At 39.3% G+C, this 140,966-nt stretch overlaps 11 protein-coding genes across 13 annotated transcripts in view; 8 read left to right on the top strand and 3 right to left on the bottom strand.

The window, feature by feature from the left end:
* LOC106914084 (neuronal pentraxin-2-like) overlaps positions 1–5,233 on the top strand; it is a 17,369-nt gene extending 12,136 nt beyond the window's left edge. Inside the window, exons 5-6 of the mRNA XM_088008319.1 lie at positions 2,255–2,434; positions 3,675–5,233. Of these exons, the coding sequence (XP_087864445.1) occupies positions 2,255–2,434; positions 3,675–3,902 (408 nt within the window). The 3' untranslated portion in view covers positions 3,903–5,233. The remainder of the gene's footprint in view (positions 1–2,254; positions 2,435–3,674) is intronic.
* An 18,510-nt stretch (positions 5,234–23,743) lies between these two features.
* On the top strand, positions 23,744–57,097 carry baiap2l1b (BAR/IMD domain containing adaptor protein 2 like 1b). 2 transcript variants are annotated; one of them, XM_088008318.1, is made up of 14 exons: positions 23,744–24,097; positions 27,138–27,213; positions 27,360–27,446; positions 34,706–34,767; positions 36,550–36,621; positions 39,394–39,528; positions 43,909–44,061; positions 44,186–44,341; positions 45,495–45,618; positions 47,489–47,705; positions 51,272–51,330; positions 51,830–52,038; positions 56,202–56,248; positions 56,329–57,097. In XM_088008318.1, exons 1-14 carry the CDS (start codon positions 24,047–24,049, stop codon positions 56,399–56,401), a joined length of 1,521 nt encoding a protein of 506 aa, XP_087864444.1. In that variant the 5' UTR covers positions 23,744–24,046; the 3' UTR covers positions 56,402–57,097. The 2 variants fall into 2 exon arrangements, with proteins under 2 accessions (XP_087864444.1, XP_014836145.2); XM_014980659.2 differs by having other exon boundaries at positions 23,745–24,097; positions 51,272–51,334; positions 51,831–52,038.
* A 219-nt stretch (positions 57,098–57,316) lies between these two features.
* bri3 (brain protein I3) lies at positions 57,317–62,681 on the bottom strand. Its single transcript, XM_014980661.2, has 3 exons — positions 62,070–62,681; positions 60,484–60,592; positions 57,317–58,428 (listed from the first exon to the last, which is right to left on the bottom strand). Exons 1-3 carry the CDS (start codon positions 62,218–62,220, stop codon positions 58,296–58,298), a joined length of 393 nt encoding a protein of 130 aa, XP_014836147.1. The 5' UTR covers positions 62,221–62,681; the 3' UTR covers positions 57,317–58,295.
* Positions 62,682–66,718: 4,037 nt separating this feature from the next.
* Positions 66,719–77,090, top strand: tecpr1b (tectonin beta-propeller repeat containing 1b). The gene is made up of 24 exons (XM_014980658.2): positions 66,719–66,947; positions 67,053–67,232; positions 67,370–67,492; positions 68,143–68,265; positions 68,738–68,912; positions 69,164–69,264; positions 69,365–69,466; positions 71,116–71,243; positions 71,331–71,917; positions 72,476–72,588; positions 72,668–72,823; positions 72,929–73,078; positions 73,179–73,336; positions 73,540–73,667; positions 73,863–73,953; positions 74,045–74,141; positions 74,588–74,667; positions 74,745–74,801; positions 74,870–75,044; positions 75,146–75,281; positions 75,397–75,489; positions 75,580–75,686; positions 75,784–75,903; positions 76,099–77,090. Exons 1-24 carry the CDS (start codon positions 66,723–66,725, stop codon positions 76,237–76,239), a joined length of 3,546 nt encoding a protein of 1,181 aa, XP_014836144.2. The 5' UTR covers positions 66,719–66,722; the 3' UTR covers positions 76,240–77,090.
* A 506-nt stretch (positions 77,091–77,596) lies between these two features.
* lmtk2 (lemur tail kinase 2) lies at positions 77,597–101,799 on the bottom strand. Of its 2 annotated transcripts, XM_014975473.2 has the most exons (15): positions 101,275–101,799; positions 95,995–96,128; positions 95,756–95,909; positions 95,520–95,596; positions 95,186–95,304; positions 94,225–94,312; positions 90,683–90,813; positions 87,788–87,872; positions 86,093–86,214; positions 85,125–85,274; positions 82,044–85,014; positions 81,679–81,811; positions 81,370–81,600; positions 80,792–80,824; positions 77,597–79,617 (listed from the first exon to the last, which is right to left on the bottom strand). In XM_014975473.2, the coding sequence occupies exons 1-15, from the start codon at positions 101,378–101,380 to the stop codon at positions 79,589–79,591; spliced, it is 4,563 nt and encodes a 1,520-aa protein (XP_014830959.2). In that variant the 5' UTR covers positions 101,381–101,799; the 3' UTR covers positions 77,597–79,588. The 2 variants fall into 2 exon arrangements, with proteins under 2 accessions (XP_014830959.2, XP_087864443.1); XM_088008317.1 differs by lacking the exon at positions 80,792–80,824 and having other exon boundaries at positions 77,597–79,613; positions 81,366–81,600.
* A 2,395-nt stretch (positions 101,800–104,194) lies between these two features.
* On the top strand, positions 104,195–105,662 carry pvalb5 (parvalbumin 5). The gene is made up of 4 exons (XM_014975476.2): positions 104,195–104,255; positions 105,139–105,271; positions 105,444–105,553; positions 105,640–105,662. The coding sequence occupies exons 1-4, from the start codon at positions 104,195–104,197 to the stop codon at positions 105,660–105,662; spliced, it is 327 nt and encodes a 108-aa protein (XP_014830962.1).
* A 2,406-nt stretch (positions 105,663–108,068) lies between these two features.
* Positions 108,069–110,330, top strand: LOC106914089 (parvalbumin beta-like). Its single transcript, XM_088008316.1, has 5 exons — positions 108,069–108,112; positions 108,851–108,916; positions 109,116–109,248; positions 109,521–109,630; positions 110,037–110,330. The coding sequence occupies exons 2-5, from the start codon at positions 108,859–108,861 to the stop codon at positions 110,060–110,062; spliced, it is 327 nt and encodes a 108-aa protein (XP_087864442.1). The 5' UTR covers positions 108,069–108,112; positions 108,851–108,858; the 3' UTR covers positions 110,063–110,330.
* A 1,599-nt stretch (positions 110,331–111,929) lies between these two features.
* On the top strand, positions 111,930–114,192 carry LOC106903627 (parvalbumin beta-like). Its single transcript, XM_014967569.2, has 5 exons — positions 111,930–112,023; positions 112,610–112,676; positions 112,795–112,927; positions 113,701–113,810; positions 113,897–114,192. The coding sequence occupies exons 2-5, from the start codon at positions 112,616–112,618 to the stop codon at positions 113,920–113,922; spliced, it is 330 nt and encodes a 109-aa protein (XP_014823055.2). The 5' UTR covers positions 111,930–112,023; positions 112,610–112,615; the 3' UTR covers positions 113,923–114,192.
* A 3,660-nt stretch (positions 114,193–117,852) lies between these two features.
* Positions 117,853–121,482, top strand: pvalb8 (parvalbumin 8). Its single transcript, XM_014967571.2, has 5 exons — positions 117,853–118,799; positions 119,156–119,223; positions 120,070–120,202; positions 120,558–120,667; positions 121,188–121,482. Exons 2-5 carry the CDS (start codon positions 119,163–119,165, stop codon positions 121,211–121,213), a joined length of 330 nt encoding a protein of 109 aa, XP_014823057.1. The 5' UTR covers positions 117,853–118,799; positions 119,156–119,162; the 3' UTR covers positions 121,214–121,482.
* An 8,568-nt stretch (positions 121,483–130,050) lies between these two features.
* On the top strand, positions 130,051–135,875 carry aimp2 (aminoacyl tRNA synthetase complex interacting multifunctional protein 2). The gene is made up of 4 exons (XM_014967572.2): positions 130,051–130,322; positions 132,038–132,256; positions 132,490–132,724; positions 135,071–135,875. The coding sequence occupies exons 1-4, from the start codon at positions 130,197–130,199 to the stop codon at positions 135,457–135,459; spliced, it is 969 nt and encodes a 322-aa protein (XP_014823058.2). The 5' UTR covers positions 130,051–130,196; the 3' UTR covers positions 135,460–135,875.
* Positions 135,876–137,747: 1,872 nt separating this feature from the next.
* LOC106903630 (uncharacterized) lies at positions 137,748–140,576 on the bottom strand. Its single transcript, XM_014967574.2, has 2 exons — positions 140,158–140,576; positions 137,748–139,876 (listed from the first exon to the last, which is right to left on the bottom strand). Exons 1-2 carry the CDS (start codon positions 140,347–140,349, stop codon positions 138,164–138,166), a joined length of 1,905 nt encoding a protein of 634 aa, XP_014823060.1. The 5' UTR covers positions 140,350–140,576; the 3' UTR covers positions 137,748–138,163.
* Between the last annotated feature and the right edge of the window lie 390 nt (positions 140,577–140,966).

Genomic DNA, 140,966 nt, shown 5'->3' with positions numbered 1-140,966 from the left:
TCTGATTTACTGGACACCTGTCAGTCAGCTATAGTTATGGGTCCAAGTTTCAGCATTGCAAATTCAAATCATAGCTGCCATTTTCTTTATCCATCTAACTTCTTCAGAGTGTTAGAGGTGACCTAGATGCAAAGTTCACCTCTTTGTACTTCCATTTGAGTCTCTACTACTTCTCGAAACAGTCCAAAAAAAAAATAATCAACCAGCCATTTTCTGGCAATAAGTTCATGTTTTTGGTGTCTGGAAAATGAGCAGTTATAAAAACCTCTCATATATAAAGTCACAATAGGCAGGTACTGCCCCTCACCTAAGCTAAGCCCAGCTAAACCCAGCCCCTAGCAACCAAAGCAGAATTCTTCCCACTTCATTGCTGAAGATGAACATGTTTGGTCAGCTGGTTTTACCTCTGTATGCACTGTACAATGGCTACAGGAAAAGACAAGTGTTTGTTGTTGACTCACCATTCAGAAACCATTTGTTGCATCCTCGATGGTTGTGCAGGAGGCTCCACTTCTTCAACTTCTGGGTCTGACTCGGGGTCAAAGACGCACGGTTGTACCAGTTGTGCATCTGCTTGCAGCCATTTTCCCGTGCATAAAGTGTGAGTGTAAACACTGAGTTGGCAATGCGGCCAGCGGCAGCTTATTTGCATAAAAGTGACAAAAGGTCCTAAAGCAGCTCATTCTGAAAAGAGCTCAAAATAGGTAGAACTGAGGAGGAGAAATCTCATTATCCGAGAATGATTTTGTGCAAAAAAACTAAAATAAAATAAGATGAACATGTTTTGTGAAGCCCATAGACCCATCCTGACTTGATTAAAAAGGAAGACCTTTTAAGTGTGCGCATGTCTTTCATTGAATTCTGCAACGAGCACTGAGAGTAAGAATATCTGTTTTTAAAATAAACTGCTGAGTCAGTCAGTAGTTACCATCAGGTTGTTTTGCTCTCCATGGTACATAGGAAGAGCTGACTCTGTCGTGATATGTAGGGCTTTGATTTTAGGATCACCAAGTTAAATCCATCTGCTCTGTTGGACCCAAATTGGAAAGAGGCAAGATCAGGTTAACAATTAATGACAATCCTAAGAAGTAGACTTGCAGTCCAAAGTTGAAAAAGATTAAATTAGGCAACTGATGAGTAAATAGGCTACAGATGAGGATGATTAGTGGAAGAAGGAACAGGCAATTCTGTTTGACAAAAAAAGAGAAACACATAACATAACATAGAAACAACTCAAAGTCCCACAGAACATGAAAAATATTCTATGATTCCAGCTTTCCTGGTACAAATAACATTTAAATCCAGCCCCCAACCTTTTCATTTTTTAGAGCAATTTCCCAATACTGGCCTGAGGCAATTATGTTATTATTAGGGTTTTCTGCTTTGGAAAGCTTTCGTAAAACCTTATACAAATAAAAGCATTGTTATTAAATAATGACTCAAAAGCATCATCTTTTATATTTCGAAAATGTAATCGTTTAACTAAACACGAGTTGAGTCATAGTTTGTCCTATGAATATGAGGCGCGATCGCTTTGATATTGAGGAATATTTGACAAGAATTTATTTTCCAGTTTAATATCCAAAAGCCTTGGTTTGCCTGCATGATAGACACATTATAACAACACTTGGAGTATTCCCTGTTGTCCCACTAATGAAAGCACACCACCTGGTGTCTCTAATGAGGTCAGTATGCTTCGTAATTCCAAGTGACTAGAATTTTATTTTCAATCATTTCCATTTTCTCAGGTCTCTTTGCGTCCAGAGCTACATCTGCTGCGAGATATGTGACTACGAATCAGTCCTTTAGGCTCATAATAAAAAAGGCTAATGAGCTACAGTGCACACTCATGATCTCGTGCTTAGTGCCGAATCCTCAAAAGACAATGATGTCATTGGTTGGTAAAATAACTGGTTGTTTTACTTTGATCTACGAACAAAGCGGGAACCCATAAGAGGACAGAGTTTTGCTGTTAGCATTCTGATTGCTTTGAAGGATGTTCTATCCCTTGATGTCACCTAGGTAATCTGAATTTTAAATGTCTCTCTTGCTCAGCGTAGCCTCTGTAGGGAACTGCTTCTTTTTGAAGCTGTAACCCTTCTAATTGCTGTCCTTGTTTCTAACATGCCACATTTTAACTCGTGCCTTTCCCGACCCGTCCTGCTTCCTGTTCCCCCTCGTCATTGCCCGTCTCTCCTTTGACCTGTGCCTGTGACTCACATCATCCTTTCCTCTGCCCTTATCTTCCACCCAGGTGGCCCAGCTCCCTCTGTCAGTGAGCGACGGGCGCTGGCACCACATCTGCATCACCTGGACGACCAGAGACGGCTTCTGGGAGGCTTATCAGGACGGCGAGCGGCTCGGCACCGGAGACAACCTGGCCCCCTGGCACCCAATTAAACCTGGAGGGGTGATCATCCTGGGGCAGGAACAGGTGAGCCTGAAGGCTTAGTTGGTAAAGAACAAGTGTGTGTATGTTTTTGTACCTGTAGGATCGTCTGTGTGCTCTCCTTCATCCTGAGTGCCAGAGGCACAGAGCAGAGAGCACAGGGGAGGAGGCATTGAGTCTCTTCTCACGCTACTGTGGCCCTCTTACTATAACGTCATTCATCTACTCATAAACTGCTAGAAAAAAAAAACCCACAGGAAGCGTCACGGCAAATCTCCATTGATTAACTCCGAGAAAGTTGCATGTGTGTCCTTAAGGAAATTCAAAAGAACATGTGAATGGAGTGTACAGAGAAATGTATACTCATGAAGCACCAGTTCAGAGCCGGAGGGGTTGATATTGGTTTCCTTTTCACCAAGAAACTCAATTGAGATTGCTGCAGATTGCATAAGGATTAGAGGCTGATTGACACTAAGGCATCTTAAAGCTGCGAGGCAGACTTTTTTAGTCAAACTACTAAAACTCTCTTGACTGGACTTAATGTTATTGTCACATAAGTAACAATGAGTCATGGACAGTTTTATGTTTGTTCTGCTCTTTTGTTTTCAATTGTACTTATTTTAGGTCAAATCTGCCGTCCAAGCTTTCACCGCTCAATACTTTTGGTGACAATAGGCAACTCAAAATTTTTCTCATTATTGGTCTTTCCAATTAAATTCTTTTATCACATATTTTTACCAGTTTTTGTTTTTTTTAGTTATTGCAAATAGTCTGAGTCACTTGTAAGTGCACTGTATGGATTCCATGAAAAATATGGCTACAACAAAACAGGTAAAATTGGTTTGTAAAAAAAAAAACGAGGGCAGAATTCATCATTAAAGAACTTCAGCAAACATGTCAACCAAAGTTATTATGAAGCTATACAGGATAAGTGCTTCCAAATCATCTTAAAAAAGGTAATTAAACCAGTAAATTTGAAGAGTCAGACCAGTTAAAGTTCTGTTGATCTTCACTGTCATCGCCACCGTTTGATTCAGCTTCACAGTCGTCCGTCTTTGCTTGGAGTAAAGTCAGAGTCAAACTCTTGCTCGACCTGGTAAGGTTGGCTGAGAATCTATGTTGAAATCTCTTCCACCCAAATACAAACAAAGAAGGTGATTGTGGGAGAAGAAATACAAGATAATTATTTACTAAGCAATGTCAATCCTTACCTTATGGAAGTAGTACTTAATATACTGTCCTTAAAATCTATGTAACGTAAATTTTGTTTTGTCTTTCAAATAAGGACATCGTTGGAGGGCGTTTTGATGCTACCCAAGCCTTTGTTGGCGAGCTGAGCCAGTTCAACATGTGGGACAGAGTGCTACGGCCGGTGGACATCATGGGTTTGGCCAACTGTTCGGCCTACATGCCGGGGAACGTGGTTCCTTGGATTGACGCCAATGTAGAAGTGTTTGGCGGTGCAAGTAAAGCCGCACTCGAAATCTGCGAAGACCGTGCTTTTGATTCCTAAGAACGCAATTCAAGGAGTCCTGCATGGCCAAAGGGATCTGAATTTTGAATATTCAGATTTTTTGTCTAACCCTAAGGGTAGCACTGGACTATCCACCACGGTCTCTAAGGCTCGGTGTTTATTGGATTTAAAAGATCACGTGCTCATCGAATTTGAACCCCGAAGACATTCCGGGATACTTCGAATTGATTCTCTCTGCAGAGGAAGACACTGAATGCTGTTTAATCTGTCTGCTGTTAAGATATGACCTGCTGTTGTCTTGTTTTTTACTTTTCTTTCCATGCTTACTTGTCATTTGACAACTCTTTGAGAACATCTCACAGTGGTTCTGTTTCTTATTTTGACAACACTGCACTGTTTCCCTTGTTGAATGTGAGCTCAAATAGGCTTTGATGTGCTGCAGAAAACTGTGGTCGAGCACTACATGCTCTGAGTTTTTTTTTTTTTGGCTGTTCGAAAAGCAGCGAGACGCTGAAGTAAATACCAAAATGAGGCGGATGCTTATGAGTTTGAACCTCACTATTGTCCAAAATAATATGCATGAGTCTGAGCAGTGCATGCTTTCTGTCAACATGCACAGTGAGTATGCTGCGTCAAAACAGGCTGATGCAGCGTGCTGCCAACATTACGTAAGACCGCGTGTGTATGTGTGTGTGTGTGCGTGTGCGTTCCTGTGCTTATGGCTTGTCTTGCGTGTAAAACAGACCAGAAGCTTATGAGGGAGAGAGGGAGGACATTTTTTATTCTTGCAAATCTATGCTTAATACCTCATTGCCCTTTGAGCAGCTGCCATGCTCGCGAACAGCTTTCTGAACGGGCTGGTCTCTGCCCAGGTTAACAGCGACATCGGACAGCTGCCCAGTCCTGGCTAAATGACAGAGCTGTGGACGCCAGCTGACCACTCGGCGAGGACAGGGACTTGGTCTGGCCCTCAAGGACAATCCCTAACTCCCCATGTGGGTTGTAATTATCCAAGTTTATGAATGAATGCAGCATTGAGTGCTCCTGATCTCTTGATGTTTCTGTAAGTGTGTTATTAATGATAAAACATTCAAATGTAGGAGCTGTGTAAGACGGGAGCAGCACTCTACAGACATTTTGAATGGAGTTTGGTCCTAAATGTCTCACTCTTGACAGATATAAAGGTTTTGATCAACTGATATATATTTTTAAACAGAATGGAGTGTATCTAATGTATTTTAACATCAATAATGAATAAAACTAATAGTTTTTGGAGCTTCGAATTTGTTGTTAATGTTGAGATGGACAGTTTTTAAGGATCCTTCTTTCCCCGATGAGCTAGAAGGAACATAAAGAAAAAAAAAAACTAAAGACGCTTCAGCCAGCCTTTTTGAGTTGCAGTTTTCTTTGAGGTCTGACTCAACCAATCAGCAGTTTCATAAATCCTAAGATTTCTTTGAAGAATTTTAACACACAGAAAAGATTTTAAAAAATAAATGCGTTGCAGGTTTTTTTTGATCAAGGCAGTAGTTGTGAATCAAACGGAAAATGAAGAAATTCCTGCACGAGATTACTTTGGTTTGTGGTTCAAAAAATATAATTTATGTGACTTTTTTTAATAATCAGAAATAGTTTATGGTTTAGTACAGAGCACACCTTAGATAAATACACCGCCCCCAAAAAAAATCTGTTTTTCAATATTTGAATGGCTCAATATCAATGAGTTGGGGGAAAAAAAATGTCTTGATTCTAATATTCATAGAGCCTGGGATTAAATATTGAAATAGAAGTTTTCATCTGATTAAAAACAATAAAATTAACTATGTATTAACACCAACTGCTGAAAAATTTAATAAATGAAATCCTGTTGTGAACTCTACTTTTGAACGTTTCTGTTAGCAATGCTTTTTATTGTAAAGATAAGTTGTTTTTTTTTTCCTGTTGAAACTGTTCTTGTTCTATCGGCAAATAACTTCTCAAAAGCAGTCATGCAAAACGGCAAGAATGCTACAAATGCTCTGTTGGACTGATGAATGGCCTTTTGTGAAAACCATATGTGCTTTTTTTGCGAGTGGAGACTTTAGACTTTCTGTCAGCTTTTGTAGCACACTTTCATGACAGCGCAGAAATGCCGAAAATGTGTTTGTGTTCTGCAAACTTTAACCACATGAAATTCTGCAACTGTCTGTTATGATAACTGATGTATTTTTGCACCCAATAAAAGAATAAGCAAGCTCCTGAGAAGTGACATTTGATACGGCAATTTCATAAAGTGACAAAAAAAACTTAACAGTTTTCTAAGTTGAAAGAGACAAATAAAACGTATAGGAAAAATGCCCGACTAAAGATATAGACACTGTTTTCAAAAGGATCAAGTGAAAAATCCAGACGTGACTTTGTTAGACGGTTACACCACAGCCTGGAGGCAACAGCAAGTAAAACCCTTTTTTTTTAAATGATTTTATTTAAATTCAACAAAATCTTCCTCCTAAAGACTAAAACAGTCTCAAGTTATTTGACACCCTGACTAGAAATTGTTTTAACCAGTTGTGCTTTAGGTGCAGTTGAAATACCTGGACTGCTGATGGTAAGGTTTCATTAGGTACTTGTTTCTCAAGGGGCACAGGAACCGATCTCCCATGTTTAATAATTATGAGTCTGGATGCATATGACCGATGCCCTGCCTATAACAGGACCAACATATTAAATGAAACAAAGTAATACTTGTTTTATAGTTTGGCTCACAAATACATCAATTTTTATCTTTCTTGTACTTAGTATTTTGAATCTAAACAGAAAATGTTTTATTGTTCTGCAAACACATACCAACACAAACCTCACATTTTTGAAGAGTGAAATACTTCAAAACTGAATGTCTCATCCAAAAAGTGCATAGTTCCCTGCTGCATCCACTCAAACCACTAATTTTCTGAAATTGATTTGTTTTATATTGTTGGAATTCACTCTTTATCTTATTAGCCTCATTCCCTCATGACTAAATCACTACAAGTCTCCAAACCGAGATAGCCCTGGCTGCTGTTTGCTATATAGAAGTGTCAGCGCTACGCACTAAATTGTCTCTTAAACAAAGCTAACTTTTTCCACATCGTTCGCCTAACGTTATTTAAATCAAGAAGCAACAATTTGTCCAGTCAGTTGAAATACCATTTGCAGGACTGGCTACAAACCTCATTAGATTATATGTCCTCTCATCTGGACAATGAAATGTCAGCAGTGGAGAAATCCTCTGGACTGGCTGGCGTCCAATTGGAAATGAAAAAAAAAAAAAAAAAATCTGCCCTTGCGGATTATGGAAGCTGCTGCAATATAGGACACTGTGAGCCTTCTCCTCTCTTCGTGTTGTTGTGTGCTGGTGTGGACGCACCAGGGGTCCCTTTTTTTCTCTCAGAACAATAATCTGACTCCCCATAGGCAACTTACAATGTGGAATGTCTGTTAATATTAATTTTGGTAGCTCTTGTTTCATTTTGTGTCTCTAATTTTTATTTTATTGCCGCTCCAGTCATGCAGACACTAATGTTCTGAAATGTTAAGTATGAATTAATTATGAATGCATCTGCGTGGTTAAATAAATGATAAACTGGTTTGATTAAAGCACATGTCACTATAGCTGAAACAATAGCAACAGAACTACTAACAGATTGTGTGTGGTTTATCAAATCTTTTTAACAATCCACTGTGTGGATTATAAAAATGGTAAAAAAAAAAAATCAATAATGCATCTTTGCATAGTGACCTTTGAAAGCTTCTTAAATCAATTGACGCTTTACTCGTTTTATATATTCAGTTGCTCTCAAAAGTATACACACACCTCTATTACAATCCCAATTTCTATCGTGTAAAAAGCATAATATAATTGGTCATAAAAAGATTTTTCCACATTTGTTATGACATATGCAATTAAACACGGTGAACAAATCTGTTCAGCATCCTGTCGTACTACTGCTTCACACTAATTAATTAAGCACCACCAAGTAAAGCACAGTTTCAGAGAAATGTTACGGTAATTAACGTTTTCAAGTAATTGCAATACCACTGATGTTTCAATAGAAGACTTAAAATTCCTTTGAACTGTGCAGCACAAGAAGTTTCAGTCTGGCAAATAAAACACATTTATTTTTTACGCTTTATTATACTTTTGCATGCTTGCAAGTAAATTTCTTCAAGGGTGTAAAGCCAAGATTTTAAGCAGCAGTTTCCAGCAGCTAAAATCGTTAGCACGTCATGCTTCTGTTTACCTGTTTGGGGTGATTCTCATCTCAAACACGTTAAAACATGCAGAGGGATCTTTGACCGCTTATTTTAAAAATCACTTAAGCCTAAATCTGCAACATTGAATCATTTTTGAATAATTTTTGACTTCCCTGTAAATACTGGCACCAATTCAAGCAGCTGATGTATTTCTCTTTATTTAAGCCCTACAAAAAGCAAAGGAACATGTTTGGGCCTACATGTGATTTTGGGTTTGAACCTGCCATTTTCACAGCACTTTTTCTGATCTTTGTCCTGGTTTGAAACTGCTGACTGTCCTGATTGACACTCTACCTTCAAAAGGGCTGTTTCATTTTGTATTTGCTGCATCAAAAATCTGATTTTGCAGTATAGTTAGAATGTCCAACCGTAGTCGCAGTGTAACTTAAATTGCCCAGTCATCCAAACATGCTTGCTTTTGGCCTGTAGAGGTAATCTGGGTACCGTGAAAAACTCCACACAAGCACAGGAAGAACGCCACAGAACTCGGTTACAGATTTAAACTTGCAACCTTGGTGCTGTGTTGCTAAGCACCGCTCCGCTGCTCACCTTCGTAATTATTTCTTTCCAGATATCTGCAGTTTTTGTTGACACACCAATGCAGCCTGTTGAACTATATTAAGATAAAACGTATTTTCACCCCTTATCACGGCAACGCAGATAAATTACAGATGTTTTTAAAAAGTGATACCTAATGTTCTCTTCTCTTGTTAATGGTGACAGTGAAACAGAAAGTGTTGCATGCAGACTTCTTGGTTTCTGTGCTGAAATAATGAAAAGAATAAACAGTTAAAAAAAAGATGTTAGAGGTAAATTAATGTTTGATCACAAAAGTCTTCATGTATGAGTTTTGCAGTTATAATCTGTCTCTTTGACAGCAGAGTGACTCAACAGGATAAATAAAAACGTGTGTATGTATGTCTGTGTACTCAGGCTTGTGGCTGTGAGCTTTGTTTGTGTGCCGAGTCTGAGGAATGGGATTCGTTGTAGTTATTGAGTTTTTCTCCCACTGCGGTGGCGTTTGAAAGGGAGATTTCTAGCCCAGCGAAATCCTGCGGGGTTTCTGAAGAAATGATCTCCACAGCTGCTGCAGATGTAATGATAACAGTACATCACCAGAAACAAATTACCACTTTAGTGCTGCTGCCAGCTTGTCCATTTGTTTATTGCATTTGACCAGATGGAGTGACAGTGAATAATTATTTGACCTATTCTTCATTAGAGCTCTTCTTCACATCAATATGCTCTTCACTCGCTGCTTTGGATTGTCTGCTTTCTGCAACGTTGCCCAAGGTTGTGTTGGAGTGTGAAAAACACACAATTAAAATCAAATCACTCCGAGTGCGTCTGATAAGTCATTGTATACATGCACATATCTGCGAGGGGTGAAGGAGCTGGGTGTGAGGAATCAAAGTGTCTGTGTGATATCGAGTACCGTGTTTTTCCACATGCAGTGTCTCTGATGGAGCCCCAAAAGACGGCACAGAAAAGACTCTGAGAAAAACAAGTTTTTTGTTTTTTTTTAATGAGACTAGAGGAGAACTTTGACTTTGTAATTAAAGTTTGTGCAGAAAGCAGGGCTATCTGGGCCTTTTGGGAGCTGCAGTTTTCTACGATGTCACATACTATTACGACCCAGAATCCCCCCTTCAGGTTGTATAATTTCATTTATATAAAAAAAAAATAAATACTCTGAATTCAATAAATGCGGCTCCCATCTCTGGCACCAAACTACTCTGTGTTTTGGCTGTTTGGCTTCTCTAATTAATTTTAAAATCAAAGCACACGTTAATTCGTGTCATTATCTGCTGCAGCTGTTAAGATCTCAGTTAATGAAAGAGAAAATGAAATATGCAGCTGGAGTCGGATATTGACTTTCACCGTTTAAAAGCTCACATAGACTTTTTTTACTCACTGATATTACATCAGACTAAAGTTGTTAGGCTCAGGTAGGGTTACCAGAAGTATTTCTATTTGTTAGATACCAAAATCAGATCAAAAACTTTAACATTCTTTGAATTTTCTTTGCATTTTCCTTTGTATTTGGGGGAATAGCCTTTAAAATTTATGACTTAGGTCATATATTCGGAGTTTCCTCCGTCAAGCCTCTCACAAAGGTTTACAAGAATTTTGGTCCATTTATCCAGAGTTAAATGAGTCTGGTTTTTAAGCTACCTTGGCAGCTCTGCCAACATACAAAGTTTTCTGTGATTTGTTGTCCTTATGCCACATGACTAATATGGTGGTGTCCTTACTAATATGGAGACCAAAGACAAAATTAACACCCTGTAGAAGTAGTATAATTTGACTGATCTGCAGAAATTATAGTCAAATTCAACAGGCTGATTTATTAGAGTTAAAAAGACAAACAGGAATTCTTGAATCCGTTTTATTTTTTGTTTTGTTTTTTTGCTGCAATGTTGCACATATTTTCTTAAAAAATGAGTGCATTGCAGTCAACTTGGGTTGTTAGAAGACAAGATTTCAAAATATGTTAAAACAAATGTCAGATCTGATATTTGTGCAGACAAAAAGAGAACATTTTAAAGCGGGGCTTTCGCATTTCCCCTTATCAAGGAGTCCAACAAAAATCCCAGATGTAGCTGTAAATTTAAACTTTCATTGTAGGGATATTTTATATCATCCTGTGCAAGCTCAGATAATTTTGAACAGCTTGTGCTCAGGCTAAACAATTTACTTTAAGGCTGTGTTTTGTGCTCTCCGTGTGCCTACCCGAGATTAAAGAGGAGCTTCTTTTTTTTCTTTCTTTCTGGAAAATAACATTTGCTTTTCATGACAAACTAAAGATGAACTGGCATCTCCAGATGCCATCTTTGATCTTTAAAGAGGATGGATTGCAAAGTGTCATATGCAGCTGCTGTGTCCCTTATGTGGTGATTCATTTGTGCATACCTCACACTTTTGTGTTCATTTCTTTGAAAACTACTTTATTTCTTCACAGAAGAGACTGTGAACATTAGATAGAAGTAAAAAGATCTATGCTGATCTTTTGCTATTTGTTCTCTCAGAATCAGACCAAAACATGTCTAGTAGAAACATATATATATATATTTTTTTTTTTTTTTTTTTTTTTTTTTTTTTTTTTTTGCTTTAACTGCAAAGCTTTATATCTGAATAACATTTTCAATTTTAAGGTCAACTAAGATTAGTAAAAATTAATATTTTCTGTTTGCTGAATGCCAAAATACCAAGAGTGAAAGTTTTTTAGAGAATTTTTTTATAAGTTTATTTAAGCCAGAAATTGTTGTATGACTTGATTTGCCTTCTACATCGGATCATTGATCAGCACCAAGATCAGTGTTTTGGTCAAATAGATGCTTCTTTTCTGCATAAACAAACACGCCGACAAAAATCAGACCAATCAGACGATAGTTTCCCATGAAAAGGGCTCATAAAACAGTTCAGGTCTGCTACAAACAGTCAGGGAATCGTCAAGGCTGACCTTCCCTCCATTCAGACCCTGGACAGTTCGAAGGTCAGGAAAAGGGCGGCTAGCATCTCTGCAGACTCCACACCTACTGAACATAAAGTGTTTAGGCAATTAGCTTCAAGTAAATAAATTTTTAAAAAAATCAACCAATCGCAGACAGTATTTCACCCCACAATGTCTCCGTTTTGAACATTTCACAGCCAAAGTATTCAAATACTCCAGAGTAACTGATTATTTCTTTTGCTTCTTTTTCTTTAGTTAAAAAAAATGAATGTATACACACACACACACATGCATTTTTTTTTGTACTTTTTGTTCCTTTTTTCTTTAACATTTTACTTCCTCTTAGTTTATCCTTAGGGCGTGTATTCTGAGAGTGTGACGCCAGAGTGAAATTCCTTATTTATGTACACAGTCTTGGTCTATAAAAAATGACTCCAGCTGATGTGACTGAGTCAGGTTTGTAGGCTGCCTTGTTCGCACACACCTTTTCAGCTCTGCCCACAAATGGTCAAAAAAAGACTGACTTGATTTGGTCGCTGCAAAACACTGGCTTTGTTGTTCTTAAACGAGTTTGCAATTAATGAGGTGGTTTCATGCAAATCTGCTGTAAGCAGGTTAAATAAACCCAGAGAGGCAATCGGAAAAAGGGACTCAATTACCCTCGCTGTGTTTACAGGAAACTCAGCTCACTTATCAATCTTCCTCTTATGAAATCGGGTATTTGATGGATTCAGGTACTGTTCAATTTAATTATAACATGTAAAGTCATAATTAAACTCGAGTCTTAATAGAAAATACTGTGACGATACACTATTGATACACATTAAGGTATTTCAGCGCTGCAATATTATGTGTCATATTCATCTATTGATTACTCGGTGCCACAGGTCTTTTACAGACTTCAAAAGAAAAGCCTGAACTGGACGAAAGATTTTCTTTTAGAGCCAAACACAACAGCAATGTCTCAGTAAATGACTGACAGGTTTAGCGTCCATACTTCAAGGCTAACTCACTTTATTATCTTCGGTTGTAGGCAGGTTTACTGTCAGATATAATTTCGTAAAGTAACCCATGCGTTTGTCTAAATCTTGGGATGATAGAGAACACTACGTCCCCTACAAAGCACACCGAGCGCTCCTTGAAGCTTCACAAACAAAAAAGAAAATTCAACAATTGTCTTAAGACAAGGCAGTGACTCTTGCACAATAAAAATCATCTTCTGCTGTAATGGGTATAGGAACACAATGTAATCCAAGAGCAGCAGGTGTGGAAATGACATTTTTCTTATATTTTTTAAGACATTTAGAAGCCAATTATCACCTCCTGGACTAGATGCTAAATACAATTAGTCACCGCTTTATTATGTGATGTTGATTCATGAGATAAATTCCCTCAGTTGCCCAGTGATATTGCAGACATGTGACTCTTTATGATCCTTTTATCTTTGTAGAATCTAATCTCATGTTGGTGGCTTGACTTCCCCCAGGAGGGCCCAGGATAAGTGTATTATCTAGATCATTCCACTGCTGCTAACGAAATCACCAACAGCCAACGTTTCCTTACCCAAGAGATAAACCCATCCTGCCTGCAACCAGCTGATGGAGTGTGTGTGCACACGCATGCATGCACCCTCTCTGGTGCGATTAAAGCCCTGCTCTCCGCTGACATTAGCAGATCATGTGGCTTTCATCAGAAAAGGGATTTCAGGACAAAAAAAAAAAAAAAAACATTAAACCTGTTTTTTTTTTGTTTTTTTTTCCATGAGCATAAATCCATGCAGGATCTAAATATAGACTCCGGTTGTTTGCTTACTATTTTTGAATGTGATCTTCCTGCCCCCGCCGGCTAAACGTAAGCCCTTCCTGATTCTGCACCAAATTCAAAGTTTATTGCTTTAGTCGGAACAAAAGACAGAGCAGAGGCTGCGGGTTCGTAAGACAGATGGGAAACAAGGCTGAGCATGATTCAGGGAATAGTCAGAGGGAAAAAAAAAAAAAAAAACAATAGCTTGAATTAGACGTATGAGCTTCTGGCACCGAGGGAACCAGTGGGATCAGCAGATTCACCGTTAGCATGAAAAATAACACCAGTGTGTTGGAGAGTTTTGTGAGCAGAATGGATATGTTTCAATATAAGTGAGTCAGTTTTGTTGCCTAGATCCATCACATTCTGCCTCCTGTGGACTCCAACCTCAAGTGTTCAATCAGGAAAAATGGACACTTGACAAAGGGACAACTGAATGGCAACTGGACAAGCGTCCATACCGTTAAAACCCCTATAGACTCCGTAAACTAGTGAGCCAGCTGTGTCAGGTAGTTGTATTTGTTCTTCCAGCACAATTCTCTTCTGAGTGACAAATCCAAAATAAATCAGTATTTCACACCTCTTTATATTCCATGAGCAGAACAGTGAAATGTCATTGAAATGCACAGCAGGGCGACGCGTAGGGACAGGCACCTGGCGAAGGGTTGGTCTGCGCCAGAGAACCCATCGGTCACCTCAGCTCCGAAGGCCATGACTGATCACAGCAAGAACCTGTATGAGTGATTAAGCTGATGTCCCACAAGAGTTTCAAGGTTGCTTTATGCACTAAGGTTTGCATAATTGGGAGCATTAAGTACAGACAAGCAGTTTGTCTCAAGGACATCAACAGCAGTTTCTTTGGGCAATTTTTAGTCGGTGGACATATTTCATGAAGTTCTACAGATATGGACATTTGTATCCTGATTCTTGATTTTATGACCACTCCTCTGTGGTTATGATATAAGTGGAAGGATGAATAGAAACATTATTTTAGACTTTTAGATAGAGACAAAAATGATGCTGTTAAGACTTTTTGCTTGATAAGATATGAAAACACTGGACAAATAAGTTCAGTTCTGTTTAGTTAATGTTAAGCTGATTAAATCAAACATCAAAATGCATCATTACAAGTTTATGTTACCTTACTAAGAGCATCTAATTTTACAGTAAAATTCAAATAATTGAATTTAATTTACAAATCTGTTAAACAAACCTGAATATTTTTGAAAAGTTCATTAATTTCAGAAACCCTGTTCAATAAATCAAATACATAATGTTTAATTACACAGAGATTGATATTTTCAAGTCTTTGTTGCTCTTAAATATAATTTTCTGTAAGAGTTAATGAAAACAAGATGTTTAAAATTATAATATTACATCAGACCAATAAAAAGAAAAAGTTCAACACAGAAATGTGGGCTTAACAAAAAAAATAACTTAAGAATTGTTATTTTTTGTTTATTTTGTTTAGTTGTTTTCAGAATAACCTCTTGAGATGTAGCATCTTATTTTTAAGAGGAGCCTTATAAAACATAAAATAAATATTTTCCAATTTTTCTGATAAATAAGCTTCATCTGAAAACATCCATTTTATTGAATAAGACTGTATATTACGCCAGTTCACAACGATGACAACCAACAATGGTACTTTACTAGAAAAACTGATCCAATTCATAATTATGTAAAATCAAATTTTGCATCAATTCAGTTCAAAACAATCCAGGTTTTTCCATAAAAACCCAATCACACAGACAGATTCAGTTACGTAAATCCCAATTTTTCATTTATTTCAAATACAATGCACTTAGATGCCATTGATAATAATAAAAAAAAATGTTGCATGTTTGCTATACACAACATGCTGGAAGCTCAGAGAACAGAGCAAAGAGAGAGCACACAGAGTACACGTCACTAACTACAATAATAACTTAATCAATGGCTTCAATCAGAAAATAACTAAAAACAGAACCAGTAATTGCGTCAAACAGGAAAGAGAAACAAGGAGAGTCTGAATTCGTGTCTCAGTGCTAATGTCCAGGAAGGAGAGAAGAGTACATTCAGTGAAGGAAAAAAGCAGAGCATGGATGGTTAATGGCTTTAATAGATGTTTCCATGGCTTCATCCAGGATACATACAGACTAACATGGATGCAGGGGCAGCAAAAGACAAAAACAGAAAAACACATTAGGTGAAAGGCAGCAAAAGAAGCCAATGGTTTCTAAGATCTTTTACATGATCATTTCATGGTAAAACAATTTCAGACAAATATTTAAAGGAACTAAAAAAAAAATACATAAAGTATATTGTGCTCTAACAGGGATGCCTTTATGTGTTAGTTTTACTCCCTACCAGTTAGCTCAATCCTTACTTTGAACTAACTAGTGCCTTATATTCAAGTCTTTTTTTTTTTAGTTCCCTTAGTTTTCATTTCTCATATGAGATTGCATTTATTTTATAACCCATCACATCACATGTGGCATCCCCAATGCACTCTCATGGGATTTATGGATTATTGTCACATGGTATGCAGCTGAAGGGACTGAAACGTGCCACGTTATTTCCTCCGGCGTTCACAGAGTGAAAGCAGCAGTGGGAAAGATTTGTGTAAATATGTGCACACTCAAGCTGGAATGACACATCCGGGGTTAATAGGACTTGGGGGGGGAAAAAATGCACAGGCACGTGTGACCTTAAACATTCTTTACTTTCTTTATTTTCCACATAAATTAGACATTCTGACAACACATTGCTCTGTCGTTTCAGTTTTTATTAATCTGTAACAAATCTTCGGAATCCTGATTTAATAATGTATATTGAAGTTTAACTATGAAGAATGGCACACATACATCCACAAGTGTTGAGGCAGTGTTACACAAGCGGTGCAAAGCTTCCTTCTCCTGCCGTAATGACACTTTCCAAATGAGCTGTAGATTCCGAGGGATTAGGAAGGTGTAATTAACCCACATCCAAACCTGGAGTATTTAGAGAAGCCATCAATATGACAGAGACAACAACGAGCGCCCGCGCGTGTGCATGTGTCGATGTGCGGAGCTTTCAAACAGATTGAGCCAAAAGTCCTGCTTGTGCGGTGCTTTGTAGCTGAAAGTGACAGGTCTCATCTTGTTCAGACGAGAATCGTAGGCGAGATGTCGCGGTGCCGCATTACAAGCTTTCACAGCTTTGAGATGTTTGGTGTGATCAAAACTGAAATCCACAAGGGGCTGTGCATAAAAACAGTGATTATGGAATCAATGTTCATGCTAATGCCTGCCGCCACAAGGCTTGGCATCGAGTTTCTAAATGACAACTGTTTGTAACTTTGAATTATTTCCCCGCTTGAGGCTGCAGGCGGCTGTGAGGAGCGCGTCAAATCCCGGCTCATCTCTTCTTGCGTCTCATCTGGGAGAATAAAGTGCATTTGTGATCTGTGACATTTCTGAAACTCAATGGAGGCTTCTGCAGTTTTGACAGAAGGTGATGCATTTGTCACTGTCGCAATCACGACTCCGTGGCCTGTTTACTGACACATTGTTTGGTATTAATCACAACTAATCGGGGCGTACACTTGATGGCATTTACTGATTGCATTCACCGTCTGGACACGGGATTGCAGTTCACGCATTAGCCTAAATAAACCCCATGTCCAAATGTTGAAATTGTCTCAAACAAAGATATGAAGTATAACGAAACGTCGTTGCTGCTGTTGAGTAAATGTTTCGTGGTGAAGCAGAAAGAGGCCCGTATGACTGGAGACCTTAGTTTCAACTGACATAGCTGATTTGTGAGATGTGTGGCTCTTGACATTCTGACTGTTATTACATTTTCACACACTGCTGATCACAATATTACCCAGAGCAGGAAGTCGCTGCCGCGTATCCCTCAAGATCCCAGACCTTTTTAATCCTATATTTGATTTGTTATGGTTCTTTCCTGCAAAATCATTTTGGAAATGTCTTGAAATTACTTTTTTTTTTTCCCCTTCAGTACAGCAGAATAATTTCACATTTCAGCTTTTAAACTGGGTACATTTTACAGTTGTTTTGAACAAAATTACCAATTTTTTTAACGAAATTGCCAGTGTCATTTTTTTCAAGTTTATATTTTACTTTTCTTATCAGGATCTGGGTTGTGTGTCGTATGCTTTGTGCGTGTTACACTGTACGGGTGGATCTTTTGCTGCCTGCAATTATCTAATCACCAAGGAGCTGTTGGACAATCTTTTGATGCCTGATGATTCACCCTACTCCTTTGGACACCTTCCTCCTCTATCCGCCACAACAGCTCCACATCCACCTGCATGTCGGCTCCCCAACCTCTCCACTGCTCAGAGGTCGCCAATAGTCCTGTGCACATTTGGACACGACTCCTGCAGATCTCTGCACAACTTGGATCTCTGGTTCCAGAACCCAAGAGCCCAAGCCCTTTGCACTGTTTTTCTTATCTTTGTAAATACATTTTCTTTTTTTTTTCTTTTTTTTTTTTTTACATTGTGTCCTATCTGTGATTGTGCATATGTGTTAGAAACCTACCTAGAAATATCATCTAAATTGATCAGACTTCCTGTTGAATGACTATAGCACGTCACAGATCTTAAACGTAGCATTTTGGTGTCATGAACATTTGACATTAATAAAAAGCCTTTACATCACAAATGTATAAATGTTTGTTAAATTCCAGTAGGACCTTAACTGGAACCACATGTTTTGTTCAAATGTGTGAAAACTTTTGCTTTTTAGCCTGATTATCAGTTTTTTTTTTAAACAAAGTTGTTGCAGAAATCAGAAGTCTGTCATCATTCGGTGCAACAACCACTTGAGCTCTTCCCTGACCGCAGATGACAAATATCGATTAATGTCAGGAATTTTCTGGACAAACCTTCAAGTGCAGCTGCTTACAGCGTCACATGTGTGGTTACTGTGCAGTTTTGGCCAGACATGAGTTTTTCATCAGCTGTTTTCTCTCCCTCCTCCTCGCTTCCTCTCTTCATAGTCCAGCTCTCCTGACACCACGACAGCCAAACTATTTATTACTGCACTGAAACCTCCGTATCTTTTGGATTTTGCCACAGCTAAAAACAATACCGTTTTTCATCTATGATTGTGCAGTGTGTCAAGTCTTAATCTCATTGTCTGATGCATATCTGTAGTGGTCATTTGGAGCGAGCCAGATGTTGCTGCCATCTACAACAGGAGGACAAACAATTTCAAAAGCAGGCATGCATGGGGAGAGATTAAAAACTCAATGCAGAAAGACCTTAGGCCATGATTCGACTCCAGGACCTTCTTGCTGCAAGGCAATAGTGCTACAAACTGTTCCATCATCTCTGGCATTTTTTGTTACATATCTGCAAGGACAAACAGGTATAGACAATGGGTGGATCATGCTACTGAAAGTTCTTTACAGTCCATCACAGTGAATAATTAATCTAAGTCTGAGGGTGATAGAAAGAAGGTGAGGAAAAGCCTTGTATGCACAGAGAGAATGTGCAATCGCCCCTCAGTCGCTCAGATTTGAACCCAGAACCTTTGTTCTGCAAGAGAACAGTGCTAACTATATAACAACCTTGAAGCTCAGAAAGTACATCATGTAACAGAAAGCTTCCAGTAACTAATTTGCTTCCCGCAGCATGCTTTGCATCAGATCATTTTTCTGCAGTATCTAAGTATAAAACTGAAGGATACCTGGACAGATGACTCAGCGCTTTTGAGAAGCAGAGGTTTCTCCTCGTGAGCATAAAAATTTATACTTTACCTCTTGTCAGTTCCAGACAAAAATGAGTTCAGACACATGCTTCTGTCAAAGAGGAACGAGGGAACGGACATTAAGTCTGTGTTAACCTTTGAAACCACCTTCTTCTAATAATTCCAAAGTTTCATTTTAGTTTCAGATTGATGCCGAAGGATTTTATGCCCTGGAACAAATTTTGATTTCAGGAAGTTGCCCCTGAACAGCACAGCTGAAGGAAGGCTGTTCATGTGGTAATATTTTTATCTTTTTATCATTTTTTTTTGTCTGTTTTATTTTGACATTTGCAACAGTTTATTCTTTCTGTTTAATATCAACTAGTGTAGGCTACATGGAGCAGCAAGCTCATTGTCTGCAAACATAGACAACAAGAGTTTTAGCCCTGGGTCATCACACTGTCCCAGCTGACAGAGACTAGATTTATGATTTTACTTGAAAAAATAATGAGCTCCAACGTAGCAACCCTTTGGAAATAGAAGGGTTTTTTTGCACACCAGGCTGTGGCGTTGGTTGAAACTGATGAGTATAATGAGGTGTTTTGTGTCTTTGCCTTGCACAGTTTCATCCTGTCCTTGCACTATTTAAAGATCAGCGTGACTGACGTCAATAACTTGAGACACAAAGAGTTTCTGAGAATTACGGCTGAAATAAATACGCAGGCAAAGGTGATTACATTCTCTGTATTGCAAAAGGTAAACTCATTTGCCATCTTCAAGGGCGGAAAGCATTTTTTTTTAACTATTCCCATTGTCTGTTCACTGCTTCTCTGAATACGCTGCTGTGAAAAAATATGGCGTGTGTGAAAAGGAGGTGGCCTTGCTGGCAGAGCATAAGCAGGCTCTATTGAATCCGTTCGTGCACTTAGGTGTTTAGTCACAACAGATGAGGAGCTGTCCCTCAGAGCACATTCACAATAGTGGCTATAAATGACGGGAAACATTAGCAGAGAGCACAGACCAATACAAGAAAAAGCTGGGGAAAAAAAGACAAAAAACAAATAAGACTTGGGGATGGGATAGGATATTTTCTTTCAGTATGGTGACACCTTCTTCTTCCTTGTTTTTTTTTTTGTTTTGTTTTTTTTTTTGCTAATCAGTTAATGCTGGTAATATAAATTTTCTCATTCTGGTTGAACAAATAGTCAAAGTCCATTCTCTGACTGGGAAGAAAAGTAGGTAGCACTTTATTTGAAGGGGGTTGCATAAGACTGTCATGACACTGTCATAAACATGACATAACACCTGTCATGAACATGAATAAGCCTTCATGAATATTTATGACTGTTGTCATAAAGCGTCATTCGGTAAATTATGACACTTTTAATACAAAGTTGACATTATTCAAAATGTCTTTGTTATGACAACTTGACTTTAACCAAGAAATCATTACTGATATAAATTTGTTATAAAAGAGTTACTGATTGCACTTTAAAAATTAGGTAACTTTATGTTATTAAAGGTAAAGTTTAAACAGTAATGATTTCTTGGTTAATGTCAAGTTGTCATAACAAAGACATTTTGACTAATGTCAACTTTGTATTAAAAGTGTCATAATTTACCGAATGACGCTTTATGACAACAGTCATAAATATTCATGAAGGCTTATTCATGTTCATGACAGGTGTTATGACATGTTTATGACAGTGTCATGTCAGTCTTATTCACCCCCCTTCAAATAAAGTGTTACCGAAAAGTATAACCGGTGTTGCTGCTTCTCAGAGGATTTTGTTATCAACATTTTACAAAGAAATAAAGTGCTAAACAGCAACCGTTATGCATTAAGCACGCTGATGGTTGTTTAAAACACAACAAAAACATGAGGATCATTCTATAGGAAGAGCCAATATAAACTCAAACATACATTGATAACCTAAGAATAGTGGTTATCAAGCCCAACTATTGAAAATACAAGAAATCCAGACTGGAATATATCAAAAGCCTTGTTGACACACCCTGATTTCTTTATGGGATAGTATACTCTGGACAGCTGAGACAAAAGGGAAACATCTGAAGCTGTCACTTTTTGACTGTGGGGTAGTAAGAAGAGTATTCACCTTGTAATGAAAAGGTTGTAGGTTTGGTTTTGTGCAGTGATTTTTTTTTATTATTATCAGTCTTAACTTTCCACTGTCACTCTGACTCTATGACTGTGCTTCTTGTTGGAAGCTGAACCTCAACTTTATCAACTTCTTTTCAGTCTCAAATAGGATTTCCTCCAACCAGCTTTCCTTTCTATGTTAAAGAAAATTATCCCCACAGCCATTTTCTGTTTACGTTTACTATCTTCTTCGCTATTTGTGTGGTAAATACTTTTCAAGGCAGCATACTTCAATTGATTTACATGAATTCCAACTCTCATTAAACGTTGCAATCAATTTAATGAGTTACATCCCCTGAGATCTTATATACAGATTGACCAAATCAAGCTGAATGACAACATAGCTTGTATCTGTGAATTTTTTTTTCTTTGTCCTTGAGAGATGCAACTGGTAATAAATGCTTTTTTCCTTTTTTTCCTCTTAGCTTTACATTCCTTTTGTATCGATTTACATCAACCCGGTGGGAGGTCGTCAAGACAGACACAATGCAAAGGATACCAATAAGAGAGGAAAAGAAACTTAGGCCTAACACTAGCGTTGGAGCTTTAGAGACTAATTACTCTGTGTGTGCCACTTAGCAGCATTTTGAAAGCTGGGGGAGCAGCACTAGACATTCAGAGCCTCAGGGTACAGTCTCATTTTGCATTCAGCTGCTTCGGCAAGCCCCCGACGGCAGCCGAGCGCTTTCCAAAGTTTTAAACCGCAATGACATTTACAAAGTAAGGCCTTGGCATATTTGCTCTCACAGTTGCAACACATGATATTTACAAATCCTTGGTGTTTGATTTGTTGAATGCTTGGATACAGTTTATGTTAATTTAGGATGGTCTAATGGGGGATTTACTGAAACTGTTGGCATTACAGTGTCATAATACTAAGTTTATCTGAATGACAGCAACACAAGCAATGTATATATATATATATATATATATATCTATATATATAAAAAAGAAAACCCATGTAAAGAATTGGTTAAAAAAAAAATCAATCGGTTATGAAACCTGTCTTGACTTGACTGTGAGGGACATCTAGTGGTAGATCATTATATTTTGATCAGCAAATCCAACAAACCTTCTTGATTAACATCCTGGGGAAAATAACAAAAAAGCAATAGTAAAGAAAAAAAAAATCCCTGTTGGAATAACCTGGTCATTCACCAGGTTATTCTCAGGCTCAATCTTTGGGCACATAATGTTGCTTAACCAAAATCATCAAACCCCATTTAATACCATTACTACCACAGGCTTGTAAAATAGGCAGAAGCATCATTTCATCTGCCTCTCTTCTTACCCTGATGTGTCAGTCTCTCTGCATTGCTGTAAATCTAAACTCATCAGACAGCATGACCTTCTGCCATTGCTCCAAAGTCCAGTTTTTATGCTCCCGAGGAAACTGAAGCCTTTTTCCAATTAACCTCTCTGATCAGTGGCTCTTTAGGCCTAATCCCCTAAGTTTTCTTGGTATTGTGAATGCAGAACACTCTCACTTTTGTTTATATCCATGGTGTTTTTTTTTTTTATTTCACCAAACCTTTTAAGTTATTCAAGATTCACGTCATACAATCATTCATTGTTTTTATCTGACCACATTTCTTTTGCAAAAAATGACTCCTCACAAACCTTACGGTTTTTGTGAAGTATTGAGTTTCACCTTAGACATTTAACATTTGTTGAAGCATGCCAATAATATGACCCTTCTGGTTTAACATCCTCTCCAGAACAACGAGAAAGGAGAAGCCACTCACGATCTGATCATGTTGAATAACTTGTCAATAGCTGAAATGAGGTTATTATTAAGTGGGAAACTCTTAGGTGGTGCCTTTAGTTGTTGTGCAATTGCAATGAATATGGACGGCAGACTTTTAAGATTTGACAAAAAAAAAAAAAAAAAAATCTAGTAACAAAAATGTAGTTGTAAACATGAAAAGGGTTTAACTACTTTTGCAGGGAACTTCATATCCACCATTGGTGTCTTATGTATGTGCAACCTGCCTCAAGGGGGCGCCCGTGGCCCATAGTTTATCTATTTTCTACTTCTGTGCAGCCCGTCAGATAGGTAAAGCTATATGCAAACAATGGATACAAAAATGTATCGAAAGCAAACAAAAATGCTACTAATGACGCTAAGGCTAGCAATACTAAATCTTTAGCTAATCGTTAAACAGATGATTGAGCAAAATTGTAAGATCAACTAAAGGTGTGGAAATCAGCCAAAAATATTTCTACGATGGTTTGAACCGCGTTTCAAACTAAAATTACATAAAATACGTCTTCCGACGAGGGTAAAATAATAATAAATAAATAAATTCAAACCTCCCCCCGAAATTTTAAAGTGACATGGGTTTATTATGAAATCAAGAAGCATTTTCCAGTAAAAAGTTAAAATGCTATCTGACTTTGTGGCAATAAATAATCATTATGAAGTTTCATAAGATTCTTACAAAAACAGTTAAGGGTTAAAATAGGCTAATAATACCTCCCTCCGCAGGTCTCCTCCCCTTCTGTGAACTAACCACCTACAACAAGTTTGACAGCTCAGCCTTTTAGTACCGAGCAGCAGTGGTAACGACAGAAAAATTGCACTTTTCTCCCACTGAAGACGGGTTTTGTCTTATTTTTGTCGCCATGTGTGCGTCCGGCGTTTCCTGTGGGCTATGAGGGATTTTATACATCCGTAGGTTTTGGTCACTTCTCCTCCTGGGATTCCTTCTTTCCTTTTTTGGCTCGCGTTGGTGTAGCGTCTGAGAAATAAATTCGAGGAAAACCTCTGTTTTTTTTTTTCATCTATCCGGGCGTCGAGAGGAGGATAAAGATGTCGAACAAGGTGGATGAGGCGAACAAGCTCGCCGAAAGTACATACAAGGTATGGCTGCTGGTTTAGATGGGAAGCTGGGAAGACAACAGGTGCGACCACGGGGGAGAAAATTCCTCCATACTTAAACAGACATGGAGCACAGCAAAGCTGAACAGGTGTTAACTAATTAAAAGTGTATTGCTCATTTTAAAAGCAAATTGAACATGGAAAGAGGTTTTTTTTTTCCCCTACTGGAACTTGTATAGATTAAGATAAATTGTTAAAAGGTCTGTTAAGTAGCATTATGTACATTTTCAAATATTCTTAGCTCCCTTAGCAGCCTGTTTATCTCTGCATTTTTTAACTTGCAGTATTTAGACGCTTCTAAAGAGTTTTTCCAACAGGTTTTGCCTGAGATCAGAAAGCTGGTTTTTGGAGAGTTGAATCACTGGTTTTGAGGAGCTGGCTCCACCCCGTTTGTATTGTTTCCTTAGAAAAGAGTTGCTTTTAAAGTATCATCCTTATCTCAGCCAACATGTGGCTCCGACAATTGATTCATTTTGGATCTACATATAACTTGTTTGTGTGGACTCATCTAAATAAATTGGTGTGTAATTGAAAACGTATTGTATTTATTGAAGTTATCCTAAGAAATTATTTTGTATAAAATAGAGGTAAAATGGTTTCTTCAAAAAAAAAAAAAAATGTAACGCATACACAAAGAGACAGTTTTAGAGTGTAACTCTATTACAAAAAACTTAGTCAGCAAAGTGTAATGTTAGGACACAACCCAAAAAATTTGAATAAAAAACCAATGTTTGCTCAGCAGATAATGACTAACACAAAAAGCAACAAAAGAGCTGAATAGGTTGTGATGCGTCCTAACACTTTAATGGAAAATTTAGTGAAAGGAAGAAGTGTGGCAGAAAAAAGTTGAGTTAGCTATAGGATTATGCAGCAAAGCCCATACAAGATGTTAGGGGAGTTTCCTGAGGTGTGATGCTGTGGCTGGGGTAAATGCTTTACCAGCCACCACACACAGAAGTATTTATAGGCCGTGGGCTACAAAAGTCATCACATAAGATAATCCATATCTTATGTGTCACTTTGAGAATTAAATCGTTGAAATAAACAAACTTTACAGTTGTTGTTTTAATTAATTTGGATTGGAAGTTTGACACAGAACGCCTTGAGTACAATGAGGCCTAAATATGTTGCTTGATGTAAGCAGATTTCCTCAATACTGGGTCGAGCAAAGAGCTTCGTAAAGTGGCCACTATGCATTTTGTCAGCCCAATTGGGTTCCATACTGTGAGCAAAACTCACATGCACATGTTGACTGGGGATTTGCAGTGCAACCATTAAGCATAAAGTTGTTCATATAGAATTTCTCTTAAATATATTTTCTTTAAAGATTGTTATTGCATCCATTAAAAAAAAAAAAGGCTTTAGAATAATAATAAAGGTACGAGATTGGCATAAAAAAGCCCATTAACAGTTGCCAGTTCTTGCACTCTGCATGCGACTCTCCACAGGTAGCCAAGTGAAGGACTATAAAGAGCTGGAGCGAAGGGGGGGGGGCGCAGACTCGAGGCTTTTCTTATAAGTCTTCAGTCCTTTTGAACAGCTTTTACTTGCCTGGCCTCTTGTTAGGACAGCCCCCGCAGCTCATTGAAGTGGTGAAATACAGGGGAAAGACTCCAGGTTTAATAATTTAGGTGCCTGTGTGTTTTGTGTGGTAAGATTATACAGCGAGCTCCTCAGCAGCCATCACCTCCCGTTCACAGTTAATGGTAACAAAGTGCTCATAACGGGTATTGAAATTATATGGTTTCACACATTTCGCAACATGTCAAAAGTTTCTCAGAGTAACAGCTTATCTTTCATTTTCATCCCCTAACCCTAAAAGCATAATTATAAAAAGCTCATAAATTAGATTGTGGCTTGTATAATCCCTCACATTTTTCATAATCTGAGTGATGGATTTTTATCTTAAATGTCATTTCCTAACTTTAAGGCGTGAATCCGAATTGGGTGATCTTTACATGACTCATGAAACATTGATTGCAGTGGGTGACTTGCTGGGCTTAACTGAGGTTGGATCATTTGTAGACATGGGTTTACAGCTAAACCAGCATTTCATTTAAGGTAGGTGCCTTAAGATGATATTTATTTGGTGCTATAGAGGTGAACTGAACTGAAATAAATTTCAAATGAGTATTTTAACACAAAATACTTGGGATACTGTTTACTAGTAGTGTGTGAATCTATTTAACATCCATTCATTCATAGAACAGTACATTTATTCTCCCACAAACTGGTAATTTGGGCTGCATGCCTTCAAGAAAATAGCTAATTGTGTTGAATAGTACGTTGGTGATAATAATTACGATTGACCCACAGTTTCCTCCTGGCTCTTTTCTCCTTTCCCTCCGTTATAACGCCCCCACCTCTCAGTGAGGTACAGCATCTCGCCACTGATTGTATGGATCTAGTTTTAGCATTGAGGGCCAAAACTAGGGATGTCATTTAAACAGGAAATACACATTATTGTTATGATTCATTTGCTTTTCAACTATAATAACCTACCACATATTCCATCCGGTTAGTTCTACATGATGTCAGTGTTCCCCTTATTGATATTGCAATAACTATGATCCAATATCCACTATTGTGCACCCAGATGTCTATAGATCAGTACATCCATCTAGTCCATCCATCTGTCCAATCATCTTGCTATTCATCCTTGCAGCCATCTAGCTTTTCAAACTTTGCTAAAACCAGTTAATCCTTTGGTCGTGTTACGCGACTTCTTAATCGGACACATATCTAGTTTGCAATATAATTAGATATGACTATGCTTATTTTGATACTTAATAATGAGACACCTAATCTGAACAAGTTGGGCTGATCCAGACATGATTACTTTGCTGCATCTGGACCAACATAAAATTGCAAGATACAAGATATTTAACGGCCTTGCCAAATAAAAACCTGGATCTGCATTCAAAAATGTATTTTTGTATGAGCTTCTTAACTTCCATCTCCTGTTGCCCCTGTATAATGACACTTTCTTTCTTATGGTCACTGTCTTCCTGTCTTCTTGCAGAATGTGATGGAACAGTTCAACCCAGGCCTTAGGAACCTGGTGAACCTGGGAAAGAGCTATGAGAAGTCTGTTAATGGTGAGTTGCTGTTTTTTTTTTGTTTGTTTTTTTTACTGCATTTTCTGGTACACTGATAAACTATTGGGGATTTGATTTAAGAAAATGCAATACATCTACATCTTTTCTGTGGCCTTCAACCACTAACATTTTTATCATTTCCCCAGCTATGTCCATGGCAGGAAAGATGTATTTTGATGCACTGTCTAAGATTGGAGAGAACGCTGCTGGATCTCCTGTCTCCAAAGATTTGGGTAAGTTTCTACGTTGCTCTCCTTACACAGTGAAGATCTTTCTCTATCTATATCTATATCTCTCTATCTCTGACTCTCTGTTTTATTGCAGTTCTTTTAAGGATCTTTCAAATCCTTAACAGGCAAAATTTGTTTCTGAATTTTTATGTCAAAAAGAGAGGAGATAAGTTTAAAACCATAGCCTCATAACAGGAGACATACGCGATGGAAGTGTTTCCAGTAGATCTGTTGCAACAGTGCTTCAAATGGTGAAAGTGACTGGATTTAATGGCCTGAAACTTGCACTTTTTGTAAATCTCCTTTGCCATCAAACACAAAACATTTTCACTGATTAGCTGCAGCATCTTCTTGTTGAAATACCCAGTGATCACTGCACAGATGACAACCCTACACAAACCAGACTTGGCTATTTCTGTGCCTAAAGCTTCTTCAGTGGGATCTTCTTGTTATACATGAAATGTTGGAAGGCTAAAGAAAAAAGTCAATGTTGTTTTTTGTTGTTGTTTGTTTGTTTTTTCCTCATCATAGAATACAGCTTTTTCATTTTTCAATGCCGATGTTGGGTTCTCCCTTGGAAAGTCCAAATTTACACGTTTGTGGAGTGAGAAGAGATGTGGCCTTTGTGGCCAGTATGATTATATGCCTTAAATTTGGTTTCCGATTTGCCTGTGTTTTCACCAACAACTTTCTGGATACTCTGGATTTCGCGTCGGGCGGCCATATTGACAAAAACAAAAAACAAGAAGAGCATTTTTAAATTTGCAATTGAGAAGAAAATAAATCCATAGATGCTTGTGTCTGCTTGCTGTTAAAAATGCATGAGGAAGTTCCATGGTTGTGCAGAGTCATTCTGTTTGCGAGATGCTGCTCACAGACCCCTTTGATTGTTGTGGAGGGGAGTAGAGCGTCTCCCATCCTCCATTAGCTTCTTTGCTTAGGTTGCAGAAGTCAAAGAAAAAGCAGCGAACGCACAATGTTGGAGACGTGGTGCACACACACACACCACATGTGGAGCCTCTTGGTTAATTAAAGTCAGGCTTCTGAGTGTGTGCAGAGGAAAATCAGTGTTCAAGGCGTTTTTACTGAATTTGTGTTTAAATGTGTTCCACTTTACAGGCACCTTATTGTTCATAAAATTGTGCTGTCAACTTTTTTTTTTTTTTTGAGTAAAAAGTTGTCATAGTGTCTTGAAACTCTTGCTTTGAACATTTTTGGCTAAGAGATTGGCAACTATTTAAAGTATTTTCATTTATTTATTTTACATTTCAGGTCTTGTGTGTGTTAGATTTGACAGAGTTTCCTACTGGGGCGTGGTAGGAATAGTATTGGTTAAAAGCTTGAACACACATGAGTCTAAATTTACGACAAATGCCACCAGTGCAGAAGCGAAGCTGCACTGCAGTGAAAGCACATGATGAGTGATGCTTAATATTAAAGTTTATGGCTGAGTGTGAAAGGTTTATGAGTAAACAGAGTTTGTTTAGTCTTCAGTTTGTTCCCGGTCAAATTCCCAAGCTTCACCTTCCCACTGGCTGATATGCAGCCAGACACGACTGGGATCCTAACTCACTGTCACTAGTGACACGCTTTGATGTAGCCACTGTATGCCTCTCCTGTCCCTTGCGGTTTTAGAGCTAAACTGCTAATTAAATTTTGCAGCACATTGGGAAGAGCCACCTGTTGCTGTGCTGTTTCCTGGCATAGTTAGAAAAAAAGCTCTTTATACTGTTACTTGGTTTGTAGACCGCTTTTTTTCTGGATAGCTGCAGTTCTTGCTTGCTGTATTTATGCTACAACATTGCTATAATTTCCTGCATTTGCCAGATTCTGTCTGGTGCAAAACAGAAACATTTATTAATTTAGCACAGAAAAGTTAGTATGAATCCCCAAAACAGCTAATTAAAGCACAAATGGTAAAAAAATTCATATCAAAAGTGGTTGGATGTAGTTGCTAGCATCTTAACACTGGTTTAAAGATGGTTTATGTGGTTTTATATTTGGATGTTTATTGAAAACCACCTGTTGGCGTCAGCTGCTGAATTTTAACTCGAATTGTCCACAACTTCTCACCAATTGTTGCCTCTGGCATTTTTAGAATTGGTTAATGTGTCACTCCACCAAACTTGGCATGATGTTGAACAAGAATTGCAGCGACAGCTGCAGTCCAAGATGGTGGAGGGTTACTGGCGAGCTGTTTTCTTCAGTTAGTCATTTCTCAGAAAGTGCAGCATGTATGTCTGCCTTACTTCTCAGCTTTAGTGTAAATCCTTCTATTGGACTTGCACTAGAATTGTATTAGAAGTTGCTATTGAGAGCTGCTGAAATGATTTCTCTTTAATGCTTTGAATAGTGATGGTTTGTGATTGAAGGGGCATAAACTGCTCACTATTCATAACTAAATAACAAACAGAGGTTTTATTTAGTAATCGGATGTTCAGATATGCAGCTTTACCTTTTATGTTTTACATCTTATAATTTACCATATGCATCATCAACACATGGATGGCTTACTATTTACATTTGAAGGGTTAAAGTCACATTTTATGTGTGGATAAACTCCAGGACCACAGAGAGAGTCATACTGTTCTGCCATAATGGATCATTCCTGTCTGTCATTAATTTTGGATTATTTAGGAAGGTGGTGAATAAACACAGAGTTGAATGTCATCTAATGATTGCTGACTGTAAAACCAGATGCTTTGTGATGTGGATGTGACGTCTTCAGACTCCTAAGAGCAGTAATGTATGTAAATAAGAGAGTGCCTACATTGTCATTAGGAACTTGCTCATGGATGTAGAGCAGCTGCCCTGTCAGAAACCCGAGCTCCACTGACACATCGCCAGAAACCAGATACTCTTGAAAGAAATTGTAGGACCTCTGCACCTTATCCTGCTACCTTCTTCCTTATAATTAGTCTACCTCCGACTCTTGTCACACCCAACATTTGCATAATCATCTGACCTCTCACAAGGCAGCAGAAAGTTGTTTAGGTTCATGTAGAAATGAATTGGGATTCGGTTGTAGTTCTTCGGCAACCAACTCAGATTTCAACGGTTCATCACTTACAAAATTCAAAAGATGTTGGGTTGTTTTATATTTACCGAATACTTTGTGCTCTTTGAAGGCTAACTACTTCTGCCAAAACCCAATTCAAAGTTTAAACCAAACATTTGGCCACAATGAAATGATTGAGCTTTTTAATCCCTCGCAGTTTTCACTAAATCACAATTTTAAGTTTACTGAAAGTTTTAGTTAAACGCTTCACTCTTGTTATCCATGCAAAGCTAACTTTATCCACACTGCTGCTCAGTTTCATTCCAAGGGGATCTTCTTTCTTTTTATCAGTTTTCAGCTCACTGCTTTACCTCATTACTTCAGTTTGTAGTTCCATCTAGTCGTGGCAAAAAGTGTGATAATATTCTCATTCAGTAAAAACACATGATGCCCAATGTTTAAATAGTACCTGGTGCATTTTTACATAATCCTAACATGTTTGCATGGTGTGTCACGTGACTCTCACTGGTGCGAGGATTATTTTGTCTACAGTCAGAAACGGTAGAAGAACAGTTTCCCTTTTCGCATTCTACTGGTGTCATCAAAATCAGCTGAAAGAAGGGAGGGAGTTTATGTATAACCAAGGAAACTTGTTATTGTTGTTTTTACCTTTTAGAGTGTTATCTGGATTTTCATCTACAGTGCTGTTTGCACACATTGGTACCCTTCGTAAAGGTGTGTCTAAAGCATTACACTAATCCTACATTATAATGTCAGAGGCTAAAGTAGGAAAAGGTTGCAGTTCAGTGACTGAAAATGGAGAGCCCTGCTTAAGATTTCCCAAAGTTATGAAAGAATGTTTCATTTTATTTTATTTTTTGCTATGATTTTGCATCTGGAAGTGAAACAAGACTGCTTCTTCAGATTCTGATTTTATGTTTCTTCCTTTCTGTCCTCCTTGTCTTGCTTTAATCTTTTCCAGTTACTATTCTGCAGATGTGAACAGAGTTTTCTTGCAGCAGTTTCCTGAATTAGGATTATCTCCACGCATCCGTCTTACTTGAATTTCTTGTTTCTTTGTGTCTTCCTTCACATGTTCCCCATGGAAGCAAAAAACTAAAGACTAAATTCAAGCTAAAAATGTGCCAGTTACATTTATCGTGTAACTATTTTTATCAGTATTTAAAAATGGGGCCCTGTTGGTTTAGCTAAAAACGATGATCTCATACGGAAAGATTCCCTTTCCTAGAGGAAGAATTATTACTTTGTGACACATTTTAGATTTTTTTTTTCTATTGAACAAACAACTCGTTGACTTCATTCATGAGAAACTAGATTTTTATCAAACTGCTCCACAAAGTCGAGCCCTGTTTTTACTGCCTGGGCAAACAAGCCTTCAGGAAACCTGTCTGAGCCGTGTGGGTTTGTCGCCCTCTGTATTTTCTGATGTTTTTGTTAGCTAATGGTGGTGGGTTGCTTTTGGCGCCTTGTCATCATGACACACTTTTCGCCCTCACAAACTCGCTGATTTGAGCACACCTGTTTCCTGGCAACGTTTGGTGCCGATCGTGACAACGGTAAACATATGAGTGGGGCCCTCTGGAATGAGGCTGTCGGCGGCAGTGACGTTGCTGAAACCAAGTCATTTTTCTACGCCGTGAGTAATTTCAAGCATCTCCCGACAGATCACTGCTTAGATTTCCGGCTCATCACTTGGACAACAGACAACAGACTCTCGTGCTGTGCATAAAAACCTGTTTGTCTGGTATTTGACTCAAAACCGCACCTGCTCACATTTTTTTGGGAGAATTTTAATGTCAGGTGTATTCAGGCTTTAGCAGTGATTTATTGCTGGTTTACTTTTAATCCATCAAAACCTGTCATGTGGTATTGACTTTTCCTGTTCTTTTCTAACATTTGTCTCATCTCATTTCCTAACAATTTTCATTCCTACTACATATACTGTTTTAACACTCTTTTTCTCCCTTCACCTAACATCTTAACACAGCCTTTGCATTCCTGTCAGCTCCTGTTCTTTTAAAATCTTTTTTTTTCTACCAGACTGAACTCTGACAGCCAGTCCCACCATAAGGGAAGGTGGAGCGGGGTAGGTGTGGTTTGACAGCTTAAGGAAGTGCACTGTTTACATACTGATGCATTTACAGCTCATGGTGATCTGTTCACCTGGCAGCAAATACAATGGGTGTCAAGGATTGTGCATTTGTTTCTGGGTTTTCTGTCATTTTGTTCACAGTTAAAATAATTTACTACTTCTTAGATCTCTCAGTCTCTTTCTCAAGGGCTTTTTTAAAAATATCTACCCAGTTATTGCACCATGTTTACATCTACATACTGTTGCTGAAGTATACAGTGAGGAAAATGTTCTGTTCATTTTTGAAAATTCTGCCATCTAATTAAAATTTTCCCCCAAAAAGTGTGAGGTTCCTGACTCCATAAATTATTAAATAATATAAAAGTAGGTTTTTCCCCCCCAACTCATTGATGTTTGACCTACTAACCAATAATTTTTATTGCTTTTTTTTTTACTTTTTAGTTATTTTGCCTCTGGGCTGTAAGCATGACAGAAGATGCATCAACTAGGTTCATCTTAGAAGTCAAACAAGGCATTGAAGTGCAGGTGTAATCACTGAGATTTAATCTACTATAATCTAGTCTAGATGTTTTTGAAAGAAATTTGGAATGGATTGTAAAAGTGAAATACATGTATCTATATTTCCAAAAATAGAAATAATGTCATTTTGTTCACTGTAAATCAGAAACTATAGCTTCAAGAACTGTTTCATTGTTTTCTCATCAGGGTCACATTAAACCTTTATTATTTCTGCTGCTGCTGTTCCAGCTTTTATTTTGTGGGACAGTAAAAGCTGTTTCTTTTGTATTATATTCTCTTTTTTTCACTAATTCTTTCTAACAAACTACAGAGGCCTTTGCAAAAAATACTAAAATTTAATTTTAGTATTAAAATGTACTGGTTTCAAATAGAATTGATCATCATGGATTTTATTTGGTGGTACACAACTAAATTGCGATGTCTTTTCAAAAAATCTTTTCCTCTGTTTTTGGATGTTTTTATATAAACAGTCCTAAAATTATTATTATTTTTTTTTTAAACATTTATACACTTGCTTTGGTCTGTTGTGTAAAATCTCTGTTACCTCGCAGTTTGTGGCCGTCACAAGAAAAAAGAAAGTGTCTTTGGTGTGTGGATAGTTTAGCACAGCAGTTTGTAAACCTATTAGAAAAGCGTGAACCAAATAGTTTTGTGGTAGTTATAAATCTTGTTCGATTTCCTTTAGAGGCATAAAGAAATAAACCCCTGAATATACTTGACATTTAGCTTAATTTCACCAAAAGTAGAACAAACTACAGTTTTCTAGTCAACGAGGATTACAGTATATGCTTTAGCTTTATTGATTAACTATTATTATTCTTCTTGTAATGCCTACAGCAATCCTTTGCTGTGCAAGGGATTGCACTTTCTAAATCTGTTGGCCATATTACCCAGGACCAAAGATGGTCTGACTGGATTGTTAAAACAGACGCAAATCAGCAGGAAGGCTGCCTTCAATCAATCAATCAAATTTTATTTGTATAGCACATTTCAGCAGCAAGGCATTTCAAAGTGCTTTACATCATTAAACACAGAGTCATGCAACATTGAATCAACAATCAAAAAACATTAAATTTCCTGCTGAGTCGAAGTTCTGCCCTTATGGGTACCTCATCAAAAAAAAAATAAAGAGAGGGGGACTCCAACCCAAACACCTTTCAAACAACGGGGGAGACTCCAACACGCACCCCTTTTCACACAACAAACAACGGGGGAGACTCCAACCCACACCCCTTTACAACAATGGGGGGTAGGGGAGGGACTCCAACCTGCACCCCTTTCAACAACGGAGGGACTCCAACCTGCACCCCTTTCAACAACGGGGGGACTCCAACCTGACTCCAAAGCTGTTTTAGATTACCTTACCAGCAGGTGGTTGAGTTTTTCTGGTATCCCTTTCCTTTGATGTCAAACACAATGAGCCCTTACACCTTTGGGCTCATTGGCATAAGATTTCTTTATAACTACAAGTTACTCATTTCACTTTGTTGCCTTACATTCTGTACATTGTTGTGGTTGTACAGCGAGATTAAAGAAGTTTTAGGTTGTAAAGCAGGAAGGACTGAATAAAAAAAGCAAGCAGGAAAAGCGAGCCTCCTGACATTAACCTGTGTATTTATTTTCGTCTGGCAGGTGCAGTGCTGGTAGAAATCTCCGAGGTGCACAGGAAGGCTCAACTTGAGATGGAGGAAAATGTAAGTTCCACAGATTTCCCGTTTAAATAGTTGCTGTTTGATCGCTCCGTGATTGTTACCTAACCCTAGAGCATTTTGTCAGACATGCTCGCTCTGAAAACCTGTTGCTCGGTATATTTCCACAGCAACATGCTGTTTCTGACGCATTCAACCGGTAGTTCTTTCTTCTACACCCATAAATAGAAAATACCTCGCCTCCTTCCCCACCTACATGTCCAGTAGCCGCACGGGCAGCTGAGATGTAAAGTGGTTTAACGACGAGGAGAGCTGTTTTTTTTTTTTGTTTTTTTTTTTGAGTACAAAGGCAAGTCTAAACAAGCTCTGGAAAAACATCAGCTGTAGCTGTTGCATGGAGAGTCATTAAACTTGCATCTGCACATGCCCTGCTTCCCTCTGATATATCCGAATGTGTCATGGCTGATTCACCCCCTGGTGTTTTTCCGTAAGTTTGTCATTGCGATTCAGCTTGCTTGGACCTAGTAACATACATATTCATTTCAAAACATCCCTTCGCCACTACTCTTTGTTTTTGTGTTTATGCATTTATCATTTGTCCATTTGAATGCTTTCTGTGCTTTTTAAAAAAAAAACAAGTGTACAGAAATGTTGTTATGCAATATAAAATAATGGGGATGACTCCTGTAAGAAAAAAATATTTTAGTCTTTTGAGACTGAATTATGTTTTAAGCTATAAAAATAAATGCTGCAATACATTGTGTCTTTATATTTCTTCTTCACTCAATGAAATGAGTTACAGTAACAAAACATTCTGACTATATGAAAAGGATTTTTTTTTTAGGTGAATCTGTGTCCATACGAGTCAAATTACCAAGAGTAAAAAGGTTTAAAGTATCTTGTATTTAGATTCTTCAACCCTCTATCAATATTTTCCATTACGGAAGACCTCAAGTTTTCAGCTTAATGTGGTTTTTTTTTTTTTTTTTTTTGCATGTATCTAGCCAAGACTGCAATGTAGACATGTGATTTTTGTACATAATGCTGTTTCTAAGTGTTTTTTTTAATCAAAGTAATGTGTTCATATTTTAGTTGACAACATCTCCTGACTCTATACGGAAAAACTGTCAGGAAAATTTAAACATGTAAAAATGTGACGCTATATCGCTGTGCATTGATGGTGATGGTTATAATATTAAAGAACTGTGGAAATATTAATTAGTGAGACCATCCTGTTTTCTTCCGTTGTCACATGACAGTTGTTTTTCTTTAAGAAATAAACTGCACCGGTTTGAGAGTGTATCTCATTAAAAATGAACTTCAGGGCAGAAAAGATGCGATGCAGTCCTCTGAGACAGTGTTACCAGCAGAACCTGTGGGTGGGTTTTCTTCTTAATAAACTCCAGCTTGCGAGTTAAAGCCTCAGTTTAACTTGGAGAAAACCTTCTTGGTGCTTTGATGCTGCATGTTATGCATATGATAATGTTTCCCCGGGAGCTGTCGCCGCATCGCAACAAGGCTTCGACGAAGACATCGACACCTGCAGATAAATGAGAGCTGCAGAGAAGGGGAGGATGTGATGGAGGACTATGGGCATTCCCACGCTTTGTTTCTGACTCATTCATAAGCACAACCTTGGACTTTGCTCTCACCCCCGCAGACACTCACCAATGCACTCCATAATGATCACTTTCCATTTTTCTCTGAGATTGACTGCACGTTCTGTTGTAGTTGACAGCAAAGTTGAAAAGTCAGTCCCTCACGCTTCTGGCAGCTCAATAATCAACTTTCTTTTTTGTCCCCCCTCCTCCTCCTCTTCACCTGAAGTTTAAGAGGTTCCACAGGGAGGTAATAGCAGAACTGGAGAGGAAGACTGACATGGATGTCAAATACATGACAGTAAGTACTTTCTGTGTTTATGTGCAAGTCATAACGTAAAGGCAGCTTCGTTCCTTCTTGCAGCCTTACACACTTTTATGTAGAAGTATATTATTGTGATTTGCATTGTGACAAAATGGAGGATAGACCAACAGAATGTAATGGGGGAGGAATTTCATATTTCTGATAATGGAGATCAAGGACAGGATGAGCAGCTAAAGAGGATTAATAAATAAATGCGAGGGTTTTAGTCGCCACCATAATCTGATCACATGTAGCAATTCCTAGCTGTAATTATGACTGCAGGGAGGATAATTAATTCAAAGTGGGTTATCTCAGGAACACAACACAAAGGACAAATGAGATTCCATTTATCCAGCAGCAAAACAAGTCTCATCTGTCTGCTGACATATTGAAGCCAGTTAATAAGAACCAGGAGCAAACATTAACGCGGCATCAAAATGCCAACGCTTTGTTGAAAATAAAAGCTGGAAACCTCACTGAAAGCACTGAGTAATAAAATTGATAAACCAATATAACCTGTTTAATTAATCAGGTTATATTGTTTGGCTGCAGAACTACAGTAAGCTATTTATTGTCGTGGACAGGCACGCTAGCTCTTTTAGTTTGTTGCAAGTGTTTGGGGAAGCGCTACGTTGCATTAAAATTGTGACTTTTTAAAACCATGGAAAAAGACTTTTTGAAACCAACCAAATGTTTGGTAAAAATCTAAAATCTGCCAAAAAATTGAATACATTGTTTTGTAATATTTGATATTTTTACTTGGAAAGTAAAAATTGACTATTTCTAGATTGATATTGGGAGTCTTATGCTACCTAGGGTTAGGCTGTAGTGGTTTGTTTATTAGCAGGCATGCTAGCTATTGTTGTTAGCTTCAAACTTTTCTCTCTACTCACAGCCATGGCTTGGATATTTATCTGCTGACCTTAACTTACTTGGAGCAACAGGTGGGGTAGGGGACGCTATTCAAAATTGTATACAAATGGAGAAAATCCTGGACTTTCTATGAAGTTATTTGAACCATAGGAAAGTTTTGAAGCTACATTTTTGTGATTTTGAAGTCTGGAGTTTTTAACCCTTTCATGCATAGTGGCCTCTACAGTGGACAGCTATCTAAAAGCCATTTTCTTGTGCTTCTTGTGGATTTTTATGTTATAAATGCACACAGACCACTGAAGTGGACACTAAATCATCATAAAACACACTATCAACTACTGGCCATCAGCTGCAAGTGCAATAAATTATTTTTGTTAAATCCAATATGGCCGACAGATAAAAAAGCATACCAACCGACCCGGTCCCTCCTACTGTAGATGACTCTTGCAGGTAAAAAAATATTGTGACATTAGATAACCTCTAAAGAACAATACTACTGATGTATCTTTCAGATAACAACTTTGTAATTTGTAATTTTCTCCAAATAATAAACATTTTTTTACAATTTTTTTCCCTACCTTTTTTTAAGCCTTATGAAAAAAAAAAGTCCTGACACAAATGATCATAATTCATGCATGAAAGGGTTAATATTCAGGTCTACCTTAATTTTGGCCAATGTTTGGCTAAATAAAAGCAGGAAAAAAAATCAAATAAAACGACAATAATGAACACTTATAAATTGGGAAACAAATTTGTACTGGAAGTTGGTTACTATATACCGTGTGTATAACAAAGTCAAACTGTAATGCTTTCTAACACTTAATCTTGTTTACCTGGAAGTAGGCCTGGGAGAATATAGTCTGACATTGGGAGGTTAACAAGGAGGATGCTGATTTAATTAACTTTAAGGGTTAGTCGGCTCAGTAGCAAGCTTCCAGCAGGTGAATTATTCTCCCAATAGGCATGCTAGTAGCTTGTTGGAAATGTTGTATTTAAAAACGGTGCTACTTTAAGGAAGCAACAATTTGCAATCTTGTGGAGATTTTGTGGATAATGAAATGTAGCTCCCGTTTCAATATGGAGAAAACTTTTGGGGATTCCCCTGTTATCCTATTATTACTATGTAGGTTTGAGCTGATTTGTAGAGTAAAGCTTTGTGTTGCTGTGATTTTAAAGATACTAATACAATTTAAAAGTAGATCATGACAGGAGAATCAGTCTCCTTACCTTTAACCGACTTAAACAAAAATAGTATCCATGATTTGTTCTGATTTGTGCCGTAAAGGTTTTTCTTTATGCAACAAAATTTGGAATTATTTTAAAGGATTAAAGGTCATCTAAAGGTTTTAGGCACTCACAGAGATGAACACATTTTAATACTTTTAATATATCCTAAATTATGGTGGCACAAGTAAAAAGTTTTGCTGCACAAACAGAGCACAAATCATTAACGCCGTTTACGTTTGAGTTAGGGAATGTGAAGGAGACTGGATGACCTTTGAAGACCTGCCCTTTAAACCTTAATGGATATCTTTGAAGTGATAGTAGCACAAAGAGAAATGTTTGTTACACAAATCTAGCTCAAATGTTTAACTTGTTTTTGCTAGAATTGGAGAATCTGGCAGGGGCTCTAGTTCACTCAGGTAAAGGAGACTGAAAGCTCAAAGCAACATGTGGGGAAAGGCACCAGAAAATGTCACCATCTCTTGCATTTCATTCAAAGTAATAAGTATATGAATAGAACAACATGCTACTTTAGAGCTCTTAAAGTGTTGACTTTGCAGGGTTAAGACTGGCCCACTCATATTTAGAAGCAGAATATTTCTTATTTTTGTGACAAATATCACTAGTTTCCTGTTCCACCACTCATTCACATGAGTCATTTCTCTGCTTTAGGCCACATTCAAGAAGTACCAGATGGAGCACAAGATGAAGCAGGATTCTCTGGAGAAGTCCCAGGCGGACCTGAAAAAGCTGAGGAGGAAGAGCCAAGGCAAGAATGCCAACAAATACGAAAGCAAGGAAAGCGAGGTGAGACGGACACGAAAACTCCCACAGTCGTGTGACACATGGTGTGTCTTTAAAGCCCCCACACACAGAGTCATGTTCATATTTATTGTCAACATACAGAGATTACCTAAAGGCAGTCTCTGCTCAGTAAACTTTGAAACCTGAGCTGCACACTAACAGCGGTGTGTATGGTGTTGGATCTGTGCAGTCAGGCATGAAAATATCACTGCTTACTATTGAACTTTTTTTTTTCCTGCCCAATTTTCTCTCCATATGCTTTATGTATTCAGATGGCTGCATGGGCTTGGCTGAAAGCACCAAACCAATTCATTTGCTTGTCTGGTGATCATGAGCTTGTATTTGTGCACACCTAAGAAAAGATAAAAAAAAAAAATCCAGAATAGAATAGAATATTATTTGCCCCTCATAATTAGAACTACATATAATACTACTAGTATTGACATACTAACTTAAAAATATTTATTTACTACTTGCATGTAGCACAAAACAGATTAGCTTGTGTTTTGTCCCCAGAATGATGACGTATAAGATCCAGTTTGGGGAAAGAAGATTTAGTGGTTGAATCATTATTATCGTTAGTGTTTTACCTCATTGTAGTCATTCCCTGTGGCATGTTAAATCATTATTGCAGGTTGTTTTAACACGGCGCTGCCACACCCTCTCAGTGACTCTGCCGAACGAGAAGTTTCATTTCAAAGCCGGTTTCCCCGACGACAGGGCAACGTCAAAATCCTACATAACCTGCTTTCCATTGATCTTGTCAAGCAGCCTGTTTGCCTGGCTTTTTGTGAATGTAATTTTTTTTTGTGTACTTAAAAGGTTTTGTGTATTCGGTGAGCACAGTTCACCCTACCTCATGCTAACAGAGGGATGGGCTCAGCTGTTTGCTTCAAGTTCAGTGTCCTTGAAGTGCAAGACTCGTTTAGTTAAAACGGCGTGCTAAAACTCGTTTACGTTGCAGGAGTTGTGAATATTTAAGAAATAGTTTAAGTAATTAATTATTTTAAGCTTTTAAATATATATTTTAATTAAAGAGTTCCAGCCTTTACCTATTTCTCTCATCTACTTTTTTTCCAAGCCAACTTCATTCAGAAAATATGAGGAAGCCTCCGCCGCTCGCCTTTCAATTACTTCTTAGACATTTCTGTATATTGTTCTATTTACCTATCCTTCTTCCCTCATCCTGTTTTCTTTCATCTTCTCCCTTAAGTATCTTTCTGTTTTTCTTTTCACCTCCCCACCATGACATGAATGAGTTTGTTTCCTCGCTGCTGTTTTCACCTGTTTGATATAAAGCCGGTTTGTTGGATTTTGGTGACTCAGCAAGACGAATCCCAGATGGGCGAGAAGACAGGCAGACAGGACGTCAGAGCTGCAAAACTTTACTGGATGATTCACAAGACATTAAAAAGTCCTCAAAGTGAACAATCAGACAGAAGACAGAGGGGAGTAGAAAAGTAAAGAGGGAGGAAAGAACATCAAAAAGCTGAAAGAAGTCCTTTTCAAAATGGCTCAAGTTTATGCGGTAGTAAAAATTGAAACTGATCGAGACAGGCATTGCATTCTGTCACAGAAACGTCAGAGAGTTTTTCTTTTTAGGGAGTTTGTTTTTCATTTACTTAAGTAATACACATGAAGTATATCATACAGCCATTTAACAGAAAATGTGGGGCCCACTTGCAGTTATTCATACTGTTCATAACTGTGCAGCACCTTCCAAATGTATGTGGTTACCCTTAACAAATTCTTAGATTATTGGAATTTAAACTTGGACGCACAACAACTCCTGTCTAATTTCACATTTTTATTATTAGAATAACTTTGTGTCTTTATCAGGCTTTCACTTTGTGGAGAAATTTGGTTAAATCTTTTACAGTATCGTGAGTCAAATGAGGTTGCAGTCATTCGTCTTTCGCACCGCTCTCTTGAAATCCAGTTTCAATCAGATTGCGATCTTAACTTTGACTCGGCCATTGCAATATTCTAAATGACGTTCCTCCTCATTCATTTCTTTAGAAAAATAAATATATGACAAATGATGACAGTGTTGAACCTGATCAACACTGTCGGGTTCATGGTATTCTCTTTCTTCATTGTTGAGAATAAATAATTAAAAAAATACTTAAGTCAGTCATAGAATCACAACATCGCGACAGTATTGTCTGACCATCTCTGCTGTGCAGCATGCAATTATAAAAGCGATCCGGAGACGACCGTGGCTTCAAATGCAAAATCAATAAGCTCTGTGCTGTTCTAATAATAGTCTAATTTGTAAAGATTTGTGTGTTTGCTGCTGATATTTGCCTCTGTTTGTTTGCCGACTTGTTGCCACAATCAGAGGCCTGTTTCCTGCGTTGGTTGGCGACAGAGATGCTGGCAGATCTAAACAGACTGATTCATGCAGGACTCTCTGTTACTGGACACAGACATTTGGTGGAAAAGGAAGATGTGATCAAAGATGACATCTACCGGCTCTAATGTAGTATATATTTGTTTTAGTTTTGTAAACAAAATGGTCGCTTTTTACTAGAGGACATGAGTGGCGTGTGGCTAGTTTTTCATCTTTACTTTTAGGCTTATAATACAGCGACACTTCTATCTTAATGTGAGCTAAAATATCTTGCTGTTCAGTAACCATGGGAAAGGTTGCATCAACATTTTGGGTAAACGGGTAAATTGAAAAAAGTTTGCACATTTAAGACTAAAATGGTAATGTTCATTCATGTTTATGGACCTTGTATTTTTCCATGTTTTGTCATTTGTGTGCCTTTTTTATGTTCAGCATAAATTTGTGCAGCATTTACAATAAAAGGATGCTTCTTTTCCAAAATATACATGCAGTCCTGTGCTGCATCACTATCATTGTCACACTCCTCCAAACGAATACCACATGGTGTTCCAGCAGCCTCCCAAAACGCATTAATGAAAATAAACATTGGTTGTTAACACAGGGCCTGCTCTCATTTACATATCGCAGCGCATTCATTGTGCAAGAATGCATCCTGCATTCTGATTCAGGAGTCAGAAACACTCACTGTAAGGTTCATGTTTCCGCCAGCTGATTATTCCTGTTTGGGTTTGACACAGTAGAAACGAAAGAGGTCGTGAACCGCCTCACCCTTCAAGCAAACATCATCCCTCAGCTTTAGAGGAATTAGCAGATGACTGCTGTTCTACAACTTGAAAGGAGCAGGGGTGTGTGCCTCAGTGCCAGCAGCCGTTACAGGTGTGCCGCCCCCAGCCAGTTTGATGAGATGTGGATCTTCCAAAGTGTCAGAGCCAAGGAATCGGGAGCAATCTTAACAAAGCCAGGTCCAGTCAGAGTTTTATTTGATTGTGTTATTATTTTACTCTGTTTGAGAAGAACTGAGAAATTCTGATTGGAGTTATCTCTGGAGGTACAAAATCACTTTGGGTACAACTTGTCTTCCTTTCAGTGCTGTTCCCTAATACCTGTTCACTATATCAGCAAATCAAAGTATTCTACTGGAACTTGATTGTGTCTATGTTGTTGAAAACCAAATTATCCAACAGGTAACATCACAAAATGAGCTTGCTGGGTTTGCTATCGCATGCATGCACAAACCAAATCCTTTCAGGGACCCCACTGACCTTTTTTTGATCCCTGTCTGTCAGTGAAGATAACACTGTCCCCTCTGTTCATGAGATTTGTCCTGTCCTCCCTTCATGCTGCCGCTCTATCTTTCCTCTAAATACTACTTTCAGCAGAGTCTGACAATACAGGAAACGATAAACTAACAATACCTGTTCCCCTGCATGAGAGAGATTAGGATATTAAGAAAAGAGCCGTGCTGCTTGCATGCAACACATCCTTGTTATGTTTGTGTGTGCATCAACAACAAGAAGGTTTTGGTGGCTGTAGACCATGTGCAAGGCGAGATAAGAGAGTGTACCTAATAGAAGCTATGCTTAACTCTTTGATGCAGAACCTGGGTCACAAGAGCCCCGACTGAGTTTTTATCAGTCAGTATTCCAGGTGTTCCTCACTCGCTTTGTTTTTGATCACCTTACATCTTTATTGTAAGTTTTCTTTTTCCCAATAGAAATCCTCTTGTATCACTACACCTCTCATGCACAAACGGGTTCAAAAATGACCCATTTGTGCTCGTCCACCTATTCAGTCTTTTCTTTTTTTATTATTGAGCAGAAACCTTTCCTCTGTTCTTCTAAAATATGAAATTGTATCATTATCAAAACTCGGATATTTGAACAATACTTACACTTTGAATGTCCAATCATACAATACATGTACTGACGGCACTGAACTACAGTCAAACCTGTTCCTCTCAGCATGCAGATTCATGCATGTTTAAAGCAACTGGATATCGAGTCTTTTCATATTTGTTTGCTTGTTGTCAGATCCTGGAAGCCCTGACAGTTCGACAGACGGAGATGCAGTTGTTCCTCGCAGATGGCTGCAAGGAGGCTCTGCTGGAGGAGAAGAGACGCTTCTGTTTTCTTGTTGACAAACACTGCTTGCTAACCTATCATTTTGCTTCCTATCATGAGAAGGTAAAACGCACAATTCCAAGTCTGTAGTTTTGCAATAAAGTCACAAATGTGACAAAGGCTTGCAAGGTAAAGTTGTGAAGTTTTTACATTATGTTTTCTCCTCCTTTGCATGGCTGATGGACAGACCAGAGACTTGTTGTCAACAAAGCTGAGCAGCTGGCAGGACCAGTGCAACGATGCCACCAACATGCCGGATGGCGTCTTATCCATGATTGATGAACTGCGCAAGCCAGTCGCCATTGCACCAATGCCTTCTCCCACCCCGTCGAGACACAGCATGGTACGGCAGGACAGGAATGAGATCCGAATGTTTGAATCTCTGTGCAGGATAGTAAAACAATATCTCATCAACGCAGAATGGGAAAAATATAATTACACCTCTCACTGAGGTGATTTCACCATGTGTGGGTGTACATATTAATGGTAGATGAAGTGATATAAATGCCATTATGTGTTGTGTAAAAACACATTTTTTTTTATGAAACTGAATAATTGTGCTCTAGCAGCAGATGACAGTGAGATTATGCAGCCATTTTAGTCGACACTTTCTTTGTCATGTAGGCAGGAAACAGGGCCTGGGTGCTTCTGATTGGGAGTCAAAATTTCACTTCAAACTGGAACCGTGTCGATGCTTTAGGAGTTACGCAATTTATTGCCACAATGTTGATATTGATTAATAAAATAGTTCATTATATCCTAAAAACAAGCATATTATTTCAATGTTTACTTAATTTGTATTTCTGTTGCTACAGTGCCCTCCATATAGGTCTTTACATAAACCCACCTGCAGCCCAATAACCTTGACTACAGCAGTGTTAGCCCTGCTTACTGACTTTATTAGCTAACAGATACAAAAAATAAATAATATCATATTCCTATGCAGAAGATCATTACATACTGGGGTAAATACTGAGCTAATAGATAATTGAATGATTTTAGTCATTTCAATATGTCAGTTAATTAATTATGTATTGAAGTCTGAGAATAATTTATCTAATGCTTGTCATTAATTTTACTTATCAGATATATTCATTACAGTGAAACACTCCATATTTGATTAATTTTCTTCATTTTGCATTTGCAGAATATTTTTATTCATAACACTTTGCATTTTTTCCCTTGACTTTTGTGGCAGTCATAGATGGAAAACTATTAAAATTTGATATGAATAGAATTGGAACCAATAACCTTGTATCTTGAAGAGCAGTGTAAACGGTGGATATAATGTTCAAATACCATTGCCAGAATGCAAAATTATCATTCCAAACAGCATTTTAAACTTAGTTTAGTGTTTTATTTTTAAACTATTCTGTTGCAGCTGTGACTTTCTAGTTCAGCGGTGGGGTCATTTTAATTTGTTGCACTTGGAAAGTAAAAGTTGTTTCCTGACTTCAGATGTGATGTTGATGATGTGGTTGGTTCTCCTGTGGCAGAGTGCTCCTGTTCCCCCGGCTCCTCCTCTGAAGGCTCACACCAGCCCTCTGGCAAATATGTTCAACCACCAGGACAGCAACACAAACAGTGTGACTGCTTATACTCCCACCAAAAACAGCATAGGTAATACAGCTTTTAAAGTAAAAATGTATGTGTATTTTTTTTAATTACTTTTCAATATAGATGCTGTAATTTCCCTAGAGCGACTATTTTAGTTTTTTTGGTTTTTTTCCCCCATTTGTTTTCTGTTTTACAAGCTTTCTACTTTTACAAATATTATATATCCCTTGTTAACCCTCTGATGCGAGAGTGACTGACTACACAGTCTTCCATAACTGGGTCCTTTTTGACCCGGGTTACAATCAATGTGTTTTTATGGTACTTTTGTTATTTTGATTCAAAAATAATGTTTTGTATAATACTTTCTATTGTGTTTTATTTCACACAAGAGTTACTTCATGTTTGAAATATTTTCATTTTTCACTTTTTTAAACATTTTTAGAACAATTTGTAGAACATTTCTGACAATTTGTAGAACATTTTTAAAACAAAATGACAACGGCAGCAATTTTACAACCACAATGATAAAATATCAATAATGGACAATGTTAACATCCATTCTGTGTGTGTGACTTATCCATCCATCCATCCATCCATCCATCTGTTTATCTGGGGTCGGGTCGCGGGGTCAGCAGCCTAAGTAAGGAGGCTCAGAGTTTGCTCTCCCCAGCCTCTTGTTCCAGCTCCTCTGGGGGAATCTATGACATTCCCAGACCAGCTGAGAAACATCGTCAGCGTGTCCTGGGTCTCCCCCAGGCCTCCTCCTGGTGGGACGTGCCTGTCGATCTCCGCCTCCATTTTTCCCTCACTGGTGAACAAGATCCTGAGATACTTGAACTCCTCCACTTGGGGCAGGACATCCTCCCCAACCCAAAGAAGGCACTCTATACTTTTCTGGCTCATTTATTTATGCATTTATTTCTATAGCTATGGATTTTCATTTTATTTATGGAGATGATAAAAGAAAGAACCTTGAACACATTGATCAACAGGTTTTGTGCGTCATTCAACACACTCTCTCTTGGTTTTCTCATCCAGGGTGTCAGACACACACACACAAATAATACACATGCTCAATAAAGTACAGGTGGTAATGTTAGCAAGTTGGTTAGATAACTAGTGTTGGCTAACTTTGAAGGCTAATATTTTGATTCGTGACAATAACACTGTCACAGTACTCATGATTGACACACACAAACACATTTGTGAGATAAAAAATAAAGATAATACTTACATGTAAGAGTTCTTGCTGTGTAACATAATATTATTCAGGGGTGACACTTAGGTCTCAGTGTGTTTGGTTCACAAAAAAAATGTTTTCCTGACAGTAACAATTGGTAAGAAACAAAGATTCCCATTAAATTCCATAGGAAATGAATGCGGGTCATTTTGGACCCACTCACTGAAGAATGGGGTAGTAACATAAATCATGCTATTTCTTAAAATGTATAAAAGGTAAATTAAAAAATTTAATTTCATGATATCAGTAACATGTTTATTGAGGAATACCTGGAATATGAAGTGATGAAAACTTTTCATTACAAAGATATTGCAAAAAGATGACCTCACCGGGTCAAAAAGGACCCACTTACGCATCAGAGGGTTAACATGGCTGCCTGTGTGTAACTCTGCTTTTTTGTTGAACTAATTACTATTAGAGTTGATTCACTGGCTTTAAAGGATGGACTTTAACTTTGAAGTAGTTTATTAAATCTGAGTTTAACAAGTGTTTTTACTTAAGATTAGACACCTGAAAAATTACTAAAAACAATTTCAACAGCCGTGTGCTGTGTTTGATCGCTAATTATCAACACCTGCTGAACATACGCACCTCTAAAAGCTAATATAAGCTGTGTTTTGTTTTTTTTTTTTGTTATATTCGTGTGTCTTCTCCATTTTTCACTATTCTCTTCCTTTTTTCGCCCCCCCCCAGACCATGAAAACGGCGACGAGAACAACCTTGCCAGGTCTGTGTCCGTCGCCACGGGTCTCAACAGCATGGCGAGGAGGCCTCGGGTGCGCACCATCTTCCCCCACGCTGCTGGCAACAACAGCACGCTGCTCAGCTTTGATGAGGGAGACATCATTATCCTGCTCATCCCTGACGAGAGGGACGGTTGGATGTACGGCGAAATGGAAAAGAATGGAAAGTGAGTGTTGACTGCATGCTGTTTGTTTGGTTGATGTGAGTTACCAAACTGTTTTGGTGTAGTTTAAAGCGGTATCCAAAACTGAAAGGGCGTGACTCACCCAGGAACATCCTGTACTGTTTCCAAGGACTTTATTAGCTCCCAACACCAGCTTCTCGGGTTACATTTAAAGTCTTCTTGTTAATATTAATAACTATAAGGTTATGGCAATTGCTACTCTCATGGGCGTTGAAGAAGAGCTCATACCACTACAAGAAGAGATTAGCAAGCGAAGCTCCTGATTTAGTCTTGCGCTCATGACCACTTGCCTTTTTGAGAGTGTGTCATCATGAGGCATGATGAGGCACCTCTCACTCACTGTGTCATGATGAGCCACTCCTCTTGTTCCTCTAAAGGAATATGGAGGAGTTTTTTCTGCCATAATCCAAGAGCACACATTTTCAGTCCGAAAGCAGGATTTCCTGTCTTTTGTTCTCAAAACTTTTAATAACCAAGCGAGCAGAGAGTTTTGCAAGCGAAGATTTGCTCCAAGCAGAGGCTAAGTGTGAGCGTGAGGAAAGGTTTGATTGAGTGCAATCATTACAAGTTTTGAGAAGAAAGATATGAAGTCCTACTTTCAAAATCAAAATGTAAGCAAAAGCATTAAAAGTTTAGAGAACAAAAGACATGAAGCCCTGGTTTCGGACTGAAAATGTGTGCTCTAGGATTATGGCAGGAAAATTCCTCCACCCTTCAATGTGGCCCATATTCATATCTGGTTCTAATCTGCATCCTAACCAATTCAAGTAAAAGAAAACCAAGCAAAGCCACGCCAAGTATCAGAATCCATCCTGAGTAATCAGATCTGGGTTTGTTTGTTTTTGCGTGCAGATAAGCTTGATCACGTTACTGTTGTTCAACTTTCAAAATTTGAATGCACATAAAGAAAATCTTCCAGGTGAACTTATGGTTTTGTTCCTCATGATGAAAGGTAGTTTATAAAATAATCCTGAGTGATTGTTTCGTGTTCTTCCTGCCCGTCTTCAGAGTTGCCTGGACATGATCGGGTCGCTCAAGATCAGTTTGAACTGGAGTTTGAGTAGTGCACCGCCCTCAGTTCGCCTGTCGTCTTGTTGTTATTCTGACCATGTTTATTTCCTTACATGGTTTTGTGGACTTGTCTTTGCTGGTTCAGCTGTAAACTTGACAGATGAGGGGATAAGGTAAAGCTAAGCCCGAGGGTGGGATGTACAGCAGAAGGTGTGTGTGTGTGTGAGGCTGAGGAAGAAGTTCAGAACACCACCTGTTTGTCTACACAGAAAATCAACAACAAAGCGTCCTCTCCCTCCAGACCTCTGACTCTTAAACAAAGATTTGTTCCGAATCCCAGAAAAGCGTGTTTGAATTTTAATCATTCATTAGGCTTGATCTCACTTCCTATCATGGGAAATTGCCTGAGAAAAAAAAACAATCCTTCCAGAGTTGCTGTCAAATGTGAGGCTGCTGCCTCAAAGAAAACTTTGTTCTGGTTGCTGCTGGAGAGGCTCAACCAAAACGCACAAAGGCCTGAATGTTGTCTCTCATCATGTTTGTCGAGATGGCTGTCATGCCTCACAGGAGGTAGCTGGTTGCTTCTTTCTTTTCAGAATAAACCATTTCTGACAAATGTTTTCCACCAGCTGATCTGGAGATGGCTAAAATCATTCAGACATGCTAGTGCTGCTAATGGATTGAGGAATATTAGATTAGAAACATTCCGACAGATACATATAGCCACATTTAGCTCATTGATGCCTGACCACAAAATAGATGGGGTAATCTTAACACAATAATAATAAGAAGAATGAAGCCGGTATTAATAATTAATAGAGCACACGGAGCTTCAAATAAAAGGGGTTATTTATTTTCAAAAAAACACTTTTTCCTCTGAGTTGCAAAAGAAATGAAAAGAATGAGGTTCAATATAAGGAGAAATGAATGATCCGTATTTTATCAGTAGAAAGCCTTAGCTTCAGTGAAATGGCGGGCTAACAACGCTGTTAGCACTCAACAGAGTAGCAACGCAGCTTCACATAAAAGCTGAAATCTAACAAACGGCAGTGGCACCTCGAACATCTGGATTCTTCGCTCATGTGACCATAAAGTCGTCTTCTCCAACAGGTCTCGGCTCAAAAAATGTCCTCCTCTTCCATTTTACCAGTGAGTGCCACGGTACATAAACAAGAGGTTTTTTTCTACTTCCGGTAATTTTAGACCTCTCTGTAACAACAGCACCACATGCTGACAAAAACAAGAATTACAACCAGTCGGTGAAATAAAAGCAAAACGTGGTTTACAAAATACATTTGACATGCACCCATTTTTCACCTGGTTACAATAATAATAATAATAATTAATAATAGTGTGTTGTGAGCTCACCCAACAGTGTTGGGGTTTTCCTCCATTGAAGCTAATATTCCATCTGTTTTACAATTATGGGGCAGAATGTTTCCTCATTTACTTTCATGAAACACACCCACTTTTCCTACATAGAATCTCTTTAGAATGTAAGAGTGCTCACTCCATCATTTTTGTGTTTTGAAAACACACTCATTTTCCCCTTCCCCCCCAAGGTAAGAGTATTTTTTCAGGGCAATCACGCTGTGCAGTTTGACACTTTGTCTTCCATACATGGTAATAATCCCCCTAGAGCTGTGTGACTCCTCGGCCTCTTTTGTGTCTGAAACTGTTTCAAAGTTATCTCTTTGTAGATTGAATGTTGTTTGTTTCATGTTTCCGATATATATGGGTTTTCTGCCTCTAAAATAGGATTAAAAACACTTTCTAATCACCAGAGCGGTACTAATAGTATTGTGCTTATTTGTCTCCATTTGAAACAGTGAGCTGTGTTTCTGAACTTTAGTTGCTAGTAGCAACACATGTCAAGGAAGTGAATGTTTTATTTAATTTTTCTACTTTTTGTGAACACCAGACCATGAGTAAACACTAGCATTTATTCATGAGTATGACTCGACAACATAGAATATCTTTGACACACAAAGAAAATCCCTGTTCTCCAAACCTTACACTTAAATATTAACCTACATCCACAGCAAGGGAGAGGCTAATTCACATGCTGATTAAACAACCTTGCACCATGGAAGAACAATCACAAACAGACTAGCTTTGGGTCACATTGCTTGTAACATTCAAATACTTGGGTTAATTCAGAGTTTTGTTAAAGCTACACTAAAGGTTAAATTTCAAACTCCTGCAGCATGTAACTATCCATAGTGTTTACCTGGCTGCCTGTTTCAAGCTGATTGGATAATAAACAAAATCATGCAATCAACCTTAGGAATTGACCTATTAAACCTGTGGAAAATACATCTAGTTCATTACAAACGGTCTTGGTTTCGAAGGTTAATTCGTCGAAAGAGTACTATAATTTATCCAAGTACTTCTTTGATCTCTGTGTCTTTTGTTTAAATTGACAATAGAGGAAGTTCCTCAACAATGGCTCTGAGTGACCTTTAGGTGTAACTGAGACGGTAGAGAAGTCAGACATTATACATTTCTGAGTCGCCTTCCTTGTTTCTGTGTTTCAGGAGGGGCTGGTTCCCTTCATCTTACTGCCGCGCTGTCAATGAGCAGCTCGTGAATAACAACAGGTAAGGGGACTCTGCATTCCAGCCAGCGCACACACACACACACACACGCACACACGCACACATACCAGTAGGTTTCATGTTGCAGCCAGCTGTATTGTTGGCTGCGTTTCCTCTAGTTACTCCTATTGAAGTTATAACCTTTCTAATCCTGTGGGTTCTCACCTGTTGCTCAACTTTTGATTCCTATTTGTTTAAAGTTGCATTCTGGGAAAACTGATAAAAGAAAGTGAGAAAGAAGGTTGGGCAGTTAATCCTTGACTGAGCAACTTATTCACATGTGTTGTTAGTTGGCCAGGCCAACTTTTATATACTAGCCGATTGTCATCATGAATATGATACTATGACACTCATGTATCCAAAACCCATGTACTTCATGATTGACACTTCTGACTAGTTAGCGTTTTAATTTTATCCCTTTAATGGAAACTTAAAATGCATTTTGGAGCCACTTGGTAATAAAATTCACTTCTCTCCTCCTCCGCCTGTTTCTCCATAGTGAGACCACTGCCCCTCACCGCAGCAGGAGCGTGGTCAACCTCCACCACCAAGACACGGAGACGGACGAGGCCACCATGGTGCTTCCCCCGACGGACTACTACAACATCAGGAGCAAACCCTTGTCCACCGTCAGCGTCGCTACAAATAACCACCAGCACTCCCCCACGCCCTCGGCAGCGTCCTCCACCTCCTCTGATCAGAACGCGGTGAGTCAGCAGGCGGGAGACTTGGTCAGCGGCCATCTCTCCGACATTTTCACAGCTCTTAACGGAGTCCTTTGAAATGTTGAGTCTCGTCCAGTTAAGGCAAGAGTTTAAAAACCAAAAAAATCAGTTGTTTTGAGAATGATACCGTGTACAGAACAATCTAATCTGCTGTGTTCTGCCAAAGCTTTTTCCTGTGCTGGCCCAGTTGGCTTTGTGAAGTTTATGTCTCACTTGATATCTGCAGCATCGTGGCTACAGTACCCTCAGCTGCACAGCCTTATCTTGACCGGTGATGAAGGTACCTGTATGTGTGTGTAGGTGGTGTCAGATGAGCTTTATGTGTCTGTCCAGGGAACACGAACACACACAGATATACTCAGTGTAGCATGGCGACACACAGTCCAGTATTAGGATTCAGTAAGTCATAAACTGTTCAAATATTTTTCAACTTGCACAGGGTGCATATTTATTGTTTTATTTCTGAGATATTCTCACTTTATCTGTGTGATAACTGCTTCTTACTGCAGGTGTTAAAGGAATTTTGTCATACTTCAGGAAGTTGGCACCTTCACTTTACAGTGAGCAATTTAAAAATGAAAAAATCCCCACCTCCCTCAAGTTGCATTACTACAATTATTCATGTTAGAATCAGTTTTTTTTTTTTTTTTTTTTTTTTAGGAAAATTACAAGGAAGAAGAACCAAGAAGATCTGATGTCAGTTACTGTAATCATCTGTCTGCATGTAGATTAGCCTGTTCTGGTAAAAAAGAAGCAAAAAGGGGAAAGAAACAGTGCCGTTGCAAATAATAATAATAATAATAATGCACCTGGAATTGTTCATTTTGTCACTTTACAACCACAAATTAAAATGTTTTTTATGGGGGGGGGTTTATGTAATAGACCAACACAAAATTGCTTTTTTTGTGAAATGGAACAAAAGGTAAAAATCAATATTTTATATATGATGATAAAAGAAAACCACTCTTTCAACATTAGTGCTTTGGTGTGACGATGACCTGCTCGGGTTGTTGGTTTACCGTCTCATGTAGACCAAAAAGGTTTGGCGTCATGAGCTTCTTTCCCCTCCACACTGCAAACTGGACTTTATTTCAGCAATAATAAAGTCCAGTTATTATTGGACTTTATAATAACTGTCCAATAATAACTGGACAGTTATTATAACTGTCCAGTTATTATTCCGTAAGCTGTCCGTAAGAATGGCTTACGGACAGCCATTCTTCCGTAAGGGCTGGATTTGAAGAGTGCATGTCAGAGTGGTCCTCTTGACTGATTCTCGGATCTTTGCAGCTCCTCCAGCTTCTCTTTATGCTGCTCTGCTTGCCATAATTTAGGTTCCCATATTACGAAATCTGCAGAACTGATGTGTCTGATTTGGTTCCTTGTTCCTAAAGATGGTGTTTGTTCACCGGACAACCATCACCAAACAGCTGGGTCCGTTGTTAGATTAAATTACACACAGGTGGACTTTGTGTGATAATTAGGTTGCCTCTGAAACATCAAATGAGATGGACGAGAAGGATAATTAAGGCAATTTATCCTTTGGATAGTTTACTTATCAATTGTGAGCGAGTAGCAAAAGAAAAATAAATTTTGGCCCTTTTTTGTTTTGGTTACCAAGAACAGAAAACACCGGACCACCATGATGCATCTTGTTCAGTTTCAGTCCATTTCCTGTTAATTCCTGTTATTTTAACAGTATTTTTCCCAGAAATTGATTTTCAAAATACCATTTGAAACATCGTAGTGACTAGTCCAGATCCATTTAAAAAAAAATAAATAATAAAAAACATCAGATCAATGGCTCTTTGACAGCCGTTTCCAGTTCCAGCACATTCACTTCTTTCCAAATGAACTTTCATTTGCATCGTATGCAAAGTCGCAGGCAAAGCTGTGGTTCTCCGTCTGCCAAAGCTTTTTAGTTTTTCTCAGCTGGACGGATGTAAATGTGTTTGCAGTACGACGGGGTCAAATGAGTCTTTATGATCACTTACAAACCATGTAAACATATAGCTTACTGCCTGCTGCAGCAGCACGCTGCCGGTTAAGTGTTTCACACATTTTCCAACACTTTCAGATTTACATTCAGTGTACATCATTCCATAGTATGAAAAGAACCTTTTTCTCATTTGACTTTGATTATCTTATCCAGTGTCAACAGACTTACTGTGCAGGGCACAAATGTTTTTGTGGCCCACAAATTTCTGTCACTAGCTGGAAGTTATTTTGGAATTTCACTCCGATGAACCCGATACCTTTCTCCCATCTCTTCCGCTCATTCCTCTTTCAGTTCTTCTCACAGCCATTTCAACATCTGACTCGCTTGTTCATTCATCTTCATACTTCAAATCCTTTTTCGGTCTCAAACCTCTGCCGCAGCACACAGAGAGCCTGATTACCGAACAGACTGGTGTGGGAAAAGATCTCTAACTGTAGATTAGATTATAAAACGCTGGTTTATGTTCAGCGAAGTGTCCAAGTGGGTGGCTGTTATGTTGGTAGGAAACTTGTAGCTGCAGCGATCTTGAATTTTCCTCACTTTTATAAGGTATTGTTGTTTTCTAACAATTACCAATGTGTACATTTTTTGTCACCTGTAAGTGTAAAGTGTTTGTTTTTCTTGCTAGCTTATAAACCCTGAGATTTTTATTTTTTTTTTTGTCACATTCTTTCATCCGCTTTGAGACAAACTGATCCCAATCTGTATGAGTCTGATGCAGGTTGGTCCAGATCAGGTGTGAAGAGAGAGATGTCACAGTGGGGATGGGGGAGAGGTGAGGTTACCCTGGAATGCTCTTTCACCATGACAAAAAATGCAACCTCACTGGGTTTCGTTTGGTTTTGTTTTGTTTTTTTAAAAAAAGATAAGTCACAGGAATCAATAGATAAGGAAGAAGAGAGAGCCACTCAAGTAATCAAGAGAGAAGACTAGGGGCAAACTTCATTTTTGCATATGTAAGCTGGGTATTGACGAGTACAGTGAAGAAAATGATCAGAGCCCTTGGAATATCTATCCACTTCTGCCCTCTTCTGGACATTCTTGGCACTGCAGGCTGAAACGCCTTTCAGACTGTTGACTGAAAGCATAACTACTAGTTAAAATCCACCAAATACTTTTGCTTGGAGCTGCACAATATATCTCAAAATCACTGCGCACAATGTTAGTATTGCAAAAGACTGCTTGGACAAACAGTAGCTTATTACAAGCCAGGGCATTCAAGTTTGCCCGTTTGATTCAGTAGAAGCACAGGATCAGGAAGGCACTAAGATGTAGCATCAAGAATTTGTTGTCCCTTTTTATGCATACTTGCATAAAGACTAACGTGTAACGGCAGACATTTACGTTGGTCATTGTGGAGCAAAGTTGAATTTCCAGACGCTCCAGGTTCCACGAGTTGACGTGTGACGCAACAAAACATGTATTTGCATGGCAACGTCAGACCCATTTGTCCGTTGTTTTTATTCCTATACAGTGTGTTCACGGATTATAAACTCGCACAACTAAAACCCAAGTTTTGTAATCCCAGAGTTTTAGCAGTAATGAAAAGTATTCCTACTTTCCCCTCTCTCCCTCAAAATAAACAAAACTGTTGATGTCAAAGTCCAACACAAAGCAGCACATAGTTGCCAAGTGGAAGGAAAAGGATGACCGGTCTTTAAAAAAAATGTCACAAAATAAATGAATGAAATGCATTCACCTTTCACATTCCTCTTCTTAATTGTCCACTATGTGTTGGTCTGTAGGACTAAGTTGATTGTGGTTGTAATGTGACAAAAGGTGGGAAGGCTTAAGAGAGACGAGCTTTTCATAAAACCTAGCTTGCTACCAGAAACATGGTTCATTGTGTAGCAGACTTGAATTTCTTGAAACTCCAGCTTCCACATGAGTCCGTGTGACGTAACAAACAGTTTTTGCACGCTGACGTCAAACCCATTCATCCATCCGTCCGTTCTTGTGCAGTCCATAAAACCGTTTTCAGATTGTAAACTCGCCCACATTTGGATCAGTGTAACTGTGACGTCAGCAGCAAGGGGTTGTCATCATGTGGGTTTTTTGTAACGCGTCGTGGTTTTGTGCTTCCTTGTGAACTTTTACATCGAGCTTGCCCGCGATGCAGATGATGACGTGTGCGTTTTGTCCACAGGCTGCACAGTCTAACGGCACCTCGAGACCTCCGCCTGCTTTCCTCGCGTAGGTTGCATAATATCAACATTTGCTTTTGTTGTTGCACTCGAACTACTTTAACCGCGCATCTTGTCTGCCCTTCACAGCGGAGGAAATCCATTTGCAACAGTCAGGCTACGACCAACTGTGACTAACGATCGCTCTGCGCCCGTCATCTGAACTCCAACGTTTCCATCCATCTCCGAGCTCATCGTTTGACCTCTGCCCTTCTGACCCAGCAGTTTCTCCTGGGTCGGGGCGGAGAGGGGAAAAAGGCCATTTGAATCTGCTACAAACCGATACGGTAAACTAAGTATTTTAGTACCTGAACGGATGTTTGTCTATTTATGATATATACATTTTCCATGCCTATATTTTAGTCGGTCTGTGTCGGTGAGATTTAAATGAACACATCTTAAGTTGCACTTGAGACATGGATGAGTTAAAACTGCTCAGAGAATCTTGCGATGTATTTATGCCGTTGATGTTGCTTGTCTGACTGTTAGAAACCATTCTGTGGTTGGAGAACAATACTGTGGAGGACTACTACATTTCAGGCTTCAATCTGTAAACTGTTGAAAATCACTACAGACATGTTTTGAGAAAGATTATGTAAAAATGTCCTTAAAGGCACAGAAGGATTTGCTTTGGTCCTCTTGTAGATTTAACAGATTCTCTGTTATCCAATGCCTGTTGGGCCATTTTCTTTTTTTTGTAATGTGGACACTTGTGCCTTAATACTACATACTTACTGTAAAGTATAACTTACCTGTACTTTATTCCAGCTGTGCAACCATCAGATGGTAAAACTACATGTACGCTTTTCCATCACATCCTTATAATTTGCTATGTAACAAATAAAGATTTATTTCTTCAGTTTGGCGTCATTTACAGAAGTTTTCTGAAGCACTCGTACTCAAGTGGTTTTATATTTAGTCGCGGTACATCTGTGTTTTAACAAATGGTGCAGTTTACTAATTACGTGACTTCAGAAAGCCTGGGTTTTATAAGGACCATAATATTTATCTGCATGCAAGTAAAAACAGAAGTTTGTGGTTTTAAAAGTTGCAAAACAAAAAAAATCCAAGACACAAATAGCATTACTTTTTAATTACAGTAACTCATATAAAAGTAAGAACCTCAATCATAAGAACATGCTTAGTGTGTTTTCTAACACCATTTCTTCATACCAGTAATTTTAATTTTATTTCTTCCGACATGAAAACATTTTTCAGGATCCTGCAGCACAGGAAGACATGGACAGGGACATTCTCAGCTGATTGTCTGGCTGGGAGGAAAGTTGATTTGTCACAGAAATATGGAGGTGAAAATCTGAGGACTTCAGCCTTTACTTGATCCTCTAGATTGTTGAAAGATGGGCTTGCGCTTTGACAAAAACAGACCTCTCCAAAGTAAATCCAAAGTCAAACGATGAGGTCGTAAAAGTCGAGGGCATGTCAGATTGTGTGTACCTGAGGTCTGCATTGGCCCTGGAGAAGCTCAACCCAGCAGAATCATCATTGGACAAACTGTCAGTGCAAAATATGGCCCCAAGAAATTCTCAACCAAAAAAAAAAAAAGAAACAGGCAAAATGCTTCGTCAGGCATAAGTCCACTGTTTGAGCCGGAGAAAGTAATGTCCATAAGGTAATCCTTTTTTTTCTTTTCTTTAAATCACAGCATTATTCCAATGCCTACGTGGAACATACAGAGCCATACATACATTTGACAAAAAAAGCAAAGTACAAAGTCAACTAAAAGATGGCGGCAGCAAGCAAATAAAGAAAAATGTTAAGACAAAAAAAAAAAAGTTTAATTGGTTCTGACTATAAAAATAATCTGTTCAGATCCCTTAAACATCTACAAGAAAAAAAACAAAAACACTGATGGCATCTGATTACTCTGTATGTAGCAAAGGCACTGACAACAGCTGGAAACTCGTGATAAAATACATCCTAAACCTGCAGATGAAAAACAGATTTCATTGACTAATTCGTTTTGTAATTATCGTTTTTATATATATAAACTATGTATGCGTGTGAGAAGTGCGTGAGAGCGCTGCGGTTTGGTCCCTCTAGCCAAATGTGGCTCCACAGTTGGGACACCTCCTCTGACGCAGAGCAAAGCAGAAGAGGATGCCCAGAGGGAAGAAGAAGATGGCACACAGGATCCCCAGGCAGGTGAAGTCGTCCTCCAGGACTCCGACCCTGTGGGGGAGATGGATTGATGGATTCTGGTGTTTTCGAAAGGAAACGGTTTTATCGTTCCATGTAATCACGAGGAGCAGGAGGCAGCAAACTTTGCAACCCGGCGAGTCAAAGTTGTCCTCCTTGGTTTTGCTCCAGAAAAAAATTTGCTTCAAGCTGCAAAAATTAAACTTCTAAAAGAATTTTCAACTTTTGGAATAACTACTGTAGAAATTTAGATAACTTAAAATCTAAAATCTAATCTAACACACATTTGATTTTTTTTTTAATCATCTAAATCAAAATCTGTTGAAGATCCAGTAGTGTCCTACGAAGTAATAGATTGTATCAGGTTTTTATTTAGATTATACGATATTGAACAACAAACTGAAAAGTAATTTTTGACCTTTATTTGCACAGGCTATAAAGATGTTAGAGACCCAACATCTTAATTTACAAGAGATCCGTTTTGATCCTTTTAAAAATGATTTCATTTTCTATTCCTAATTTACTGAAATATAAAGCGGGGGGGGAAATTATTTCATGCAATTCTCCTTTGTAAGTTCAATTCATATGCAGTGCTAAAAACCCAGCAGGATTTAAATTTAGTCTTTGTTACTTTTATTAGGTTTGTCCAAAAAGTATTAGAATTTGACAATAAATGCTAGCATTAATTTAGCGACAGAGCTGAGTATCCAAGTTGCACACGTTAAAAACTTGTAAAAATAAAACATCTTGTTTATTACACATCTGTTCCTAATCAGCTTTGACCCAGAGTGACAAAAAAAAAACAAAAAAACAGCCAACTGCGTCTTATGACTGCAACAACAACAACCACAGTGGCCTCAGGCCTTTGGGAGGAATTAGAAGACAGGAAGTGAAAGGCTGAGTTTAAAAAAGGGTCCGACTTTTAGACATGAGGGTGTTTGAACAAGAATAACACTTTGCCTCAAGTTCACTGTGAATTTAAGAATTTGTTTTGACATTCTACTAATTCCACTTTGGCATACAACTCAAGCTAAACAACTCAAGCTCACTCAGGTTGGATAGAGGGCTTCTGCGGACATTCATTTAAAGAGGTCTTACCACAGCTCTCTCACTGGGTTAGCTTTGACTGGCCTATTCTAACTATGTTTTGATCTAAACTGTCCTACTGCAGCTCTGGGTGACTGACAAGGGTCTTTCTTCAGCTGCATTTTCCTCTAAACTGCTTCCCCATCGTCTCTATGTGGCCACCGTCTCTCAAAGATGGCAAAAAAAACAACAACAAAAAACACCTACTAGCATTGGAGGAAGCTTTTCAGGAAGCAGAAGTGAAAAGCCAGATTTAAAGTATTTATAATCCTACCAACTAAAGACTCTGCTTAGAATTGTTTAAAATGTTATTATTGCCATGTTAAGATTTCCAAGAAAGTAGCGCATGTTGGGTCTGTCATTGCGTCACTCCGTTTCCTGCAGTGCAGTTTCTTCAAGAGTTTGCACAAGGTATTTGTAATGCCAGAAAGAAGAAGTATGACTGATGCTACTCATTACTTCTGTGATAATTTAATCGGAAAACGAAGCTCTACTCTAGTTTTAGTTACATTAGCATGATGAGTTTCAGACGCAGCCAGAGTGGAAGGATAGAGAGCAAATGCTGCATGTTTCCTGGAACAAACTAATTACGTTGTGAACCAAATCAAAAGGAAGTGTCCTTCATGTGACAGTAAAGAATGTCAACTACAACCCGTTTGGTTTGTTCCAGAAAAATAAACTCCACATAGTCATCGTTCCATTTTACTTTGCCGTCCGTGTGACTTGAACCCTGCAGCTACCTTTGGCCCCGTCACATGTCCGTGGGGCGAAGTCAGCTGACTGACAGGACATTGACTCACCACAGTGAGACTCCCAAAACTGAAAGTCATACTCGCTCATCTTATCTACGCCGATAGCTTCCCGATAGGTGAAACGGCAGTAAAAAAATAAACGCAGAGAACAACCACACCAAACTCGGTGAGCGCGTGACCCTCTGCGTTGTTCTGCAAGACGAATGGCTAGTTGTGAGTTTCAGATACTTTGCTGTTTGTGGGTCCTCACCTGCAAGCTGGGCAGCCTCCCACCACCACTACGGAGGGCTGGATGATGGCATAGGTCGATGTGTAGGGTTGCTGGGAAACAGCGGGGCCCATCTGAGCCGGTGGGTATCCTGGAAGGCCACCCCCCAAAAAAACAAAATTGTCATGTTATCATTTTGCGTTTCATTTTTGTGTCGGCATGAATTAAATTAAAATAAATAAGAGAATCTGGACTCTGATCTCTTATTTAATTATATGTGTTGCTATAAATCAACTATTTAAAAAAAAAAAAAAAAGTTATTCAGGTTTAATCACCTACAGATTCTTTGTTGGGGTGGATTTTAATTCATTTTAGGATCACTGTGATCATCCCCATTTTACATCGCAGCGTATCTTTTAAACAACAATCTCATTTTTAATCAATCAAAAATAAGTGCAACAAAATAAACACTCTCGGTTGGCGAGTTCTTAATTCTGAGGCATTTCATGAATAAGAAAAATAAATTCTGATTTTTGTTACTTGACCTGCAAATTACCTAGGTGATCAAACAGGAGCGTTTGATTATGCTTCTATATTTTTGACACATGCCATGACATGTTTGTCAGTTCTTTTACTTTTCAAAACACATCATTATAAATTTAAAAAGCAACAAATGTTAAATTCATGCCACTTCTTTATAAATTTCATGTCTTTGAGATGTAGCGCTGGGTCCTATTCATACCCTTCTCAAATTTAAGGTTAAAATAATATTTTAATTTGACTAATGCGTTTCTCCTGATTCAGAAACTAAGATAATCTTCTTTTCCATTGGTTTTATGTTGGCTATAAATTTACCATCTGTATATCGATGAACCTGCACCACATTTCCTCTTTGATGTCTAAAAATCGATCCGCTGACCAAGTATAATAATCAGGTATTACAAATAAAAAAAAAGGCAAGTGTGTGTTAACTGGACATCTGGAAACAGTCAGGCTCATTTCAATGTAAAAAGTCACGTCTATTGTTTCTGACCACTTCTATGCAGGTCAGATAGTGCAATTGAGAACTTTGACACTTTAATGAGACTTACAGCTGCGCGCACACCTGCCATTTGATGACAAGTTGACAGACTGATTTAATCCACTAGAAAGGAGGCAGCTCAGTGATAAAATAATAAAAATATAAAAAAACAGGAAACTTCATGCAATTACAAGAACCAGGAGTTGTTTTTTTTTGTGCACTTCCTGCATAGAAGCCGTACTCACACAATCACAGTCGGGGAATGGCTTCCTACCTCACAAACAACATATTTAGAAAAACAATTGCACCAAACATAAAGCGTTTTATTATTTTTTTTAAGATGAGTAAAGGTCACTTAAAAGCATAGTTTGCTCATCTTTAATTTATTCTAATAATTAGCATCACAATCATTTCTCTTCACATACTGCGCATGCGAAACTTTGAATCGCCTGGTAACAAAATCTTCAAAGGCAAATTAAAACCTCTGCAAAAGGTTACATAAAACGCGTTCGAGTAGAAATCAAGCCCCGTTTCCCTGCGAAAGCGGGCGTCCCGCCTGGAGAGTTAACTTTCTGGTCAGTGAGGGGAAATAAACGGTGCTACTTGCCTGGGCCATCCGGGTAGTGGTAGGGCGGCGGGGCCGCAGCGGGGATGGCTCCGTAGCCGTGCGGCTGCTGCGGCGGGCCGTACTCATGCCCCCCCGGAACGGCGTTGTAGGCGGGAGGTCTGTCCTGAAGGAGAGGTTTGTTGTCCACCATCTCACCCGAAGTAGCGTGTCCTTATCTCGTCTTTTTATTATTATTTTTATCTTGCTTCTTAAGTGAATAAAACTGGAGTAACAAAAATAATTTTGACTACTTGGCTTTTGTCAACCAAAACGCTGTGCGATGCTGGCTGAGGCTTCGTCGCGGAAAAAACAAAGAAAATACGCTGCGCAAAAATGAAACTTCGTCTCTCTCCATGCGCCAACTTTGTCTGAAGCGACGCAACAACCCCAAATCTTCACCGAATGTCCTCCGTTACGACGGGAATGATCCGAGTTGTTATGGAAACGGCTAACTTAATTCCATTTTAGTGTTCGAAGTTGTTGCTTCGGTGCCCAAACAGAAGCTACGCACCATCGTAGCACCTAAAAACTCAGGTAGAAGTCAGACAGGCTTTTGCTTTCTGTCTGGATTGTCACAAGAGAAGAATCATGTGATGGGCTGCTGTTGCGCCTCTGCGCATTGAAAGGCTTCTTAAAGGGATAGGACACAAAAACAAAGTATGTATGGCAAGCCATATATGTATATATTTAATTTACTTAATGTATACTTGCAAATGTTGCAAAACCGAAATACTTGATGGTGGTCATATGTATATATACTCTATCCCTTCGCAAGGCAATACACTGATCTCTATGCATTTCTATGGCAGGCCCAAATGATACGTGTTGTTAAGGACATAGAATAAAAATAAAATTAGCTTGCCATATCCTGCTGCACGCAGCGCACCGCAGTGCCAACCTCTTTATCACGGAGGACATTGCCTCCTGTCGCCAGCTGATTTTAATTACATCATTTATTATTATCATTGGAATAATAAGCAGTTGGTTTATCTCTTAAAACATCACCAACTCTGTTTACTAATTTTCATATGGTTTATTGATCCAGAGGATGAAACTATAAGGGAAAGAACCATTAAATAACTACAGGAGAGGATACACAAATATAGTACGTTTAACCTCTATTGGCTATAATATCTGATAATAGTTACTTTTTATAATTTTTGTTTTAATATGTTATGCTGTTAATACGTGGACAAACACTTATTCCTCAAAATTCACAAAACTTACAAGTCATTTTGTCTCTTTGAAGTTATAAACTAAAACAATGTTTGCCTGCTTATTGACCTATTTCAGAGGTCCCCAAACTGTGGGGCGCGCCCCCTAGGGGGGGCGCCGTGTCATTGCAGGGGGGGCGCGGGAAGCCGTCTGGATGAAAAACAAAACAAAACATGAACTCTGTATGCGCTGGGTTTTTACCTTAGAATGGCCAACTCTCTGTTATTCCTATGTCAATTTGATACAGTAGAGGCTTCCACACTTCCCATATTTGTGTCCTCTGTCACTTTTATCAGCAGTTAAAACTGTTTAATCCGTTGTTAACATGTTGTAACCTGTTTTTCCGAGCCGCCTTTAAACGCAACATGAGCGCTCGCGCTGGGTTTACACCTGTGAAGGAGACCTGCTGCTGCTGTGCGGAGCTACGTAGGTTTGTTAGAATCACGGCAGCAAACCAGCAAAACGCAAAGAACTTTTCACAGTTTTTCCCTCCAAACTAACCGACTGAGTTGAGTAAAGCTGCTGGATGCACGTAATGTTAGCTAAAAAATGACTAGCTAATATCAATACAGAACCTTAAGCTTAACAAGTACCTTGTAGGCTACCGATGTTGGTGTCTATTTTCAGCTATGTACATTCATTTTGCCCCCCAAAAAGTCGATGCCCCCCCCCCTCCTCCCGTCACACGCGTCGTTTCAGCCAGACAGCCATTTGTAATCCATAGGGGGGTGGGAGGGGCGCAGAATATGTTTGGAAACCACTGGGGGGGCGCAGAAGAAAAAGTTTGGGAACCACTGACCTATTTTATGGCTAGAAAATGTTTGGACACTTTTAAATTTCTGTTTTCAACTCAAATAAGTTACACCTGTAGGTTCAATGGGCTTCATTTATGAGAGGAAATCAAAGGAACAAAACACAAAACTTGTTTGTTTTTTTTATTAGTAGTAGTATTATAGTTCCCCCTTACACGGTTTATTGCAGATTCTGAAAGTTTGAGATGAACTATTTTGATACTTAGCATGTAAATATTTCAAATACTTTAAATCTTTTGAATTCATGGTTTCCAACTTATTTCACATACAGATTAAAGGTTCACAGTGAATAGATTATTTTTTTGCTGCCCTTTTAAATAGTTAAACATCCATCAGTTGTGAGGAACTCTTTCACCGCTCACATGTCAGGCACAAAACACTAAACATCAATGCTATGTTGAAAATATTTTTGCATTAAGTAATATTATAGCATTATTATAGCAAACAAAATTCTCCAGTCTATATATTGATCAGAAGACAAAGTGTTTGTTTGTTTTATGGTGTTTTGTGACACCCTGGTGTCATCTGTCACCAAGCTTTGACCTTCAATAATTAATAACCCGCCGCTGAATAAATTATTAAAGCAAACCCGCTTGTCAGTAGCAGCGAGAGTAAAAAAATACCAAGGCCTTCGGTTTGGACCAATCAGAGAGAGGGATCCCGCACTCCTGCAGCGTTGTATCCAATCACAACAGCACTTCCTCCATTTCCTGTTGTGCGTCCAGAGTTGGACAGGGCAATCCTCTAGTCCACAATATGAAATAAATTCCGCTCTGTGGATGAATGACGCCGGGTTTTTATTTGTTGTTTCCCAGAGGTGTCGTTCATGAGCATGCGTAAGTATGTTTTGTGTTTTTGACCGTCCCCTGCAGGTTTAGGCCATCTGACTGCAGCCGACTGACTGAAGATGTAAACTGCTTATAGCCCACTTTGCGGCATTTCCATCCTACCTATGCTTTCCTGCATCTTAGCATGGCTTTTGGGCACTTAATGCTTATAAACATTGCTTCTGAATGTGTCGCAGGATGGGTCCCGCAGATGGCAGCATGTGCTGTCGCACCTGATGTCATGACGCTATTGGTATTTCCCATGACAACCGCGTATCGGGTCCAGTAAATATTCAGGTAGGCTGCTGGTTGACACCCCAGACTCTACTGTGTATACATCCCATGTATGTATAGAAGAAAATAAAAAAATGACCACATGGATCTGCAGCTAAGTTTATTATAAAGTTCAGCGGATGGTTTAATTTAAACATATTTTTTCAAATAAAGGCCCAATTGAACGGATAAGGCTAGCTTTGCTATAGTGATTGTTAGTGTCCTAGCGGATTAGTATCAGTCGATAAAGCAACTGTCAAGTGCACCAGTCAAAATAAAAGCTTGATTTCCGGTCTGGACTTTCAAAATAATACCAAATTGTTTCGTCCTATTTACGTTGGGCTATCAACAAAATTAACGAGATTATATTATTATTGGGTAACACTTTATTTGAAGGGGGTGAATAAGACTGACATGACACTGTCATAAACATGACATGTCACATGTCATGAACATGAATAAGCCTTCATGAATATTTATGACTGTTGTCATAAAACGTCATTCGGTAAATTATGACACTTTTAATACAAAGTTGACATTATTCAAAATGTCTTTGTTATGACAACTTGACATTAACCAAGAAATCATTACTGTTCAAACTTTACCTTTAACATAAAGTTACCTCATTTTTAAAGTGCAATCAGTAATACTTTTATAACAGTAATGATTTCTTGGTTAATGTCAAGTTGTCATAACAAAGACATTTTGAAAAATGTCAACTTTGTATTAAAAGTGTCATAATTTACCGAATGACGCTTTATGACAACAGTCATAAATATTCATGAAGGCTTATTCATGTTCATGACATGTGTTATGTCATGTTTATGAAAGTGTCATGACAGTCTTATTCACCCCCCTTCAAATAAAGTGTTACCTATTATTATTATTATTATTATTATTATTATTATTATTATTATTATTATTATTATTATTGCTCAGTCACAAGTCAGCATTTTAAAATATTTTGCTGAAAGCATTAAAAAGCTGATGAAACTTACACATATCCCAATGCCTCAAAGAAGGCAGTCATCTGTATAATAAGACAGGTAATAAAACATCTTGTAACTTTGATTATGTTTGTGAAATTCTGGAAGCTAAACTATGCTGTTGAGATTGCCAATTTCTCCTCTTGCTCCCGGAGGTATATATCAAAAGAAAAATAAAGAAGAGCATTTCAGTAAATAATATTTAAATTAATTGAAATATGTCATGCAGATTTAGTAAACTAAGTCTATGAAAAAGCTATTTACTCTTTAAGCTGAAATCAAAAGGTGCAATGAAGGTAATCTGCTAATGAGAGCTGCCAAGCAGGGAGAGAAAGAGAGAAACTTCAAAATTGCTACATGAAATTTAAAGGTGCTGCTGTTATCATCACGTGGTCAACGTTTCTGAAGCTAAATTTAAATTGAGGGAGATCTAATGAGTTTGTAACTCACCGCCATCCCTCGTTATCATCAAACTTTAACCACACATATTATGTAGCAAAAAGCCACGAGTGCTGTCCTCTGTTTCCGTTAGGAGCCGCCATGCCTATCACGCTGCTGTGGGCCGTGGATGTGTACGGCAGAGTGTACAGCCTCTCCACAGCTGGCCAGCGCTGGGTCCGCGCTGACGACCTGCTGCTGGAGCTGAAGCGCGTCACTGCAGGCAAGGGGCGCTGCTGGGGCATCGGGTGCGATCACCACATCTATCTGAACATAATGCCCAGTGAAACTTCCATCCGCTACCGCGAGGAGACCTACGAGAACCAGGTAAGGCCAAAAGATCCCGAAACAAAACCCTCTGTTTCTAGGCTGTTGGATTTATCTAAATAATGCTGAAATGTATTCTTTTGTCATGTGTGTGTTTACTGTCAGAGATGGAACCCAGTGGACGGCTTCACTGACGTCCTGCTGCCCACTGACCGCTGGCCTTGGAGCGACGTCACTGGGATGAACCCACAGCCACTCCACAGCTTCCAGCTGCCGTCCCGCAGCTGGGAGTGGGAAGGTGACTGGTATGTGGATCAGAGCTGTGGAGAACCCGGCCAGACTGGGGTGAGAAATACCTGAAACTTTCATCAGCATTTTTTTCCGCTTATACTTAACTTATTCTTTTTTTCGTTTTCTACTTCTCTTTGAGTGGAGTAAATTTTCGTCCTCCGCCAAGCATTTTTGTTTCCCTCCTTCTGTAGGGCTGGGAGTACGCTGTGGATTTTCCAGCCAACTTCTCCCCAGACAAGAAGTGGAACTCCTGTGTCCGCCGCAGACGATGGATCCGCTACAGAAGATACACAGCACAAGGCACATGGGCAAAGGTTAGCCAAGCACCGATTACTCTCTGTGACTGTCTATGTGCAGCTGTTGACAATTTCCACAAAAGGGAGTAGAGAAGGAAGGTAATGTATTTCCATCAGAAAACACAATTCTTAATTATCCTTTTCACATTATAATCCCCCAAATCCCTAGTTAACTTTATCCTAGTGATAAAGAACCTCCAAGTGTAAATCCAACCATCTCAAGCTATCATTTGCTCTGATTTTGTGGACAAGTGATATGTTGTGTTAGGCTTCTGATTGAGATGCTTTTGTCACGTTGGTCAGATATTTTTATTGTGATCCAACCCAAATAGAGCATGTTCTTCAAAATATTCACTGTGTTTTTCTACAGAACTTCAAATAGGACCTCTTACTTCTATTTTTTTAAATAATTTTGTTCTTGCCAATCTTCCATGAAGGTCAGATTTGTGGATCTCTGCAGTTCCTCCATACCTACTTCAGTTTTTTTTTTTTTTTTTTTCTCAGTACAGAAGCATTTTTATTGTACATATTTTGAGTGCTGCCTTATTACTTCACCTGCTGGTATGTGGATATTTATTTGGCACTTTGCATACCAAGAAAACTCTCCATGGCGACTGTAAGTCAAAGCTAATTTGATGTTTTGTAAGGCCAGTACTGTCTCCTTGCAGATCCCTTTGGATAGCCCTAAGAAGCCCCCGCTGCCGCTCTGTGACATCAGCTGTGGTGGCTGGGAGATGAGTGACCAGTCAGGGAGGTACCCATACCTCTGGGGCGTGTCACAGCAAGGGCAGGTCAGTCACAAGGTGACAGCAGCTGAGGTTTTATGTTTCCGACACAAACCCATACGTTCGCTTTACGTTTTAGGGGAATTATTAGCTTCCCACAAAACCTATAATATTTGTTTTTAGTAAAACAAATAATTTTTCTTATCATCTCTGAGAATGTTTGCTCCACTGACCATGGTTTCGCTGTGGTTTGCAGGTTTTTATCAACACACGATGTCGGGCATCACTTTATTGAGCATGCATGGCCACAAGAGGGCAGCATAACTTCATATGAACCAAAAGGCTTAACTACTAACTTTTCCAACCCAAGAGAGCCAAGAAATAGTTATTTTGCTCAATTAAAAACATTTAATACTTTATTAAAATGCAACATGTAATTGTTGGAACTGAAACCTAAGATCTTGATTTCATGCCTAAAATCCTGTTTACCAAATGTGACCGGATTTAACAATCTGCTAAAATGACTTGTGCTGCACAGGTGTGGTTCAGGGAGGGAATCCACCCCCGAGTGCCGGAGGGCACCAGCTGGGAGGAAGTGGAGGTGCCCAGAGAAGTGGCTCAGTTGTCAGCCGGCCCTGGGGATCTTCTCTGGGCTTTACTGTGGGATGGAAACCTGCTGGTTCGTACAGGCCTCAGTCTGGACAGCCCGACAGGTCCTCATCACCGTGGCACACACTCCAATCGTTTTTTTTTTTTTTTTTGTTCTTTTCCCCCTATCCTTTCATCTGAGAAATGGTCATTTTAAACACTTTAATTCTATGAATGATGTATTCGAAGCTCTGTTAATTATTTTCCCATTGTAATTCTCTATTAATGGGTGATATTGTAAGTGAAATGTGACGTTTTGGTTTTACGGTGCAACTCATTTTACAGAGCATTGTGCATTGTGTATGTTCCACCGTAGGTACCTCCTGGTTGGAAGTGGAGTCGCCCTCAAAGGAGGTGGAGGCTCTTCACGTGGCCGTCGGAGTCAGCGTTGTGTGGGTGGTCACAAAGGACTTTAAGGTAAACCTGTGATGACGTCTGAAATGATCTGAGTAGGTTTGGTTTACCTGTCGGCTACGTGTGCAGACTGGAGCGGTTGTGTGTGTGCGTGTGTGTCCAGGTGTGGTTCAGGCGTGGCGTAAACTCCCACAACCCCTGTGGATCTGGCTGGATTAGCATCGGAGGGGAGATGATGATGGTGGACGTGGGACTCAATGACCAGGTTGGAGGAGAATTTTTTTTTAAGTATTTTTACTTGGGGAATTAATTTAAAATAGGGCATGATTACGATCTGAAAGAAAAATTTTGTTTTGACATTTTTTTCCAAGTAAAACTGTGAAAAGTATGGTTCAAATTTCTAATTGGTCTCCGACAAACCCTAATTATTATTAGTCATATTTAATGTTGGGCTTGGCTGTGTGAGCCGCTGGGGAAGACTCCAGAATCGGGCGATAAGTCTGAGTTGTTGACTCCACCAATCCAGGCTTTAAGGAGGAGTAGCTCACTGATCAGTTTTCAACTTTACTGTGTAACTTTCATGGAGATTAACACTTCAACACCAGTAAAACATAGTTTTTGCAGCATCATGGAGATGCTGTCCTTAAGCAGATCCAGTGGAGCGGGGCGGGGTTGATGGGGACATGGATGACACTAAATATTAGGCAAACCTGGAAGAAAGCCACTCTGAGTGCTGTGCCATAATCACATTCGTCGTCTTTTTGCATCCCTCTGCATGAATTTGGGCTGTTTAGCAAAGAAGGAAGGACAGAAACGCAATTCTGTATCTAGAGACAAGAAAACTGTAACGCATGTAATTGTAGCAAAACGCGGTTACGGATTCACGATGCCTAAAAATACATTCACACCACACTTTTCAGATTTTGTTTTGATAGAAAGAAAAATAAGCATGTCATCCTTGTTGTTCCTACATCCTTGTTGTTGCACATTTTACAGTTATGTGCTTGTCTGTGTTGCTCTGTCATATAAAATCCTAATAAAATACACTGAGGTCTGTGGGTGCAACATAAAATGTGACAAAATTTGTCGCACCTCGTGTACTTCTGCTCTTTGTGCCCCTATAATAGAATGAAGCATGCTAAAAAAAACAAGCAGAGATGCCAAAACACATTATTAAAGCTTTTAAATATATTTTCTACAAGTTTTCTAACCTGGCAAGTTTATTAAAACTTTTCTCTTTCCACTCTGAACTGTGCCTCTCCGCTGCCTGAGCCACCTCACCGTCTGCCTGGATCTGGTTTCAGGACAGCAGAAACTCTTCACTCCGTGTCTCACTGCTGAAGACTTTGCTTGCGCTGCAAACCCCGCACCTCCCACCAACGCCTCCCCCCCGTCCCCAACTGCTCCCAAACCTCTCCTCGGCCCATTCCAACCCCTCCGCCTCGCTTCCCGTCAGCAGCACTGTAACACGAGCACAGCGTGTCGCTCTGGCCAATGTCCCCTCAGCAGTCGCACCTCAGGGTCCAGCCTTAAATATCCCCAGACTGTATTCCCACTGGCCTTACATATGGGAGACTCCCTAATTAGAAGCTGGCCAAGGCGTCGTCATCAAATCCCATATTTCATGTTTCAGGGTTTCAGTTATGGGGAAGGCTTAACGGAGCCAGAGCAGGAGTTACAGTATATGGCCTTATAAAGTAACAGCTGCTCTGATTGGTCTGTTGGAAAAACGGTTTGATTAAATTGTAGTTTGTGGGATTACTGGAGGTGAATTGATGAAACAGCTCAGTAAATAAAGAACACTTCACTGTCTGTGTTTAACAGGTACCAGACAACCTTTGTTTTTTTTGTTTTGTTTTGTTTTATTTTACTGCTGTTCTTCCACACAGACCTCTCTTTGTCTCTGTCTGTTAGGTTTGGGCCGTTGGTGAGGATCGTGGGTTGTATTTTAGGATGGGTGTGACCCAGGCTGAGCCGAGTGGAAATGGCTGGATCCCCGTTTCTGCCCAGTGGGGCACCAATAAAGAGCTTATTCCACCCAGGTCTGCAGAGTAACATCAACCAAGTCTCCACTAACTCATAACCTGACCTTAATCAACCCGTTATTACTCCCTTTGTGTTTTCATAAGGGATGAGTGTGAGTTTAGTGGCCACCTGACTGAGACCTCACAAGGCTCTGCACCAAGTGGCACTGATTCAGACTCAGAGTTGGGTCCGACTAACTCGGAGCACAGCGCTACTCCCGTACTGGAAGCAGCAGCTCCCTCTATCGTCCCCTTGGGGGGCGGCGACCCATCTGCACCTCCTCAGGAGGTAAAACAACCGTCCTCAGCCTCCCAGCAAGACGCTCCAAAAGCGTTCATCCCAGCCAGCGACAGCTTCATCAACAGCCTGGTGTCGGACCGCGACAGAACCTCCACAACGCAGCCGTCCATCACCGAGATGCCGCAGGAAGACGGCGTGGAGCTGCCTCCAGCTCCGGTGCTCCCCACCCTTCCGGCCACTGGGCACGACGTCCCCTTTATGAACGTGGACCTAGAGGGGGCGGGGGCGGCTCGGAGCGCACAGGCAGCAGGGCGTTCACTGAGCGACGTCCTGGGAACCCTGGAGAACTCGCAGGGCATCGGGGAAGAGGATGGACCCGTGTGGGCGTGGGTGTCCGGTGGAGGATGCGATGTGGATGCGAGCTCACGGATCAGCTGGCTCAGTTCCACAGGTACGTGGGCAGCCAGTCTCTGAGGCTGTATGATGATGGGATTGTGATTCCTGAATGGGAATTATTATAATGATAATCTGGTCTGAGAAACAATTTACGAAGAAGCAAAACAGGGAAAAAGGAGGGAAAAAATTTCATACCACTTACATTTTTCGGTATTTTAGGGTATCTTTAATTGACAGATTGAGCAGCTGCCTTGCATTCTGCTGATTCCCAGACTTTCTGGAAATCATTTGAAGTGGTTGAGTCAGTCCTACTCACAGGTTTAGTTTAAGATTTGGATGCATTTACTTTGTTTTTAGAAATTAATAATAATAAAAGAAGCAGTTAAATATGTCCTAAAAACATTTGAAAGACCTTCTAAAGGTTTGAGAAGCCACTAAGCAAGACCAGTTTAAAAGACTACGAGAAAGTCTACCTGCTTTGAAGTAAAACAAAAAGAAATAGGCGATGACTCAGGAATTCTGTAGGTGCTTCGTCCTCCCTGGTTGGTTAGGGACGTTTTTTGTTCCCCCCCCCCCCCCCCCGAGTTCTTACACCTCTACGTTTGTGCATCAGGTCCTCTCAGTAGTTCCCTGTCTCTGACTCCGGTGCAATCTGCAGCCTGGAGCGAGCAGCCTCAAAAGCCGCAACATCAAGAGATCACTAGGAAACCTTTGGAGAGAAGCAACGTAAGTAAAATAAAAGTTGTCTTCCTTCTTGCTGTAGGGGTGAACAGATTCCAATTATTTTCTCCTGGTTCCTTACCAGTCGGTGTGGGTGCGTAAAGGGGCATTGCGCTGGTGGAGAGACTGGAAGCCACAACGCTGGGTGGATGTAGGTGTTGCTCTTGAGCAATCCACCAAGTCGGATGGGAGGAAGGACAGCATCTTCTTTGTCTATTACACTCAATATGATGAGAAAAAGGTTGGTTCTCATGTGCTGACCTGGTTTAGAAGGAAGGGCAGCAACAAGAACAAGACCAGAAGTACCAAATGTATAACTACCGACTCATTGTTGATGCATGTTCAGTACCTTCAGGTGTTCATAAACGAAGTGACGGCGCTGGTACCGGTTCTGCAAGACTGCCACTACACCTTTGCCGTGTACACAGCCGAAAGAACTAAACAAAGATGGCCACTGATACTGGCAGCGCCGTCGGGGAAGGAAATGAACGACTGGGTAACACTTTCGTCATCATGTAAAAACTGGCGAAACAGTTGGGTAGAGCGTTGCATGTCGAGTGTCGCGCAACGTGTCTCTCACGTTTCTTGTCCAACAGCTGGACCTGTTGTCGGACTGTTGCTGTGAGTGGCGAGGGATTGCTGGGGCTCCGACCAGACAGGCGCTGTGGTCCACCACCTCCAAGGGAGACATCATGGTACACGAGCCGTCCCTCTCTTTGGAGGCAGCGGCTCACCCTCTGGCCTGCGACCTTATGTGAGCCAGATACCAAAGACTGAATTCTGTTCCTCTGCTTTGCCCTGAGATTCAGTAAAATCCTCGTCGCCTCGATTTCCAGTCTTTTGCTTTTTGTTGTCTTACTGATATGTCGCCAGATAACTTTTCGCCTGTCTCTTTGCCACTCTATGTACTAACTGCTGGGACTAACACTGGGTGCGTGCGCCTGTGCGCTGCTGCAGGTTTTGGCGCCAGATCCCAGGCCACCTGCGCTGCATAGAGTCTAACAGTCTGGGGCTGGTGTGGGGCATCGGGTGGGACGGCACTGCCTGGGTCTACAGCGGGAGCTTTGGGCGACAGCCCAGCTCGGGTAACGCACGTCCTTCAGACAGGAACATTTCCTGTTGATTTACAGAAATGCTGCACTAACATTTAGATCATTTGCTAAGCAAAATCTTCACTTCCTTTTGGTGTTTTTATTGTGATCCTAATGGGAAATGCGCCAGCATCCAGCTGCTGACTCTTTAGTCCGTGAAAATGACCTTGTGTGTGTTTTCTGCTGCAGTCAACCCTGAGATTCACTTACAGACTGATGTCAGGAGTGTACATGTGTATGAGAATCAGCGATGGAACCCAATGACTGGTTACACTGACAAGTAGGTCTCCTTCATTTTACAGATGTTTCTAATTGCTGGCATGCGTTAATATTACATCCCAGTACATTTTTCATAACAATAAATCCTACAGAGGACTTCCTACCGATCGCCCCATGTGGAGTGATGAGAGCGGCCTGAAGGAATGCACCAAAGGCAGCACACACCCTCCGTCCCCTCAGTGGTCCTGGGTAAGAGGACTCCCAACTTTACCTCCTGACTGAAATGTTATCCAGCGTTTAGATTTTAACGGGTATCTTCAGCAGTTTGGGAAAGTTTTAGCAAGTTTGCAATTTTATTGAGCAAATGTGGGGGGGGGAATAGAGAAATGGAGGAGAAATGTTTGCATTTCAATACCCAAATTCATCCACCTTGTCCATATAACCGTTCATCTGTTTGTCTCTCTGTCCACCCCTTCGCCCTTTTACTCATCCATCCATCTATCCATCCTTATTGACTAAGTTTTGTAGGTTTCGTGTTTAAATCCTGACCTGTTCACAAATATCTGTCATAAATTCTTAGTGAACATTAGTGTTAATTCTTTGCAAATGTGGCAATTTAGGACTAGAAACTAATAATGTATAAGGATATTATACAGTGATTTCTTTCTGTTTGCTCTCATTTCCTGCTGCTTTAGGTGTCGGAGTGGGCTGTGGATTTCAGTGTTCCTGGAGGAACAGACAAAGAAGGCTGGCAGTATGCTGCGGACTTTCCCACGTATGACACATTTACTTCTCGAGGTTTGACTACAGAGGAGATTTTAGCCATTTGTCTGACTTGTCCCTTTCCTACAGGACATTTCATGGCCACAAAACCATGAAGGACTTTGTGAGGCGCCGAAGATGGACGAGGTAAGTACTCGCCTTCCTCCAGTCCGTGACTCCACTTCCACGCTAACAGTGACCTGTTCGTCATCCAGGAGGTGCAAGATAACGGTGAGAGGTCCGTGGCAGATGGTGCCACCGATTCATCTCAGCGACATCTCTCTGATGCCGTGTCTGACCCAGAGCAAAATGGAGCAGGTCCCCGTGTGGGCCCTCAGTGACAAAGGAGATGTCCTGTGTCGGCTGGGTGTGAGTCCCCAGAACCCCGCGGTGAGAAATCTGTGTTTTTTTTTATCACGTCCTGAGAATATATCGTCTATGGCTTATGGATTTGTGGGTCAGAATTTCTGGAAGTGTTTCTGCTCCCATAGGGAAGCTCCTGGCTCCATGTAGGCACAGATCAGCCGTTTAAGTCTATCTCCATCGGAGGAGCCAATCAGGTGTGGGCCATCGCGAGGGATGGAGCCGTGTTCTACAGAGGATCCGTGTCTCCACAAAACCCTGCAGGTCAGTTGGACATGAAAGCTAATCTGTGGGTCAGACCTAATAAATCACTGAAACATAAATATGGGTATTCAGGGTTGAGTTCAGACTATCTCAGGAGCTTTTTCTCGCTCTGTAGGAGAATGCTGGTACCACATCCCCTCTCCTCCGAGGCAGAACCTCAGACAGCTGTCCGTCGGCCGGACTTCCGTGTTTGCCGTCGATGACAACGGTGAGTTTTCATTCGATCTGGTTTGCTTTGCGTCTTCAAACTACTGAATAAAAAATAAATAAATCAAACATGTTGACTGATGTCTTTCAGGTAACCTGTGGTACAGACAGGGCCTCACGCCCAGCTACCCTCAGGGCTCTGCATGGGAGCTCATCTCTAACAACGTCACCAAGGTGTCTGTGGGACCGCTGGACCAGGTACACACTTGCATTTAAAATTTGTATTTGACCTAGAAGATGTCAAGAATACCTTCATCTAAAGACAAAACATTAAATTTTTTCTTTTTGCTTTGAGGTTTGGATCATCGCAGACGGAGTTCCAGGCTTTCCTACTGAGACTCCTGGATCCGTCTGCCACAGGCTGGGTGTGGGGCCCATGGCACCCAAGGGCCTGTCCTGGGACTACGGCATAGGGGTGAGTTGGGGCTTTTTTATTTTTTACTTCATAGTTCCTTGTCAAATCACCTTATTTAAACAATTGCAAAAATGATTCATATTGCAATCATAAACTTGTAACCAATGATATAGAGGGATACAGCAAACATGTGGAAGAAGATGTTCTGGGTTCTGAAAGGGTTTGTCAATAATTCTCCAAGTGTTTGTCTTGCAGGGAGGATGGGAGCACATCAGTGTGAGGGGAAACTCCGCGGAGCCCCTTCGGGGGCCCGTCCCTCCTCCCGGCGGCCCCTCTCGTAGCCCCGCCCTCCAGCGACCCGCGGCTCAAGTTAACGGGAGCGCCGTGTGCGTGTAGCGCCTCTACAGCCCCTCCTCAGCCACCCCGCCCTCTTTGTGCCTGGAAAATCCGTTTGTTTCCTCGGACCTATTCTTCATTCCTTTCACGTAAAGGGGCTGCACAATCACAAAACAGACGTTTTGACGAAGCATTTCGGTCGGATTTGTCCGATGGATGAATGTTACACAGCAGGGTTGATTTGCACAAGAAGAAATATTTCAGTATTCAGTGAAGATGGAGGAAAGTAAGCTACAAAAAAACTAAATATAGCTCTCTTGATGTCTCTTAAGACTTTTTTTAAAAAAAAAAGGCATATGCATGTTGATCCTACCACTGGACTGAAGCAATACCTTGAATGCATATTTACAGCTTCCTGTGAAAACCTAAGAGGGTGAGATTTTATTTAAGGGCTACGCTTTGGTTTTTAACGAACGTCAGTGTAACCGGGTTTTTAAGTTTTACTCTCCTTTTGATTGACTTACTCATCAAAACTCTTGTTTGCATTTCATTTGAAATTATTTACTATGCATCGTTGGAATTTGTTTCCTTTATCTTGTTCGGCTGTTTGTGGTTGCAGTGCTTACAGATGTTTAGTTTTTTTTACTATACAGATTGAAACATCTCAGTCTTTACCATCAGATCAGTGGTCCCCAACCACCGGTCCGTGGTAATAAAAAGGTTGGGGACCACTGCATCAGATAATACCTCTCCACCCTTTTTGCAATAAGTACACGTTCCTGTTGATACACACACCAATTCATAAAACAGCAACGACCGTGACTGTTAAGCGGCTGTTGGCGTCATCACGACCGGCGGTGTTATAAAGAGTATTGAAATGTGAAATAAAGACTTAAAGTCCTGTTCTATCATTTGATGTCATACTGTTCTTCTCAATGGAAAAGCAACTCGATTGGAAGAGATTTTCATATTTTGCCCTTCCGTTCTGTGCTTATTTAAAATGTAATATTAAAATACAATACGTTTTAGTCTAGATGGTAGATATAACTCACTGAACCCAACTCCTACAGTTTAAAAGGAAATTTTATCGAATGTCAACAAAATGTAGTCTGACAGTATTTGAAAAAGTTAGATTTTTTTCATGTATAGTGAATAAAAAAAAAAAAAATCTGATTAAATGGGATTGTATTATGTACCCTGTTCCCAAATGTAATCCTCAAAAAGTCAACAAAAAAAAAGCAAAGAAATACTTTACATGAATTTCACCTACTTGCAGTATTAACAGGTAATTTTTTTAAACCATTTGGATGTGTGCAGTTTTAAGTTTTAATACCAGCAAAGCTAAAATTGACTGATATGAAAATCAATTAATTAATTTAACCCACCAGGCGGAAAAAAAAATATGCAGGACGAAAACTTTTAGAAGTTTGTTTGCATTTATTTTCATATTAAACAGTGTAATTATAAACATTTCATTAAATTACACTAAGCATGATCAATATGAAGTAAAAATATTTAAAATCTACAGGTTTTAAAGGACAGAATGAATTCACATCTGCTTCCGCGTCTTAATTTAACCGCTTTTAGTAGACGACTGATATGTTCCTCTGATTCAACTCAGCTTGAAGTTACAAAAATGAAACCTCCTGTTGATAATTCAGTTATTACATCTTTTCCCTCCCCCCACATTTACAAACAGAGGAAAAAAAAAAAAAATCAGAATCCATATATACACATTGGAACATCTCAACATTAAGTTACATTTCTCAAATGTGCAAGATTAAGCAAATGTATACTGTGGTCAAAATAAAACGATTTCCTTAAACAGGTGTTCAAGTTTAACTGAGGAGCAGGCTGCTGGTTTAACAGAAGTTAGTGATGACTAATATGGTGCCTTTAGGAGTAGGAGAGGTGGAGGTCTACTACAGGTGAAGTAAAGCTGTTCACAAGTGACAAATATTTAAGGTGGTTTTATCATCCAAAGAAATAGGCGGTATAACCTACACTTCCAAATGTAATGGCTGTAAATGAAGACAGGGTAGAAAATTGTTAGTTTTGTTTGTGTCGATCATACAAATCACATACAGCGAATGAATGCTTTTCAAAGAGGATATTGCCATGTTTGACACAATGTAGGAAAAAAAAAAAAAGAAAGAAAGAAAGGCAATTAACTACATCCATAACAACGTATAACAGCAGCCACATTTTGTCCGTTTTGTTCTGGTAGTGTCACCGAAGAACAACCGCCGCAGTCACCGGATCGTCCTATGAACACGTTAATGAAATTCATTGCACGTTTGTTTGCAAACGACTCAATTTCGACACCGTTTTCAAAATAGACATTTCTCACTTCTCTAAAAAGAAAAACAAAAACAAAGAGAAATTAGTTCCCACATCGCCCGGCTCGACGTGCGATTCTGAACTATCCGTAGCGACAGAAAAACGGAGGAAGAGGGAGCCGTCTTCGCGGAATCAACAGGCACCATGATTAGACCCGGCGACGACAAAACAACGTCGTGCATGTTTCAACTAAAATAAAAATTTAAAAAAATCAATCAATAAATCAGCAATATGTTCCTGTTCTCGACTGTTTTACAGCTGAACCTCCCCTTCGTTAAGACTGATAATGATCAATAATAATGGTAATAACACCCTCAGCTTACTGCTGGTGCTCCTTGCACAAAGGAGCGTACAGTGCGTCACCTCGACAGGCTGTTCGGTACGTCTGCAGTCCTCATCCTTTTAATTCAAATACTGCTACAGAAGGATTAACCGCAGAATGTCATCTCCTATCAGGAGGTTCATTAAACTCAACCGGAAGATAGAAGAAAAAGATCAAATAAAAGGCAACCACTGAAATAATTGCACAACATGAAGGAGAGAGAAAAAAAAAACATTGATAAATAATTACATTTTAGATTTATAATTGTAGTTCTGCTGAGATCAAAGAGCTTATTTCTGTTTGGTTGTAGTGATTATTTGCCAGCTCTGACTTAGTTCATTAATTTAAAATATTTTCTCTTTTTTTTTTTTTTTTTTTTTGGTGAGAGCAGGCAACAAAAAGAAACAGACACACATTTGGAATGTGCATGATAAGTCTTTAAAGCAGCACATTTGTCTTTTTTTCCTTTTTTTTTTTTCCTTAATTGCACTCGACTGAAATTATACCAACAGAGCTGGACAGTTCGCGTGGCTCGGACCGGGACCAGTCCAAATGTCTGAAATCGGATGAAAATCCGTTTTTTTTTTTTAGTCAAATCGCCAACTCCTCTGAGAATGGTTCTGCCTGAGGCGAGCGCTCCACAAACTGTCCTCATCCCAACATTCCCACAAAAAAAAAAAAAAGGGGGACGGGCATAGCTTAATTCCTCAGTAGTGTTTACAGATAACGGTTCCTTCGTCTGTCGCCTTAGTCTTTTTCTCCATCCTCACTGCTTCCTGTTGGGAAAGAAACAACGAATGAACTCACAAGAAACATCCATCGGAGATCCTGAACAAGATAAAGGTTTCTGTGTTCAATGAAGCCAAAACAAGCTCCCATTTTCTTACCAGTGTCATTGTGAAGCTTAAAAATGATGTGACTATTACAGTCAAAAGACGTCAGAATGAGAAAAATGTGAATTAATATTTTAATTAACTATTATATTAAGATATGTAAATGCTTTTGTCTTGCACCTCGCCTTTACTCCTTTGGACATCAAATACACTCTTAAGACCATCATAGAAACATTATGCATCCAAATATTGGTTTAAAGAAAATCTATGAATCGTTATTACCTTCTGTTCACAACTTGCATAGATATTCATAAACCTTCTAAACTTATAACACCCTAAATTATGGTTCTAGTGATATTTTTGAAGAAAAACATTTATTTATTTTGCAACCTGGAACTTTTGCAGGGGTAATATCCGAGTCTGGAAGTGTCAAAGATCAGTAACAATTACTTTGACCAGGCTCATCAAAAAAAAAAAAAAAAGAAAGCACACATGTAAGTTCAAATTTACAGTAGATGAATTTAAATAGTAGAAAACAATTAAAAAATAACTTTTTGAAGGAATGTCAACATCATAAAATGGAACAAAAAATATATGACTGTCAAATCAGGCAATAGTGTAGAGTGGGATAATTGAACAGCAGAGAAGAAATGTAGAAGGGCTGATTTTTCTATTTAGGCATATGAGAGCATACAGACTTATGTGTATATATAACACATGTATAAATAACACAAGGAATTATTGCATTCAAAACTAATTGACTTGATTGATTAGACACAAAGGGGGCATGCAGTAAATGTATCACGCTGTTGTAATGCAGAACACAATCTAGTCAAAGTCTAGATTGTTTGCTTTATTTAAAAAAAGATTATCATTTTAAATCAGAGGTTTAAACATTACAATGTTGTATGATTGGGGTTCTTTTTATTGAAATCATTAGGAAACAGATAGTGTGATTGACAAATAGAATAATTGATCATGTGCAATTATCTTAATTGCTAAAAAAAAAAAAAAAAAAAAAAACACCAACTTGATTAGGGCTGATTAATCAAATCAATCGTAAAAAATTGATTATAGAAATAATCGTCAACTAATTTAGTAATCGGTTAATAGTTACCTGGAGTATACAGACTCCAAGAATGCACATTTGCTGAAAGAACAACAGTCAGAGCAGTAATAAAGTCAAAACTGTATAAAAAGATGCATACATTTTTTTAAATACAAAACCTTTCATTTATTCATTCAAAAACTAAATTGATGCAATTTTTCGCATCAATTGCTACAATGATCAAGTGTTAACATTTTTATTTTCTTTTTTTTAAATTGTAATTACTTGTCTATGTGCATGTTTTAATGTATTTTTAACATTGTCTGAAAAAGGCTCAAGTGGTCAAATGAAAAACTTGCAGAATGTGGAAATTTCTTAAATAGAATTAAATTAACCGTCAGAATAATCGATTATTAAAATGGTTAATTCTGATTAATATTAAGTGTAATGGGATGGTACTCTCAGCTGGGTAAAGGTTTTATATATTAGCTGTTTTAATTTTTGATAGATTTAGAGACTGACTATGTATTAATCAAATATGTAGCCTATTGACTAACAAATGGTAAAAACCTTGTATATAAAACTAATGATTGAGAAAAGACTTCATCTTTAAGTCTTTAAAGATGGAAGACTGATGCTGAACTTGCCTCCTTGTTCGATGTCGGAGTCGGTGAGATGCGTCAGGGAGAAGCTGGCGATGTTTGCCGGTGAAATGGAGAAACGCGAGTAGGTGGAGGAGCTGCTCCAGCTTGGCTGCAGCACGCGTCCGACTGACAGGGGAGTAGAGGACACGTCCTTAGAGACGGGGTCTTTGTCACTCTTGGAGAGGAAGGCAGGTCCGGGTGAGGAGAAGTCGTCGTCCCACTCAAAACCACCACCTGAGAGACGTCACAGAACACGTTAGCAGATTGGATTCGTGTTAATCGGTGACAGTGAATACCAGGTTTTCGCCTCACCCTCTTCATCTGTTGAGCTTTCAGAGTTAGCAAAGCGGTTCAGGTAGCTGGCTGTGGACACGGGGCTGCTGAGCTCTGGGGACTGACTGCTCAAACCAGACAAGTGGTCTCCCAGTTCCTTAGTGGGCGTCTCCTGCAACGCAACAGGTCAGAGAACAATTAATAGGACACAAAAGAGCGCTCCGCTTTTACTGGAACCTCTGTACAAGAAGTGTGACTGGCTTAAACTGTTCTAGCTTTTTGTAGTAACATTAAAAAAATGCACAAGGAAAAAAAAAAAAAACGTTTAATTTCAGAACATTTATTCAGTGAATTTAAGAAAAAATTTTAAAAAAATTGCGAAATAAAATTTAAGTTGTCATTACCTGGTCAAACAGGTAGACTGTGACATCATCGAAGAACGACACCGCTCTCCTGGAGTTCTCTGCGTTGTGCCTGGCAGCAAACGAGGAAGACGGAGCTTCGATGTTCAGGTTGGTCGGTTTCAACAGGCTCTTCAGGTTCCTGCCGCTGGTGTCATCCGACACAATAATGGGCACGGCGTGCACGACTTCGTCCTCGCTGTCCTCGCTGGAGCTGTGCAGCTGATACGCGCGCATGTCGTCGTCGGAGTCCTCGCTGTTCTCGTCCTCCTCGTCAGCGTCGACGCCGTCTTCTTGTCCTTCTAAACCCGGACCGTCGCGCCTGCCCAGGTAGCGGCCCTCCACGTCGGGCTCTTTGATTTTATGACCGTCGTGGGCGTAGGTTCTGGTCAGTTTAGCGTGAACAGCGCCCTCTAGTGTTGGCTTTGTGGCGGGATCGGATGGGAGAGGGGACGTTTCCAGACCTTCTGTCGGACTCAGTGTTTCAGGAAACGAGTCCTGGTGATTCTCCGTTTCCGATTCTTTTCCATTGTGAGCTTCTGCCACTTCGCTTTTTAGTTCCTCTCTAATATCTGAAGTTGCCTCTAGATGCAGGTCCTCAACATCAACAGGTGCAGAGGAATCTTCTTGGGAAAATAAAGCATCAATATCTCTTTCCTTGTAAGCTTCCAGCATCTGACCTTCAGTGTTCCTCATCCATCCGACTTCTGTAGAACTTCCTGCAGTCGACTCCTCTGCCTTTTTCTCTGGTTCCGATTCATTATCCGAAAAGTAGGCAGAGTCTCTGTAGTTGCTACCAGTGAGTGGTTCTTCTGCAGGATCGCCGTGGTCTGGCCGGTGATCCTCGCTTGGATCCACACCGCGAGTTTCGAGCATACCCTCAGCCTCAGAGATGACTATTTTGGGGGGGACCAAATTGGTGGAAGCACAAAGCTCTTCCGACTCCTCTTCGATGGAAACGCCAACGCCATTTTTCACAGGGGAGCAGTCTGCGACGTTGGGCTGCGAGTTCCATTCGGGAGACTCCAGGTTCTCCGTCTCATAGCCGCTGTCTGATATTTTGTACGGAGGCTGAAGTTTATTTTGGGAGATTTGAGCTTTCAGCTCCTCCGCCTGCTCCGCCAGCCGATGAATGTCAAGAGAGTCGAGAGAATCTGGCGTTTCAGCTGAATTGTCCACCGTCGGGACGGTGGTGGACATGCTGTCTTCCAATAAGCTATCCTGGCTTATCTGATCCAAAGAAGGACCGGACACGAGGAGAGAAGATCTAACGAGTGGGTGTCCATTAGTCTCCAGGAAAGATTCCTCCTGATCAGACAGATTTGTTTCCAGGTCTAGATCTGCGTCCTCAATCAGCTCACTCAGAAGGTCGTTGCTCGTTAGGTCATCGTTCTGTCCATTTTCAGAAGGGATTGTTTGAACTGGGAGATTTTCAGGCATTTCACTTCCTCTGACCTTTGAGACTTCGTCGTCATCTTCAAGGCTGGGGATTTTGGCATCTGTGGACAAAGAGTCTGTAGTGGCACTGTCAGAGCAAAAAGGGATATGGCCATCCATACTGTTAGTGATGTGCTCAAACCTCTGTGAGGTAGAATTGAAACCGGAGTCTGCAGTCCTGTCTGAGGACTGGAGCAGAGTGAGGTCTTCAGTGGAAGAACCGTTCCTGACTGGCACCTGGCTGTCTGTTTTGTTATCTGCAACCACTGTAATGGAAGGCACCAGAGTTTTATTTTCTATCAAAAACGGCCCCAAGTTGGTGCTTGGAGAGTCTAAAAAATCCCCTATTGAGGCTGTGCTACTTGTTGCAGGACTCAAATGTGTATCTGCTGTGTTTAAGCTGCCTAAAGTGTCGAGGTTGTCCCAGGAGTTCATCTTGAATGTTTCCTCGGGTTCGTGGACAATGCCCGGTAAGAGAAAGTTCTGCGGTGGATTTGAGAAGCTCGAGTCCTCTTTCATCAGGTTCTGTTCTCTCAGAAACAAAAAATTATCAGACAGTTTTTCAGTCTCCAGACGCCTCCTTGCATCCGTGTTCTCCTGCTCTCCTTCCATAGCAACCGGCTGGTGACAGGCGTCCCCCTCCTCTAAAAAATAGCTCGGATTTGGGTTCACGTCTTCAACTTCCAAAGCTTCATCAAGAAAAGGGTTCCCACTGCGCTGCGGGAGCTCCAGAAAGTTCTGCCTCCAGGAGGGGGAGTCTTCATGCTTTGACCCCTCTTCAGTGAAAATGTTGGTGTGGTACGGACTGTCGTTTTCTAGAGATGACCAGATGTGGCTGTCTGGTAAATATGAATCCTTTGAGTCGATGCTTTGGTGGAAAAAGTCAGCATCCGTGCTCGACTCGTCCAGACGGACATCTTGAAGCACAACAAAGTCTTTCTGGTTAGAAGTGAAGCCCATGTCCTGTTCTGCGTTCTCAACGTCCCCGTCAGCGCTCTCGCCTTGCTCCTCAAGCTGGATATAATATTCATTCCCGTTTGATGACTTCTGCGAATTAAACACTGGGACAATCCCAGGAACTCCTAATGCAGAGTTCCCACTTTCAGCTCCTCCTGCCCTGGGTAGAGGATCGGGGAAATGAGCCTGGATGTCCTCCCTAGAAACAGGGAAGAACATGCTCTGGTAGTTTAAGGTAGTGTCCATGTCTGATCGGCCGTGGCTGCTGTCGTAGTGGTCATGCTTGGCTGCTTCCCAAACGTACTCGAAGCTGAGACCTTTGCTCGTTTCTGTAATGGTCAAAACTTCGTCTATCTCTTGTCGCAAAGCATCGTCGGCAAACTGGTCCAGGATCGGGAAAGACGAGTGGTTAGCAGTCTGTCGGGTGACGGGATTAGGCTTCAGTGCATCCCAGCGTTGCTCGAAATCTTCCTCCATGTCCTTCTGGCCTTGCATTCGCAGATAGATTAGCAAACGGTGTACTTCCTCGGCTGTGGCCCGCTTTTCAGGGGAGAGCCAGCAGAACTGCAACACCTCATACCTGCAGGTACAAAAAACAGATAAATCATTTAGACTTTTTCCTGACTTTATAACTGTTTTTCTACTCTATTTGGGAGAAAAATCTCTCAGACAATGGCTGAAAAGTCTCACCATCTGTCAGAATAAGGAAGCTCTAGTTGCGGTTTGAACAGTTTGACTTGTTGCTCCTTGATTACATGATGTAGAACCTCCCGGTCATGCAGGTGTGGGTACGGCTGAGTGGCATTCTCAAAAAGCTCCCATAATGTGACCCCCAAAGCCCTGCAAACAGAGGAAGAGCGGCAGCTACTGTTAACCCCATAACACACACTTGCTGCTCAGCAAATTACATGAACATGAAACAACAAATGTATTTAAATGAATGAGGTTACATAAAAACACTGGTAATTATTGGAAACATTTCCAAGTGGAGCAGTATTTAAACGACAAATTATTGCCGTCGCAGGAAAGGAAAAACGAGTTAATTTTTAACACGATACTATCTAGAACAAAGTATCATCTGCCATCTGTACTTTAACTCGCATGTTTGCAACACTTAACTGACGTCAACAGGACAAAAAGAAGTCATGTGGTCTTTATTAGGTTCTATATCCAAACTGGTATACAGTCTTTTTATTTATTTTATTTTTTTTACCAGGGTTGGAAATCTTACATAGGCCTGCCTGATGTTAGAAAATTTGCAATGTCGATAGTAAAAGGCTAATATTGTAATAACATTGTCTATTATTCTTGTTCCTCTCTTACATCCAGCGTCAGGATCTGCTGCTTTCAGACTCCAACTGTCCAACTGGCTAAATATTACAATAACATGAAAAATGTAGGTTGATAACACTAGGAATAAAGTAGCAAACAATTACTTAAACTTCAAACAGTCCTTTGTGATATAAATATTGCACACACTGATATGCAATATACATTACAAACATTTTCATCCAATTCACTGAAGGTTTTAACAGTTTCTTCTGTAACTCGGAAGAAAGACGTGATCAACTCATTATCAGGCAGATTTTTTTTTTTTTTTTTTTTTTTTGACTCTTCAAAAGGTTGTTTTTTTTTGGTCAGCAGATATGTGTACCCACCACACATTGCTGGCCTTTGTCTGCTCCATCGTAATCACCCCCCCATGGCGCTCCGCCACCAGTTCAGGAGCCAGCCACCGCAGGGGTGCGAACACATCATCCTCCGTGATGATGTAATCGTCCTGCAGAAATGGGATTGTTTTAAACGTGGCATCACACAGATATGGATAAGAGCCTAAACGAAAAGCATCGTAAAGAGCAGAGATTTAGCGACTGTTGAGGCAGCACACCCTGACATTGCCTCTCTGTTTTCTTACAGAAATAGATTCGCTGGGTGACCTTCCATCATGAGTATTAAATTCAGACAGCATAACTGCTGGCTAAGCTGTATTTCAGGAATGCAGTAGATCCAACTGCTGAGGACATATGCAGCACGTCAAGTTACAGAGAGGACAATCTGAATTCTGCGGTGAAATGTATCCCATGTCTGATCAAAGGGGACATTTGTTTCATCTCAGACTGAACGCAGTTATTTTCTGTGCGCTCGCCTGGGTAAAAATAGCAGAGATTGAGATTCTTCTTCACTATGAAACCCAGCCAGGTTTTGATGTAGTCATGACAGCGATTTAGCTACGAGTAAAACACAAAAACTAAACCAAAGGATGAATGGTCCAAGTTTTGATTATCACATCATCTTCCAATAGGACCCACCAAAAAAAAACAAAAAAAAAAACATGTGTTTTGGTATTTTATAGAGCACATTATCAGGGACTACCTACAAATAACTTAAAAACATTTGACAACAGAATACAACTATGAAATATTTAAACTTTGCAAAAACCAAAAGAATATCCACAAGTACAGCCTCCTGAAGTGTATTTTAGGTCAGGCACATAGGTTGGTCACCCAATGAATCTGGATTATTCCTAAAAATCTAGAGATATTTCATCCTTTCCAATAACATTCAGAGTGAACAAAACTATATTTGCTGTGGCATCTCCTTTTCCGGCTTGGTTAGAGCAGCTGAAACATCAGTCGTTAAATTTTATGATGTTCAAATTCAAGCACCAAGTTCATGAAGGATGGGAACTTTTTGAAGACATTTTGTCCTTACACGATGAACTGTACTGAAATATCACATGCTGAATTAACAAAAAGTCATATTAAAACAGAAAGTAAACATGCTAGCATTAGCCTAGCACTTCTTCAAACAACTGAGAAAATGTAATGTGGAGGAGAATCATGGGGAATTCCTTGGTTATATGTGTCAACTTGGATATAAGTTTAGGACTAAAGCTTGTTGGTTTTTCTTTGGGATGCCTTGTTAATACATATTAGCATTTTCACCCATTTTCCTCTCGAGTTGGAGGAGTGCATTTTGACCGACCTTTATAAACTGCTACTGGGATTTAAATAAAAAAAATTCTGCCACTGTCAAGGAAAGTACATGCGTCCTAAACATCACTGGTGTCTGGGACACAGTGACAAAAATAATGTAAATTATGCATTATAGATGAAATAGTGTTTTACTTAACTACATAAATGCAATAAATTGCATATGATCATAAACTCAAATTTCAGATAAGCAAAGATTGTTTTGCACACAGTATTAAAAAATCCAAGTGAACCTATGAAAGCTGTGTTTCTGTGAAAAGGAATGTCATTAGTTAGCATTAGATAAAAAAACAAACAATGTATGCAGATTATTACAGTAATTATGCACAGAGGATAACAAACCATGAATAATGTCCTTACTTTATATCTGTAGGGTCCGATTCCATAGTCTCCCACTTTAACTGTAAGATCTGAGGTCAAGTAGCAGTTCCTTAGGGCCAAATCACTGAGAACATACACACACAAAAAAAGCATTAAATATTTACTAAGATCAATCTCGCTTCTTTCTTTAAGTGTCGGTTTTATACAAGCTTTGCTCATCTGGTTGTAAGAGATTACCACGGAATGGTTCTAGAGGGGCCTCTCTCAAGAATCACAAATGATTTGGGTGCCCACAGGAATTCAGTACAAGTGGCTTCTCCTTTTCCCCCACTCTTCACATTAAACTCTTACAGGAGCTATTTTTTTTTTTTGGCTTGGCCACAGGATGTTGCTTCTGGAGAGGAAACGGACCGAGAGCTTTTGTCGGTCTGCCAGGAGAGGGCGTCCAGCTCCGAGGTTCTGCGCATTAAGCATTCATTCACAGAGAATCCAGAGGCAGGCTCCTGTTACTCTCTGCCTCACTGGCATTCTTGGTACACAGAGTCCTTTTTAAACCACCCAATGACAGACGCTGTGGACACCAATATCCTTGTGCGTACATGCATAGCCTAGCTAACCGCCAATCCTGCAGAAACCTCTGAAAAGATAAATGAAGATGCATTTTGAAGCACTCCTGTCCTCCGCTGTTGGTTAACGTGTCAACATGTTAGTGACACAGTAAGGAGGGGAACAAGTTCAACTTGTTGGCCCTACAAGTCCGTTATATGGTGAAGAGGCGATCACTTCAATGCCCATGAGGTATTTGTGGACTCATTGCAAAACCCTGCTACACTCTCAGGTTCAGCAATACTTGGGTCACTCAAATCACTTCTTTAAAAATAATATTAACCAAGTGGCACATTTTGAAAGAAAATTGTTAGTTTAGATGACAATTAAAAAAAAAAAAAAGTTACGGATGCCATCTTTTAAACGTGCAATATTAAACAGAAGGGTAAAACAACATAACATGAAAGAAATTACTAAAAAACTAACTTTCAGACATACATTCCTTGTAAATAATTTGGTGGCATTAGTGGTTGAGTTGAAAAGTCATTTTTAATCATGTCTAAAAAGCAAAAACATTTATGGAATAAAATATTCCCTCCACCCATCCAACACCTGACAATGCTTTCATGCAAAAACAAAAAGCTCATATGTGCATCCTAAAATCAAGATAAAAATTCAACTGATTGTGAATACAAGCAATTATTTTACCTATTCAAGCAATGTCATATTTATAGTTTTAAGAAGCCATTTCCAAAAGATTTGAGTTGAAAAAATTCCAATGAGGAAAACAAAACATTCCAGTAATGACCAATTTTTATTTTCTTTTTGTTGGTCATTACTGGAATGATTTAATTATTTCAATCTTTGATTCAATTATTTCAAAAATGATTTAATTATTTCAATGTTAAGTTTCAGGGATTTCTTTTAAACTGAGCCAAATGTAAAGTTTCAATTGCATCATTTGAGCCAAACACGGTCACTTCTAGCTGGGAAAAAAAGCCCAGGATGACGACGGACAAATGTCAAAGTTGAAGTTTGAAATGGCAGCTGAAAAAACTAGCAGGTGACATAGTGCTGCCTTCTGTTGTGTAAAGATTATTTTTGGTTGAGAAATGTTTTGACTACAGGTGAAAGAGTTCTCGGCACTGGATAAATACGTTTAAGAATATTACTCCGATTGAATTTAATGTACACTGCCAAAGAGAAAAAAAGAAAAGAAAAGAAAAATATTGATTTATAAGAGATCCCACACTTAAAAAATTTAAAAATTGTAAAGTTTCCAAAAAGGAATTTATTAACGAGACAAGCTGCTGATTGAGTTTTGCTCTTTTGCACCTCCATTCTTATCCCTGCATAGCAAAGCTGAGATTTCAGCCTGGGACGTCGGCCCACACAGCACTTGTCCCGAGGGGTTTTGTGTCTGTGTTGCTGCACCAAGCGCTTACCCTCTTATATACAGTTTCATCAAGCTGTACACTGTGTCCTTTTTTTTTTAGTTCGCATAATGAGTTAGTGTTTTTTTTTTTTTTTTTTTTTAAAACGTTTTGAGTTGAACCTGTCAAAGAACCATTTTCACTAGTGAAAATGAAACGAGTCAACGCTGAGGAAATCGTGTAGACCTCTCTGTGAGTTGTAACAAGGATTAAACCACAACGCCCAATATGAGGATATCCCTTTACATGCAAAGAGCAGAATCATCATATCCCTCTGGCAGCGGACAGCTGACACTGTGGCAATGCATTGGAGCTGTGTAATTGGAACCCTCAAAGCTTATTCTGAGCATGCAAAATAGAGCTGATGAGCTGAGCATCGTATGCTAGCCCCACCCCACCCTGCGATCCCCGAGTTCTTAACGTCTCCCTGCACCCCTGCTGGCAGGGGTGGGGGAGTGGGGGGGGGGCACCCAACCAGTGCTGGCTGTGGTAAAAATGAAAACGAAACGCGGCCGCTCCGCTGTACAAACCTTTTTTGGAGAACACCTGTACTCCTGAGACTGGTTGGACAGACAGCATGCGAGTAAAACTGACTGTCGGTCTACGTCTTCACAGTCATTTCCACCAACTTTTATGACTGTGTACTTACCACATGACACTTTAAATACCTTGTAAAATTAATTATTTTAGAAATCAAAGTAGCAAAACTTACCGATTAGGTAAATATTAACATATTTGAAGTTTGTTCTTTTTTTAAAAGCTCTCAAAATAAAAGTAAATAATCACAATCTTTAAAAACTACAAAACAATGCTGACACAGCTGCTGTCGCTGACAAAGTAAGCAATACCCTAAACAGCGGCTGCACAAAAAAAAAAAAAAAAAGAAACGCATTGCTTTGCTTAGCAGATCAAAACTGTGTGCGCTTAATTAAGTGTTGCAGTTCTGAAGTGCTACCTGTGCAGGAAGTTGTGTTTGTGAAGGTGAGTGACACCAGCAGCAATTTCGCAGGCCATCCTCTGCAGCTGCAGCAACTCAGCGTTTCTCAACGTCCAATCCTGCTGAGACAGATAGCTTCGCAAATCCCCCTGCAGCAACAAACAAAGACGCACACAAAGAGCAGTTAACCCATGCAAACAACTGACCAGAAAGAGAAATATTCTGTAAATTATTTAAAAAAAAAGAAAAAAAAAAAGGCAAGAGATGCCAATAAAATGCAGTGTGCAGACGGTGCCACAAAGGGGCAGCAGACTCCCCGCTTCTTGTCTTTTCAGCACTTCTCACAGCCCAGGGTGAGACAGCCAAATAAGGGTAACACAATTCAGTGCTTCTCAGTGCTGTGTCACAGATTTATAAATAAGAGTGGTCTCGGTCAGATCGAGAAATTACTGCGTACTCATCTCGTCTGGACAATTATCCATCGCCAATACAATGAACTGGAAATATTCACATTCAAAATGATAAAGAAACTATTTGGAAAATTAACCCTGCGGTTTGCCGGAGCGGCGTGACGACAGAGCAGTGAGACGTCAATCATGTGGTGCACCGGGAACAAATAGTTAACCTCTGGGGGGTATGCCAAAGAGTCAGTAAATTTGACTTTCAACAAGAGCTCAGGCCCAGCCTCGTAGCACATCTGTGTCTGTCATTCATTAAAGTATAACAGAAAGTGACTGCCAAATCGTCAATGTGTTATTGTGTAAACTCCTTAACACTTACTTTGGGGAAAAAAAAAAAAAAGCCTGCTAAAATGTGCAAAACAGTCGGTTTAAGAGAAATTCCCTTAAATTAGCTAAACATGCAAATATATTTACTGTTGGAGTTTACATGCTAATGTTTAGAAGGAGTTTCTTTTGCCACAAGCTGTCTAGTTCCTTTAAAATCAGTCATATGAGCTCAGTTCTAAGTATTAATTGAGTTTACTTCACAATTACACACTTTTCTTTGTCGGTCTGACACATAACTCTAATAAAACACATTGAATAATAACGTGACAAATATGGAAAATCGTATGTTCGCCTTTGCTTGGCTCTGTATACACAGAAGATCCAACAGGGCTTTCGTAGAAAGTCTTAACTCTAAAGCTGCATTCAAAGTATATAAACGTAGTCGTTCGTCTACCTTCACTTGTGAATCTTTAGGAGTAGGTTATGAAGTTTGTCTTCCAGGAAATATGCTATTAACAAAACAATAAAAGTACAAGCATGTACTAAGTTTAGCTTAGCTGCTACAGTATCCAGTTACAAAAATGAACATAAAAATGAATTCCAGGTATTTTCTGAGGCAACTTGGGATGCCATTTTGGAGACTTGAAGGTATTTTAGAAATTACCGTAAGCCTATTTGCAGCGTCTACCTAAGTTAATAGATCACTGAGGGCTACCGGGAAATGTAAGCAATCACGAATCAGAAGGTCAGTTTTGAAATGGTGACTAATTCAATTATACCCCAAGATAAAAAAAAAAGCAATTAAGAGATTCGCTGATAAATCAGCAGTTAGTGGATTTGAGTTGGTCAGAAACTAAAAAAATCTATTTAAAATTTATAAACCCAAGCAATATGAGGTTCTGCAAACAACATTCTTTGGTGTGGGAGTTGTATGATTCAAAAATGCTTAAAAATAAAGTATGTAGAAGAACAAAGATGTAGGAAGATGTTTGAAAAGAACATCTTAAAAGATGTTGAGGAATTTCTGCATGGTATTCAGACTGCTAAAGAATGGCTTCTTCCCCTGGCTTCTTTTAGCCTAACTTTTAACATGATTTATTATTGATAACAATAAACTGTGTGGACAAATTTTAAAAGCCAAACTCGGGTGCTGCTTGCCTCACGGCATGAAACACGGAGGCATTTTTGACAAACATCCCGACTCCTGGCCGCACACTTAAAAGATCGTCACTCAATTGACATCACTTGATATTTTAGAGCCCACAGCAACAGTTGTTTGATGTATTTTGATGTCCAAATGCTTTGAGTTTGGGTTACCCAGCATGGTTGATGTAGAACAGGAAAAAAAAAAAAAAACGCCATCAATCTACAGCTTGACAGAAGAAACATCACACTTGAATGGGTTTTTTCAGGATTCAAGTTGTTCACAGCCCAGCTGTAGGGTCAAATTTCATGTTTGGACATCTAGATGATGACTGATGCAGCCTTTAAGTAGTGAGAAGACAATTTTACCTTAAACACTAACAAAGAACTTCAGCTCTTTGACGTTAGATTCCAACTGAATTCACTTAAAGAAAGAAAATATGCAGAGTGCAAGTCCAGCTCCATCTTGAAGCAATGACAAATCTTTATCCAGCGAGGGATAACGAGTGTGCACATCACTCAGTTGTGCTACCCTCACACATTATCACCCTCAACATACAGGACCTACTCCTCCTCTCCCTAATGACTTGTGGCAAGTTATTCACCTCGACTTATTTCCATGTGCTGTCAGAGGGATTACTGGAGCTGGCTGAGAAAGACCACAATGCCAGAACTTATGCCAAGTGTGGGCAGCTGACAATACCCCGGCCCAAATGAGATGACGCAACCCCTGGCCAGACAAATTCAACTGGACTCGGCTTAAGTCGTTAAACGGGTTGGAGAAATGAGAACAAGAAAAAAAAGAAGACATTTGATTGTATTAATTTAGCAGACTACACAGCCAGTAAGCAACCCAACAAATGCCGACAATACAGCAGACAAATGGGATGTTGATCTACCCCCCCGCCTCCCTCCCACCCAAAAAAAAATAAAACAGCCAAAACGTAGCTTTCCCACAAAAAAACAAAAAACAAAAACAAACAAACATATGGGTTTGTTTGTAACCATTACTGCACGTTTCTTTAGCTACAGCTTCGTTTTCTTAAGAATTCATTCAACAGCTGCCAACGACCATAAAGGGTTGGCCGTAAAAATGCACAAACACAGCAACTGGTAGAGCTGACACCAGAGGAGCGTAAATGGAGCCTGTTGCTTTACTGGGTGAGGTGGGAATGTGAGAAGTCCAGGGCTTACTGTAACTATGTAACTGGCTGAAGGAGGGGATTGGAGAGGGAAGCGAAGGGTACTCCCCCAAGTTTGTCCAGGCTCCGTTGTGCGCTCCGTGAAAGACGTGAGCAAATGACCATGAGGACCAATGAGTGAAATCAGTGTGTGCAGTAGGTGGGAGGTCCAATTTGGGATTAATATGTTAAGCTTTTAATTTACATGGTCCAAAACAGCAGTCACTTCTGAGAATTTGAACAGTCCTTGTTATTATACAAGCTCAAGAAAACGCTTCAAAATGATCAGTTAATTCACTTTTTTTTTTTTATATATATATATATATATATATAATGAAGCATTGGACAAAAGTAATCACACAAAAAAATCTAAAGACAAATGTCAAAAAAAAAACAACCAAACTTCAATTCAAATATGCATATTTATCTGGATTTTATCTCATTTAGTTGCTTTCCTTCTTTAGTAACTAACTTATTTATGACGACCAGAAAGCACATCTTCACTCACCATTTCACAATACTCAAACACAAGCAGGAAGGGGATGGCCTCGACGCATTGTCCGAGGCACTGGAGGATGTTTGGATGCTGCAGCACTCTGAAAACGACAACCAAACACAAAGGGTTAAAAAAAAAAATCTCATTAATAAGAGACTTTTCTAGAAAGAAAGGAACAAAGAAAGAAGCTGTACAGCTTTATTTTGTGTTTTCAAATGTGATAAAATATTGTGCAACGTATAGAAGAAAGGGCAGAGGGTGCTGCCAACACTGGTATTACTGTTCAAATATGAACAAAAAGACAACATAATCAGTAGTTTGGTATTTAAAATTAAAACTGTTGATAATTTGTGATGATTACTCATTGGGTTTATAATAATAGCGCATTTACTGAAATTTATTGCATACACTTTCCGCGTGATTACATTTTTAAAAAGGGTATAATCTTAGGATTTCAAAATGACTTCAAGAACTCAGTAGCAAAATGTCATTTATGAAAAATCAATAAATCAATTTTCAAGGGGCACATATGATTATCTTTAGACTAGAAGTATCTTACTCAGCCTCTGAGGCTAGAATCTTTAGTAGAAGCACATCTTGCATGAATAGAAGATCTTTGAATATGGAGGAGTTTGTTGAAGTAGCAGCTTCCCCTCTGTTTTGATATAACTTGTTCATGATTTGACAATTATTTCTTGAGATTAAAGCTAAGAAATAGTGATGGATACTTAAAAGAATGGCATTTGTTTAATTTCATAAATCTTCAATTTGTTTTAAACATCGAAGAGTTTTTTTAGATGAAGTGAACATACTGTATTAAACTGCATGAGTGAAGTGAAATTATTTTTGTTGATCAACACGTTTGTGTGATCACTTTTAATAAAAAAAAAAAAAAAAAAAAATTTGCACATTAAAAAAGAGCCAAAATCAACAAAAATGCATTGTGTTTAAAATTATTACTTCGTTCATCTACCTGTATGGATCCCCCTGCTGCAAAAAGTCATTCTGCTCCTTAGCACTGGCATTTGCTTTCAACTCCTTTACCACCACTCTGGCTCCCCCAGGGTCTGTGTATATTTCACTCAACAGGACCTGACAGCAAATAAACACAAGCTAAATGATTAGGGGTCCTGTGAAACGAGCAAACATCAACTGAGAACATTTACATTTTATTCCCTGTATTACCCAACTCCCTACCAAATACATTAATCACCAATTAGCATGAAAAATGCTGTCTGCACAAAAATAAGAAAAACAGCAGGATAAAATGCTAAGCTCAAACTTAAAAAAAAAAAAAAACATCCTACCTGACCAAACCAGCCATTTCCAATCTCCTGGATGTAACTCAAACTGTGGCGTCCTACTTTGAAACCACTTGATGATTCTGAAACACCAAACAGAAACCAAATCAAAACTGACTGTACACAAGTTTTATTGAGAAATGCGTTTCCAAAAAGGGTTGACAAAGGTCAAGTAGGTGTAATGTAAAGAATTTAAGCCTGGCTTTGCCAGTATTTGTGTTTCTGCTTATTGCTTATCTGACCTGTGATGCTGGCCAGAGGCTGCAGATGCGGGGGTCCTGGCAGTGGCACGGGAGACACAGCGAGGGTGTAAACCTCAGCCGGAGACTGCATAGAAGGCGTGTCCTCTGCTGGCGGAGTGAAGTCGATCTCATCATCAAAGTGGTCCTCAAACTCCTGCTCAAAGGAGAAATTAATTAATTAATTAATTAAATTAGGAGGAATTGTGCTCTTCTGACAACCTGCCAGCCGCCTCTCTCACCTTGAAGTCGATCTCTCTTTCCTTGCAGCAGGTCATGCAGTTCACTAGCACCACCACCAGAGCCACAAGCACAACTAATGACACGATCAAGGGCAGGTAGAGAGACACAGGCAAAGCGTCCCCTGTGTGTCCATCTGAAATGACAAAAATGGATAAAAGAAATGAAAAAAATAAATAAATACATTTTTGGCTGTAATAAAAAAAACAAAACAAAAAAAAAACAGAGCATCTAACAGCAGTTTTTATCTAAATCTACCCACAACAAAGGTTTGCTTAAGACAAACAAAAATAGACTGATCATCTGATCACGAAACTCCTGCAGCTTAGCCGCCCGACTGCACGCAAAAAGGCAATGTCAAACCAAAACACTGTGCAGTGCTACATACTTATATTTCTAAGTGCACATTATCCACAAACACAAGAACTGTCGAAGCTTTTGGTCCTGACCATCCGGCTTCTGGTTCAGAGACATTCGGAGAGACAGTTGTGGGGGTGTCCACACGGGCCCATCAGCAGCTGATGGTGCAGCAGCGGTGACAGCAGGTGTGGGGTTTCTCAAGCGAGGATGCTGCTGGCCTAGCAATTCGACTGGCAGCTTTAACAGCAGCCTTTCAGCCCACCCGCTGCACTTCTCAGCCTCTAGACTGCAGCCGGGCCCGCATCACAAAAATCAGCCTTTTCCATTTTAGCACAACTGGTAAAAGAAATTTCAAGCATATTATATGCACACAGAGGTGAATCTCAAAATACAAGAGAAAAAAAAATAAAAAATTTTTTGATATGACTTGGAAGACGAGCGAGTAGCTGTTACAGAGGTGAATATTGTGTGTTTACCTACATCTCTGCACAAAGAATTTATGTATTTAATTTGATTTTTTTCTTTTTTTGTGATGCTGATAGACCAACACAAAGTAAGGGAGGACTGAAAGAAAACTATACATGGCTGCATTTATACAAACAGAAACCAGAGAAGTGTGGCTGATTAGCACCAGTGGAGTCTGGACTTTGATTAAGCCAAACATGATCTAATCCATACTTCAATGTTAGTTCCAACTCTTTTTCAGACAAACAGATATTTTGCAAGGTTTCATCCATTTACCCATGAGCTCCTCTACTTGTCCTTAAAAAAAGTAACATTTGTTAGTTTGTAAATATTTCCAATTTAGTAAACATAAAAAAAATAAAAAAATAAAGAAAAACAGGCACTTTAAAAGACGGGAGTGCTATCTATTATTGTAAAGCTTTAAAATATTCATGTTCAACTAAATAAATGTTTAATTGGAAAGTACTTTTAAATGTAGCAATTATTTATTTCCTAGTTGAAATGCGATTATAAAAATGCAATGATTGTTGCTCAATTACTTTAACTTAAGAATGAAAAATTGCAACTCCGTTTAAACAGAGAAAAACAACAATTAGCTCATGTTACGCTTTAGTTTTAAACAGTTGCGTAAATACTGACACTGTAAAGCGAGGGTACTTTAACTTTGTACTCTGAGGTTCTAAATTCTAAAAAAAATAATATTTTCATGAATGGAAAACTGTTTAGAACAGACCCATCCTTTCACATGCTTGCTACATCCCATGGCTACAGGACATAGGATTTTAATGTGGCTATATCATGTTTTTTTTTTTTTAAATCCTTTTTTCTATTTTTTTTTTTATTGTTCATGTGTAATATTCTAATGTTCTAAGAAGCTGAAACTGGGATTGTTACCTAAAACAAATCATCCTCGTGAATCACAGACAAGTGCATGCTAGTATATGACACAGTCTCACTTTTTCAATAGCGTTACCGCAAAGAATTACCGTTTCAACGACATCTTTACTAGACTCAAGCACCTTTAACATCATAACGAAAGGCAGGTCAGCTAGAACGTTAAACCAGAACATTGTTTTCATAAGCATAGGAATTACTGGATTATACTTCCAACTGAACCTGTTGAACAAGACTGCGAAATGGATACTGTGTGAATACTGGATGGTAAAAAACAAATGTATACAATTTCTAAATGGCTCTTTAATGTCACAAAGGATTACATTCAAAACAACCTAGTGGAAAAATTGCCTTAATTGTAGGAAGGGTTTCAGTGCAAACACCCTGTTGTGTCTTCCAGCATAGCAACAAGTGACAAGGAAGTCCAGGACCCCCAGAGATGCTACAGCAGCAGTCAACAAGAGCCGGGTCGCTGCCCCTCCGCATGGGATCACTTCTTCTTTATTAGGTTTTATTTGAGTCATGGGTTCCTATCATGACTTGGCAGAGTTTTAAGACAAAGATGGTTTTTCTAGGACCAACACTGTAGGGAGATGTCATGTCTTATTTCAGCTGTACTGCATATTTCAGTAGTGATTCTCACAGAGGAGAAGCTGACCCATTTTTTTAAAACAGACTTTAAAAAAAAGAAGAAAAAAAAAACTGCTTACTGCTAAAAAAATAAATAAAAATAAAAGGATGTCGGCAGAGAGCAGCAAACTGCACTGTCTGTCTGGCTGGTTCAGGATTTGTCAGTCTGGGATCATCTACAATAAATCAAAAGCAAAGCCCGTGTTACCAGAGTTAGCCGGGTCATTCTTTTCAAGACATTATTTTCACCGAGTTGTGTTCAGTCCAAATATTTGTCATGCTTCTGTTGTCCAGAAAAATAAATAAATAAATAAATAAAGTGAATGACAGAAACCTGGTTGGCTTGTGGTGATGTCAACATCAATTTGACTCCGAGCCATCCAAAACAATGCCCTGGCAGCAATATGACAGACAGACAGGCCTGAAACAAGCCTCACTGACTGACTGGTGATCAAGCAACAAGATAACCGGGCAGTGAAGGAATACAGCCAACATTCCCTGTGGTAAACATGTCAGCATGAGCTGGCTTCGCCCCAAAACGAGGCACAAAAATCTATAACTGTACTTTTACTTTACACTAAAAGGACCACACAGGTCACTAAGGCAATATATGTGCTAATGAATACCTAAGCCAGCAGTTTTAATTATTTTTAAGTGCATCCACATCCATGTTCTTCAGCTAAATTCAAACTGTAACAATGAAGAATTATGGACTTGTACCGTTTAATTTATGCACCGGTTGGTGTAGGCCAAACAGGAGTGGCGAGGGAAAGGTTGTGGGTGATAAAACCATAAACAGCGGGCTCATACTGCAGCCTTTCTTTCCTGTATGCTACATTATAACTGAGCAAACAACACTGCTGCTAATCATTGATAGGGGCTGATAAGATTAGAAAACATTGCGGTTACACATTACAGGTCCACCGTTTAACTTTTTCACATTTATATATTTTTTTTTTTAATGCGGTATTCTGAGAAACTGGAGGGAATGGGACTGATGAAAAATTACCGACGTAATCTAGAAAACACTGAAATTACTTCCTGAAACTAGGCTCATGGGATTCTGAAGATCACCTGTGATTTTCAATCCGTTTGACTTATCCGCTGAATATACAAATCACTATAAAATCTGCACAAGTTTACAGGTTTTGGATAGAATATAACTTGAAAAGGAGTGTCATGATGCAAGCAAATTAGCACATGAAGAGATAGCAAAACATGTATTTCATAAATAATTTAATAGACAACAGTCATATGATCTCACTCATGAAAAGACATGTGATGCAGGTAAACTATCCTCAGTGCTATAAAAGTTGAAGTGATTATTCTGGAAACAGTTTTGCCAGGCTGGTAGGCAATCATCAACTCAACTCTGCAATAAATCTAGACAAAAACGGGTCAGGATATAGAAACATGGGATTGTTTAATAGCGCACAAAAAAATTAAGGTGCATACCAGAATCAATTTTGGATGACTAAGGTCTAAATTTAGGAAAATGTGTAAAATGTTTTCATTTTCAGAATTTTCTCAGTCAAATGGTGCTACTTAAGCAAATCAGTGTCATCGTAAATACACTGATCAATCCACTAGGTTTAAAGCCCAGGAACATCAACAAAGAATGACTTTCCTCTATTTTGGTGCCATTACTAACCTTTGCTAAAGCTGTGTTTAGTTGTTGTTTGTATTTGGGTCTTTCCATCTTCAGTTTTGTGTTCAGTTGGTGAAACGTAAGCTCAGTGCAATATTCCACTTCTTCACCTTTGAAAATAACCATTTTGCTTTCACAGTATATGCTTAGTTTGCACAGTAATTCAACTGTATAATAAAACACCCAATAATTAGAGTGATGGGTTACCATCTTCATATTATCGTGCAATTTAAAAGGCAAGGCAAAACACACAAACTGTGATCAAACTGTGGCATCTCCTCAAAAATAGCTTTTAATCTGCAATTGTAGGAAGCAGCTTCAAGGGTTTTATTTTTACATTTCAAGTACAAATAAGCATATAATTCACTACCTCATATGATTTTATTCCAATTTAACATTGCAAAGGTCATCTGTAAAGTCCAAGCTGCCAAAATGGTGTTTAGATGAGAAGATAAACCAAAAAGTCTGTTAATGTTTTAAAACTCATATATGACAGCAATTTACTGGTGTGACACGTCAGTGAATATATCATAAGCCCACAAAACGTCCAGATCAGATCTAAAAATTGAAAATGATTTATGTATTCATTTCATATGCTGTAATATCTTTGTTTGTAAGAAACATGTCAGCAGGATGTATTTTTGTTTCAACACAGACTGATGTTTGAAAGATGAATGTAGTACAATCTCCAGTACTAATGAAATCTCTTGAGTGACCATTACAAATCATTTAAAACACCATAGATGTTTAAAATTTCAACCTTATTTGCTCTTTCACGTTAACGTGAATGTGTGATAAACTGCTATTGAAATGTGAACATATTGGACGAGATCTATACTAACATCCAAGAATTTCCCTCACAATAAAGCGACTTGCTGTTAAATAGATAGCAGAGGTAAATGTATCCAATTATAACGTGTGCTTTCCCTTAGGGGAGAGATTCGGGGAAAGTTTGTTTATGATTAGCTTCTCAGGTGGTCAGTTAGCCAGGTCGTGACTTTCACTTGATTGTGTCGTTCTTGCCGTAATTTTGTTTAAATATTTACGGGTTTGTTCAACCACCGAGTAAAACGGTTTCTCTTTTAAACCATTACCCGCACACTGCCTAACAATCTTCACAAATTACCAGAGAACAGTTATGCTGGCGTTAGCTTTATAGTTGATCATTAGCAGCAGGTACCCATTCCAGAAAATGCTAGCTGGTAGACATGTTTACGTATAAACACAAAGTAAAGAAAACCATATACCATTCATTTGTTAATAAACTCGTCTTCAGGTGCCTTACCTGTTTTGCGAGTTTCCCGAAGAGGGAAAGCTTCAGAGAGCCAACATCCAGACAGAAAAATACAGGTAGCCAGCAATAACACAGACCCATGGCGTCTCTCCATCATCCAAGTTTAGCTAACGAAATGTTAGCCAACTGAAACTGTCCTAAATAAACGGCTGATATAATGCCGAATTACGTGATTTAAACATTGATTACCAATTTACTGTCAGTGTAAGCTACACATAAGAGCACATTTTGGGGCTGTTTTAGCCAGATGCTACTCGCCGGGCTAACTAGCTTGAGCTAGCATGTCGAGGCTAGGAGTTTCAGCTGACGACAGCAAACGCAACTCCGACATGAAGCGTTCCGTTGTCCATAGAGATCAAAAACAGCGGCCACCTTTCGCGAACTGTCATATTTGATGAAAACGTCCAAGCCTTATTTACATAAACATAATCTCAGAAAAATTAAATCAACAGCCCCTTGGTATCATGAAACGCCTCTCCCCCAAAGCGCCATGTTCCTGTACATCACAGAATAGGGGCGTAAAAATCCATGTGACTGGCAGTTACCTAAACCAATCAAAAGGAAGAATGCCTTTAGCTTGTACTTGTATGGCCAATCAGCGTGTAGTTTTCTTATCAGTCAAGCGAATTCACTGATTTGTATCAAAGCAGAGGAAAGTCTTTTACTCCCAGTCTCTTGACTGACGTGTTACGCAATGGAAGAAGGCATACCATAATAAAATGCTAATTTCTGGATTTATAACCAACTATAAATAAATAACTGGTTTTATTTAGTGACAGAGGTATGTGACAAATTGAGGCTATTTTGTTTACAATCTAATAAATTTCCACATTAACATACCCATATTCTTATATTTCAAAGACTCACATTGGTAGTTCACTTATGAAAAATCTAGTTGGCCATACAAAAACATTATAATATGTTAAATGTTAAATGCTGTTGGTAGTCATATTATCCAAGCTTCTTCAAAGAGATGTAGATGCTTGATGGCAGAATTTCCTGTAGTGAATCTAAAAGGCCTTTGACTGAGGACACTGTTGTTAGTTGGTGGTGGTAATGAAGATCAAATAACAGTTTGTCACCCGCCAACAAACTCAAGAAGAAGAATAGGACAACATTGTTGAATGACAGCCTCATGAAAAGGATCTTCAGGGTTATCTGTAATGTTCTACATTTATGAAGAAACCGTTTTTTTACACATCACCCCCAGAGCCTTCATAGCAGTCTCCAGGACACAGTCAGTCTTCTTTATAAGCTAGTTTTGCTTTTTAAAACTATGATGCTGCTACCTCAGCAGATAATTGCAGAAGAACAAGAAAAGAAAAGAGACCCCTAACCCATGTAGATGAAATCCAGCATCTTGTTGCACATACACTAAAGCACTTGTATTTTATTTGTCAAATCTGCCCCTTATAAAAACATATTAGAGAGCCATTGTTGAAAGAAAGCCACAGAGTGGTACCAATTTTAGCTTGTCACAATTAATATGGGTAACACATCAAACAAGTGGAAAAAGGCAACATGCAAAACAGTATTTGAGTTGGAAAACTATACAGGACATGACTGTGAACACATCATCTCTTTAGTGAAATGTGGTGATGGCAGTATCATGTTCAGGGAATAAAATTCTTTACCAGGGACAGAGAAGATGCAGGTCAGAGTTGATGGGACAATGGAATCCCATAAGAAAATGCACACCACCATTTTCCAGATTTTTATTGCAAAAGGTTTGGAAAGTTATGTGTGACATTCTCAGTTATGCAATATTTTATGTTGGTCTGTCAGATGAAATCCAAATGACATTTTAGTTTATGAATTCAACATGACAAAATGTGAAAGATATCAAGGAGGCATGAATATTTTTACAAGGCATTCTATATGATTATGATTTGATATGCCAATTTAAAAAGAGAAACCAATTATTTTTCATTAAACTGTTTTGAAATTGAGATGTGTATGTTTTGATATCTAGTAAGAATCAAGAAGCAATTTGTTCTGACAGTTCATATAGAATATTTTGTCTACAGAAATATGCAACATTTTGTGAGTCTGTGTTTTTAATATGTATCTATATGTAACTTTTTCACAACATTAAAGTGAGCAAGAGCAATCTAACACAGGACAGTGAAATAATCTGCATTTGTTTTAATCAGATGACAAAGGTATTTTTTTTCTTCTTTTTTTTTCTTAAACCGATGTTTCTGATATGCCCGTAAATTTACAAATCAGTAGGCCTATGAATGACAAAATTATCTGCTCTGATTAACTGATGAAGGAGGAGGAGGCAATGCGTGGCATACAGGGAATCTCTCGGGGTTTGAGGACAGAGACGTCAGGTTGCTTCTTACACTCTAGATCACGAATCTGCAACAGAGTGTCAGTGACTCGGGCACAAAGCGAGCGAGGAAGAGATCCGCAACATCATCTGCTTGGAAAGTGAAAACATCACCCACAGCACGGTGAGCATCTTTTGGTTCCTTTGTACAATTGTGTTATTTCTTTAGCTTTGTATCTTTTGAAAAAAAAAATTGTTTTGCTATTAGGAAGAAACTACAGAATGTGAAACCCTATTCTTGATTTCTTGTTTATTTTAGCAACTTTCTATGTTCACTAACATTTTCTGATGAGCTTAAAATTAAAGTCCAGCTTCTTCTGTTTGGCAAATTTTGCTACAATATTTATATTTCTAACAAGTAGTATCCTTTTCATGAAAACTATACTCTAAGTGCTAACCAATGTCTTATTTTACACTACAGGGAATGAGCAATTATAGTATATCATATAGCTTCATTCCAACCGATTTTATCTCACATGAACCGCTATCTGACATAAAAAAAAGAGCACCAGATTCTGTTTCTCTCACCTTCCATTCATGTGTTTCTGTGTCTCCCTAAGGTAGCCCCAGAGAAACATGGCATTTGCTGGGATGTTGAGTGAAGAGGACGTCAAAGCTGCAGTCCAAGCTTGTCAAGGTGAGTCAGATAATATGCACAAATCTGCTTGCAAGAAGATATATATATAAAGAGCAGAAAAATCCTCTTTAATTTAAGGAAATACACACATATGTACATAGAGACACGGCTAACACTCCTGAGGGGAAGCGTTGCACTGTGTTGTTCACAGGAGGGTGAGGGCAGGGATCCTGCTGGTTACCAGGCAAACCCACGGCAGGAGACTGGTTACCAACCAGGGACCAGTTGGAAGGCTTTTCATCAGACATCCCTAACATAGCTGACCCAATAGCACAAGCTATAAAGCTCCTTGCATGCCGAGACATTTAATTATTTATCTTTAGCAATTATGTCTGCATGGCAAGGCATGCAAAGCTCTGTTGCTGGTTCTTGCTATTTTTATGATTTGGCAGGTCAAGAAAATATGAGCAAGTTTTTCAAAGTAAAATAAACATTGCTATGAAATGGCTACACTAGAGGATGTGACACAATAAGTGAATTCATCATTTTAGAGATCCTCTTCAGTGTGAGTCTTTTGAGTTATTTCAGGGTGTCTTCTTGCAAAAACCTCCATAAGTTGAGAACTTTTGGCATTTAAGTTTGCATTAAAACCTGAGGCAATATTTGTTTTCCTTGTGCTGTTTAAAAAGCACAGGAGCAAAGCCTACAATGCGCCTCAGGGTGTATATTGGTAAATGTCATTGGCAGAAGAATGAAAGTCATCTAAGCGAATGAGTAAATGCGACGTCTCTATTCAGACCCCCACTATTCGTTCTTTAATGTCATTCAGCGATTGACCATTCACTCTCTCACTCACTCACGCATGTGTCTGTTTCTTGTGGTTGCTCCATTTCATATTCTGTCTCCTCTCTCTCTCTCTTTCTGCCTGACCCTTGTACTGTAGCTCCAGGCACATTTGACTTCAAGTTGTTCTTTGCACAAGTGGGACTGACTGGCTTGTCTGAGGCAGACAGGAAGAAAGTGTTTTCTGTCCTGGACCAAGACAAGAGCGGATTCATTGAGGAAGAGGAGCTGAAGTAAGGACAGAGGTGTAAACACAAACCACAGTTTGGGCCCCAAAGATATTGTAAATCAAACATTTTTAAGGCACATCATGTTGTGCGCATGAAGATAAGGTATCGGAGAATAGGGTATGAAATTACGACTATGCATTTATGTATTTATTCTTATTGCGCGGTCCTCTTTTAGATTGTTCCTGCAGAACTTCTGTCCAGCTGCCAGAGAGCTCACGGTGGCTGAAACGAAGGCTTTGATGGCAGCAGGGGATAAAGACAGCGATGGCAAAATTGGGATAGAAGGTAACAAAATATAAAAAAAAGTGATGCAAAAACAGAAGAATACTCTGTAGCAAACTAACGTCTGTCCATTTGTTTCCTCCCTCCAGAGTTCTGTGATCTTTTGAACTGAAGATGGAAATACTCAAATTATGAATTTGGAGTTCTTCACTCTTCATTGGCTGATGAAAAAAAGGACCAAATTTCGCACCTGCTTGCTAGTTTCGTATTTGATTTGTTAACACGTGAAAAAGGTTGAAAAGGCAAAACGTGGATGTCTGCATTGAATCAATATTGGTCTTCTGAATGGAATAAAAAAATGGATTTCAGGTGTTGTACCACTGTCGTCTGTTGTTTATTTCGTTGTCTCTTTGAAGTTATTTTAAGATGTGGTGAAATGATCTCAGGTCTTCTTAATCGTCCCCAAAAGGTCCAGATACCTAGTCCTTTTTACACTGATACCTCTCAATTAAACTCAATTAAATTAAATGTTTCGGTGGGTCGCTGGTTCAATTTCTCACCCTTGTTGCTTGTGTCTTTGGGCCAGGCGCTTTACCTGCCAGCTGGGGTTGGTCAGAAGGGCTGATGGTGCAAAATGGCAGCCTTGCTTCTGTCAGACTGCCCCAGGGCAGTTGTGGCTACAGACCAGTAGCTTGCCATCATCACCATGTGCTCTTTGAGGTCACAAAATATTATAAATTATTCTAAATAAAATCAAGCTGGCTAAGACCAGTGGTCAGGAGCCATGTAGAGAGGACACAAACACATCATGCAGAAATATTATCTGAGATGGGACATTAACACTGGACTTCACCCTTAGAACACCATGGCAGTATCATTCTGTGTGGACTTTTCATCAACAGAGAAGATGATCAGACTTAAAATTAGGTGAAAGAAAACCTCTTGACTTGAAAATGGAGTGTAAGTACATCCTGTACAGCCAAAGCAACAATGGTTTATGGTAGGCCTATGAATGACCTAGTTTTCATGTCAGGATTGTCCAGTTAAAGCCCAGCCCCAATAATAATAATAATAATAATAATAATAATAGTAATAATAATAATAATAATAATAATAATAATAATAAAATCTACAGTGATACGGTGTCAATTCAGTTTGATTGACTTTGAGCTTTTGGCAAAAAACAAAATGAAAGTCAGCAAAAAACAAAACAAGGTGGAATGAAAAGAAATGAACATGACACTTCTGAGACTTCTTTTGTAAAAAATAATAATAATAAAAAAAATTTTGAATAACCCGAAGCAAGCTCAGCATTGAAGCAGACGACATACACCAGGCATTCCTTTCACAAATAGTAATGAAATAGTCGCAAAAGGATGCGGACATTAGCATGGCAAGACATAAATATAATTGCATTTAATTGCAAGAGCACCTTCTTGAATTGTCCAGATTGTCTTATTAGGGCTTGTACTTCTGTCTGGAGGGTGACTCTCAAATTACTGCTGAGTCTGGGTGAAATATTCACCAGTATCATAAATATCTAGACTACATATTGCTTAGACAATATGGCTGACAACTAAATTAACAGAAGGAATGAAAATAAGATTCGTCATCAAATCGTCACCTTGTTAATACACAAACCCATTTGGGATGCAAAAAATAGTCCAGGTGATTGGCAGATTGCCTACTAAGGACAGAGATCTGGTGGTACAGACCTCAAAGTCCTGTTCCGGTTTAGACATGTTGCTGGTACATTTGAAATGCGACCCTGCCAGTGGAGGTTCAGTGAAACTCATGTAAAGATACTGTATCCTTTACTTTGGACAGATGATTGCATTTAGGCCTGGAGGCATAGGCCAAGTGAAGTGATCAGAAACCGTATTACTTCATATAAAAGATTAAAAGGGGGGTGGGGGGAAACAGTATGACTTACACAGCTTGTAATAACTTGAAATAAAAGACACTGAATGACACTGGATGCAGTGATTTTAATAAACTTCACTGCTTATCAGTGAAATGTAGAAGAATGTGTCTGGCACAAGGATGGTCCAATAAAAATCACAGCTCATCATAAGAAAAAAAAACATTCTCCTTTTGAGAGCTCTGAATGACATGTTCATGTGGGGAGCAAAGTCTGTCTGTGGTCTTAAATAATTATTTTGTCTCTATAGTAATCAGGAAATTGAACACCAAGTGGCTGCAGGTACTTGGTATTCACTTCTCATCATCGCCTAGGATAAAGTGTCTGTCAGTGCCCTGCACTCTTACATATGCACATTTATAGTACTTGAATATTAAAATCAACATTTTAAATGTTGGCTGTAAATCATAATACGACTGCAACATGTGCCATGAAATCGACGAGCTTCGGGGCCTGCTCGAGTTTCCACATGTCTAGCTATAGGCCTGAGCACACATGGTAGCATCCTCATTTGTTCACCTAAAAATAGTTCCAGACTACTAGACACATTTTTTCGAAACCCATGCATCTTGGTACCTGATACTGAGACTCAAACGTCTGTAAATGGTGTTGCTCAAGGATATATAAGAGAGGGGGGAAAGAGGCTTTTGGCATTCACTCGAGTCCGCCTTGGTTTTCACTCGCCTCAACGCAGAGCAAAGGTGAGTGGGACGTGCACCTTCTAAAAGCTACCCCGACTTCTGCAGATCGCACTGCGGGTTTGAAACGGATTCAGAGGAGGGGGATCTTTGTGGACTACCAGCTGTAGGGAGAAATGGAACCAACCTAGGCAGCAAACGCATGGACCTCAGGACATTTCAGTTAACACTAAAGTTGGCCAAATCGGGCCTTTTCATTTCAGAGGATCAACGTTTTTTGGAAGAATGCTGGTTGGCTAGAGCTAGACTGACTCATGCTTTTGCAGCAGTGAATGTTTTCAGCTGCCATCTTTTAAAAATGTTTGATAGATATTCATGCCTGTGTGCATCTGGTCTCCTGGTGAGAGCATCGTTTCTTAAGTGCGGTCACAGTTAAACGCTTTGGGGTGAATAGTCAGTAGGCTCCTGTGGGGAAACATCCTCACAGGAGCTAGCTAAACAGGGAAGCTGTTTAGCTATCAGCAAACATAGATGCTTATGATGTTTCAAAGGTTTGTAAAATGACAAAAAAAAAAGAAAGCAACTTTTACGTGAAGCTATGAGGGGAAAGGAATAACTTTTCATCTGGGATTTTATAACCTAAAATCTATGCTTTTGTTAGACATAAAAAGCCTAAGGGCACGCTGTCATAGTCATTTTGGTTGATGCTTTTAATTTTCTTTCCACTGTAACAACATAAGAACTTGTTAGTATTTCAGATGCTCATCCTAACCTTGAGATTTGTCTCCTTTTCCTCCCAAGAATAAAAAATGGCCTTCGCTGGTCTCAACGATGCTGATGTCAAGGCTGCCCTGGACGGCTGCGCAGGTGAGACTTTTCCTTTATTTTCACACAGCACTGCATCGTTTAAACTTACCAAAGTAGCTAAGAGCAGAGAGGCAGATGTTTACCAAACTCTCAGTTTCACGAACGTGCCTCAGAAACTGCCAGCTACAGCTACCCTGAGACATCCACACCTTGTTGCTGACGTATCCGGCACTAATGGAGACGAAATGTGCATTTTCAGCTGCTGACTCCTTCAACTACAAGAATTTCTTCAAGGCATGCGGCCTGGCCAGCAAGTCCGCCGATGATGTCAAGAAGGCCTTCGCCACCATTGACCAGGACAACAGTGGCTTCATTGAGGAGGAGGAGCTGAAGTAAGACATTACTTGAACACTTAGTGCCGCTAAATTCAAAGCTTATTGGCTTTAAATGTGGATAAAATGTGACATTACTATCTAGTCTTGCATAGCCATCCTTCTGTTTGAGGGCTGGGCTTGATCACATTTCAGTCGATTTGAATATTTTTTGACCTGCTTAGTCATGCATTACATTTTTCCTAACTACCTAAAAGACCAAAAAAGATTTGAATGATTAGTTAAGGCTTACCTGCGTAGGTTTAATTCTTACTCTTTTGCCCGCTCGTCAGGCTGTTCCTGCAGAACTTCTCTGCCAGTGCCAGGGCACTCACCGACAAGGAGACTAAGACTTTCCTTGCCGCTGGTGACAGTGATGGTGATGGCAAGATCGGAGTTGATGGTAAGAGTTCTTTGCATAAACTTAAAAGAATTGAAGTGCAATTTAAAAATGTATATATATATATACATATCAGTGTGCCAAAGTACAAAACCGTCTATCTGAAAATTAGCAGTTGTATTCCCAATGACCTTGATTGGACTTTTTTCTTCATCAGATTAATTCTTTGTCACAAGAAGTGTTTTCCTGCATGCAGACTGAATAAAAGCAGCTTTACTTGTTCCCATCATCTAAAGTGAAATCTACCAATGAGAGAATCCTGCAGACAGAAGGTTTTGCACTTTGGCCATTGAACTGTATCAATCGTAACTCTTGGTCAGAATCGGCTCAATGAGTCTTACGCCAATACATTTTTTGCAAAGATTTTCTACTTTCTGCAACTAACAGCAGTTTCATTCTACCTTTGCAGAGTTTGCTGCCCTCGTAAAGGCATAAATTTCCACTGACCAAGATCCACTTCTTTTCATGGAACCGCAAACTCCTCAAAGATTCATTAATCACCAGCTGAAAGAATATTTTTTATACCTTATTTATGAGTTGCCTGCGAACTGTTTCTCAACATGGAAGACATATTTTGCTGTTAATGTTACTCAAACTGTGTTATGTGTTCAGAAATGATGACTTGTGCAAACTGTACAACACCATCTGCACTTTTGAGGAAGAGTGAAAAACCAGGAATAAATACTCTTTTGGTGTGAAGTCATCTTGTTCAGGTCAGTCTGTGGCTGAGTGTGCTGCATTTCCTAACAGAAATCATTTCAACACAATGGGGCTAAGGAAGAGCCAGTGTCAAGTGAGTCCTCATATGCCAGAGCTTTTGAATACTCAAGAGCCGCTAAGCAATGGGTTAGATGACTTGCCCGGCACTTGTTCTCATAATTGGTTAATGGGAAGGGGAGCGTGGCTGGACACTGGCCAGGGCTTGGGAAATGTGCTGGGAATTGCCCCAGGGCCCTGCTCACATGCTTCTTTAGACCCAGGGAGCTCTGCAATAGATAGCTGCCAAACTTTGGGTAATTAGATGACCTAGTCCAAGATCTATTTATTCTACAAGTGCTGCATAATCAGTTAAATGATGTGCTGTGGCAACAGGATGGCTATTAACAGTCCCTGTCTCAGCAGCAGGACTGCTTTCTGGCTCAAACCCACTGCAAATAGCTACACTGGTTTAAGGACTCTTTTAGCAAATTACCCACTTTATTTATTCACTTTCTTTGCAGTAAAACATCTTTTTTAGGAGGGTAAAACAGTCTAAAGCAGTGCATTCGCTTAAAAAAATATTCAAAGCATTTATTTTTCCCTCTGAAGCCAGATTGCAATTGCAGTGGGCATTGCAAGTCTTGGGCATTGCAAGTGAGCAAAATGTAAACCCTCATCCCTATCAGATAACACCCTCACCTAGTTACAGTCAGGCAGTGGTCAAAACAGAAAGAGGCTCAAGGGCTGCAGCTTACCCCACAGCATTATGCTGCCACCTATTGGTCATAGATCTTCAGTTTTATCCTCTACAGAGTTATTTAATTAATCTGTCCGAAAACAAAGACAAAGGCCCCATAAGCATTTAGTAACCTTGAGCAATGTTTCCAGAATTGATTTGCCCTCTAACACAAAAATAGACATTTCCTCCAATGCTCTGTGAAGATGAAATGGTCAAAACAGGGCTGACTGAGATTTCTTTTTTCTAAACATCTTCCATTTCCTTTAAAACCTAAAAATTATATATTTTTTAAATATATATATAAAAAAAACACAAAATATTTCTTCAAAGGTTGGACTTATATACCCATTGCTGACATGTAACAAGAAAACCACATTCCTCACAAAGTGAATTTATTTCACATTCCACACAGTACACAAATAACACCTCAAATACACAAAACTATGCTCTGCTCAAAATGAAACACAAGAGCAATAGATTCACTAAAAGGAGAGGTTAAATCATACCTTTAAACTGGTTAGTGTTAAAAGTAGCAGAAACAACCAGTTTGTCCAACTTACTCCAGCTACATGCATGCTGAGTATCCTCATGAATATGGTTACGGGTTGGCAGCAGCCCTTCCAATTCGCCCACCTCAGCAGCACGCAGGCCTATTCTTAGCAGCCAGGGACATTAAAGACTTCTTCAAACGCACCTTTTAAGCGTCTTCATTTTTGAAACTTAAAATAGACCGCTCTGTAGCTGCAGTACGAGCCCCCCCCCCCGTGCCCCATCCCTTCCTTCGTCTTCCTCCTCTTCCACCTCCTCCTCCTCAGCACGGTGTCAGTTATCTTATGCTTCAGATTTCCACAGCGTGACAGTATATAAAAGGTCATTGGGAGCACCGGGATGGTCACTGCAGTCGACTCCAGTCTTGTCTGTGTCATCTGTACCCTACAAAGCAAAAGGCACAACCGAGGTGAGTCTGAAGGAAGAGAGGAAAGGGAAGAGAAAATGCGGGACCCGCATCCAGCCTTGCATCCTTGAAAAGCCTTTTTGCTCTTTATTTCTTTTGACATTGGGTTTGCTCAGGACCTCACTGCATTGCAGCACCTAAAGAAACACACTGAATGCCTACATTTGGGACCGTCAGCGTTTAAAAAAAAAAAAAAAAAAAAAAACAGAGCCGTGGATTACTGGTCAGACCTCAGCATCTCGCAATAGTTGCAGGTGTCAATCTCAGCTTCACGGAAGGAGTGAAGCAATGCAAAGCCTGCACTTCAGAGAGAATTGGACTCAAGTATTTCAAATCGGAACCCTTTCTGATTCTGTTTGTTCTACTCGGATAGCCAAAAGACAGCTATTTAAGCAGCATTTTTTGTTTGCCAGACATGGTGTGAATTGTTTTTGGAGTGATCAAAATTCTGTTTCTTTAGCTTTGTGATTGTGGTTTGTTTTTTTGCAATGCAGTGAGCTATGATCAAGTCCTTAATACAAATAGGCTGTTTCTTTAGGGATAACTGCTTTTACAAGAGTTTAAATTAATCAGTGTTCTATCTCTGCAGATCAAAATGGCTTTCGCAGGTGTACTGAATGATGCTGACATTACTAAAGCCCTGGATGAGTGCAAAGGTGATTCTTCTATACTTTTTCTTACTCTTGTTTTGTGTTTTGTTGTATCCTTATTCTTATTGATAGCCACTGTCTTTGCCTCTGGTCTCAGTAGCATAATAAGCTCTGCTGATTTCAGGCGCGGACTCATTCGACTACAAGAAATTCTTCAAGACTTGTGGTCTGGCCGGAAAGAGCGCCGACGATGTCAAGAAGGCCTTCGCCATCATTGACCAGGACAAGAGTGGCTTCATTGAGGAGGAAGAGCTGAAGTAAGATGCATGGCTGGACAAAATGGGCTCCATACATTAGATAGCAATTACTATAGTGACCAACAGAGTTAACTGATACAAGATACTGCAGGAATGCAAGAAGGAATGGATTTCTACATTCACATGGGAGACCTTTAAGGGTAGGGGTGCTCATCTTATGATGTTAAATTAAGATTAAATACTATTCAGCAGTAGCAGTAGGAGGGTAGACGGAGGCGGTTATGACTATCCTTTAAATTTTAGTGGAGCCGTATCCAGAAAGTCTTACTTAGAGAGAATTTTTTGGGATTGCAACCTACTCACGCCTTTATTTGCAGTTGTAATCCAACATCAGCATGCATTACATTTCTTTATGTATTTCCTTGTGCCATCTCAAGTTTAGCAGTGACCCCCATCTGGGAGAACCTTTTAAATCTTTCTCGAGGCGACACCTGCCCCACCAAGCAAAATCTTGTCAAGAGAAGGAACTTTACCTGAACAAAGGGGTTGCAAAGTGCGATGTCGTGTATGGAAAGATGGTTTCTTTTGGTGTCTAAATATGTTTGGAGAGTTTTGGGGGTTGATCAGATGGGCCAAACTCGTCTGACATTCAACGTCTTTGAGACCTGAGATAAGGACTGAGCGACCATGAATAGCTGTAAATAAAAATGTCCATGACTATGCTTGCTTAACCCACCTTTGCATTGTGATTTCAGCACAGCTGCCTTATTTGGTCTATTTGTGATGTGTTTTTATCAATAATGTTAGCTGAGCACCTCTTGTGTCTGTGGCAGGCTGTTTCTGCAGAACTTCAGCGGAGGTGCCCGTGCACTGACCGACGATGAGACCAAGGTTTTCCTCAAAGCCGGTGACAGCGACGGAGATGGCAAGATTGGCGCTGATGGTACGTGCCGAGACACTCGTTGGACAGTCCCTTGTTTAAACAAATGGCCAACTTTGCATGATTTTCTGTCTCTGTCTACCCTGCAGAGTTCGCTGCTTTGGTAAAGGCATAAAGATGGCAACATGACCAACAACACATGCTCTGATGGAACAACAATGCCCACATCGACCTCCCCCCTTTTCATCTGAATATAAATAATTTTTATACATTTGCTTAAGGGACATTTCCTCCTCTATGCAACACACTGTCCAAAAGGTGATGATTGTGAATGTCGCTCGGTTGTGTTCATGTCTTAAATATGAATTTTGCTAACTGTAAAATCTATAATGCACTTTCCAGGAACTAAAAGTAAAGGAAAATAAAATATTCTTTTACTACGGTCTTACTTTGTTTTTGTGTCATTTCGTCCACATAGCCCCTCTTGGGTTGGAGAAGTAGCAATAGAAAAGGAAACTATGTCAAATACATGATGATATGAGCCCTGGCTCAGAGGGTCAGGAACGTTTTTCATGCATTCTATGCAAAAACAAAAGTGCAAAAAAAGCTGCGAAAAAAAAGATATTGATAATCTCCAGAAAACTACTAGTCAAAAATTATTTAGATCCACTTTGCAAGGGCTAAACAGCTATGTGTGACAGAGAAACACCTGCTGCATTGTTCAAGACCTTAATCTTGGATGCACACTCAAAAATATTATTCTGCCATTTCACTTGTATTATATGTTTCCAAATCTAGTGCCCTACCTACCCCATTATCCTGTGGTTTAGTTCCTGGCCCTAAAATTTTAATTATCATAAGAAATTAGAAAAAAAATATCACCACTTTTATGAGGCATCCAAATAATTGTGACCCCATTTAATGGCATGACTATTAAGCACATGAACTCCAGTACAAACTGAGAGAGGTCTGACAAACACGTAAATCATTTGCTTCTCTTTGTAGTTCCACCCTACAACCACTAGATGGCAGTATGGAGATTCCACGTTACCCTTCAACCACCTGAAAACATTGGAAAAAATTAATCATCAGTCACCTTGATGGTTGCATTTGTTGCTCTACTTCTGATTATTTCTTACCTTCTATTTTACTGTTCTTTATTTTGTTCTGTAATTTGGACCAGCGTGTTCGAAATAACTACTTCAAACACTATTTCAAATGTAATATTTGTCATATTTCAATAACGAATATCTATGTTCATATGATACTTTCCAATGCATTTACACCACTTTTTTTCATTTTGTCACATTGCAACTAAAAATGTCACCCCAGTTTGCTGACATTTTATGTAATAGAAGACAGTTATGAACTAGAAGGAAAGCGATACCTAATTTCAATAATATTTTTAGTTCAAATTTGTGCTCATCATTTATATTCAGTCTCTCAGTAAAAAAAATTCTGCAATTACAGTAACAAGTATTTTGGTTTATGAATCAAACATCTTTGTATGTCTACAGACAGAAAATTGTTATTGATTTTTTTTGTAAAGTAGTTAATGCTTACTCATATTTAAAGAGGAGCATCGATGAATAGCAATTTCATACTTGAGTAGGCCTGAATCTCTTTCCCAGTGTGGCTGCATTTGGTCATCCATCATGTTGCTGCAGTCACCATATTTTACAGACAGTATTTTTTTGTTAGAGTGTTAATTTTCAAACAATTGCAGCAGTTTGCGTTGATACGAAAACGTCAGCTTTTGGTCTCATCTGACCAGAGCATCTTCCTACATTATGTATGACAATGTTTTTGGCTCTTTTTAAAAATTGATTTCAACAATACACCAAATTGTATTTGTTCACAGTTTTTTGTGAACACATTTTCCCACCTGATCTCTGGATCTCATCATCCTCCCTGCACATCACATGCTTATTATGAGCCTTTTGGCTGCTCTGATCAACATGGATGGATTTCTACAATTGTGCCATGTTTTGTCTTTTTTTTTTTCTATTTCTGGATGATGAATTGAAAAGAAGTCTGTGAGATGTTCAAAGCCTTGGATTGTCTTTATTACATAACTCTGCTTTAAACCTCTCCAGAACTTTATTCCTGATCCGCCTGCTGTGTTCCTTGGTCTCTATTAAAATATTTGTTTACTATTGTTCTAAAATAGGCCAAACACATTTAGACTTTTCAGATTTCTTTTTTTTTAGTTACAAAAATTCCTCCCAACGTGCTTATCCTTTTGAGTGGTATAGCGTATAAAATCTTAATAACAAATGTAAAAAAAAATGTAAATGTCGGTGATTACCTGTGTATGCACTTTGTTTGAGTTTACCAATAATCACATGTTTTAACGCTAGAATTTACCACTTGTGGGACTAACAAAGGGTTATTTTATCTTATATTTACATGAAAGATAGAGAAAAACAGTTCTCAATAAAATAATTATTGGGAAATTATTATAATCTTGTTTGGGAAACTGATGTGACACCAAAATGATTTTTTATTTTTTATTTTTCTGTCATGGTACACAGACAGGTTTTCTCTCACTGACATCTGTCAGTCTCCTTTGCCCCAGAGAGGTGAGAAAACACCATGTCCTGCCTCCCTGTGCGTGCTCCTACAGAGCACTTGCAGATGTAGATAAATAAATGATTCCCCTGTAACAGTATAGTTAAGCGGGAACGCATGACATCATGGACCCTTTCCAGGTAAAGTGGCATCACTCCGCTCCATCCTGCGTCTTTGGTTTCTTTTTCACACAGAGCCGTGATGAGATGATTGAGTTTCTCTTTACCTTCTAAATGCAGTCTAACTTCACCAGCACATTTCAGAAGCTCGTCAGACGTCAGCTGCCGAGAGGCCTCACTGACCAGTTGGTAGCCGGATAATACTCGAGAGGAATCAGAAAGAACAGAGCTATTTATTCATTAATGCAAACGGGCTCAATGTTGCCACAAAGTGTAACAGAGATCCACTTTAAGAATCCTGTGGTTAAAGTTCTGTTGCCCTTGAAAAACTGAGATTCATTTAGGGTCTTGGAAAACAATGAGGCCTTTTGATACATATACTGTCAGAGTTCTGCAAATAGTTATCTCATGAATAAGTTGTTTGTTGTTTACCTCTCTCTAAGCTGAAACTGGGTGAGATGGACCATCCTGCTCTTGGAGAAACCGGTTTCTGCTAGTTCAGAGGGACCCCTCTACTCCTTATCTTTATAAGTTTCTGTTTTATGACTGACCACCACCCCGCTTTGAATAAAACCAGGCTGCTGCAGGGGGACAAGTTGGAGTTGTCCTGAGGCACCGCTGTGACTCTCCCTCTTTGCAAAGGCTGAAGTGATACTACTCTCTGTTTGGTTCTTTATATGTGCAGGTTGAAATACCCAACATATACAATATAAAAAAGTATGAATTGTTGCTTATAGCATTTTTTGCAAATTAATCAATCATATTATTTTGTAAATATACTGTGCAAAAATGGTTGAACTATCACTACTTCATCCCATCTTGTATCTTATGGTTTTGGAGTTGAATCAATAATTTAAGTTTCCAGCATTTGCTTAAGTTAAAGTCAGACTGTAGAGGTAAAAGTCAGCTGAGTTTCTTAACCTTAATGCAACTAATGAACAACACAGTGTTGCTTAGGAACGGCTGACTGTGTATATTAGGTGTGTTTTTGACAACTATTCTCTGCTGTGTCTAAAGTTTAGGTCAATTTGCAACAGAGGAATTCATTTGAGTGTCTGTTAATTCACACTAGTAAGACAATCTCAAAATTTCATTTGAATTAACCTAATTTTGTAGGCACTTGTACTTAGACGTACTCTAAACAAAATGCATTCCCCATGCGTTTTGTTAAGAGTTATTGATTTTATAGGTTAAAATCTGACTGCTGGCTTTCAGTGATTGTGAGGCAGGCCGTGCATAAGGATTTCTACTCCAAAATATCGACTCCTGTTGTCTAGAGAGATAACATTTGCAGCCTAACACACAGAGAACTTACTCAGCATTGATACAACGCATTTTTTTTCCAGACTTAAAACAAAATTCAGGTTGACCTTTATGCACAACTGTGTCATTTACTGACAGAAGCGCATGAAAGTGCATCAGTACAAAGATTTCCTAGAGGTGGTCTTCTATTATCAGGGACTCAGAACAAAGGGTAAACCCTATCCCGCAAATTCCGTTTATTTTGGACACGTCCTCATGTCACAAGACTTTTGATCGCTGTTGTCTGCCGATCAGTCTGGCTGGTCTGATCAATGAATAAAAATTCCCCATCATCACCGTTTGGGACGTCAAAGTGACCTTAATCAGTACAAGTGACGAAGCATTTTCATGGATCTCCCCACCTCCCGCACTCGAAGTCAGTGTAAATGAGAAGGTTAGAATTGTGGGCATCCCTGACATGACGCTTTTTTTTCTTCTTTTTTCTTTTTCTTGTTTATCTTTTGATGACATTCGATCTTGGGAACCTTTAGCTTTCTAAATAAAGACATTAGAAACAAGTTTTCAAACGATCAACCAAAAAATAACATCAAAGATGGAGTTTCCCTTGTTCCAAAATATATTGATAAGATCCTTGTTTTGGAAGCGCTGCCTGTAAAATGATATCTATATGATGGGGGTGGAACAGCAAAAGAGGAAGAAAAGAAGAGAGAGACGGTCGTTTTCCAGCCTCTCTCCGCTTTTACTGTACATACAGGCGTTGAAAGGAAGGGGAGTGAATGATGGAGCTGAGGTTGAGTTAAAGGTTTTTCTTTTTTTCTTCTTCTTCTAGACTTAATTTGCTATTTACAAGGGCGTTCCGGAAGTCCATATCCCGATCTCTGTGCTCATGCGCGTTATAAATAGTAAAGGTTAATTAGTTAGCTGAGAAATCGGATCAGGGGCGGGCAGTCAGAATTTGATCCATAGTCAGGTAACTCAAGCAATCCCTATTGTCACTGCAATCAGACCTATATAAATCCTCCTTGACGGACAGCAGTCACCACAGCGCCTCACCTCTCAGCTGCATCACCGTCCGACCTCGGAGCAAACTTCTAACGCGGTAAGATGCGGAGGACACACGGAGTTCACGTCTGCTTCTTTACATTACTATGTCTTTTTTTTTTTTTAAATGCTTAAACTAAGTCTTTTTACTTCTGAAGTCCTGGCTTTTACTAATTACCAACAGCATGCGGCAAATACATCAGAAATATTTAAATAATAAAAAGAGAGAGAGAGAGAGAGAGAGAGAGAGAGAGAAAGTTCTATGTAAAAGTTTCTAATTTGCTGGCTGCAAGATCAGTGACTAACTTGCCAGGATGCAGGCGACCTATTGCCACTTTGTCAGGTTTTGCTCTTGCTTTTACGTCGCACCTGTCTAAATGTGTTAATAATTCACCATGGCTGTTCTTCCTACAGGAATAAAATGTCGCTCTCATCTGTCCTTTCTGCTGATGCCATCGACAGCGCCATCAAGGACTGCCAAGGTATCCTTTTTCACTAATATATCTTTTTGATCTCTTTGTACACATGTACAAGGTGCCACCGCAGTCCACTGGCAATGGATTGGATGGCTCAATTAAATAATTACGCACCTATTCAAAGCGCTTTGGTAAAGTGCTTGATTCTATTTAGCATTAAGGATGTTTTCCTTCAGAAATGCTTTCTCTTGGCAGACTAGAGATTTGATCTGCTAGTTTCAGCACTGTATAGGTGAAACATAAACACAACGTGCCAAATGTTTATATATTCTCTGACTTTCTTGAAAGTGAATATATAAGTCCATATTTGAAGGAAGTCTGCTCTTTACAAAACTTTTTTTTCTCAGATTAATTAACTTTTTTTGTTCCTTGAAGGGGAGGTTTGTTCACACTGGTTGTAAAATACAACTGAAGTAATATCAGTAAAATAAAATTTAAAAAAAGAAGAAGAAAGAATAAAGGCAAACATAAAACCTTAGTTAATCTAAACCAGAATTAACAAGTGTCAAATAAAATTCCAACAATGTTTTTTATTTAGTTAATAAAGAATTTAACGGAATGATGGGCTTAAAAAATGGTGGAGTTCCTGACTGGAAAGTACAACTTTTTTGAAACTTAATATTTGTTCTTCTGTGCAGAAGCTGCACATTTTCTGTAAGATTATTAAGTCATTTAAACGTTAGTTAATAGTTGCTTCAAGTAACCAATGGTGCATCTGCAAGTAGTCATTATTTCTATTTTCAGAACTCTAAATATAACTAATGCAAAAATCATCCCTCTTTACAATTTTTGCATGACAATATTTACAAGTCAGGACAGTTTTCAGTAAAATCTTTATGCCTCATCTCGCAGCTCCGGACTCCTTCTGTCCAAAGAAGTTCTTCCAGTTGTGTGGCCTGAGCAAGAAAAGCCCCCAGGATGTGAAGAAAGTTTTTGGGATCCTGGACAACGATGCCAGTGGGTTTATTGAGGAGGAAGAGCTGAAGTGAGTCGTCAACTTTTTTTTAAGTTTCCTGTGAAGATTATCTTCATCCTCTAGAAGAAAAAAAAATGCAGTAATCCTAATCTGTTTTTGAAAGAAAATCAAATTTCTTCTTCGTATCCTTTCACAATATACTTTCTGCTACACTAATCAGATATGCATACATGTTCATGTGGATATAGCTAATTTTTCAGTATACCTACATGTGTTTTTTGGGGCATTTTATTTTATTTTCCATCTGATTCAATAAGACATCCGTTTTATTTCCCAAATTGTCCTTGAGTGCTTTTTTTTTTTTGCTGTTCGCTCAGATGAAAAGTTTCCTCTGGCTTCATGCATCTTCTTTTCTTCCCATCAGGTTTTTCCTCCAGAGGTTCCGCCCTGGGGCTCGGGTCCTGACGGACAAGGAGACCAAGGCCTTCCTGAGTTCCGCTGATGATGACAGCGATGGGAAAATTGGAGCGGAAGGTGATAATTTCTGTATTTGGATGATGTGTCATTCCAAAATGCAGATAAGTCAGAGTCAGAGCCCAAAAGAGAAACAGTCAACTCTCCAGTCAACATTTTTGTGTGGAGTTCTAATTAGTCTGGTTCGAAGCTAAGAGGGCTTGAACTCCAAAATGGGTTCTTGAATAAGACCTTAGGTTGACTGAATGCATGATGTGTTGCCAATACCATGTCTCTTACATAAAAAAAAAGAAAAAAAAATCAAAGCTTTTAAAAAAATAAATAATCTCATCTGGGCCAATTTTTAGCACAATTCCAACACACATGGACTCACAGGTTAAGGTTGGCAGGATATACAGACAGCTTGTTAGATTAGTTGAAACATTTCTGGTTGAAGCGACTGAACCAATCTTGTCAATGGCAAACTATACGATAGCAAAACTATGCTGTTAAAATTTGGAATTGCTCATAAATCTTTACGCTGATGGATGCCTGGACCTGAATCACCTGTAATGTAAATATATTTCTTTTTTCCCCACAGAATTCCAAGCTATGGTCCTGTCCTAAACTGGTGAAAACCCCTCCACCATCTCATCTTAACCTATCGCCTTCGGCTGAACACATAAAGGGCTCCTACTTTAGTGCTTTAGTAATTTTCAACCTAGTTAAACAAAACCCTTCCTAATGTCTTCATTTCGATGTGTTCCTTTTCACTAATATCTACATGCCTGTCATGTTTTTAGCTTTTTGGTTCTTCATGTGCTTCAGACCATCATAAAGCTGTGTTGCCCAAACTAATAAGCACCTATCTGCTAAAATAAAAGGATAAAACCTAATCCCAATTGCTTGTCTTTCCTTCTTTATATTTAACAGTGCCTTAGATTGAAATTTGAGTTAAAGTGGTTTAAATAGAAAAAAAAAGTCAAAAATACAGAGGAAGAAAATTATACACAGCTCTTTTACAGTCCAGAGGTGTCCTTGAATGTGCACTTTTCTTTATCTCGCACACAGTAAATAAGATTAAATATCAGATAGTATCGGATATATAAGAAGTCTACAGTGTATGCGCACTACAGATGTGTGTGTGCGTCTTTCTGGGTGTGTAGGAGGCAGAAAAATCATAGATCTGTGAAGCTGTGGGGCCAGGGGAAAAGAAGCAGGAGGGGTGACCTTGCTGACCACCTGAGTGTCACTGTGGTCGGATCGAGTGGCTCCTGACCTCAGCTTTGTAAATAAACTCCAACACCGCTCCGGCTGGGAAAACAAAACACAGGCGCACATAAAAACCTTTGCATTTGCAAAAATCAAATGGGAATTTCGACACACACAGCCAGCCTTGCAAAAACTTTGCCCTCACAAATATGAATATGCAAATAAGGCATCCATCTATGTATTATGCTAACTGGAAGTGCACATTCTCAAGGCAAGTCTCTTAAGAAGTGCTGCTTCAGAAATTTTTGGAGAAGAATAATTTCAAACAGTAGCTTATCATATCGGCCACTCTGAAGTTCCTCCTTCCACCACACTTTCAAATCAGCACCACACTGCATTTTTTACCCTCTGCACTTACAGGATTCAAGGAATTAACATTAACAACTACCTCACTCTTCTCCCAACCGAGTACAGAGTAGCATTTTTAGAGCTCCCACTTTAATGTTGTTGCAATTATCCAGAGATTGCAGAGGGGAACCTGACTATTAGAGCACACACCTGATATTCACAGCCACCCCACGGGACATACCCTGGCATTAGCATGAGGTCATGGTCACCAATGTAGATGCTGCAGTTATACATTTAGCAGCTTCATTTAAGCTGCTTGGAAAGATATGCTACTTGGTCTTGTCACTTTAATGGAAAGGATTTTTGGACTTCTTTTTAGACATTTCACAGTAAATTGAAGTGACACAAAACATTGTCTTACAAAAAGTTTAATACCTGATGAACTATTTAACATTTTGTCACAATGCAACCACAAGCCTTATATATTTTTATTTATTTATTTATTTATTTATTTATTTATTTATTTATTTATTTATTTATTTTTATTGGGAGCGGTATAAACCAATATAAGGGAGTGCTTATTTGTAAGTGGAAAGAAATCAATACACAGTTTTCAATATTCCAGTATGACCTAACAACAGAGAATTGTGTGGATTTGTGACCAGCCCATCTGACTCTATAATTTGCACAAAGAATTTTGTACATCTTATGAAAACAGAATGAGCAATCGTTTCAGTCTTATGGTGTGCAAGACTATATTTTTTGCTCCTTCTTTTCTTTTTGTTGGTGCGTCACTGGGCGAAATGCAGTAATCTGACAAACAATATGCTCATCATGGGTGAAGAGGTTGTGTGTGTGTGGGCGGGGGGGCGTCACAAGGGCCTCGATGTTCATTTTGGACAACAGAGTGGACCGGAGATGGAACAGCGAAGCGGCATACAAGGGGGAACGGAGCAGACTGTACTGCTTGAGGATGCCTGGGGTCCTTCTGTGTTTGCAGCAACATGCTGCATATCTTCCATAAATCTACTTTGGAGTGTGCAAAATATTCTGTCATTATCTGTTGGGGCAGGATCATCAGAGGGTCATCGGCTTGCTTAGCTTAAAATAGGTTGACTTTGTTCTGGAGCCTTTAGAGAGGTTTGTGAAAACAGTTGTGGTTTATTAAATGAAGAACATAATGGACAATCCTGGGCATCCTCTTAAAAAGACTATAACCTGACATTTATCATCAAATTTGTAGAAACTTGGATATGTCGATTTATGCCTGTCCTGTTTGCGCCTGTTTTTCAACTGAATTTTTCTTTGGAATTAATAAAGAAATTTTGAATCATTCTATGAGTTCTTGATTGATTATTGCTCTCGTTATATATTCTCTATTGAAACTAGGTACAGACTTTGACTGGGCCATTCTAATACATGACTATCAGTGAATCTGAATCACTCTGCTTTAGGTTTAACTGGTGTTTAGGGTTGTTTTCCTGATCAGCCTTATTCTGAAATCTGTTTCGTCTTCCAGCAGTTTCCCTTCTGAACAAAGGAATTTCCACAGGATGATGCTGCCACCGCTATGTTCTACAGTGGAGATGGTCACAATGTTTGGTTAAAAAAAAGGCACTGTACTGCAGTAACAATTGTTAGATATATTATGATAAACACTGTTCACAGACACTGAGAAAATTAATTAAATTACCAGGCATCAGTTTCTGATTCTAATCTGTGCAGCCGCAGTGGGGTGGGGGTGTTTGGAGGTGAGGGGAGACCACTGCGTTGGAAGAAGGACAAGCCTGGGGGAAGCCAAAAGGTAACACAACCCAAGCGACACGCAGTGGATCAGTGACCCCTGCGGGTCAGGAGCCGGGAGCGGTAAACAGGAAGGAAACGTGAGCCAACAAGTCGACACTGACGGCGGGATGTGCTGGTGTGGGACAGCAACGCGAGGTAATGTGACAAGCAGTTTACCTGGACTCAAGGGCAGTGGGAGGTAGCACAGCAGCAGCAGTAGAGAACATGGATCTGTTTCTGTGGAGAAGACAATGTGAGGAAAAATGACAAACTGCAGCAGTTCTGGAAGCAGGTTTTGTTTTCAGTCATCATTTGTCAAGGTCTTAAAAAATCAATTTACACCTCACTTTTCATTGATAAAAATGTGAATAAAGCTGTGAAATCAGCATATTTTCATGTGTAATCTTAGACTTAAGTTTAAGAAAACATTATTTGGAATACATTCATTCAGTTAAGGGAAAATATACTTTTTAGTTTGCAAAATGATCAGTGGCAGAGTACTGCAAAAGCAAATATGGTCATTTTTTAGCTATTTAAAATTATTTTTTCTAGATATATGTTGAAGTGTGCATTTTAAAGTCAAGTAACCTTTTCCTATTTCTATGAGGTACAATTATAGCACAGTAAGGAGGCTCAGTATTGTTGAGGAGGATACAATAGTCCAATAGTGGACATCTTTACCTATTAATTTTTGGGAAAAAAAAATATTTATGGCATTAACCCTAATGCTAAAAAAAATTAAGAAGACATTTACCTCTAGCATACATCATCTCTTTATAACTTCAAGAAGTAAAGATGATGACATGTTCTATAGTTGTGTTAGATATGAGATTTTAAATTCTCAGACGTTTCGGGCATCTTTTGTAATTTTTTTATTTTAATGAATAGAAATATAATTTGAAGTAAATGTGAGACCTGATATATTAACTATGAAGCATAATTTTGTTCAGCTCTCACTGGTCCATAGCTTTCAAGGTTTTTAAAGAAACGTTGCAACCAGGAAAAGAGTTTGAAATGTTTGAGCAGCACATGTTTACAACAAAAACATTAAACAGTCTGCACATCTAGTAATTATGTGAAAAAGGACATCCCTATAATCCATGAAAGCATTCAGGATAAAGTAAAATTTGTATCAGTGAACACTTAACAATCCAAGACTGAATATCAGCGCTGTTACCTAGCAGCTGTACCATGTGGCTCCACTGGGAATGGCTTCATACTCCACCGAACGTCTTGTTTGTCATCCTTGTCATCATTCCACCACCAGCATCTTAAAAATTGTCCCATTTCTTCACAATAATCTACAAGTTTCCTTCCAAAATGTTTGTATGCTCATAGAGGCTTCTTCAGACTGACTCCCTCAGCAAAGCTGGCGCGCAGCGTTGTTTTCCTCTAACTTTTCTTCGTCTTCTTGGCATTAGCCGCAGCTGGTGTTATTCCAAATTACTGGAATGGCCTGCTCATCTGTCAAATGTGTCTTGGCATTGTTCTTTTCAAGGAAAATTGTTCTACAATACTAAGTGGTAATGATCCTGCAGATGTCTGTTTACTGGCCATAATGAACTACAGACACTAACAGATAAGTTTGAGCTAAAAATAAAAACAAAACAAAAAAACCCCCCAAATCCACAGAACCATTCAATGAATTAGAATAATATTAAAAAGTGATTATGTAGATTAACTGCACAGATGGATGTTTGAAAGCTCTTATTTCTGTTAGTTATGATGACTTTACCGTGTACAGGTAATAAAAACATAACATTTAAAATTAGAGTTTTTACATCAAACCAATAAACAATTTAAAAAAAAAAAAAACAGAAATGTGGCTCAATAAAACATATGTTTAATACCTGCTTTTAAACATTATTTTCAAAAGACACTTTTAGTCTGAGAAGAGGGCCTCATCCAAACACATATCCTATTTTATTGAACATATATGTATGTATAATTGCAAAGAAGAAGCCTTTTGCAATTCTTTTCATAAAAATAACTTCATATCAAACGGGAAAATAAATACATATTAAATTAAAACTATAAATATTTATAAAACCAGCCAACAAGAATCTCAAGACACATTAGAAAATCAACTAATTTTTTTTCTGTAAATAAAAAACTAAACAAAATTTCCAAGTCAAGCAAATATTCTTAGACTGCACTGCATTTGTTACACACAGAAAACAGCAACAATGTAAAACTTCTGTTTATCAACAGTTACAGATTATTCAGATTATGTGCAAGGCTAAACTTGTGTGTGAATGCTTGCGAAAATGTTATCATTTTGCCAATGTAATTTTAAACAACTGATCTGTATGGGGAACATGTAATGTGAAATATCTGTTCTTTGACAACTATATATTTTCTTTCAAGATTTAAAACATATTTTAATCCTCATTAAAAATATTTTCATTTGTTTGGGAATTTACTTTGAAATGTGCAAAATAAAACGTTTTGTAGTCAATCTTGTATGGCAGTATAGTACCAAATCAGTTAATGTAATATAATAATAATAATAATAATAATAATAATAATAATAATAATAATAATAATAATAATAATAATAATAATAATAATAAAGATTTCTCTCCTTTTGCAAAGTGTTCTTGTGTTTTCGTTCATGTAAATTTGCAAAATGCTGTTAATAGTTGCATTTTAATTATACTTTACACAAATCTTAACATTTAAGCTATGTTTAACTGAGCTAAATAAAGATGTCATGTGATTGTTAATAATGTAAAGTGCATTTAGCTGGAATTAGGCCTTTGGGACTGACACAAATGCCTACCCTGCTGGTTTGTGTGGTACCTTAATAATTGATTACCTTGTTTCATTGTCACTAAAAACTCATATCAAGAAAGGAGTGTCCAGCTCATCTTACTGATTGAGTCTGCCTGAAACTTTAATCCACATCCCATCTTCAGCAGATAACAAGCGGGTGTGCTCATGCAAAACTTGGGAGGCCAAAACATGTGGAGGCTCACACACATTTTCTCTCATTCCCACTCTTTTGGAGCACCCAACTATCGGAGACATTGCTACTTGACATTGTGTATGCAAAGGATCGTTGTGAAAGATTTAACTGCCATCATAGGACATTTGAATGGTTGAATAGGACATTTGTAAGCTTACCGTAAGAACTCTATCTATAATGCAGAGGGTGACAGCTCTGCTACCGTTCCTACACAAGCTGAGCCTCTATGATGTATGTGTGTAGATTCCCTTCATTATTTATGGATGACAACCTACAAACATATTAGTGGCCATTCTTGACACACACAGGAGATTCGTGGAAGGTGATTTCTTGAAAGGCGTTGTTGTTCTTCGTAGAAGCAAGTGATCGGTTGTCTGGTGTAATTCAAGGAGTCTCTGTTTCACAGACTGCTGCACGTTTGCAACATGAATTTTTAAGACACACCCTGCTTTAAGCCCTGTGCAGTTGTTACATGTGCTGACGCATCCTCAGACTCGGTAATGGTTGTCATGAAGCAGGAGACCGGTATTTTGCAAAACTTTTCCAAATGAGAAGGCGCAAATAGGACAAGGTGGCAATCGTCTTCCAGGATAAAGTTGCTGTGCCTTACTTACTGTATGAAGGCAATTTGTCTGGTTGGAGAGGTTTGCTCATGGTTTACTTGTGGATGCTGTAGTCATAAATATTATTTTGCCCAAATCTTCCTATCATTAAAAAGTGTCAGTATGTAAATATGGAGCTTAGCTTAAAACAATTTGACATCATCTCCAAGAAGTGCAGACTGCAATGAGATTTTGTCATTTTATATACACTCAACACTTATGTTAATAAAGGATTTTTATAGATTTGTCAGCTGCACATCAATGATATAAATCTTCAAAAACCCCACATCACAAAGATGCTTTGTTGCATTGAAATGTGCACTGTGAAATCTATGCTAATACACCGCCATGTGCAGGAATGGATGTTCCTGCTGAAATCTAGACTCACAAGACCAAGTAAGAGTTTAAAATTGGTGATCCTGTGCATATTTTAGCATTAGAGATGACATTCTGGATGCTTTGGTTGTAACAAGTTGTTATCTGCTGCTTTTCTGTAATATTAAACGTATTCTACTCTGACAATAAAAAGGATTTTTCATCTCTAACTGCCTCTTTCTCTTTCTGGGGCCATTTTCTGTAAAACCAAAGACATGGAGGTGCATAAAAATGCCAGTAGATTAGGAGTTCCTAAAATACTGAAATCATTATATCTTACCCAAGCAACTTGTCAAAGTCACAAAGTCAAAATTCACTTCAGCAAATTATCTCCATTACATCTATACATCTAAATGCATTGACCTGCTGCCATGTTATGAGCTAGTTAGGAACCTACTGAACAGGTATTTGTGATACAGTGTCTATTGAGTGTAAGGTAAGGTAATTTTATTTATATAGCACATTTTCAGCAACTAGGCAATTCAAAGTGCTTTACATGAATTAAAAGGAAATACAAACAAATAACAAAACAAAGGAAAGCGCAAAAGAAGAAAGAGAATCTAATGTTGATCTAGAGTATTCAAACAAAGTGCTCCTGTTCAGGGTTGTATTCATTTAGTTTAAAACTGAAGCATGGAGCTTAATATTTAACTTAGACTGATTACATAATTTTTAAATTTCACATTGGTTGGTACAGTAACTCAATCTGGAAGCAGCTTTTTCATCACATACTTTTTACTCTGTAAAGTTATTACTTTGATAGCTAATTTTCACTTTCACTTGAATAAGATACGTTACGTTGAAGTAGCTCTACTCTCACTTGAGTAAAATTTTGGGAATTCTGACTTTTATACTTTTTTTGTCTGAAATCCTAATTTAGGAGATTAGTGTTTTGATCTAAATGCTCACTCTGTCTCATTGTGTTTTTAGGACAGAAAAATCACCCACTGTTTTAAATATAATGTCAACTAATGCAAAATATAGAAATGACAATATAATATCTGCATTTGGCAGGATTCAGCTCACATTGTGAATAATGCACTGTATTTTGAAAAAAAGAGCAGTATCAATCATGGAATAACATAAAAAAAAACTATGAATCACACAGAAATATTAAACTATTTTTTGTTATTTGTTTCATGTTTGAAAGTAGCTGTATTTGGCAATTATTTTGTAATCTCATGTACTGCTGGTGTGCGGAAATAATCTGAACGATTAAATGGCGCCCTCTTGTGTTTGGACAACCTAAGTCATGGTTCAGTTAAACAGATTTTGAATTTTTTGACTCCTCTACCTATAGACTGAAGAAAGAACAATCAGAATGTAACCAAATGATATACGTGCTTTATAGTAAAGTAAGGTTTTTGTATACAGCCTTGTCATTATGCTGAGTCCTGCTGTTGCATTAGGACTGCAAGTAAATATGCAGTATACCATACATTTTGCTAGTGGAACTGATGTGCACTATTCAAGAATATAATTTGTATCTCCTTTATGTATTGGTTTCAAATCCTTTAAGTTGTAAAAAGAATAAAAATAAATTTGGAAATATTTCTTGATTTGTTATCGTGTTAATATGTTATTGATTTGTATGTTATTTAATTCTTTCAAAAAAATACCAGAATTTACATAGTATTATAATTTGTCTGATTGCATCAGGTATTACAATCAATTGCTCCTCACTTAAGCAGCCCTTTTACCAGAAACTAACTTCAGTTTTTTTTTTTCAAAGATTATTTTTTTACTTGAAAATCTTTTGTAAAGGTTCTCTTTCTTGAGGACGAGCATTTCCTATCTCTTATTGGTTCATCTCATTCATCTCAATGTTTTTTTTCTTCTGAAAATAACATGTAGACTCCTACATGTGAATGACTGAGTAAAGATGCATCTAATCAAATTCTGACTTCATCAAACTACCAACATATAAAAAATAAAAAGACAAAGAGATTGGGAAATATCCACATGAAAACACGAATTCTATTTTTTTTTTTTTTTTTTTGCATGTTTAGAGATCGCAAGAAGTACTTTAGAACTAAAACCAATGAAAAATAAATTGTATTACTTTTAAATTAAAATTGTATACTGTTACATGAAAATTCAAATTAAATTTACAAAATAATTTATATTTAATAAAGAATAAAACAATTTTTTAATTTGTTTTAATTTTTTTCCTGCCGGATGTGACGACACAGTGGCCTCTCTTTCCGGTGCAGGCGTGTTAGCAGCACTCGCTGCCTGTCAACATCACACCTCTTCCGAGGGTTTTTTGTGTTTTGTGTTTTAAGTGTTTGTCCCTGGCACTGGTCCGAGGTGCTCCGCCATGTCCATGTACCAGGTAAAGCCCGTCTCTCCGGACATAAAGATTGATTTGCCCACCTGCATGTACAAGTTACCAAATATCCACACGAGGCAAGAGAACAGCTGCAGCTCGGACCATGCGCTTCAGGTAACCGCTTACTGGTTTGATTTCAGTCAGGATTTTTAGAGCTATCAAGCCTCAATTATAACATTGTGCCTTTTCACCCCCTTGCTATGTTTTGGTATACGTTCGTCCCAGCTTGTTTATTTTTTAGCCAAGTTAGCTTCCTGTGCTTCCATGACTGTGAAAATGTCAAATGTGGCTGATGCAACCAGTGCTCTATGTAGTCATGAGATTATGGAAGTATTATATTATCAAAAGCTAAATGAATGACTTTAGTGACTAAAGATTATACAAAAATCTATCTTTTAGGTCAACTTCATGTGTGGTTTTTAGAAAATGAATGAAAATGAAAAAAGTCACCAACTAGATTTAACTTGGCCCACTAAGAAATAATCACTTTCTTCAAAAGGGATACTGAGCTGCTGATGAAAAATGTATTACTGTGTCAAAAAGATGAGATTTTTCACAGATTTTCTTTGTTGCATCACTAAGATAACTGCTGGTTGAGATTTTTTCTGCTCAATAATACATCTCCCAATGGATGTTTGCTGTGATCATGGTTATGATCAGCGTTTACTTAAATAATTGTTGAAATAGGATCAGAAAAAAAAAAAAATCAACGCTGCAATGTTTTATGGTGAACGTAAGAATGCCAAAATTATACAGCTCTTTAGCTTCTGAGACATCACTTGCAACTTTAACATTTGTTCACATTATTTAGCAATGTGAACTACATAATATCTTTAATAAAAAATATATAAAAACATATCTAAATGAATGCCTTTAGTGACTAAAACCAACAATCCATCATTAAAGACAAACAGCAGGTATCATTTCTGATCTTTGGCACACTGTATTTAATTTACTGTTGGTTCAGTTGAACAGGCTTAGTCACAAGATGCATTTCTTAAGGGAGAACAGCTGACTTGCAGAATACTCTGACAGAACAAGGTTCTCTGTTTACTGTTTTTTTTTTTTCCTGACTTGATGGCGAAAGAATGTTCCAAGACTACACTGTTGAACTTTTACTACTCAGATCTTTTGACATTGTTTTTCAGATTGTTTTCGAAACATTTCCTCCCTGCTATGCTTGTTCTAATCACAGCTTTATGTAAATGTCAATTCTTTTTTTTTTTTTTTCCTTAAGGAGAACACATTTTGTGATGCAACCCTGTGTTAAATAAAACACTTTTCATTGATTAATTTTATTTTCACCGAAATGGCGGACAAGCATCTCTTTTTCGTGAAGCTGTTGCCGCTCCTCTGATGGAAGAGATCAAGATGGAGGCAAAGCTTCCTGTAAATACTGCTGTGTAGTCCCTGTTTATCAGCGTTGCTCTGCGGAGCAGTTTAGCCAACTTACCGTCGTCAGCAAAACCTTCTCGGTGCTCCTTTGCAGTAATATCCAAGTGTTTCTTTTCCTTTCTGTCCAGCAAGTGTTTAGCATCTAAAGCTTCCCCTTAATTGCTATTTAATGATATTTCCTATAATGGGAACTCTAATATGGAAATGTGTTATTTTTTTATATACATAAAAAATTAGGCCCTTATGAAATCATAAAGTATCTAGACCAGGTAATTAGCAAGGCATGCAAAACTTCAGCAAAGTTTTTTTTTCTTATTTTTTAATGGTTATGTATTTAGGAATTTGTTGTTATTGTTGGTCGTCATGTTAACGTATTGGTTAAATGCAGTCACTTCAGCTTTGCGAAGCTAAACTACGTCTTTCTGTCTTTCCAGAATGGCGACGTGGACCCGGCAGTCAGGGCTCTGGAAGTGCGTCAGGATGAGATCATGAGGAAGCTGTACGAGCTGAAAGCGGCGGTCGAAGGCCTCGCCAAGACTGTGACGACCCCAGATGCAGATCTGGACGTGACAGTCAGCAGCAGCCTCTCCTCACAGAGCTCCAGCTGCGACATCTTCAAAGCAACTAAAAACCTGGACGCACTGCTGGGGAAGGTAGAGAAGTGATGCGTGTTGTAGCATGTACGGCTAACTGGGCCATTAGGGCTTTTAGATTTTGGAGAAATCGTAAGACTCTACTAACCACCTGCCCCTATCTGTATCGATAACAGTCTTGATAGATTAGAGGATTTGGACAGACGCTTTCCCATTTGTGGCTGCTGTAATGGTTTAACTGTAATAGCGAAATCGACTTAATACTCACGACACATTTTCCTTCGTCCGTTTAGGACCTGGGCGCTCTCCGGGACATCGTCATAAATGCAAACCCTGCGCAGACTCCCCTCACCCTGCTGGTTCTCCACAACCTGCTGTGTCAGCACTATCGGGTTCTCTCCACTGTCCACGTCCACTCTTCGGTCAGCAGCGTGCCGCCACAGCTCCTGTCCTGCCTGGGTCCCAAACACGCAGACAGTTACGCTCGCCATATGTTCCAGCTGGGCTTCACCCTCATATGGAAGAACGGTGAGGGGGCACTGACACTGGTGCGCTGTAGTTATGTTCGGCCAGGTTCAGACTACTAGATTATGGTTTTATTTGGGTAGAGAGCAAGACTGCACAAGATGAATTGGAATACGATTTCTCAATGCTATGACAGGAATATCTGTCAAAATTAGCTTCCGTTTTTTTCTGACCTTCCTCTAAAAGTAAACAACAGGTGCAGGAAGGGAACGCTGTGAAAGTCTACCCAACCTGCAAAATACATTGTTGGCATGTCGAATTTGCATGCACAACATTTGCATGGTATCGCCGTTTTACACTTATTGATATTACAGTAATGACTGCAGCGTATTGTGCAGGTCTTGTAGAGGTACACTGTTTAGAGATTTTGTGAAGCCCAGACCTGTAAATATCTTTTTTATTTTTATTTTTTTTCCATTTTCTTCTTTGATGATCCTGGCCTATTATCACTCAAAATCTGTTTGTGCTAGTGTTAACGGACTGGAAAAAGCTTCTCACAGACCAGCCAGCAATAAAATTTAGTTCCTTATCGTCCTTCTTGAAGACACTCACAAGCCCCTGACTTATTTTTTTTGTCATCTACAGTTCTCTTGCACAAAAGTGTGTGTTTTTTTTTTATGTGGTTACACCATCATCTGTGTAGCTCTTTGAGATTTAATCTGTTTTGTTTACATGTGTTTACGCTCCTGAGGCTGTAATATTGTTGCACATAGGAAACGGCTTTCTGGATCCACGGCTTTATTCACTCTCCTCTATTCTTGCTGTATGTTTGTTTGGCTGTAGTATTCTTTTCATTTCTTGTTTCTTATTAGCCGCTACTGCTCCTGACATCTCAAGTCAACGACCGGCTCCTTCATTAGATTTAGCATGCCAGATATTTGGTCAGAGACTTGAACTTGTCATATCACGTCCTGTGATTGTCCAAATTTGATGAATGGTGAATTCTAATTTATCATGCAACTACATGTTTTTTTTTTTTGTTTTGTTTTGTTTTTTTGCAATGTGAAGAGTGTTTACAGTCCCCTGCAAAAGTATTAATACCCTTTGAACGTCACGTTTTGTCACAACCACAAATTTCAGTGTATTTTACTGTTTTGTGATGTCATTGGGTAATAACATCATAAAGACCAAGAAAACATCAGAAAAACAAAGTAAAGTGGAAGCAGGGATAAAGTTGTGAATATTTTTCCCTGTTGCCAGTTTACCCTTTGTGATGGAAAATGGATTTTGGACCTCACATCTCATGAAACTAAGTTGACAGTAAAATATGTAGTTCAAATATCAGGGCAGAAAATGTCTTAAGTAAAAGTAAACAAAAAAAAACAAACAAAAAAACAGTGTATATGATTTTAAATTCTGCATTAATGCATCATACTCTTCCGAAATCTGTCTATTAAGCCTGTGTGGTTCATCCCTGCTGAACCACACAGGCTTCATACACATCTGTGCTGTTTAATTTGGATGTCATTTCATGTGAACGCGTGCGGGCAGATTGCTGCTCAGCTTGTCTGATGTTATAAAACTTAATTACCGTACTATTTACCAGGTCAAAGTAATTACAAGAAACGATAAGACGTGAGCTTTCAAGTAGGTGTTCAGCTGCTTTGTGGAGTGATTAGGAGGTGGAACTTTATTTGGTCGATGGCTGTAATTATCAGGAACAAAACTATGTGGAAAGCAGTAGAATGAGGAAAACGTCAGAATATTTTATGTTGTTTCTTAGCTGTAAGTGTTGACATTATGCTGTCATCAAAAGTTAAAAAGGGGAATAGATTTGTTACTTACAGATACATTTTAAATGTGGCATTCTGGTGACTGGATTGATTGTGGTTAATAAGTCCAGTTTGATTTTTTCAGTTGAACTATGAAATAAAACTAGGAGGAGGCGTGTTGTCTTCAGTTGTCCAGCAGACACTCGTTCTCCATGAGAAGGGTTAAGAAGCCGTGAATCCTTACTAAAGAAGCTGGATATTCATAAGGCTTTGTTGAGGCATATTACCAAAAAGTTGAATGGAAGGAAAAAGTGTGGTCATGAAAAGGCATCTTGAGCAACCTGAGATTGCCTTCATGCCTCCCGGCACTGAAGCTGTTGTTCATGCGACATGTGAACGTACATTTCAACCAGAAAACACTTTATTTGATTTTCAAATTTTCTTTGAAACTGAATTTTAGTTAGTTAGCTCTCATCAAAATTAATAGACACTTGTAATTTATCGTTCTGTTTTGAATGTACATGAACATCTCTTTTTTCCAGTTAAATTAGTGAAATTAATGACCTTCTTGGTGAAGATTGGATTTATTGAAAAGTGCCTGTGTGCTTCTTTCTTTTTCCTCCTTGCTTGTTCGCAGTTCCCAAACTGGAAATGAAGTTCAGCGTCCGCAACATGTGTCCCATTGAGGGCGAGGCCAACGTAGCGCGCTTCCTCTTCAAGCTACTCGCTCCCTACCCCAGCGACCCCGCTGTGGCCACGCTGGTGGACAGCTGGCTGGACACGGCCTTCTACCAGCTGGCAGACGGCAGCGCCAAGGAGCGGGCCGCTGTCCTGAGGGCCCTCGACTCCGCTCTGGGTCGTGGCCCCTGGCTCTGCGGGACGGAGTTCTCCCTGGCCGACATCGCCTGCTACTGCTGTTTGTCGCAGAACGGCTCAACGTACGCCACCGCCGCTAACGTTCAACGCTGGATCAAGTCCTGCGAGAACCTGGGCCACTTTGGTCCTGCCAAGCTCCTCCTGAAGTGACCAGGGCTTTTCTAGGACCACATGCAACATGACAGAGGGGCATTAGAATAAAAAAATGATCTCAGCTATGTCTTGAACTCCTTCTAATTCTTCCCCACCCTATTCTAGTGTACTGACAAACTCGGTGGGTATAGTCATGTTAAAGTATTTATTTCTGCCATGCTGCTTTTATTAAACGAGGGGGGGGGGAAGCATGAGAGGATTACATAGACAAGCACTTGGTAAATTAAGTTTAAGTACTGAGGGAGGTAATAAACACACTGACTACACACCCTCCTCCAACTTTGTGCCTAACATGATCCTGTTCTAAACGTGTGTTAATGTGTGGGGTGTGACTAGGTCTTTTCACAAGTAATACTTTATACTATTTGTTTTCTTAAAACATTAAAAGACTTAAATTTGGATCAAACTTGAAACTTGGCTTTGCTTTGTCTTTTTGTTCCCTTTATTTAACTTCTTTAGAAAACAACATGATATTTTCTGTAGTTCACATCTTTGCCCAAAAGGAGCAGAAATATAGGTTGACTCAAGTATGCTTCCAAATATACTTTATCACTTAATACCTTTATGTACTTCATGAAAATATGCTGCTGAACGGTGACCAAGGAATGAAGTGAAAGGTAAGGAAATACTGAGCAATGTTTGTTCCACCAAACCTTCGGATCTCCCAACAGTTGCAGGGCAATCTCAATAAATTAATGTATCAAAAAGTTATTCTATTTCAGTAATTCGATAACGTGAAACTCCTATATTTAGTGCTATGCTGAATGTGCACACAATACTTAGTTGGAACTCTCTTTGCAAAAATCAACCTGTGGCTCTGCTGAAGTGTTGAAACTACAGGTTGACTTAATGTGTCCTTTGGCTTGGCACGTATATTTATTTTGGCCTAACAATCTGGTATCTTGACAAACTACTGATTCCGAATGGGGTTTAGGTCAGTTCTGCTCGTTGGCCAGTCAAACACATACCATGATCATTAAACCAGATGCTGTATTTATTGGCAGTGTAGGCGGACGCTAACTGCTGGAAAATAAAACCAGCATCTACCTGTGGTAAGTGGATTTCCAAATCAAATGTAAAATGCTTGTTAATCTAGAAATTTTGACCACCGAGCCACATTCCCATCCTTTTTCCTCTTTAGACCCGGTTCTTCTGTCCGGTCTCTGATTTGGGAGTAGCTTGGCAAATTATATTTTGTATGCAAAAATGGCAGCTAAAACAAATTTTCATGTTGAAACAGCACAAAGGTACAGATGGAGAGGCCTCTACCTTGAAAAAACCAAACATTTTTAAACTCGTATCACTAGCTTGTACTGTGACAGTTTTGGATTTTCTGCATAACTCCTGTTACTTATTCAGTTTACTTCTTATCATCTGATGTGTGCAGTAAAATCCTGCCTCACTGTCAGATGTGGAGTTTCTTCAGCAGTCCATACCTATGTCTGTATAGTCCTCTTTAGGCAAACTTGCAGGGACTTCTCTTGAATTTGCATACCTTAACATTGATACATGCAATAACACTGAAAGAAACAACCTAATCCTATGATTTCTCATTCTCTCTGTGGATGGTTTTGGATCCTCCCCAGAGTTTTGTTTTTGACAGCTTCGGTCCGTGCAGAGCCTGCGCAGAAATGTGTTTGTATTCTCTGACAGGCTCCTGTTGGTCTCCAGGCAGCTGTCTGACAAGACAAAAGCTCTTAGCTGACATCTGGGCACATGGCATGGAATACGCTTGAGACGCTGCAGCAATGGAGTTTTGCTATTTGTGAATATCTTGCTTATAAATACAGGCATCTATGAACACCAATCAGTGTGCGCTGATGAAGCCAAAGCTGCATACAAATACAGTTCTTTACAGAAACTTTCACCATGGATATGAATGTCAGGTTAAATTGGAGGTCTATTTTTTCCAACACAATTTTAACTTTGACTTTAGACATGAAGCCGTACAAATATTCTATTCAATGTATCTCATTAACTCGCCTCTCTTCTGCAGTCTTTGGCCATCTACAAGTGTTTAGGTCGATTCTGGCTGAATAATTGATCAGTATTGGCTGAATTAGTAGAGTTCATTTAAAATGGCTAATTACTTGGTGGAAATGCACAAAATCTTAATCCAGCCTTGTGTATGTATCTATGTATATGTAGAGACAGAAAAAGAGCAAGAGAGAGTGAGTTAAAACTGTAAAACTGACTGAAACTGTAAGTTAGCAGGCTTCATTGCTAATTGCCTTCTTGTTAGTTCAAATGGGACAAAAAAAAAAGCAGAGACACATACAAACATGTTTTGTTTGCCTTTTTATATACGATATAAAACATAGAGAACAAGATGCATTCGTACTTAACAGCTGTAGAAAAAAGTAGCCCAACCAAAAGACAAAATCCTTTCAGTTTAGCTTGTTGGGCTTTTCTAAAATCAAAAAAACAGCACAAAAGGAAGATGCTTTTTGTCAGCTCATTCTTTCTGAATGTCAGTGGTAATGATTGTCAATCAGATATTTTCTTTTCATTAGGCCATTATGGAGGAGCAGAAGTATGCTTCACTAATAAAAAACATGGAGAGGAGGAAAATGCAAAAAACACATCAAGGCTAAAGAGCCTGAAATGAGACGTTTTGTTATTTTCAGTCATGATTTATCACATTATGGTTTGATTTCACACAATTTGAAAGGTTGGGACAAAAAAAAACAAACAAAACAAGTCATTCTGTTAACAAAGGACACACGCTGCTGTTGTATCTTAAAAGCTGAATGCGTTCGAAGTAGTCGTCTGTTAGAAAGTTTCTCTGCGAGGTCATGAGGTTGCCCTTCTGGCTGAAGAGGCGCTGGACGGGGGCCGACGAAGGCAGGGTGGTGTTGTATTTGAGAAAAAGCTGCTTCACTCTGGGGAAATCCTGCAGACACTCGAGGCTCTTCCCCGTTCCCTCGACGTACTTGCGGATCTCCTCCGTCACCCCTCGCTGCTGGTTCTGAGCGGAGGTCTTCGCCGACCCGTAGCTGAAGAAGTCGTCCTCGGATTTTATCGTGGACAGGTTGCGGCTGGTGTTGGCCTCGGGCACGTCGCGGGGCTCCATCTGGGAAGCCTCGGTGGCCAGCAGGGAGCACATCTCCTCCCTCTCGGAGGCCGCCATCCACCACAGGCGGAATTGAGGGGTCGTTGCCGTGGCAATCTTTGCCTCATTGTTGGAGAAAAACTCCTGGAATCGAACGTCGATTGCGACGGCAATGCTGTTGATGACGTCGCCAAAGTAGCTGGCTGCGTCCTTCTGCTCGTTTAGCTTGTTCTTCAAGCTCAGGATGGTTGGGATGACGAGACCGAGGTAGCACTTCTGCTCTGCTTGGAAGAGTTCGAGCGCAAATGCGAGAGGGTGGAACACAGTCACGTATTCCTTGAGGAAGGCCATTTCCTCCGGCTGCAGGCGGGTGACCTCCAGACGGGCACAGAGCTCCGTCAGCTCCCGCTCACTGAGGGAGATGATCTTCTGCACGGCACAGTACTCCACGTTCCAGCGGATAACGGCTGGGACGACCAGCGCCATCTTTCTAATCTCCTCTGCCACTTCCATTCCGACCTGGACATGGTGGCACTTGTTCCATATGGAGAACACCTTGGTCATGGAGCTGTAGTGAAGCTGACACATGGGCCCCTCCGAGATGGCCTGCCAAAAGTCCTCAGTGATGATCTGCTCCAGGGCGTGAGATGCGCATCGCTGCACCGGGGGCAGGAACAAGAGCATGTCCTGCTCTCGCTCGCCCTCCAGTATGGTTCTCACGTTCTCGAAGAACCCAAAGTCGTCATCCCTTTCCTGACTGTCCGACACGAACTCTCTGAAGACGCTGGCAAAAGGGCTGGCGTTGTCGGTGACGGTGGTCTGGACCTTATTTTCAATGTTGTACGCCACATGGGTGTCGTGTATCCGCCCAGCGATGGAGTCGTATGAGATCGTGTCCTGCAGCCGCGGGAACCCCAGAGCGGCAGACTTTCTCTCCAGTGACTCCGGATCGATCCAGTGGCACGTAATGCCAAAGAAGCTCCTGTCGTTGGCCGTCCAGATGTCCGCTGTGGTGCAGACGTACTGGATGCTGCTGAGCTTGACTAGCAGCTCCTCTCGCATTCTGGTGAGGCCTTGGTCCACTTTGGTAAACAGGGTCACCCTGTCCATGACCTTTAGCCCCTCCGTCAAACCTGTGATCAGCCTCTGGAAACCAGGCTGCTCCAGCACGTAGAAAGACTGACAATCCTCCACGATGAAGCTGAAGATGAGATCATCAATCTTGGACTGGGTCAGGCATTTCGAGATGATCTCTGCTTTGAGTTTTTTCAGCTGGCAGTGTCTGCTTTCCTCGCCGTTGTACTCCTCCTTCTTCCTCCCTCTCTTTGCATCAGGCCTGGCTTCACAGCCCAGGTGTGTTCTCTAAAAAAAACAAAAACAAAAAAAAAACAAAGACGCGTTTCAGGGCGGATGTAATATAACTTCATGCAACTTTAGAAACTTGTGCAATACAAAAAAAAAAAAAAAAAAAAAAAAAACTATCGAACAAGCAGATGCCTCCTTTTCTTGGAGGAGTCTGCAGCGCCATGATTGGACCATGTGTAACGTTATTCATTAGCTGTTCATTCATTTACTCGGTTTTCAAACCTGAACGCAAACTGAGCTGGAGATCTTCACATTCACGCTGCGTGCATCTAACTTACGTCTAAATGCTTCTTTAGGTTTGACGTGGAGGTTTTCGACGTGGACAGCAGATTGACCCTCGGCAGGCACAGATTACATTGGACGATGATATTTTTCCCCTGATCAGCCTTGTACGTGAAATGGTGGCGATAACGCCAAGTGTTAATGGCCGATTTAGTCTCCCCGCAGACATCACGCTGCTCCACATCCATTTCAGTCGCAATGTCTGCCGCTAAGGACGAGCTAAAACACACAAAAAGTATCGTAATCCGATTTAGTAATCTTGATTACACGTAAAGTAACGCTGGCTGTGAAGAAATCCTCATGAAAAAGGGGGCAGGCCTTTGTTTCCATGTTGCTCAGCAAGTGGTGAAGGAGAGGACACCTACGTCATCTTCCTGTTCGCGAGCGCTATCAGCACAATGCTGAAGTGGGTTAAGTGCGCATGCGCCTCAAAGAAAGGGACCCGTAGTTGTTACGTCATAGTCAATATCTGTTATTTTGAGGTGCACCTTTTTTTTTTCTCCCTCGTTATTTTTCGGAGCTACCTGGTGCCACCATTAGGTGGTGAAAGGTAAAATATTACAGCGTTTGAACAAACAAATACATAATCTACAATAAATAGATATTTGAGGCAAGTTTGGTAATTGGAGAGAAAAATTGTAATTTGTTTTAAATTTTGTTCTAAAAACACATGTCACATTTGTAACTACATATTGTGCACAATTTGAAACTAAAACCTATATGTTCTTATCTTTTTGAAAAAAGATGCCTTTGTTAGTCTAACTTTAGTTAACTTTATGGAGTGTATTTCTGCTTAAGCTTTTGG

This window comes from Poecilia mexicana, unplaced genomic scaffold, assembly GCF_051168715.1.
Source record: "Poecilia mexicana isolate PSO_F unplaced genomic scaffold, ASM5116871v1 scaffold_8, whole genome shotgun sequence".
In the NCBI taxonomy this organism is placed as follows: domain Eukaryota; kingdom Metazoa; phylum Chordata; class Actinopteri; order Cyprinodontiformes; family Poeciliidae; genus Poecilia; species Poecilia mexicana.
Note: the sequence above shows the minus strand (reverse complement) of the source record. Positions and strands in the feature narration are given on the sequence as shown.

What these genes read in the sequence shown, in the direction of transcription:
- pvalb8 (XM_014967571.2), top strand. Translation starts at nt 119,163, where the DNA reads ATGTCGCTCTCATCTGTCCTTTCTGCTGATGCCATCGACAGCGCCATC. An exon ending in CGCCATCAAGGACTGCCAAG is followed by an intron (nt 119,224 to 120,069) that starts GTATCCTTTTTC and finishes CTCATCTCGCAG; the next exon opens with CTCCGGACTCCTTCTGTCCA. An exon ending in TGGGAAAATTGGAGCGGAAG is followed by an intron (nt 120,668 to 121,187) that starts GTGATAATTTCT and finishes TTTTCCCCACAG; the next exon opens with AATTCCAAGCTATGGTCCTG.
- bri3 (XM_014980661.2), bottom strand. Translation starts at nt 62,220, where the DNA reads ATGGTGGACAACAAACCTCTCCTTCAGGACAGACCTCCCGCCTACAAC. An exon ending in CCACTACCCGGATGGCCCAG is followed by an intron (nt 60,593 to 62,069) that starts GCAAGTAGCACC and finishes GTGGCCTTCCAG; the next exon opens with GATACCCACCGGCTCAGATG. An exon ending in GGAGGCTGCCCAGCTTGCAG is followed by an intron (nt 58,429 to 60,483) that starts GTGAGGACCCAC and finishes TCTCCCCCACAG; the next exon opens with GGTCGGAGTCCTGGAGGACG.
- tecpr1b (XM_014980658.2), top strand. Translation starts at nt 66,723, where the DNA reads ATGCCTATCACGCTGCTGTGGGCCGTGGATGTGTACGGCAGAGTGTAC. An exon ending in AACCTTTGGAGAGAAGCAAC is followed by an intron (nt 72,589 to 72,667) that starts GTAAGTAAAATA and finishes GTTCCTTACCAG; the next exon opens with TCGGTGTGGGTGCGTAAAGG. An exon ending in AGGCGCCGAAGATGGACGAG is followed by an intron (nt 74,802 to 74,869) that starts GTAAGTACTCGC and finishes TTCGTCATCCAG; the next exon opens with GAGGTGCAAGATAACGGTGA.
- LOC106914089 (XM_088008316.1), top strand. Translation starts at nt 108,859, where the DNA reads ATGGCCTTCGCTGGTCTCAACGATGCTGATGTCAAGGCTGCCCTGGAC. An exon ending in ATTGAGGAGGAGGAGCTGAA is followed by an intron (nt 109,249 to 109,520) that starts GTAAGACATTAC and finishes CCCGCTCGTCAG; the next exon opens with GCTGTTCCTGCAGAACTTCT. An exon ending in TGGCAAGATCGGAGTTGATG is followed by an intron (nt 109,631 to 110,036) that starts GTAAGAGTTCTT and finishes CTACCTTTGCAG; the next exon opens with AGTTTGCTGCCCTCGTAAAG.
- baiap2l1b (XM_014980659.2), top strand. Translation starts at nt 24,047, where the DNA reads ATGTCGAACAAGGTGGATGAGGCGAACAAGCTCGCCGAAAGTACATAC. An exon ending in TCCCACCAAAAACAGCATAG is followed by an intron (nt 45,619 to 47,488) that starts GTAATACAGCTT and finishes GCCCCCCCCCAG; the next exon opens with ACCATGAAAACGGCGACGAG. An exon ending in CCTCCGCCTGCTTTCCTCGC is followed by an intron (nt 56,249 to 56,328) that starts GTAGGTTGCATA and finishes TGCCCTTCACAG; the next exon opens with CGGAGGAAATCCATTTGCAA.
- LOC106903627 (XM_014967569.2), top strand. Translation starts at nt 112,616, where the DNA reads ATGGCTTTCGCAGGTGTACTGAATGATGCTGACATTACTAAAGCCCTG. An exon ending in AGCCCTGGATGAGTGCAAAG is followed by an intron (nt 112,677 to 112,794) that starts GTGATTCTTCTA and finishes TGCTGATTTCAG; the next exon opens with GCGCGGACTCATTCGACTAC. An exon ending in TGGCAAGATTGGCGCTGATG is followed by an intron (nt 113,811 to 113,896) that starts GTACGTGCCGAG and finishes TCTACCCTGCAG; the next exon opens with AGTTCGCTGCTTTGGTAAAG.
- LOC106903630 (XM_014967574.2), bottom strand. Translation starts at nt 140,349, where the DNA reads ATGGATGTGGAGCAGCGTGATGTCTGCGGGGAGACTAAATCGGCCATT. An exon ending in ACCTAAAGAAGCATTTAGAC is followed by an intron (nt 139,877 to 140,157) that starts GTAAGTTAGATG and finishes TGTTTTTTTTAG; the next exon opens with AGAACACACCTGGGCTGTGA.
- aimp2 (XM_014967572.2), top strand. Translation starts at nt 130,197, where the DNA reads ATGTCCATGTACCAGGTAAAGCCCGTCTCTCCGGACATAAAGATTGAT. An exon ending in GCTCGGACCATGCGCTTCAG is followed by an intron (nt 130,323 to 132,037) that starts GTAACCGCTTAC and finishes CTGTCTTTCCAG; the next exon opens with AATGGCGACGTGGACCCGGC. An exon ending in CACCCTCATATGGAAGAACG is followed by an intron (nt 132,725 to 135,070) that starts GTGAGGGGGCAC and finishes GCTTGTTCGCAG; the next exon opens with TTCCCAAACTGGAAATGAAG.
- lmtk2 (XM_014975473.2), bottom strand. Translation starts at nt 101,380, where the DNA reads ATGATGGAGAGACGCCATGGGTCTGTGTTATTGCTGGCTACCTGTATT. An exon ending in CTTCCTTATTCTGACAGATG is followed by an intron (nt 85,015 to 85,124) that starts GTGAGACTTTTC and finishes TTGTACCTGCAG; the next exon opens with GTATGAGGTGTTGCAGTTCT. An exon ending in AAGCTCAACAGATGAAGAGG is followed by an intron (nt 81,601 to 81,678) that starts GTGAGGCGAAAA and finishes GACGTCTCTCAG; the next exon opens with GTGGTGGTTTTGAGTGGGAC.
- pvalb5 (XM_014975476.2), top strand. Translation starts at nt 104,195, where the DNA reads ATGGCATTTGCTGGGATGTTGAGTGAAGAGGACGTCAAAGCTGCAGTC. An exon ending in TGCAGTCCAAGCTTGTCAAG is followed by an intron (nt 104,256 to 105,138) that starts GTGAGTCAGATA and finishes CTTGTACTGTAG; the next exon opens with CTCCAGGCACATTTGACTTC. An exon ending in ATTGAGGAAGAGGAGCTGAA is followed by an intron (nt 105,272 to 105,443) that starts GTAAGGACAGAG and finishes GTCCTCTTTTAG; the next exon opens with ATTGTTCCTGCAGAACTTCT.